Source organism: Miscanthus floridulus, chromosome 1 (genome assembly GCF_019320115.1).
Source record: "Miscanthus floridulus cultivar M001 chromosome 1, ASM1932011v1, whole genome shotgun sequence".
In the NCBI taxonomy this organism is placed as follows: Eukaryota; Viridiplantae; Streptophyta; class Magnoliopsida; order Poales; family Poaceae; genus Miscanthus; species Miscanthus floridulus.
This window is the reverse complement of record NC_089580.1, coordinates 178,124,817-178,265,820: the sequence shown is the minus strand read 5'-3', so window position 1 is coordinate 178,265,820 and position 141,004 is coordinate 178,124,817. Positions and strand designations below refer to the sequence as shown.

Here is a 141,004-nt window from a genome sequence, read left to right as displayed (position 1 = left end):
AGCTGGACAAGGCAACAAACAACAAGTCAGCAGAAAGGAGAGTTTGAATGTAGAAGGAAACAAAAAGAACCCGCAATACCATTGCACTCTTTCTTCATGGCCTACAAGTTCTTCATATCCTCTGAATTCTTTTGAGCCTCCTGAAAAGCAGCATCCCTCTCCTTCTTGGTCTCAACAACCCGGGCACAAAGAGATTTTTCCTCCTCCTGATGTGTTTGACACTCAGCCTCCATCTCGGCCCGGAGGAGGTCAAGATCAGCTTTCAGGGCGCTCACTTCGGAAGACAACTTTTTCTTGTTATCAGACGAGAAGAAGAAGCCGGTATGATCATGAGAGAAGGACTGAGCAAAAAAAGAGACAAAGAAAAACAAGGCATAAGGATAGAAAAAAGTGAACATCCAAAGAAGGATCGGCGAAAAAACTTACCAGGAGCTTTTCTCCAAAAGAAGTCGCAAGGGACGATAAGCTTCCCTAGGCAGCAGTTTACTCCGATAGCCGATGAGTGGCATCAAACTGCTACACCACATCATCAGCAAAAGGCGGACCACCGGAGGTAAGAGAAGGAGAAGGAGAAGTCGGCCGAGGCGAAGAAGGCATGGCCAGAGCAATCTCCCGGGAAGCCAAGGCCAATTGCTCAGAAGGACCCGTCGCTATGGCCACGGTCACCTCCAGGGTAACCAAGTCAGCAGCAACACCGTCGCCAAAAAGCTTCGTCGACCCCACAACCACTTCACCAATAGTGCGCTGCGAGTCCTGAGGCTCAGTACTCGGTGGCACAACAGAGGGCTGGCAAGAAGTCGATGGAGAAACAAGAGAAGACAAAGGCCTAAAAGTTGATAAAAGAACTCGCCAATGAGATCCAGAGAAAAGGAGAACAGAAGCAAAGAGACGAAGCTAGAATCCACTCACCCAGCCACCTTCTTCTTCGCAAAACAAAAAGAAGACCTCGTAGGAGGAACCATAGTAGCAAAAACGTCCCAGCCACTAGGCGGTAGGAGCGGTATAGTAGGTACTAGAGCTATGGAAGAACTCGGCACTAGAGCCATAGAAGAACCCAGTGCAGGAGCCTTAGAAGAACTAGTACCCGATGACCACTTACTACAAAAAGATCAAGACCAAAGTCAAAACAAAGAGGAGGGATTCAAGTGCAGGGAAATAAGAAAACAATTCACCGCCGCATAAGGGGCACATCATCATCCTCTTCTTCCTCAGTCTCGACCGAGGCCACCAAAGCGCCAGCTGAAAAAGGAACAAAAGTACTCAGTTCAAGACAAAAATAAGAAGACAAAGGGACAAAGCGTATTAATATGCTCACCTAGGAGCATGCTAGCTACAACTGGAGTACCTGGACAAGTACTTGGCTTGTGAGACTTCTTGGAAGAAGGTAAACCAGATGAAGGACCATCCGCCCGTCCCCTCTTCGAGACACTACGAGGACCTTGAAGGATTGGACGAGGAACATATTCTTCATATACATCAATAAATCCGGAAGAAACTCTAGGAAACACTGTGGTGATTGGGAACTTACTAGTTATAGAAGCCCTAGCAAGGTTCTCCCTAGTATTCACCACAGTAGGGAGGACATCAAGAGGGATCAGGTCAATAAAGTTGAGCCCCAATCGCTACGAAAAGAATAAAACAACAAGATAAGGGAAATTAAGCAAAAATGGATACAACAAAAGAAATATAGAAAGTACCCGCGCAAAGAAAAGACGACTTACAGCTGGGGGCGGGTTGTTGGTGGAGAACTCAGAAACAGTAAGCGGAACAACACTTGCTCCTTTCAGCATCTTCTGCAGATGCTCGAGTACCTCCTCGTCGGTCAACTCAAGGGTTGGGACCATGCGCGAAGGATCCTCAACCCAGAGTACTCGAAGCCAAGGTGCTCTCGCTCCTTCAGAGGCTGAACACGATGACAAAGAAAGCTTGAGACAATACTGAAGCCGGCCAAGCCCTGCTGTTTCAAGAGACTTATCCTATCAAGAAATGGCTGGATTGTCTGAACCTCAGCCGTCATCACGGGGTTCTTATCCCATCGGTCATTAACCAAGGGACCAGATCCAGAGTGGACAGTGAGAGAAGGGATCAGATTGGTGGCATAAAACCAGTCGGCACGCCAATCCCTTACAGAATCAACTAGGTCATAGTCAAAGAACTTGCTCTTAAGACCCTGGCGAAATTGAATCCCGCAGTCACCAAGAACACTGGTGTCTTCGCGTGTGGGGTTGGGGTTTCAGGCGAAAGAAGTAACGAAAGAGAGAAAAAGAAGGGGGAATTCCAAGGAAAGTTTACAAAGATAAATAAAGACAGAAAGGTGAAGAACTGCATTAGGAGCAAGATGATTCAGGCAAATCCCAAAATAGTTGAGAAATTGATGAAGAAAGGCGGAGGCAGGAAGGCAAAGTCCAACATGAATGAAGGAGACAAAAAGAACAATCTCACTAGGACCTGGAGCAGGGACCCGATGCTCGCCTGGAACTCTCCATTCAGCAATGGCTTTGCTCTGGATCAAACCATCGCTGACAAGTTCTCGAAGCTGATCTTCGGTCGTCGTCGGATCTGGCCAAGACTTCTGGGTAGCCCTCATGGCCACGAACTCCTGATTCTCAATCACGGAAAGTGATGATTCCTCATCCATGAAGGTTGCCTGGGACTTGCTCGCGGCCTTCTTCTTACCCATGTACTAATGGAGGCAAAAAGCAACTAGAGGAAGAGAAAGCTTGGACGGCGGCGCTAAGATGGCGGCGGCAATGGTGACGACGGATTTCTCAAAGAGCTAGGGTTTTTGAGGCAGGAGATGGGCAGTAAAGAAAAAGAAGATGAAAGGTCTTTAAATAGATTTTACAGCGATAAAGGCGGCCCACTAGGCTCGTTAAAACACCGTGTGAGAACGCAACGGTTTATTTACTAACACAGCTAAAATAACAGAGGGCACAAATCCACACAACAGTATAATTCAACGGGCAGATTTTAGACTTATCCATCCAGCACTACGATGGAGTTATCAGATTACTGCAAAAAAAACAACAACCCATCAACCATGAAGAAAAGAAGGGCTACCTCACAAGGAACATAAGAACTCAGTTCTTACGGAAAGAACTCAGGAATATCATGAACAACCAGAACTTCAGCAGAAAAATAAGTGACAACTCAGGAGACAAGATTCTTTCCATTACAAGCGACATAAAAAACAGAAGATTACAAATCTTACAAGACCCAACAAACTCGGTACCACAAAAAGCAAAGTAGCAAAGAGGAACCCAAACATGGCTAGGCTCTGGAACGACTATGTGTCCCAAATTTCTACTCGGAAGGACAAACCGCCATCGGCTACACTGTTCTCTTCAAAGGACGGACGCAGTGCATCTAAGGTAGAAATCAGCAGCATGGCGGGACAACATGGAGAAGAGAAGGCCGGTAGGCATCTGTCTACCTAAGACCGATGTGATGCTGGATATGGTGTTGGTCTACACCGGACAGTCTCAGGACAGGCGGTGAGGATCAACCCAGAACTACCAGATGAAGGAACGAAGCCCACATCACAAGACTTCCTCCAACTACCGCCACGCACATCCTGGTACAATGCTGCTGTGGGATTAGCCTACCTCTAATCCCTATCACAAGACTTCCTCCAGCTATGACAAGACACACAGGAACTATAAAACATGCCCGGGGGCTGCTCTACTTCACAGACTACCATATTCATAACTACGAAGGTTTCAACAGAATGTTCAATGGATGAAAACAAGCACCTCGGGAGGGTATTTATAGATCAAAGGAGCGGTGCACATGGACTGGGAGTACCAACGAAACAAGCCTAACAAAGGACACAGTGAAAAGACAGGGCCCAATAATGGAAGACTCAGGCGAGAGGGAACAATACTCGAAAACGAGCTTATTCGGAAGAATATACCAACACAGTACAACCCATGATCAAAAGGCATTTACACTCAACCACCACCGTATAACCACATCTTACAACAGCATACTACTAGAGAATACGCCAAGACTATGCATCTGAGTTCTTCCTAAACAAAACAACCCGGATATATGCTCGGGGGCTACAAAAGGAGAAATATACAGTTCTTTCGAACAACTCAGATTAAAGATCCTCCAATTTTTTGTTTCAAATAGCAAGAGGCTCGGGGGCTACACTCAGTGAGTGCACTTTTTTCTTCAAAAAAACGCACGTCACTCAGAACACATCTTTAAGACAGACGACTTCAAGGCCACAAGATAAAAAGGACCCGGACCTAGCTATATCCGAGCTCTTTCCGACAAAAAGAACCCGAACACAGCTAAATCAGAGCTCTTTTCAACAAGGAAGCTGGGGAACCTTTCAACGAAGAATCAGAAGATTTCAAGAAAATACCCTCAAGCTCCTTGTACCAAATAGCAAGAGACTCAGGGGCTACATCCAAATGGGGATACTTTTTTCTTCAAAAAGGTACACACCACGCGAAGATCTTACGAAGCGCTACACGGTTTCGCTCAAGAAGCACTCGGACGACGCTTGTTCCTGCTCGACAAGACTTGAAGTAACAAGATAAGGCTTCCAGAACTCAACCATGAAGTGCTCAGGGGCTTGTCGGTGCGGGACCCATAGGACACCCCGCAAGGAAGGGAGAAGAACTAGCCTGGCTAGGATTCTTCCCCTATAATCTAGTAGTAGTATTTATTATTCTGTAATCCTACTAGAGAACTCTTATTGTAAACCAACTAGGACTCTAGCCTTCTGACTATATAAAGGAGAGTAGGGCTCCTTAGATCAGGAGCACAGAAGATAACAATTGTACAACACAATACTTTATAATCAATCCAATGCAAAGGCTAACACCGACTGGACATAGGGCTATTACTCGATCTACGACCGAGAGCGCGAAACAGGATAAATCGACTGTCTCTTGCGTTAACCATCGAGTTCTGCATATGCTGAAGCCCGAACATACTGCCCTAGGGACCCCCGTGGCAGGCTATCGGTGATCAAACATCGACAGGGTTACCAAGCCAAGAAAAAGGAAAAAACAATAAAAAAAGATAAAAAAAGGAAAAGCGGTTGCTGTAACACCCCTGGTGTTATGAGCTCGTTTAGCACCGTGATTTATGCCTAAGAAAAATTTCCGAATCGACTTTCTCGGGTTTTTAATTTAAAACATACTTGAGGCGATAAGCGAATCTTGTGTGACTTAGTTTCGTGGACTCAAATAACGCTCAAGTAAAATTACGCAGTGCGTAGAAATATTTAGGAATATCAAACGACGATTCTAGCGAACGGTTTATTCTGTTATATTAAACATGAAAAGCAACTTTTATAAATAAAATAAAATTCATTCACAAATAGAATAATATATATATATACTCATGGGTTTATTTTGATAAACAAGAACTGACGAGAGAGAGAGAGAGCGCAGTAGCTTCGTTTATTTTTCTGGCGTACAGCGTACTCGTTGCACGACAATTATTTACCGTCTCGTTCTCATCGTGGCTCTGCATTTCTCTACATTGTAAAGCTTCTCATCCAATCGCATACGAACTGGTCCACTGCGTTGGGCATCTGAAAATGAGCACGTGGTTCGACCCCCTACCCACGCTGCATCCTCTCATGTCCCTATACATGCACTGGTGCGCCGCTACAGGCCACGCTGCCCCATCCCTTCCTGCCTCCGCGTCGGTGCTCTGGTGCGTGTACGATGTATACCTCCCTCGTGCTGCTTCCCGTTCTTTCCTTTTCTACTGTCGTGGAGGAGACACCCTAGCTTCAGTCTACCCATTCGGTCTGCTGCTGTTTGCTCTGACCTTGCTTGCCTTACCTGGCTCAGCTTGTCTCAGTCTGTCCTCGCTTGTCTGGACTGCTTCTCTACCAAGTTAAGCACCCAATTGACAGCGTCCCAGTTGCCTTGGTCTACTCCCCGTGACCCTTCTTATCTCCTCTCCACGGTCTCTACCGAGCCATAGCAACTAAAGCGCCTCACGCCCGCCGAAAGCTTCTCACTCTCACAAATCGCTACTACGCCCCACTGCCATGCTGTGCCTGCTGCTCCACTCGCCATCCCTCTCAAGCGTTGCTCCACCTCCGCGCTGGCCTTTCACCGCGCGCATGCCTTGGCCCTGAGCAGACCTACGGCTCCTCGGCGCGCTCAAGCCATAGCGCCCCGCGCGCTGGTGCTTCGCCATCATTTGCGCTGGTGAAGCGCCCTTGCCTTTTCCTTCCCAAGCACGACTCCAACTGCTCTAGTCCACCGCTGCCCTTCCCTTCCCCGTTGCTCTGCCACCGTGCACGAGTGCATGAGCCCCGGTGCACTAGACCTGCAGCTCCTCCGTGCGGTCCCTTCTAGGTGCCTCCTCCGCAAGCCGCTGCTCCATGGTGCCTGCGCGCGTCTCTACTTCGCTACCCGTGCTGTCGTGCGCCGGTGCCCTCCTCTTCTTCCTCGTGTCGTGCGTCCCCATCGTGGCAGTGCCTCATGGCGCCACTGTCTGGCCCCCTTCATGGGTACGTGTGCGCACGCGAATCCCACACCGTTTCCCCTCCGCGGCTGCTCTCGTTCCTCTGCAGCAACTGCAGTGCTGCCCTCCTCTTCCACCCTGGCATTCGCGCTCGGTACCCGGCGTCTGCGCTCTGCCCCCGGTGTCCATGCTGCCACCTTTGTGCGCGTGAGCACGCTAGGCTCGCCCGGAGTAGTCCTGCCTGTGCCACTCCTCGCGTGCCTCTCCGTCGAGCACCAAGCACCACGCGCGAGCATGCTGCACCACCCCGTGGCCATCCGGCCATCGTCCGCGTACCTCCCCGTGCCACCCCGCTTCACCTCCGCCGCCGGCAAGCCGCTGAAGGGGGATGGCGGGTTGCTCCTCTGCTCCGTGCGCTCTGCTCCTAGGAAAGAAAGGAAGGTGAGATGGATGAGAATCCAAGAAGAAGTATTGTACAGGGTTGTTTTTGTGAAATACGTGACTCTCATGAATAGTGTATTCTAGACCGTGGATCGGTTTAGTGAAACTGTGGGTCTTTTCTTCATAAGTCATGAGCGCCTCTGGGCCTTGGTCGCATGGGCCACAGTCAGCCTTGCATCGCTGGGCCGCGCGCGCCGCGCTGCTGGGCTGGTCGGCTACCGTCCACGTGGGCCGTGCGCGCTGGGCGCCTGGTCAGTGGGCCACGCCACGCTACTGGACCGTTGCCTGCGTCGTGCGCTAGGCCAGCCTACCGTTGACTACAACGCCTAGGCTGCGCATGCCGCGCCCTGCTTGGGCTGCCCTGACTGTTGGGCCGATTTGATGACTGCTAGTTCCTTAGTTTCTAAAACATCTAGCAAAATTGATTTCAAAAATAAACTTGTAAAATCAATATAAAGTTGTGTAGGTGTCCAAAAATAGTAAAACCAATTTTGTTAAGTTTCAAAAATTATGACCTACCTGTTAGTATATTTTGTTTATATAGTTTGATAATATTCTTAGAAGCTCTATAATTAAGTTAATGTACTTAATATTTTAAAATATAAACTTGTAGGAATTTCCATGATAAATTGGTAATATTGTTGAATCTAAAATTTGTACAGTAGGCTCCTAGCAATATTAGTTACTCGCTGTAATTTTTGTAGCTCTAGAATAATTAGGTTGCTAAATAGATAATGATGCCCTATTTTGAATAAAGATTAAATGGATAAAATAGGATAAAGAAACAACTTAGGTTTGTATAACTAAAATAACTGTTGGGAAGTAACACCTTATTCGACAACATGGATACGTAGACTAGCGTGTTAGAACTATCTCGTTAACTTATGAGACGTAATCATATTTCTAAGCATTTCGACAATCGTCGATTATTTACATCTATGCATTTGCATTAATGCATATCATATAGGTACGATGATGGATTAATGGATGCGCGAGTACGTGAGCCCCACCGCGCTGGACCTGTAGCTCCTCCGTGCGGTCCCTTCTAGGCGCCCCCTCTGCACGCCGCTGCTCCATGGTGCCCGTGCGTGTCTCCACCTCGCTGCCCGTGCTGCCATGCATCGGTGCCCTCCTCTTCTTCCTCGCGTCACGCATCCCTACCGTGGCCACGCCTCATGCCGTTGTCGTCCGGCCCCCTCATAGGTACTCATGCGCACGTGAATCCCGCATCGTTCCCCCTCCCCGGCTACTCCTGTTCCTCTGCAGCAACCACAACGCTGCCCACCTCTTCCACCCCGATGTTCACGCTCGGTACCCGGTGTCTGCGCTCTACCCTCGATGTGCGTGCCACCACCTCTGTGTGCGCGAGCGCGCTAGGCTCGCCCGGAGCAGTCCTGCCTACGTCGCTCCTCGCGTGCCTCTCCATGGAGCACCAAGCACCACGAGCGAGCGTGCCGCACCACCCCGTGGCCATCCGACCGTCATCTGTGTACCTCACTGCTTCACCTCCGCCGTCGGCGAGCCGCCGAAGAGGGTCAACGGGTTGGTCCTCTGCTCCGTGCGCTCTGCTTCTAGGAAAGAAAGGAAGGTGAGATGGGTGAGAATCTAAGAAGAAATATTGTACAGGGTTCTTTTTGCGAAATACGTGACTAACATGAAAGTGTATTCTAGACCGCGGATCGGCTTAGTGAAACTGTGGGGTCTTTTCTGTATAAGTCGTGCGCACCTCTGGCCTTTAGCCACATGGGCCGCACTCGGCCTTGCACCGCTAGGCCACGCGCACCGCGCTGTGGGGCCGATCGACTGTCGTCGCACCGGGACACCTTGCTAGGCCGGTCGGCTACCGTTCATGTGGGCCGTTGGCCTCCTCTAAGGGCTACGCGCGCCGCGTGCCTGGTTGGTGGGTCACATCGCGTTGCTGGGCCGCCACCTATGTCGCGCGCTGGGGTGGCCTACCGCTGACTGCTGCACCCCACCTAGGCTGCCCTAACCGCTGGGCCGATTTGAAGATTGCTGGTTCCTTAGTTTCTAAAACATCTAGCTAAATTGATTTCGGAAATAAACTTGTAAAATCAATATAAAGTTGTGTAGGTGTCCAAAAATGGTAAAACCAATTTTGTTAAGTTTCTAAAATTATGACCTACCTGTTTGTATATTTTGTTCACATAGTTTGATAATGTTCTTGAAAGCTCAATAATTAAGTTAAGGTACTTAATATTGTAAAATATAAACTTGTAGAAATTTCCATGATAAATTGGTAATATTGTTGAATCTAAAATTTGTACAGTAGGCTCATAGCAATATTAGGTACTCGCTGTAATTTTTGTAGCTCCAGAACAATTAGGTTGCTAAATAGATAATGATGCCCTATTCCGAATAAAGATTAAATTGATAAAATGGTATAAAGAAACAACTTGGGTTTGTATAACTAAAACAATTGTTGGGAAGTAACGCCTTATTCGACAACATGGATATGTAGACTAGCGTGTTAGAACTATCTCATTAGCTTGTGAGACATAATAGGATTTCTAAGCATTTTGGCTATCGTCGATTTTTTACATCTATGCATTTGCATCAATGCATATCATATAGGTACGATGATGGATCAATGGATCAATTGAAGGATGATTGGGAATCCGAAGATGCATATACTAACTTTTTAATATATATCTTACCCAAGCAAGCCCCGGTGCATAACCCCTACTTTTCTAAAGTTTAAATTATATTTGTGCATTAAGTTTTAAGGAGTTGAATAAAACCCACTTGCATATATATCTTTATCCTATGAGTCTTACTAGTATGACAGGATCGTGTAGATTGCTATGTTGCAGGACTCCGGTAGAAATCGAGTGATTGCCTATCACTCGCGAGATATAGGAAATATGTTACTATATCATTATCACTTCGAAAATATAAATGATGGAAAGAAAAAATGGTGACCGGGCAGGGATATGGTTTGGGTACTAGTGGGTGCAAGATGTGACTTGAATGGATGATTCAACATAAGATGTGACTTGATGGCTTGAGATGGTGAAGATAGCAAGGAAAGACTTCGAGGTACTAAGCACAGGTGAAGGGCAAGCGACGGCTTGGCGGCCGAAGAACCTAGCTAGGGTGAAGAAGGAAGTACTTACATTTAATTGAGGTACTAATCAAGCTATGATGGTCATGTTAATGTGGAGGATCAAATCACTATTGGTATGTTTGATGGAAGTGACTTGATACATTTGGGATTATTCAAAATTGATGAATGAAATCAAGTCACATGCTCAAGATGGCTATGCTTAAGTGAAAAGATCAATATCAACATGTTGGCACCCTCACTTGATGAAGATTGGAATACACGGCATTGGTTGAAAGAGATCAACTCAAAAGATTCAAATTCGTTATACTTTTAAATTTGAGCTAATAGGAATGTTGTACTATTAAGATGGACGCATCATGTTGATAGATAATGTTTCATAAGTGCTCAAGCCAACCCATGTTAGTTGTGAGTGTTTGAGAGACAAAAGAACTAATCTAATTTTGCTGGTCTGGGCATTAATACCGGATGTGTCCGGTTTGTGCCCAGCCACGATAAAATTCTTATTGTTCTCGGGTTGGTTCGTCGGGAGTTCCGATGTGGGTCAGAAGTTCCGACGGTCGAGAGTTCTGGCATAGGTCGGGAGTTCCAATGTTTCACGCTTAACTGACTCAGAGGTTCACTATCTGGATCATACCGGACGTGTCTAGAATTCATACCAGACGTGTACGATATGGATGACCAGAGGCCAACGGCTAGTTTTCAAATGCCTTGAGGGTCGGGAGTTTCGACATGAGTCGGGAGTTCCGATGGTCAGAAGTTCCGTCATGCGTCAGGAGCTCCGGCATGCATCGGGAGCTCTGACACCTCACTAACTTCAACTCAGTTACCTAGTTTTCAAATATGCTGAGGGTTGGGAGTTTCGACGTGAATCGGGAGTTTCGACGATCGGAAATTCTGACATTCATCGGGAGTTCCGATGCCTCACATTGTCGTTGTAACTTAGTTACCGTTGACACAGTGTAAGTCATACCGGACATGTATGGCAACGGCTATAAAACGACTAGTTTTTCCAAGAGGGCTATAAATACCCCCAAGCCTCCACCTTTGGAGGTTGCTGATTCTGCTGATACATATACATGTTTTTAGCCTTACCAACTCTCCCAAACCCTCTCTTAGCGAGTGTGTGACCCAAATTGCCAAATCAATTAGTGGGTTGAGAGAAATTCAAAAAGAGAGTAATCTATCCACTTGAGCACTTGTGCATATTGTCAATCTCGTGATTTACATTTGTTACTCTTGGACTCTTCGGTCCTAGATGGCTAGGCGTCGCCGGAGAGCACCTGAGAGATTATGGTGTGCCTTGGAAAGTTTGTAACGGTCGATTCCACTGCCTCGGAATCAACTAGTGGAATGAGGAAAAGGAGTTGGAAAAGACTTCGGCTAGAGTGACCTTCATGGTAACCTCTAGGACTGACCTTCGCTAGGTCACCCACAACCCCCTCAATGGAGAGTATGACTCAAACAAGTCTGAACTTCGGTAAAACAAATACCATGTCTCAATTCGCATTTCATTTGATATTTGTGTTGCTCTAGCTCTTGTGCAGGTTCTCTGTGTATATTGTCATCTCTAGTAGGTACCTGCAGTTTGTCTTGAAGATAGAAATCAAAATAAGCAAGTTTGGGGCTGCTCTGTAGAAATCGTGTATACCGGACACGTCCGGTATTTCGTACTTGTGCTGAAAATATTTATTCTCTGTTCTAACTTTGTGTTGTAGGGTTGTAGCTTCTAGATATATTCTTTATACCTTGCTTACTCTGTGGTAAACTTGTGAGGGGTGGTATTACTCTTAATTTGGAGTTTTCATTTTGGAAACTCTCTTTTCTAATTATTTCCGCATTTAAAGGTGTTAATTTTCAGAAACGCCTATTCACCCTCCCTCTAGGTGGCATCCTAGGTCCTTTCAAAAACATTTTCTAAACTAAAATTTAACAACAAATTCTTTTCAAAAAGTTAGGGCATTCAACTGTGAAGTTACATAAGTAGCCCTATTACTTTGATTATGTATCCAGGGTAGATGACACTCTGCTGATTTAGGTAGGCTTAATCAAGTTTTCTATATGTACACTGACTCGAGCATAGTCTGATAGTATCGACTAGCTATAAGAAGAGAACGATGTGCCAAAAATCTAAGAACGGTTGCCCTATATGTTGGCAACAGTGGAAGGACGTATATGATGTGCATTCATGCATATCTTGTTGTGCATTGTAGTGCTGGTATTGCTTGCGGATACGCCATCCATAGGTGTCACGCGTGTCGTATTGTGCACGACTGGCTCGTTCTATTTCAGAGTTAGGTCTGCACTATGGCTTCGTGCTCCGTGTTCGCCCGTGGTTCACGCCTATCATGACCCACGTCTCCCATACCCCTTTTCTATGCTCTTGTCAGACCCTTGCCCTACAGTCGTACTAGTCAGTAAGGGCATCGCATGTCGCTCGCCTCAAATGCATGGATTTTGGTCGATTCATTCATAGTGACCCCATGCAGGAACCCTGGTGAACCACATCAAGACCACTCATCGTACATTAGCTCGCTTAGCTTTTCCTTTGAGCCAGCTTTTCGCTCAGCCTTCCTCACCCCCACCGTCAGAAATGGCAGGAGCCTAGGTTAGTAGTTACTGCTTGAACATTGAGGGTTTTCCTAGAATCCTACATGCCACCCTGCAAAAGCTTAGAGTCAAAGATCATCCTGAGTATGAGGGCTGTGAGTATGAGGAGCGTGGCACCGAGCGGTGTGAGGTTACTGTCTACATTGGGAAGAGTAAAGAGTTCCTCGACCTCATTGAAGCCTAGAGTGTGACCGCCACTGGGTTTAGCTTTATTGACACCTACCAGGTTATGGCCTGCAAAGCCTTGCGGCACCTCTACCAGATCTATGAGGAGCCCGTTACCTGTACCCCCATGAGGTTCTTTCTTCCCTTGGACAAGAATCAGCGGGCATGGAGGGCTCGCATAGAGGCTTTACAAGGGTGGGATGCGTAAGAAGATAGTCCTACCGTGGTACACTTGGCCACGTACCTGCTTGCTCTAGATGAGTAGTATGATCGGCAAGCCTTAGAACTGAGGATCTGCCTCTGTTGAGCCGAGGAAGTCGACATCTTCACCCGGATGCTTGAGGTGCAACTTGCCAAAGCACATGCTAGTGCTATAGCTGCTGAGAGCCAGGTGACTGTCATGTCGGAAGCTCTAAAGGAGCTTGAAGATCAGCATGTCCATCAGCTGCGAGAGGCCTATGTTATCACCAAGGCCAAGCGGAGGACGCCGGCTGCTGAAAGGCAGGATGCCCCAATCTTAGAAGGGATCCCTATCCACCCATCAGAAAGAAGGAGAACCGGTGTTGCAGTGCCGCTAGCACCTCCACCCTTAGAAGTGTCAGAAGTCGAGCCCTTGATTCCTCTCACTCGGCCATTGCTAAGAGAAGAGGTAGATCCATAGCCTAGGCGGTAGAAGAATCCACCGAGCCCAGGAATAAAGATGCTTGGTGCTGAGTAGATCAGTCGCCTTGGGATGCTGTACACGTAGTAGTAGTGCTTGTTGTCGCTGTTCTCTAGTGTTGTACTCTTGCCGTTGTTCTTTGTTCGTAGTTGTTGAGATCGTCCGACCGTAGGGAATGATGTGTCGTGACTAGGAGACTGGATGCCTATACGTGTACTCATATAAGACCGTTGGAATGTGTATTTTGTTTATTTCGATGTGTTTATTGCGTTCATCTACCCTAAGTTTCATTAGGTGTGCTTAAAGTTTTCAAGAATGATATTAAGTGAGTTGCAAGAGAAGTTAACATTCAGAGACCAGTAGACCAGCCATGATTGGATAACATTAGACACTGTATCGACTAATTGTGGATGTCTCAGCAGAACACTTGAATCTCTTTAAATCAAATCTATCGTTGGATTTAAATTTCTTGTCCCTTGTTGTGAAGGGAACCCTTGTGGTTTGAATCTTTCCTTGCAATACTCCCCTTATTCTGTGGTCTATGACCCCATTGCCTTCATGGCGTGTAAGTTGGAAATAGTTATCTGGTTAATAGCTTATAGTGCTGCGATGAAACCGAGGTCTCCCTGTGGAACAGCTGCCACATGGTGATGCTGCTCGGCACGCGCTGGTATCGAGGTTGTTAACCAAGTACCTTTACCAAGTTACACCACCATACCACTTTTGCTACAAAATATTCTCCTTGAAAATGTTCAGGTGTTCAAAATAGGAAATCCACAACAGGTTGATGCAAAAGTGTTCTCTTAAAGTAAGCAAGAGGAGGTGGTTTTGGAAGAACATATGACATGGTCTTGGTTTACACGAAAGACGGATGTGGTCGAGTAAAGGAAAGAAAAACTAGAGTAGTAAGGAAAGTTAACCTCGGGTAGTCAGGAGTGATTGTAAAAATCTGAGTGGATGCCATGTCCCAAGCCCTGTGTTTAGTTGACCATGTTACACATTCTGGTTCATTTCGCTGCGTGCCCTACGAATGCTATCTGTATCGGGCCCTTAGCTCCCCGTTCTCGTGTGGCCGTGACATCGTGCCGCACTCGCTGTCCTTGTGCACTATGCACTTTTCCTTTTCCCCAGCATCCGATCAGCTCTCGACTCTCATCTCTTTGTCTTTTGGGAACATGGACGCCCGCATGCCTCCCTCATCGAGCGCACCCTCTTATCTCTTCTTCTTTATTTCCCACCTGCACGCTTGTGTAGGGAGCGCACCATGGCCATGTTTATTTCCACGGCATGACCCGTATGTGTATTCCATCCATGCCGTCTCTACTTCTAGTGTGTTGCACCCCACCTCCATTCATCACTATAAGATCCCCTTAGTCCTTGCTCTTCTTCTTCATCCCCATTCCCCTCGCATTCAGAGCAGAGCTACGAAATCCAGTCGACATTGTAAAGTTAGGTTCGTTAGTCTGAGGTGATGGTGTAATCTGAGAAGAAGAAAGGATCTAGTTTCTAAAGAAGTTCAAGCTCCCTTGGTTAGTTGGTCTTAGGGTTCACAATGTTTGAGTTCTGGGAGTCCTGTTTCTAGATCTATTGGTGCTACGCCATGTTTTGGATAATCATCATCTTATTGTTTCTCCATTGCCCTCGTCTATCTTGACTTCTGAATTAAGTCTCGGTTGTATTAAGTTGCTCTTAACCATGTATCCCAAGATCCCGTGTGGTTTAGTATTTGAAGTCGTGTATTCTTTCGTATAATCCCTGATCTACGGAATGTGATCGCGTTTTTCCCTCTTCTGATTCTTGCTTCGAATCTCAGGATGAGATTCTTTTTAAGGGGTTGGTTGTAACACCCCTGGTGTTACTAGCTCGTTTAGCATCGTGATTTAGGCCTAAAAAAAAATTCTAAAACGAGTTTCTAAGATTTTTAATTTAAAACGTACTTGAGGCGATAAGCGAATCTTGTGTGACTTAGTTTCGTGGACTCAAATAAATGCTCAAGTTAAATTACGTAGTGCGTAGAAATATTTAGGAATATCGAACGACAACTCTAGCGAACGGTTTATTCTGTTAGATTAAGCATGAAAAACAACTTTTATAAATAAAATAAAATCCATTCATGAATTGAACAATATATATATATATATATATATATATATATATATATATATATATATACTCACGGGCTTATTTTGATAAGCAAGAATTGACGAGAGAGAGCGCAACAGCTTTGTTTATTTTTCTGGCATATAACGTACTCGTTGCACGGTAATTATTTACCGTCTCATTCTTGTCGTGGCTCTGCATTTCTCTACTGTGGAGGAGATGCCCTAGCTTCAGTCTACCCGTTTGGTCTGCTGCTGTTTGCTCAGCTTGTCTTGCCTTGCTTGGCTCAGCTTGTCTTAGTCTGTGCTCGCTTGTCTGGACTGCTTCTCTACCAAGTCAAGCACCCGATTGACAGAGTCCTAGTCGCCTTGGCCTACTCCCCGCGCACCTTCTTTTCTCCTGTCCACGGTCTCTACTGAGCCATAGCAACCGAAGTGCTTATGCCCGCTGGAAGCTTCTCACTCTAACTGCTCTCTACTACGCCCCACTACCGCGCCTGTGCCTGCTGCTCCACTCGCCATCCATCTCAAGCGCCGCTCCACCTCTACGCTGGCCTTTCCCCGCGCGCGTGCCCCGGCCCCGTGTGGACCTACGGCTCCTTGGCGCGCCCAAGCCGCAGCGCCCCGCGCGCCGATGCCTTGCCGTCATCCGCACTGGTGAAGCGCCCTTGCCGTTTCCTTCCCGCGCGCGACTCCAACTGCTCCATTCCGCCACCACCCTTCCCTTCCCCGTTGCTCGGCCACCGCGCGTGTGTGCGTGAACCCTGCCGTGCTAGACCTGCAGCTCCTCCATGTAGTCCCTTCCAGGCACCTCCTTCGCATGCCGCTACTCCATGGTGCCCGCGCGCGTCTCCACCTCGCTGCCCGTGCTGCCGTGTGTCGGTGCCCTTCTCTTCTTCCTCACATCGTGTGTCCCCGCCATGGCCACGCCTCATGCCGCCGTCATCCAGCCCCCCTCACGGGTACACGTGCGCATGCAAATCCCACGCCATTTCCCCTCCGCGGCTGCTCCTGTTCCTCCGTAGCAATCGTAGCGCTGCCCTCCTCTTCCACCCCCGCGTTCACGCTCGATACCCGGTGTCTGCGCTCTGCCCCCGGTGTCCGCGCCGCCACCTCTATGTGCGTGACCACGCCAGGCTCGCCCGAAGTAGTCCTGCCTGTGCCGCTCCTCGCGTGCCTCTCTGTCGAGCACCAAGCACCATGCGCGAGTGTGCTGCACCACCCTGTGGCCATCCAGCCGTCGTCCGTGTACTTCCCCGCGCGCCCCGCTTCACCTCCACCGCCGACGAGCCGCCGAAGAGGGCCAGTGGGTTGCTCCTCTGCTCCATGCACTCTGCTCCTAGGAAAGAAAGGAAGGTGAGATGGGTGAGAATCCAAGAAGAAATATTGTACATGGTTGTTTTTGCGAAATACGTGACTCACGTGAATAATGTATTCTGGACCATGGATCGGTTTAGTGAAATTATGGGGTCTTTTCTGCATAAGTCGCGTGCACCTCTAGCCTTGGTTGCATGGGCCATAGTCGGCCTTGCGCCGCTAGGCCGTGCGCGCCGCGCTGCTAGGATGGTCGGCTGTCGTCCGCTTGGGCCTCACGCGCCTGGTCGGTGGGCCGCGCCGCGCTGCTGGGCCATCGCCTATGCCGCGCGCTGGGCCAGCCTACCGCTAACTGCCGCGCCCCGCCTGGGCTGCCCTGACCGCTGGGCCGATTTGATGACTGCTGGTTCCTTAGTTTCTAAAACATCTAGCTAAATTGATTGCGGAAATAAACTTGTAAAATCAATATAAAGTTGTGTAGGTGTCCAAAAATGGTAAAATTAATTTTGTTAAGTTTCTAAAATCATGACCTACCTGTTAGTATATTTTGTTCACATAGTTTGATAAAATTTTTGGAAGCTCTATAATTAAGTTAAGGTACTTAATATTGTAGGAATTTCCATAATAAATTGGTAATATTGTTGAATCTAAAATTTGTATAGTAGGCTTCTAGCAATATTAGGTACTCGTTGTAATTTTTGTAGCTCCAGAATAATTAGGTTGCTAAATAGATAATGATGCCCTATTCCGAATAAAGATTAAATTGATAAAATGGGATAAACAAACAAATTGGGTTTGTATAACTAAAATAATTGTTGGCAAGTAATGCCTTATTCGACAACATGGATACGTAGACTAGCGCGTTAGAACTATCTCGTTAGCTTGTGAGACATAATCATATTTTTAAGCATTTCGACTATCGTTGATTATTTACATCTATGCATTTGCATCAATGCATATCATATAGGTACGATGATGGATCAACGGATCAATTGAAGGATGATTGGGAATCCAAAGATGGTGTAATGGTATTCTCTCCAGGAGATGATGCAATGGGATTTCTATTCAATTGATGGTGAATAATCTGAAGATGCAGATACTAACTTTTTAATATATATCTTACTCAGGCAAGCCCCGGTGCATAATCCCTACTTTTCTACAGTTTAAATTATATTTGTGCATTAAGTTTTAAGGAGTTGAATGAAACCCACTTGCATATATATCTTTATCCTATGAGTCTTACTAGTATGACAGGATCGTGTAGATTGCTATGCTATAGGACTCCAGTAGAAGTCGAGTGATTGCCTGTCACTCACGAGATATAGAAAATATATTACTATATCATTATCACTTGGAAAATATATATAGTGGAAAGAAAAAATGGTGACCGAACAGGAATATGTTTTGGGTATTAGTGGGTGCAAGAGGTTGTGTCGCCGTTGATGCGGGGCATGGCTTGGTTACACTGCTTTTCCTGTCTGTGTTGGTTAAGGACCAGTCGTTGCATAAGTCATCGAGACATGTCACAGATTTATTATCCTGTACACATATTTGTGTATGGTCGCTTAGAAGACTTGTTGCTCTCTTGTCGTGGGTTTCGGCTCTTTTCTAGACCGACTGTCAGGGTTTTATTTTGGTGGAGGAGGTCCTTGCACCGCACTAAGTTTAGGACTCAGAGGCGGAGGCTTAGAGTCCTAGTTTGGATGGGGATCTAGGACCCTAGGACAGGAGAGTGATGGGTTGATCCTGCTTGTGCCTTGGGTACAAGCGGGGCGTGTGTTTTTGGGGTACCCAGCTGGGGACATTGGTTCGCGAATCGCCACCGAGTCGATATGGCTTGTCTTATGCCTAGCACCGTAGTAAGAACTAAAAGATGAAAGATAGAATGAAAAAAGGAAATCTGATTGCTTACCACCTGCTTGAAAGTAGCACAGATGCTTACATAGTATGGTTAGTTAATGAACCAATGCGGCTATTAATAAAAAATAAAAAATAAGGACGCACGCTTAGTAACGCTTCCTGCAAATGCAATAAACTCATAAGCCAGATAGCATTGTATATCCTTGGAGTCTTTTCTTTTCTCCTGTCGGATAAGTCTTGCTAAGTACAATTGAGTACTCAGAGTTTTATTCCCCCTGTTGCAGGTGACAGGTGGAGGCTAGAGCTGACCTTGTGTGTGGATTTCTTCTGGTGGGCTCAGAGGGGATTTCCTTTACGCTACGATCATAGTTTTTATTTATAACTCTCACTAAATGTTCTTATGAATGAAAGTATTATAATATGTTGTCATAGTTTATATATCAATGCTTCGTCATTTCATGAATATGTATTTATTTTCGCTGTAACTCTGATCATATGTTTATATTCCGCTATTCAATTAAATTGTTCATAACTATGATAATATGATTACATTCCGCTGTTAGAACAATAAATATTATACTCTGATGTTGTATTAAAAGTGATGTAAAAAATGATTAAAAATGATGTAAGCTTTATTCTCTCATTTGTGATTCTGATGGCAAAAATGTGGATTTTTAGGTCTCCCCTAGGGTGTGCCCGATGGAACCGAGTAATTTAGTGTTCTCCTTCGAGTGCTGAGTGTCTAATGAGAGACGAGCACTCCTGGGAGGCATTAGATTAGACGGTTCTACCACAGTTATCACCTTTTAAAGGATGTAGTAGACAAAAAAAGATAATGCAGCAGTTGCACCATCGAAAGGATCAGAAAAATCATAGAGAGGAAGAGGTTAATAGGCCTGTTAAAATTTAAAACTCGATTCAGCAAACTAGCAGAATGCTAAGGTTCCACGAATTCTCATGAAAGTTTTAGAAGGATAGGTAGTGCGCACTTGTTCCTCGTAAGCTTACCGGTTTATGTCCCCCTTAATAGTTTGTTTTTCTATTCTTAAATTTAAAATAGAAATTCAAAGTAAGCTTTTATATTTGGCCAAATTAAGAAATGACATCATAATATAGTAAACGATTCAAGCCGAGTGATGAAGGAGATGAGCGTGCTAGGGTGTGTAGCTTCCGATGATAGGGATTCAGAGTGTATAAAGACACATTGTTAGAATGCTTACCATATATGAACCAATGAGCCATGTTCTCGCTTCAAATTAAACATATTAGAAGATGTTGGACCAACATGCATCCCTCTATATATGTCATGTTCGCTTGGCTTATAAGCCGTACTTTTTTAGCCAACGAACATTATTTTTCTCTCACAACAAATCAGTCAACAGTACTTCAATCATGACTTATCAACCAAGCGAACAGGGCAATAGTTGTCGTTTTAAATTGGATAAATTACAAGATGTTGAACTAACATGCCCCAACTTAGGGGGTGTTTGGATCCGGTGACTAAAATTTAGGAGGTGTAAAATAAAGATGTCGCATGGGGTGTTCGCATACTAATAAAAGAACAAATTACATAATCCATCAGTACTCCACGAGACGAATTTTTAAAGCCTAATTAATCCATCATTACGCCTAGCACCGTAGTAAGAACTAAAAGATGAAAGATAGAATGAAAAAAGAAAATCTGATTGCTTACCACCTGCTTGAAAGTAGCACAGATGCTTACATAGTATGGTTAGTTAATGAACCAATGCAGCTATTAATAAAAAATAAAAAATAAGGACGCACGCTTAGTAACGCTTCCTGCAAATGCAATAAACACATAAGCCAGATAGCCTTGCATATCCTTGGAGTCTTTTATTTTCTCCCGTCGGGTAAGTCTTGCTGAGTACAATTGAGTACTCAGAGTTTTATTCCCCCTGTTGTAGGTGACAGGTGGAGGCTAGAGCTGACCTTGTGTGTGGATTTCTCCTGGTGGGCTCAGAGGGGATTTCCTTTACGCTACGATCATAGTTTTTATTTATAACTCTCACTAAATATTTTTATGAATGAAAGTATTATAATATGTTGTCATAGTTTATATATCAATGCTTCGTCATTTCATGAATATGTATTTATTTTCGCTGTAACTCTGATCACATGTTTATATTCCGCTATTCAATTAAATTGTTCATAACTATGATAATATGATTACATTCCGCTGTTAGAACAATAAATATTATACTCTGATATTGTATTAAAAGTGATGTAAAAAATGATTAAAAATGATGTAAGCTTTATTCTCTCATTTATGATCCTGATGGCAAAAATGTGGATTTTTAGGTCTCCCCTAGGGTGTGCCCGATGGAACCGAGTAATTTAGTGTTCTCCTTCGAATGCTGAGTGTCTAATGAGAGACGAGCACTCCTAGGAGGCATTAGATTAGACGGTTCTGCCACAGTTATCACCTTTTAAAGGATGTAGTAGACAAAAAAAGATAATGCAGCAGTTGCACCATCGAAAGGATCAGAAAAATCATAGAGAGGGAGAGGTTAATAGGCCTGTTAAAACTTAAAACTTGATTCAGCAAAGTAGCAGAATGCTAAGGTTCCACGAATTCTCGTGAAAGTTTCAGAAGGATAGGTAGTGCGCACTTGTTCCTCGTAAGCTTGCCGGTTTATGTCCCCCTTAATAGTTTGTTTTTCTATTCTCAAAATTAAAATAGAAATTCAAAGTAAGCTTTTATATTTGGCCAAATTAAGAAATGACATCATAATATAGTAAACGATTCAAGCCGAGTGATGAAGGAGATGAGCGTGCTAGGGTGTGTAGCTTCCGATGACAGGGATTCAGAGTGTATAAAGACACATTGTTAGAATGCTTACCGTATATGAACCAATGAGCCATGTTCTCGCTTCAAATTAAACATATTAGAAGATGTTGGACCAACTTGCATCCCTCTATATATGTCATGTCTGCTTGGCTTATAAGCTGTACTTTTTTAGCCAACGAACATTATTTTTCTCTTACAACAAATCAGTCAACAGTACTTCAATCATGACTTATCAGCCAAACGAACAGGGCAATAGTTGTCGTTTTAAATTAGATAAATTACAAGATGTTGAACTAACATGCCCCAATTTAGGGGGTATTTGGATCCGGTGACTAAAATTTAGGAGGTATCAAATGAGGATGTCGCATGGAGTGTTCGGATACTAATAAAAGAACAAATTACATAATCCATCAATACTCCATGAGACGAATTTTTAAAGTCAAATTAATCCATCATTAGCACATATTTACTGTAGCACCATATTATCAAATCATGTACTAATTAGGCTTAAAAGATTCGTCTCGCAGTGCCTTGGGTACAAGCGAGGCGTGTGTTTTTGGGGTACCCAGCTGGGGACATTGGTTTGTGAATCACCACCGAATCGGTATGGCTTGTCTTATGCCTAGCACCGTAGTAAGAACTAAACGATGAAAGATAGAATGAAAAAAGGAAATCTGATTGCTTACCACCTGCTTGAAAGTAGCACAGATGCTTACATAGTATGGTTAGTTAATGAACCAATGCGGCTATTAATAAAAAATAAAAAAATAAGGACGCATGCTTAGTAACGCTTTCTGCAAATACAATAAACACATAAGCCAGATAGCCTTGCATATCCTTGGAGTCTTTTATTTTCTCCTGTCGGGTAAGTCTTGCTGAGTACAATTAAGTACTCAAAGTTTTATTCCCCATGTTGCAGATGACAGGTGGAGGCTAGAGCTGACCTTGTGTGTGGATTTCTCCTGGTGGGCTCAGAGGGGATTTCCTTTACGCTACGATCATAGTTTTTATTTATAACTCTCACTAAATGTTTTTATGAATGAAAGTATTATAATATGTTGTCATGGTTTATATATTAATGCTTCGTCATTTCATGAATTTGTATTTATTTTCGCTGTAACTCTGATCATATGTTTATATTCCGCTATTCAATTAAAATATTCATAACTATGATAATATGATTACATTCCGCTGTTAGAACAATAAATATTATACTCTGATGTTGTATTAAAAGTGATGTAAAAAATGATTAAAAATGATGTAAGCTTTATTCTCTCATTTGTGATCCTGATGACAAAAATATGGATTTTTAGGTCTCCCCTAGGGTGTGCCCGATGGAACCGAGTAATTTAGTGTTCTCCTTCGAGTGCTGAGTGTCTAATGAGAGACGAGCACTCATAGAAGGTATTAGATTAGACAGTTCTGCCACAGTTATCACCTTTTAAAGGATGTAGTAGACAAAAAAAGATAATGCAGCAGTTGCACCATCGAAAGGATCATAAAAATCATAGAGAGGGAGAGGTTAATAGGCCCGTTAAAACTTAAAACTTGATTCAGCAAAGTAGCAGAATGCTAAGGTTCCACGAATTCTCGTGAAAGTTTCAGAAGGATAGGTACTGCGCACTTGTTCCTCGTAAGCTTGCCGGTTTATGTCCCCCTTAATAGTTTGTTTTTCTATTCTCAAATTTAAAATAGAAATTCAAAGTAAGCTTTTATATTTGGCCAAATTAAGAAATGACATCATAATATAGTAAACGATTCAAGCCGAGTGATGAAGGAGATGAGCGTGCTAGGGTGTGTAGCTTCCGATGACAGGGATTCAGAGTGTATAAAGACACATTGTTAGAATGCTTACCGTATATGAACCAATGAGCCATGTTCTCGCTTCAAATTAAACATATTAGAAGATGTTGGACCAACATGCATCCCTCTATATATGTCATGTTTGATTGGCTTATAAGCCGTACTTTTTTAGCCAACGAACATTATTTTTCTCTTACAACAAATCAGTCAACAATACTTCAATCATGACTTATCAGCCAAGTGAACAGGGCAATAGTTGTCGTTTTAAATTGGATAAATTACAAGATGTTGAACTAACATGCCCCAACTTAGGGGGTGTTTGGATCCGGTGACTAAAATTTAGGAGGTGTCAAATGAGGATGTCGCATGGGGTGTTCGAATACTAATAAAAGAACAAATTACATAATCCATCAGTACTCCACGAGACGAATTTTTATAGCCTAATTAATCCATGATTAGCACATATTTACTGTAGCACCACATTATCAAATCATGTACTAATTAGGCTTAAAAGATTCGTCTCGCAGTGCCTTAGGTACAAGCGGGGCGTATGTTTTTGGGGTACCTAGCTGGGGACATTGGTTCGCGAATCGCCACCGAGTCGGTATGGCTTGTCTTATGCCTAGCACCGTAGTAAGAACTAAAAGATGAAAGATAGAATGAAAAAAGGAAATCTGATTGCTTACCACCTGTTTGAAAGTAGCACAGATGTTTACATAGTATGGTTAGTTAATGAACCAATGCGGCTATTAATAAAAAATAAAAAATAAGGACGCACGCTTAGTAACGCTTCCTGCAAATGCAATAAACACATAAGCCAGATAGTCTTGCATATCCTTGGAGTCTTTTATTTTCTCCTGTCGGGTAAGTCTTGCTGAGTACAATTGAGTACTCAGAGTTTTATTCCTCCTATTGCAGGTGACAGGTGGAGGCTAGAGCTGACCTTGTGTGTGGATTTCTCCTGGTGGGCTCAGAGGGGATTTCCTTTACGCTACGATCATAGTTTTTATTTATAACTCTCACTAAATGTTTTTATGAATGAAAGTATTATAATATGTTGTCATAGTTTATATATCAATGCTTCGTCATTTCATAAATATGTATTTATTTTCGCTGTAACTCTGATCACATGTTTATATTTCGCTATTCAATTAAATTGTTCATAACTATGATAATATGATTACATTCCACTGTTAGAACAATAAATATTATACTCTGATGTTGTATTAAAAGTGATGTAAAAAATGATTAAAAATGATGTAAGCTTTATTCTCTCATTTGTGATCCTGATGGCAAAAATATGGATTTTTAGGTCTCCCCTAGGGTGTGTCCGATGGAACCGAGTAATTTAGTGTTCTTCTTCAAGTGCTGAGTGTCTAATGAGAGACGAGCACTCCTGGGAGGCATTAGATTAGGCGGTTCTGCCACAGTTATCACCTTTTAAAGGATGTAGTAGACAAAAAAAGATAATGCAGCAGTTGCACCATCGAAAGGATCAGAAAAATCATAGAGAGGGAGAGGTTAATAGGCCTGTTAAAACTTAAAACTCGATTCAGCAAAGTAGCAGAATGCTAAGGTTCCACGAATTCTCGTAAAAGTTTCAGAAGGATAGGTAGTGCGCACTTGTTCCTCGTAAGCTTACCGGTTTATGCCCCCTTAATAGTTTGTTTTTCTATTCTCAAAATTAAAATAGAAATTCAAAGTAAGCTTTTATATTTGGCTAAATTAAGAAATGACATCATAATATAGTAAACGATTCAAGTCGAGTGATGAAGGAGATGAGCGTGCTAGGGTGTGTAACTTCCGATGACAGGGATTCAGAGTGTATAAAGACACATTGTTAGAATGCTTACCGTATATGAACCAATGAGCCATGTTCTCGCTTCAAATTAAACATATTAGAAGATGTTGGACCAACATGCACCCCTCTCTATATGTCATGTTCGCTTGGCTTATAAGCCGTACTTTTTTAGCCAACAAACATTATTTTTCTCTTACAACAAATCAGTCAACAGTACTTCAATCATGACTTATCAGCCAAGCGAACAGGGCAATAGTTGTCGTTTTAAATTGGATAAATTACAAGATGTTGAACTAACATGCCCCAACTTAGGGGGTGTTTGGATCCGGTGACTAAAATTTAGGAGGTGTCAAATGAGGATGTCGCATGGGATGTTCGGATACTAATAAAAGAATAAATTACATAATCCATCAGTACTCCACGAGACGAATTTTTAAAGCCTAATTAATACATCATTAGCACATATTTACTGTAGCACCACATTATCAAATCATATACTAATTAGGCTTAAAAGATTAATCTCGCAGTGCCTTGGGTACAAGCGGGGCGTGTGTTTTTGGGGTACCCAGCTGGGGACATTGGTTCGCGAATCGCCACCGAGTTGGTATGGCTTATCTTATGTCTAGCATCGTAGTAAGAACTAAAAGATAAAAGATAGAATGAAAAAAGGAAATCTGATTGCTTACCACCTGCTTAAAAGTAGCACAGATGCTTACATAGTATGGTTAGTTAATGAACTAATGCGGCTATTACTAAAAAATAAAAAATAAGGACGCACGCTTAGTAACGCTTTCTGCAAATGCAATAAACACATAAGCCAGATAGCCTTGCATATCCTTGGAGTCTTTTCTTTTCTCGTGTCGGGTAAGTCTTGCTGAGTACAATTGAGTACTTAGAGTTTTATTCCCCCTATTGCAGGTGACAGGTGGAGGCTAGAGCTGACCTTGTGTGTGGATTTCTCCTGGTGGGCTCAGAGGGGATTTCCTTTACGCTACGATCATAGTTTTTATTTATAACTCTCACTAAATGTTTTTATGAATGAAAGTATTATAATATGTTGTCATAGTTTATATATCAATGCTTCGCCATTTCATGAATATGTATTTATTTTCGTTGTAACTCTGATCACATGTTTATATTCTGCTATTCAATTAAATTGTTCATAACTATGATAGTATGATTATATTTCGCTGTTAGAACAATAAATATTATACTCTGATGTTGTATTAAAAGTGATGTAAAAAATGATTAAAAATGATGTAAGCTTTATTCTCTCATTTGTGATTCTGATAATAAAAATATGGATTTTTAGGTCTCCCTTAGGGTGTGCCCGATGAAACTGAGTAATTTAGTGTTTTTCTTCGAGTGCTGAGTGTCTAATGAGAGACGAGCACTCCTGGGAGGCATTAGATTAGACGGTTCTGCCACAGTTATCACCTTTTAAAGGATGTAGTAGACAAAAAAAAGATAATGCAGCAGTTGCACCATCGAAAGGATCAGAAAAATCATAGAGAGGCAGAGGCTAATAGGCCTGTTAAAACTTAAAACTCGATTCAGCAAAGTAGCAGAATGCTAAGGTTCCACGAATTCTCGTGAAAGTTTAAGAAGGATAGGTAGTGCGCACTTGTTCCTCGTAAGCTTACCGGTTTATGTCCCCCTTAGTAGTTTGTTTTTCTATTCTTAAATTTAAAATAGAAATTCAAAGTAAGCTTTTATATTTGGCTAAATTAAGAAATGACATCATAATATAGTAAACGATTCAAGGCGAGTGATGAAGGAGATGAGCGTGCTAGGGTGTGTAGCTTTCTATGAGAGGGATTCAGAGTGTATAAAGACACATTGTTAGAATGCTTACCGTATATGAACCAATGAGCCATGTTCTCACTTCAAATTAAACATATTAGAAGATGTTGGACCAACATGCACCCCTCTATATATGTCATGTTCGTTGGGCTTATAAGCCGTATTTTTTCAGCCAACGAATATTATTTTTCTCTCACAACAAATCAGTCAACAATACTTCAATCATGACTTATCAACCAAGCGAACAGGGCAATAGTTGTCGTTTTAAATTGGATAAATTACAAGATGTTGAACTAACATGCCCCAACTTAGGGGGTGTTTGGATCCGGTGACTAAAATTTAGGAGGTGTCAAATGAGGATGGCGCATGGGGTGTTCGGATACTATTAAAAGAAGAAATTACATAATCCATCAGTACTTCACGAGACGAATTTTTAAAGCCTAATTAATCCATCATTAGCACATATTTACTGTAGCACCACATTATCAAATCATGTACTAATTAGGCTTAAAAATTCGTTTCATAAATTAGTCACAAGTTATACAATTAGTTTTATAATTAATCTATATTTAATAATATAAATATTCGATGGAACAACCACCGAAACATAAGAGGAGGAACCGGTACTACTGTGCTTTTATTTGCCCAAACGGAAAATTTCCCCGAAGCGCTACCTGCAAAATCCGGAACCGGCCCACGAACAAAATCTGAATAAAAAATCAACCAAACTCCCAACCCCGCCGTCCCCCGCCTCCCCTCGCGCTCTAGGGTTTTTCCCCGCTCTCCCGTTCCCCGCCACTCCCGCTTTGTGCCGCGACGCTCCGACCATGGCGTGGGGGGAGGACGAGGCCATCGGCCCCGACGTGGCCTCGGCGGGTCTTCACGTCTCGGAGCGGATCGGCCGCGACGCCGCCGCGCAGCCCGACCTGGAGGAGGCCCTTGAAGCCTCGCGCTACGCGTCCCACCCCTACTCCCCGCACCCCAGGGAGGTAAGCTCCGACGTGACCTGCCGTCTACTGCGTGTGTACTGCTAGCCGCGCACGCTTGACTCGTTGATCTGTGCCAGCTTCCCTTTTGGGCGAATGTTACCGTTGTATTTGAGGGTTACAGCAATTGTCCTGGGGGATTCGTGTCATTGTTTTCCCAGTGGAATGGTGTGGTGAGGAATCGAAAAATGAAGGTGGAGGAAAGCATGGCGAGCAGAGGTTTTATCTGTTTATTTCAAGCCACAGAAATTCTGGTGAAGTTTTTTTGTTGCTGCAGACCTGCAGTAGAAGTTTTGGCTCATGTATTGCGCCATAGTACAGTAGTTTTGGGGCAAATTTCGGGAATGAGACTACAGGACAAAAGTACTATGTGTAACACGGGAGCAATTTACAATCTTGTATTCTTCTGACATACACTGATACACATGATTCCCTAGCAGGATGTGAATCCTGAATCTGACATTAGAAAATGGTGAAAGAGTTTTTGGTCGTTAGGTTATGATGAAACTTGGAAATTGGGGCAAACAGGTGGAAACTAGCATAAACCGAGCAATGCTAGTTTTGCAACAAAAAGCACTCGGGAAGGTTCCTATTTTAAATTGGCAGGCTCAACCTTGGCTTATATGAGATCAGCAGTGATGATGTTGAGCTCAAGACATGGTTGAACTAAGTTGGCACTTTACAACCTTATTGAAGAGAAAACACTGTGAAGTTAAACCAAAAATAGCTTTATGTTCAGCTTTTCGGATTGGTGACATCATTCATTCAAGGGACAGATTCTTATAGTATTGCTAATTGAATTGAGGAGGTAGGAACTGTACATTTTGTTTGCTTTGGTTGGTTGAGCATGGGTTGTAGTGTTCAGTCTTCACACTTTTAAAGTAGATAGTTGTTTTTGGTTTTGCTTTGCATTTTTGTTTGTTGGATTTATGAAATAGTTCATGTTTTAAGTTTTAGTTCTTAGGCTGTTAGGATGAAACACTGCGAACACATTGGTACATGTTGGAACTCTTTGTCTTGAACGCTGGAAAATTTTCTTTAAAGAGAAGTTTTAATGACATTGGACATGATGGTCATGTTGCATGGTCTCAGAAATGCATTGCTGGACCTACTCTTCTCTACCATATGTGTTTATTCTGAGTTATACTTGAAGTTAATAATAAAGTTGTTCCACTAATATTTTGAAAATGAACCTTTATGTCCTCTTAATACATATTTTGTCTCGCCAGTGGCCTTCTTTGGTGGAAGTTGCAGAAACTCGTCAACTCCCTCCTATGTTGATTGAAAGATATAACACAGCTGCCGGTGAAGGAACAGCTCTTTGCGGGATTTTTGCTGGCATACATCGGGCCTGGGCAACAGTTGACAATTCATTTTTCGTCTGGCGTTTTGATAAATGGTAAACCAGTAATATTTGTTTTCTTTTTCTTTTTTACATGTGTGATTGGCCTTAAACTGTTAAAAGGGAATACCCTTTATAACGAACTTGATTCTTACTTGGTACTCAGATTTATCTCGTTCTCAATTCATTGTTTCTGTGGGCGTGTTAGTTAGTCACAGCGCTGTTGTTTTGTAAAATTGTTTATACGAGCCCATTATTATATTCCCTTCCATTGTCTATTTTCATATTTGTTTTGAATCAAATGATTGTATGGTCTATAATGTGTTACTTCTGAACTTTTGGCCATGCTAATATTTTGTGGTGCATGGAAGCAGGGGTTGCCTTAGCACCCAGTTACCTCTGTCAAGCTTATTATTATCATGAAGTGATTCCCCTTTTAACATGTAGCGCATTTGGTCGGCGTTACCATCTAGTAGGTCCGAAGATAACATCATTGATTTGAGTTTATTAGATATAAACAGCAGAGTTGGGTTTAATAGCAGTTTTCAAGTGATTCCACTTTCTCGTAAGTGGTCTAATGATACCTTTTCCTCAATGGAGACATGCCATCCTTATTGCTTATATAATTGTTTTTTTTTCTATTTCCCAGGGATGGGCAGTGCCAAGAGCATAATGTCGATGAGCAAGCAATTTGTGCTGTTGGCCTTGCTAGGGCAAAGCCTGGGATTTTCATTGAAGCCATTCAATACCTTTTAGTTTTAGCAACTCCTGTTGAGGTAAGGATGATTATGATTTCCCTTGGAATTGCAACGCACATGCATACCTTGAATGACACTTGCTAATCCAATTGATATATGAAGACGAGCGAAATCTACAGTAATATACATTGCCTGCAAAATTCAATCGTTAAGTTAAAACACACTAAGCATTTGACACAATTTCTGGACAAAATTACTCTTCACAGTATCCATTTTCTGTTTCTTATACCTATCACACCAGGACTAAAATTTACAGGATGCTGAATCAAATTGTATCCTGGAGCTATCTGTAGTTTTAGATTTTCGTAGTGATATGACTGGTCAAGTGTTCAACACTGCAAGGAAGAGTGGACCATCGGATCCTTTCAGGGCATGCTTAGTTTCCTTGCCTTGCTTGACCTAGCCTCAGTAGTGGCTGGGTAACGAGTCAAGATAATCAAATTCATTTCTTACCTACTAATCTTGCTGGGTAAGGTCTTGGCTAATGCAAGCGCCCACTTTGTCTACTATGACGTTGAAGCTGTTCCTAATAGTTTTCCTTATGCCTCCGATGTAATGAGACCACCATTGGATTTTGAGAGCATCTCAATCAGGAGACCTCAACTCAGGGCCCCTACTTTTGATTTGAGGGCTCCCCTTCTCTTGAGTTTTGCGCACCCTTGGGAGATGGGGCTGAGGGGAAGATCTGGCGGCCTCCATAAAGTAGGGACTTGAGTAGGGGCTCTGTTGTATTAGTTTTTTTTTGGCACCAAAAAGTAGAGTAGGGGCCCTGTTTAGGGTCCATGTTGGAGATGCTCTAAAATATTGGGAACTATTTACAATGGAGTGACAAAAGTACAAGCACAAGATCTTTGTCAAATGCATGGGCCAGCCATCAGTTTCGTCTTATCCTGTTTAGGTTTTGTGTAGCATTTATGAAAACTTAATTGTTAGGTTATCAGTCTGAAATACAAAATATCTTTTGTTCAATAGAAATATTTAGCAACGGTTATACTGATGTATTTACATCAGATGGCCATGCTTTGATTTTCTTTGGGACCAGTAGAATATTAGCTAGTTGGCTGCTACTTCGGCAAGGACAGTCAGTAAATGCTGGATGAACATAATGAAGTCATGTAGCAAGTTTATTTAGTGGAGTATCATGTCTTCGGTGCTAAAATTGCTTGTATGTGTCTTAGAAAAGCTTCCTACTCAATTGAGACATACATACATCATAGGAACTTTATTCCTTATCAAGAAGTCCTTTCCCAATTTGGCTCTTCAATTATATGTACATTGACTTACATCTGTTGTGCCAGCTGATACTTGTTGGAGTTTGCTGTTCTGCAAGTGCTGATGGAACGGACCCATATGCTGAGCTTTCATTACAACCTTTACCTGAGTACATGATTGCCACTGATGGTGTCACAATGACATGCATCACATGTACAGACAAGGGCCAAATTTTTCTAGCTGGTCGCGATGGCCATATATATGAATTGCAGTATACAACTGGTTCAGGTTGGCGTAAACGCTGCCGTAAAGTTTGTCTTACTACTGGTATTGGCAGCCTTCTTTCTAGGTAACTACTGCTGTAAGACCAGAACTGTGATGCTTTGCTTATCTGTATATATGTGGCCACCTGCTTATTAAACCATCATGATTTTCAGGTGGGTACTGCCAAATGCATTCAAATTCTCAACCGTTGATCCAATTGTTGATATGGTCATGGATGAGGAGAGGAACACTATCTATGCGCGTACCGAGGGCATGAAATTGCAATTATTTGATCTAGGAGCTAATGGCGATGGCCCTTTGACAAAAATTGCTGAAGAAAAGAACATTGTTGATCCACGGGATGCACCTTATGGTGGTCGGAATGCACGAAGAGCTGCACGATCACCAAAACCATCAATTGTTTGCATCTCACCTCTATCTGCTATGGAATCAAAATGGCTCCATGCGGTTGCTGTTTTATCAGATGGGAAGAGATTATTCCTCACTACATCTGGTGTAAGTGGTTCTTCAGTTGGATTGAACAGTGGTCTGCAGAGGCCAACCTGTTTAAAAATTGTTGCTACTAGGCCGTCCCCACCTCTGGGGGTTGGTGGTGGGCTTACATTTGGTGCTGTTTCTGCGGCTGGCAGAGCTCATCCTGAGGATCTAGCTTTGAAAGTTGAGTCTGCTTTCTATTCTGCTGGTGCTCTTATAATGTCAGATTCATCCGCTACAGCCATGTCATCTCTTCTGGCTGTGCAGAAAGATTCAGCTGCGCAGCTATCCCTTCCCAGTACCTTCGGAACAGCTTCTAGAACCTCCCGAGCTCTACGAGAAACAGTCTCTGCTTTGCCTGTTGAGGGTCGAATGCTTTGTGCCTCTGATGTCTTACCACTTCCCGATGCTGCTTACACGATGCAGTATTTGTATGCTGATGTGGAATGCTTCACAGGTTTCAGAAAGCCTTCTGAGAAGGCATGTATAAAACTGTGGGCAAAAGGAGATCTTCCTACCCAGCATATCTTGCCTCGGAGGAGGGTTGTTGTATTCAATACTATGGGTTTGATGGAGGTAATTTTTAACAGGCCTGTTGATATTCTAAGGAAATTGTTTGATGGGAACACCCTGAGATCACAAATTGAAGAATTCTTTAATCGCTTTGGTGCTGGAGAGGCTGCAGCAATGTGCTTAACGCTAGCTGCGAAGCTACTTTATGCTGAAGATAGTCTGATAAGCAATGCTGTTTCTGAGAAAGCTGCTGAGGCATTTGAGGACCCTGGGCTTGTTGGGATGCCTCAAATTGATGGCACCACTGCTTTATCTAATACGCGAACTCAAGCTGGAGGCTTTAGTATGGGCCAAGTTGTTCAAGAAGCAGAACCTTTGTTTTCTGGTGCATATGAAGGCCTTTGTTTGTGCTCGTCAAGACTACTTTATCCCATATGGGAGCTCCCTATTATGGTGATTCGAGGACCGGCTGGTACTAATAAACGCGAGGATGGCATAATTGTTTGCAGGCTTTCAGCTGGGGCCATGAAAATTCTTGAGAGTAAGATTCATTCTCTGGAAACATTTTTAAGATCTAGAAGGAACAAGAGAAGGGGCCTTTATGGTTATGTTGCTGGTCTTGGCGATTCTGGTTCCATACTCTACAAAACAGGGCCTATTATTGGTCCTGGAGGGCATAGCAATGGCAGGAGTCCATACAACTCCCAAATTCGAGATATGAACCCTGCAGACAAATCTGCATCAAATAAAAAGCCAAGGCTGCTTTATACATCAGCAGAACTAGCTGCTATGGAGGTAGGTGTTAGGAATTACTCAGCAGAATTAGAGCACATTTTAATTCTTTTTTTTTCACCTGAACACATTGGATTAACAGGTGAGGGCAATGGAGTGTCTTAGGCGGTTGCTTAGGAGATCTGGTGAAGCACTCTTTCTGCTTCAACTTATTTGCCAGCATAATGTTGCCCGTTTGGCTCAGACGCTGGGCAATGATTTATGCAAGAAATTAGTTCAGTTAACATTTCATCAATTGGTATGTTCGGAGGATGGTGATCAGCTTGCGATGCGTCTTATTTCTGCACTCATGGAGGTAATACAGTCACCCTCATGTTCCTTACTCTGCCAATATGAAAGCAGGGAAATCGCAAGTGCAACATGCACCTTCAGCATTCTCAACTGTTCCAGTTTAGGTCAGTAATTTTATATGATTTTTGCAGTACTATATTGGCCCGGAGGGCAGAGGAACTGTTGAAGAAATCAGTACTAAATTGAGGGAGGGTTGCCCTAGTTACTTCAATGAGTCAGACTACAAATATTACTTGGCAGTGGAATGCCTTGAGAGAGCATCTATGACTAATAACCCAGATGAGAGAGATATTCTTGCTAGAGATGCTTTCAACCTCTTGACTAAAATTCCAGACTCTGCTGATTTGAGTGCCATATGCAAGAGATTTGAGAACCTAAGGTTAGTGACTTCCTCTGATAACAAATACTGTATCTGGTCAGTCAAACATGTCTAACTTTGATCATCAGTATCTGAACTTCTATATGGATTGAAAACAGGTAACTTTACTAGATGGACTTATACTGTATCTGGTCATTATGAAGACCACTTTCAGAATCTATACCTCTTTTCGCTCAAGAGAATATATTTTTTTACAGTAGATATTACAATTAGGACAAAACTAGATGGACTTGTATTTGTGATAGGAGTGGAAATACTGTATTGATTTGCAACCTAAAATCTATCAATCTTGGTAATTTTATTTATTTTTTACATCTGTCAGCTGATATATTTATATATTTTTTTGTTGGGTGTGGGTTCAGATTTTACGAGGCTGTAGTCCGGTTGTCTCTGCAGAAAGCTCAAGCACTTGACTCCAATGCTGATGTTATCAATGGTCAAATTGATCCAATGCATCATGATACCATAATGTTGCAGCGTGAACAATGCTATGAGATTGTTATGAATGCTCTGCGGACTCTCAAGGGTGTCGGGCATAGTCGAATGCAAAGTGCAGACAAGTCATCTGGTCTAGCAACTGCTGTTGATCCAGCTTCTCGAAGCAAGTACATCAAACAAATTATCCAACTTAGTGTCCAATGGCCGGACACAGTTTTCCATGAGCATCTATACAGGACACTTATTGAGCTCGGTCTAGAAAATGAGCTTTTGGAGTATGGTGGTTCTGATTTGGTTTCTTTTCTGCAGAGTGCTGGTCGTAAGCATCAAGAAGAGGTGTGCCATAATCCTTGTTTTCCCACCAAAGTTGGAACTATGGATACATAATTAGTATTTCATAAAAAAGGAAACCTTATCTGGCCTGTCACTGTGTTGGTGATATTATCCTATTTTGGCTTTTGCCCATTGACATACAATTAAATAATTTGGGCTGTTGGTTGATTTAATTCTGTTGTCCCAGAGGAATCCTAAGCACCTGCCATTGGTGTGCGTTTGTTGAAAATTACCATCATTTGTTGTGTAGTTGGCCTGGATTTTATGTGCTATACTCCTACTTCTTTATCATAACCTAATAACCTTATATGCTTATTACCCAGACAAGATCCCATAGCCCATGCATCTTGACAATACAGAAACAAAACTATTAGTATGTTTTCATGTGTTTTTTTCCCCACGTAAACAAGAGTTGCTGGATTTGATCAGGTTTGCCTATAGCATGCCTATCAAATACTCTGCTGATCTGAATTTTAATACCATGTACTGGTTGTAGCTGATAGGCGAGTTATTTTGCCACAAATATCTGAGAAGTGCTTCCTAGATACTGGCCATATGATTACATAAATACCTTTCATGTCACTGTATCTTTCCAAGTCAGTATTGTTCATGCATCACTTTTAGTCTTTATCATGTTGTCTGAGACCGGGATGTTGTTCCTGACTATCAATTTTTACCTGTATAAGGTTCGGTCAATTTCCTCAGTTACATCTGGAGCTGCTAAGTTGCATGATTTAGGTGCACCTATCTCGACTAGTCAAACAAAGTATCTTGAGCTCCTAGCTAGGTACTATGTTCGCAAGGGGGAGCATATTGCTGCTGCCAGGATGTTGTTAATATTGGCAGAGCGACAGTGCTCCAATTCCGAAGAAGCTCCAACTCTTGACAAGAGGTCTCTGGATTTTGAACCCTTATTTTGTTTACTTTTATAAATTTCATAATTTGTATGGACTAACAGTATAAATTTACTTTTGGAATCCAGGTATGAATATCTCAGAGATGCAGTGCTTCAGGCCAAAAGCGCAGGCATCGCTGCTGATTCGTCTAGAAATCCTATTGATAGTAGCACAGTGGATTTACTTGAAGGCAAACTTGCTGTGCTACGCTTCCAAATGCAAATCAAACAAGAATTGGAGCTCATGGCTGCGCGGGTTGAAAATATTCCAAGCAGTTCTGAATCACCTAGTGTTCCGTTCCGTCGGGACAACATTCTTGCTGATGCAGAGACTGCTAAGGCTGCTAAGGACAAGGCAAATGAACTATCATTGAATCTCAAGAGTATCACTCAACTGTATAATGATTATGCTGTTCCATTTGGTCTCTGGGAGGTATGTTTTTTCTTTGTTTCATAGAACTTACTCACTTGGTCTTGCTTTTGTCAATTCAATATGCTTTGCTGCGTCTCAATGATAATTATATTCTCAAACTATGTATTAAGCTCTTCCATAAAACTCCAACTACTATGCATAATAGCAAAGCTTGTGGACATGCAACATTTTGAAAATATTGTTGAAATAAGAGATATAAGAGTCAGATGAAACTTGAAACAACAGGAATAATCACTTGTGGCGATAACGCTAGCCACCTAGGAGGCAAGCAGGATACTGAGTTTGACAGAAAATCAGTAGGGAGATTCTGTGAGTTGGGATTGGTGGTACTCTGGGGACTGTTAGAAGTTAACTTCTCTCTCCGATAAACTTAATTTCGAAAGGATTTCCTTAGCTGTGGGACTTAGGTACCTAGTATGTGTTCTTGTCCTTAATTATTATAGTATTGGGTGCATCAAACCCTGTTTACTTGTAACTCGACACAGTTAGGACAGAAGGTTTCTAAATTAACTCTACACAGTTAGAATCATAACTGGGGTCAGGATATGAATTCTCAGCATAATCGATCTCCTGAATCTAAGTTTTAGACAGTATTCGTTTGTTTGTTTTCGTTGATACTAGGAGTTCCCTGTATCTACCAAATCTTGCATCTATATTGGGTTATTAGCAAATGATTTCTCTTAAAAAGACTTGAATTTTTTTTGTTAGGTTTGCCTGGAAATGCTGAGCTTTGCTAATTACTCTGGAGATGCTGATAGCAAAATTGTTCGAGAAATTTGGGCTAGACTCCTTGATCAGGCACTTACAAAAGGTGGTGTTGCAGAAGCATGTTCTGTGGTGAAAAGAGTAGGCTCGAAACTTGATCCTGCAGATGGAGCTTGTTTACCTTTAGATATAATATGCCTTCATCTTGAGAAGGCTGCATTGGTAATGTGTATATTCTGTATTTTCCGTACATGCATACTTGAGACTAACTGTGAGAGCATTCCACTATGGTACTCATATTATCCTGCTCTTATCTACAGGATAGATTAAGTTCAGGAGAAGAATTAGTTGGTGACGATGATGTTGCAAGAGCTCTTCTTGGTGCCTGTAAAGGTCTTCCTGAACCTGTACTTGCTGTGTATGATCAACTGTTATCTAACGGTGCAATCATACCCTCACTAAATCTGAAGTTGCGCCTGCTGCGATCAGTTCTTGCAATCCTCCGTGAGTGGGGGATATCTGTCGTTGCACATAGGCTAGGCACCACAAGTGCTGGGGCTTCATTCTTTCTTGATGGAACATTCTCACTAAACCAAACAGGGACTGCAAATCAAGGTGCTCGAGATAAAATAATTAGTTTGGCGAACAGGTAAGTCTAAACGTTAATGACATTTACATTTATGATTCTCTTTCATCTGGACTACTACTGTTTCATACAAATGTGCTCTTATCAATTGTTTGAGTGCTGTTAAATCCTTAAAAAATTCATCGTATTGTTCCACTATTTGATTCACTTTTATTTTGCTATGTGAACCTTGCTACCACCTCACACATCTATTAGACCATTCTCTTACATTGTATTGCAATTTCAGGTACATGACTGAGGTGAAGCGATTAAACCTTCCACAGAACCAAACGGAGAATGTCTACCGCGGTTTCCGTGAACTTGAGGAGAAATTACTATCTCCTTATTAGGCAATTTTCAGTTGGTCCTCAAGATTGTAAAGGATGATCCTGCATCTGTTGTACCACAAACCAAGGAATAGAGTCGAAGGCTTCTGGATTCACCTCAGCATGATCTCTATTGTTCCTTACACGTATCTGCAAGAACCCAAGGCCGCTTTAATCATTATTAATCAGAGGTTATTCATGACAGTGTGCAGCCTTCTTTTATTTGACTTCGAGCCAGTATGAATTACAGAGCTGCCGATGTGGAAAATTGTCTAGCTGTGTTCATTACTTGCTAATCTAGTGGTAGATGCTGCTGATCCCGTTTTACCTGAATTCAGGAAACAGCTGGAGAACTCAGGCCGGACTTTGAACCAGAACAAACATCTAGCTGTTGAATACAAGTTGGTTTTCATGTTGGAAGTCGAAATTTAGTATGTACCATGACATTGTACAGTTCGATAGTAGATTATTCAGAGTGTTGTAAGCTTTGTAGCTTATGTGTTTGTTGGCATCAAGTTATCATTTCAGTAGCTGGAAAAGTAAACGTTTTTGTCAGAAATGTCGAATTCTAGGTCCTTTTTGTTCCATCTGCTTGGTTTTCGTTTTCCTCCTTTACTTTTTGACGTTTTGCTGGGCCCGTGCGGAAATGACAGGTTGATTATAGATTAATGCTCGTGGATAGGATATTATCGGTTGGGTTAACTATACACAGTTTCCAAAAGTGTGATGATGTCCAATATGGCATGGATGCAAACAACGTCAAGGCTATGCACGACATTGTTGTGTAATGTGTTTCAATCAGATGGTCTGCACTTGAGTAGTGCCTGTGGTCTAAGGCTTGTTTTATTCGACTGCTAGTATAAGAATCATCTCCCCGAGCTTACCGTCTCGACTACTACTAGTATAAGAATCATCTACCCGAGCTTACCGTCGGTATTGGACACGTGATCAAGGAACTGAATTGGTGGACCATGCATGTTTATTGCAAGGAAAATTTAGCTTTGGAACACTGCGCTTTGGTGAAATTGGTCGTGGAACACAAGTATATTTTCTTCGCTGTAGAACACTAAATTCTTTGCTGTAGGACACTGCAGTGTACCTAGAGCAAATAAAAAAAAGTACAGTGTCCTGCCGTCAATTCCATGAATGTTGCAAAGGTTAGCGTACTGCCGGGCTGCCTTTGTCAATTTCGCGGATTGTGGTGAGCACTCTTTAGTCTTTTATACAAATGGTTCGTGAAATCTGCAAACTGATTTACGCAAAATCAGCCTACTGGCTCAGTTCAAAGGATCCTTTGCTCCCTTTAGTGCAGAAGTCTGAGATTTGAAAGGCACATGCAGAGGGGAAACATCGCTTCTTCACCTGGCTGTTGATCCAGTCCAAGATCCTAACGGCGGACAGGTTGTCAGCAAGAAATTGGCGTTGCAATCCAGTTTGCCTTCTGTGTTCATTGTCCCTTTGCGCAGGAGGTTTGGCTGCATGTGCGGAATTGGGCTGGGGAGTGCTTGCCATGGAAAAAAACAATGACACGTTGTAATGTGATAAGCAAAATATTTACTTTGCTGATAAAACATGAGGAATGATGCCGGAAGTGTAATTGCAATTGGGCATACCTTAAAAGGCAGATTAAGAAAGGTCTTCCTGCAGAAAGTTGTTGCTGAAGCAGAAAAACATGTAGACAAAAAATGAAGTACAATCTGCACATGTCGGAATCTCACAGATGACACAATGAATCTTTGGTCACTGTCAAACTTGAGAACACATCCAAGTGCCTGTTTGGATCAGCTAGGGCTAGTTTCTCGTTGGGGCTAAAAATTAGCCTAAATTAGCTAAAGATGGCTAACAACTAGTTGTAGGCTTGGCTAACAAATTAGCCCACCTGTTAGCCCCCTGTTTGGATATGCTAGGGCTAATTTTGGTTAATTCTTAGCAGCTGACAATTATCTCTTGGTATCCAAACAGGCCCTAAGGCAGATCTGATTTGCTTCCATCTTCAATGTGCATACCTTGACCCCTTGAAACTAACCATTTATCTACAAGTATCATGATATCTGAAGAGATTCTTCCATCTTTAGACAGCTCCTTAGTTGCTTTATTTATTAAGCCTACCATTTTCAAAGGATTACTGGGCACCACATCTTTTTGGAGAACAACTTTCAAAAGCTCACATCCTTTACTGGCCTGTCCCTGTGCTATCAACGAATTTATTAAATTTAACAGGGAAAAAATATCCAAGTCAAAACCTTTCGTCTTCATCTCTTCATAGTAGTTCACTGCAGTCTCCATTCGACCACACTTGCACAGTCCATTAACAAAAGCAGTATATGCTATCTCATTTGGTGAACAACCTTTTTCCTCCATTTTGCACCACAAAACGATGGCTTCATCGGGCCTTCCAGCATTACAGAGTCCGTCTAACAAGCTTGTATATGTAACAACTGTTGGTGGCTTCTCTTCATCAATCATCATATCTACGCAAGTGATTGCTTTGTCAATCCTGCCGGACTTGCACCAAATATCAATCATAAGATTGTAGGTAACTACAGAAGGAAACAGACCCTTACTCAACATTTCTTCCATGATTTCTTGCGCCTCATCAAACTTACCTGCTTTCCGGAATCCATTTATCAAGATATTGTGTGCTACCACATCAGGAAGATAACATTTGGAAGAAATGTCACGGAAAATCCCTAATGCATTTTCTATCTCTCCAATTTTACACATCCCATTCATGGCAGCAGAGTACGTGACAATGTCAGGAAGAAAACCTAATTTTAACATTTCATCGAGAAATTGCAAGGCTTCTGTTATCCTGCCACTGAGACAAAGCTGTTGCACCATCTCTGTGCAGTTCTTAATCCATGGTTTGTGCGTGTTTGTCCGCATCTCCCTCAGCAGATCAGCGGCAGCACTAGTATCATTTCTTCTACAAATACCATAAAACAATGAATTATATGTGAACTCAGAGGGTTTCAAACCAAGATCCTTCATTTGGTTGAATATCTCATATGCTTCATCTAGTCTATCCGAATTGCACAATTCAAGTATCAAATCATTAAACATCAAAAGCTTTCCCTTGCAACCAAGGCCAACCATGTCCTTTATGAGAGCCAAAGCCAGATCCAGCTTCTTAACCTTACAAAGGCCGCACACAACAATGTTAAACGAATCAGAGTTTGGTTTAACATCTTCACTGATAACAAAAATATGCACACCAACAGTATCATCGTCACTAATCCTCTGACCACCACGCACCATGGAGCTGAGCAACTGATATGCTGCTTCTACCTCTCCATGGTTAGTAAGACCTTCAAGAATCACATTATATAATAGGGCAGCACTGCCGGGTTTCAGATGCACTGCATTTTCATTAATGAATGGGCCAACAGTAGAGAATTCTCCTCGTCTACAGAATGTCTCAATCATCTTCTTGAGCAAGCGGACATCAGGTGTAACCCTGTCCCTCTTCATATCCTCAAACAATTTCACAGCCTTCCCCATCTCGTTTCCATCACACAGCCCCTCAATTAACACACTGTACATCGCCAAATCCACACTGAATCCATAACTGGCCATCTTACCAAACATATCCATGGCCACATCAACCCTCCCCTGCCTGGCAAACCCATGTACTAGAACGCTCAATGTCTTCTCGCTTGGTCGCATGCCAAGTGCCTCCATCCTCCCAATCAGCTCAACTGCATCCTCCACCTTTCCCCACTTGCTGAACGCCACAGCAAGCATAGTTAACACGTGCTCATCCACCCAGGCCTTCTCGCTCATTCTCTGTAACACGGCGCTCGCGTCTTCAGGACGCCCCGCGTTGCAATAGCAATTTAGGAGCGAGGTGAGCGTGTACCTGTCGACGCTCTCGTCACCGCAACTCGCCACCATCTCCTGCAACCGCGCCTCGGCGTCTTCTGCACGGCCGGCCTTGGCGAGCGCGTCGAGGAGGCAGTTGTACGTGTACGAGTTTGGGGTGCAGCTGAGCGTCGTCCTCGCTGCATCAAAAGCGCGGGCAGCGGTATCCGGGAGGCCAGCCGCGCCGAGGCGGCGGAGGAGGAACCCCAGCGCGCCGGGCGTCATGGAGCAGCGAGAGGCGAGCGCTTCGGTGGCGAGGCGGTCAAGGTGCGCGCGCTGGTGCGGTGGCAGGAGTGATGCCATGGCGTTGAGGGAATAGCAGGAGTGGCGGAAGCCCGGCTGCTCGGCGGCCCAGCGGAAGAAGTCGAGCGCGTGGCGCCAGGACGGCAGGCGGAGGATGACGGACTCCGCGGCTGGCGGCGTGAGGTACGCCGCGAGGCGGCGGAGGCGGGCCGCGTCACGGGTGGCGCGCGGGCGGGAGAATTCGTCGAGCAGGTGGTGCGCGAGGAAGCCCGGGGATGAGGGGGTGGGCGCGGCCGGCGGAGCGCCGGCGGCGGCGGTGGTGAAGGACCGGAGCAGGAATAGCGACGAGGGCGCGCGGCCGAGGCGGCCTAGAGACATGGGAATGGCCGGTGGCGAGCTTGACCGGGGCCTTGGGCGGAGTGGCGGCAGGAGGTTCCGGAGTCGACAGGGGGGACTGGGGGCTGGTTTCGGGTCTGTGTTTGTCTGTGGAACTGGAAAAAAAAAGGTAAATCGGATTCGTGCCGTTATAATTTTCGATGTTTAGAAAAACGTCATTACTATTCGTCTACTCTGAAGCATGCTATTATAATTTTCGTTTTCCACAAAAATGCCACTTAATACGTATGGACACAGCCTGGACCCAGCTGCAGACGTATACGAAGACGTATACTTCATCACCCCTGTCACTGACACGCGGGCCCCACATGTCATCTTCTTTCTCCTCTCTCTCCACGCCAGCACCCCGCGAGCAGCAGCAGCACGCCGCGGGCGAGCAGCAGCGCGCCGGCCTAGGCTGGGGGCGGGGAAGGGGCCGTGCCCGCTGGAGCTCGCGGGGACGGGGATGGGACCGCGCCTGCGGGAGCTCGTGGGCATAGGGGTGGGTCGCGCCTGCTGGATCTCGCTGGGACGGGGTCGCTGCAGCGCGCAGGGATGGGGCCACGCCTGCCAGAGCCGGGGACCAGGAGCCCGTGGTCGACTTGCACCAGATCCAGTGGAGCCCGTGGTCGCGCCGGCCTTGGAGGCACTTGTGAACCTACGGATTCATGGAGGAGGAGGTGTGCCGGCGCCAGCCATGGAGGTACTCGTGAAGCCTAACCGGCGTCGTATCCATTGAGGAGGAGGTTCGCTGGACGTCGACCATGGACGAGGAGGCGCCCGTCGTCGGGGAAGGCTAGCGGCATGCCGAGCAGCAGCAGCACGCTGCGAGCGAGCAGCAACACGTCGGTCAGACCGTGAGCTCCGCACCGGCTGCGTCCTCGGCGCGGCGCCCAGGCGGTGAGCTCCGCACCGGCCACGTCCTGCTGCTCGGCTGTGGCACTCCCGTCGGCGACTGCTCGCCCGCGGCGCGCGGGGGTAACGACAGCGGCTCGTCGGCTCGCCCGCAAGCCCGCAGCCGCCGTCGCCGGTGGCGCCCGCCGTGGCCGAGTCGGGATGGAGAGAGAGAGCCGGAGCGAGAGAGGAGGAGGAAGAAGATGACATGAGGGGCTCACGTGTTGTGACATGGGAGATGAAGTATACGTCTTCGTATACGTCTGCAGCTGGGCTCAGACTGTGTCCATACGTATTCAGTGACATTTTTATGAAAAATAAAGAATTATAATAACATGTTTTAAAATAGACAAATAGTAATAACGTTTCGACCAACATCGAAAACTATAATGGCACGAATCCAATAAAAAAAAAACAGGTGTCCCCGGCCCTCTTTTTTCCCTCCCATCATCAGTATAGATGGCTTTGACTTTGAGGTTTCTGCCTCCGCTGCCTTCCCCGGCGCCGCCATGTCCTCCACCGCCGCCCGAGCCCTAACGTCCGTCTCCCGCGCAGCCTTCTCCTGGAAGCCGGTAAGTCAGCGACGCTCTAGTGTTTAAAAACAATTAAACATTTGTCTGAAACTATGGCAGACTAACCCTCCTCTGCCAGACGGGGCGCCCGCAGCAAACGCTGGCAGCGGCGGTGAGCAGGTCGGGCGTGGGGCTCCACTTGGGAGCGTGCGTCACCGCCACGCTGTTCCCGACGCAAGCTGGCGAGGGTAGGTATTTCCTCGTGGAGGGTGAGGAGGAGGCGAGGGTGGCGGCAGAGGTGTGGAACGCCGAGCCACGGTCGCAGCTCTGCACGACGCTTCGGCGAGGCGAAGGCGCCCACACGCGGGTCCGGACGGTGGAGCACCTTCTCTCGGCGATGGAGGCGCTTGGCGTCGACAACTGCCGTATCGAGCTTAGCGGCGGTGACGAGGTGCGCGGATGTTTGCCCATTTCTCACCTTTGTTTTAGTTCCCTACTTCCAATGTTAATACCTTAGGTGGGAAGGTGTTCAGTTATAGTTGTGTTTTCGATTTATGTGAAAGTGCTTAAGCAATGCCAGATTCCTTTGCTTGATGGATCAGCGCAAGAGTGGGTAGAAGCAATACAAAGCGTTGGCTTGTGTGTGGCAGAGGATGCCAATGGGCAAAAGTTGGATAAACTGGCGCCTGAAATTCATGAGCCTGTTTACCTACGGAGAGATGATTGCTTTATAGCTGCATTCCCTAGCTCGCAAATCCACATCACCTATGGCATTGATTTCCCAAAGGTATATTCATCTCTTCCTTTTGAAATAAGTAAAAAGCTAGTTCGTTATGGATATGAAACTGGATCATGTCTTATGGCCCAGTGATGCATTGTTTATAAAATTATCAATAACATTAGACCATTAGATATACACAAATAGGGTGGGTTCTTCGGTCACTATAAGTTTGAACACAGATAAATGTCACCCCAAATTGACTTTTTGGATCTGACTTTGCTCTGTGTTCATGTATGACATGATTTACTTGGAGCCTATTGCATCGTTTTGATATCCATGTTATGGCTGCCTTTTCAGTTTGCCAATGTTTTATGGCATAGGCCAAGGCAGGATGTGTCGCATCACCAATATATATCATACTCTGTTGCTCTTTTTTTTCCTCTCAAACATGCAAGAGAGCTGTGTATCATACTCTATTCCTCATACAAATAGTGTGTGCTAGAACATGAGAATTAAGGTTAAACATTTTTGTTTATGAGTTGTTTAGGCTTAGCTTTGTTCTTGTTAATGTTATGGCCATCAATTATTCTTTATGGAAGAAGGAAGAAGTACTAGTATACTATCTTTCTTGTTTGTTAGTAAAATGTCCATGCATTGGTTCAGTCTGATACCTTGTGTTGTGCTTATTATATGACATCTGCTATCATATTTTCTAACTTCTAACTGCTTTTGGACTACTATAATGTTGAAAAAGTTTCAGACTTGTATGTAACTTGAGCAAAGTGTGCATCTATTGCAGGTGCCAACGATTGGGTGTCAATGGGTTTCTACATACCTGGATGATAATATATACTCAAGCAAGATTGCGCCTGCAAGAACTTTCTGTATATTTGAAGAGGTTTATTCATACATCTAGCATATGTTTTTCATCACTTCTGTCTCCTTTTGGTAATATGCATTTGTATTCTCTCTCTTATAAGATTACATTACCTGCTATTATCCTGTATTTACAACTGTTTGGGTTCACATTTACATGTATACTTGAGAAACCTCCTTATGTAGGACTAAGTTACTTACCTAGCACATGGTTAATGCTAATTTACTTTGTCATGAACTGATGATTTTGTGATACATGGCTTTATGTTCATTTTCATCTTCTAGCGTACTCTATAACAATTGCATTATTCTTGCTTGGATAAGGACTTAAAAGTACTCCCTCCGGGCAGCTTTCTAAGGCGCTATCGCGTTTTTCTGAAAGGCCGCTATGCAAGATGCGCTGTCATTCCAAGTACTGGCGATTTGACACAAGCACTGTTTTTGAAGCGATCATTGCATGCGACCTTGACACTATTTGAGTCCTCGACCAATACAAAAACGCTGGCTGGCTACATGCTACTTTTCACGAAGCGTCACTGCAACCACATGCACACTATGGAATCAAATCCAATAAATACGAGCACTTTGGCACAGCATCACGGGCTTGGATTAATTCCTCCTTCGTATCTGGAATCCATCTCCTGGCGCCTCCGCGCCTTAGAAAACGGCCCAGAGGGAGTATGTCCTATGTTGTCCTCACAAGTTTGCTGCCTTTGTCCTGTGTGCCTTTTCTTTTCCTTGGAAGGTTCCAGAATGATTTACTTTCGCACAATTGTCTGTCCCTGTAGCACTGCTTTACTTCTTTTTTCTCCTGTTATTTTTGAGAGGTTGCAAGATCCTTTGTTATGGGGATCTGTATTAATATTTTTTCTTTTGTTAAAGACATTTTTTGGTCATGAATCACACATACATAGTGACTCACTTCTGCTTGCTGCATTTTTGAGTTCAACAGGTTGAAGAAATGCGTGCTGCTGGACTCATCAAAGGAGGGTCACTAGAAAATGCTATGGTTTGCAGGTGAAGAGCAATATGCTGGAAAATGTTGCTTGTTTATTTACCGTTGTGTAGAACTGCCTATTAGAGGTATCCTAGTTGGCCAATTTATTGAAGGTTTATATTCTTCTGGATCTGTTGTCATGTTGTGAATACAAGACAATCCACAGTTCAGACTTATTTCAATATCCGTAGTGCAACTACAACATTAACCTTTTGTTGGTTTATTTCTTAAATATTTTATGTTAAAAATGGTTTCATGAGTAACAACCCAGATGAAATTTGTTATTAGAGTCAGTATTTATCTTTTGTATCAAATAGTTAATAATTTAATATGAACAGGTACTCTGAACTTTGAGTAAAGTTTATTTTAGTAGGAGCTTTTTATCTGTACTTCCAAGATAACTACTATGTGGTGAATACCATCTTTTGCCTTGACTAGTTTAATATGAATACATACTGCTGTTACATAAATCGCTTATTTATAAAGTCATCAACATCAAGTCAGCTAGTAGTTGACCATCCAGTGGTTTGCAGTGTGCCACGTAGTTCAACCAGCAGGACCATTGGGACTGTTGCTTCTCTTATTCCTTCCTTTCAAAACTTTGCACCTTGATGATGTTGCGACTTATGGGCTGGGAATGAAACTGTTGCATTATTTGGATTATGTATTTTCTCTCAACTATATCAGATAATCGTATACTACTTATTTGGTAATTTGACAGCATATCTGGTGGTTGGCTGAATCCACCACTGCGGTTCGAGGATGAACCTTGCCGCCACAAGATTTTAGATCTTATTGGTGACTTCTCGCTGTTTGCACAGAACGGCAACCAGGGTTTTCCAATTGCTCATATAATTGCCTATAAGGTACCTTCTTTATTCAACTTACTACTGTCTTGTTATGTGTGTGATAAGTTAACAACTGCCTCATAAGTCATAAGTTCCTTTCCTTTACTTAAAATAAAATCATAGAAGAGTCGCCTCTTTAAATTCCAGGTTCATGCTCTTCTTTTCACTAGTTAGGACAAGTACATTGCTATATGTTAGCATCTCATACTCCGTCTCATGCAGTGCCACGTAGGATTTTTACTGATAAGAGGTCGTTGTTTCGCGAAACCACCTCATGAGCGAAATGTTATATTATGAGACAACTATTGTACCATTGTATGAGTTGTGATCATGCAACTCACAACTTTACTTTTATTGTGTGCATAAATTAAGGAATTGTGAGTTACCGTGAGATAACTTAAAAGACAACCATTGTATATATTGCCTATTAAGTCGTCTTAAAATTACGTGGCACTACATGAGTCCACCTATGAGACAACACCAATGTATTTGCCTTTAGTCCTTGTAACTTCTGCATTTTTGTTTCATTATTTTTTATTTTGGATCCTACGTGTTCACTGTTTTTTAAATTACTGCTCAGTCAAATTGTTGGTTTTTGTTTACTGATACATATCTTCTTGATCATGTGATAACTAATTGTCGGTGTTTCGAGTTACTAACTAGTAAATTTCTAGTATTGCGCGTCTGGCTCGGATGGTGTGCTTAGAGGACACGAGGTTTATAGTGGTTCGGGCAGAAAGTCCCTACGTCCAGTTCGTCGCTGCTGCTCGTGTTACTAGCACTGAAAGTTTGTAGTAGGGGTTACAAACGAGCGAGAGAGGGACATGTCCCAAGTCTCTGATGTGTGTGCTCCTAAGACGTGTTAGGGCGTGTGTTTTGATGTCTACAGCTGTGTAGAGTAGTGAACCGCCCTCCCTCTCCTAGGGCGTCCTGCTTCCCCTTTTATAGACGAAGGGGAAGAGCAGGTTACACAGAGAGAAAGAGGGAGAAGAGCCAAGGAGAGAGGCTTTCAGGACCGCCGGGTCTTTCTTCTCCTTTATGCGGGTCCCGCCGACACTGCAGATGGTGACAGGGACGGCTCTACGTCGGGCGCCTATTCGCCGCTGATGCCACGCCCCAGCGTTGTCAGCGGATCGTGACGTCCCATTCCGTCTCGACGAGCGACGCGGCGAACCAGCGTGCTGGTCAGCGGCCGTACAGGGAGTAGGCAGCATAGTGACCACGCGTCCGTCACTCTTGGTGATGTGAGTTCCTTGGAGTGACATGTCCCGGGCACGGGTCATGTTGAGATGTGCCCGCTCCCTGCACGATGCCAGAAGTTTAACCTTGGGTTGTACTTTCTGGCCCGTTGTGGTTGCGGCGGTACGGGCTTCCGTCAGGAGCCGCGCCTGAGGGGTCGGGCGAGACGGAGTCCCCGACCCAGAGGCCGGGCGAGCCGAAGCCCCTGACCCAGAGGTCGGGCGAGCCGGGGCACCCGACCCAGAGGTCAGGCGAGGAGCCCATGCACGGATGAATCAATGTTGATGACCATTAGCTCTTTCTCTTCGAGTACTCTAGTATTGGTCCCCGATAGTAGCCCCCGAGCCTGCGGAGGAGTAGAATACTCCTTCGAAGACTTTTCCGAACGGGAGGACTCTGAGGGCCTTGACCTTCTTTCGTCGCCCACGGCGTGTCCTAGGGATAGCGAATCCCTTTCGTCGCGATCCAAACCCTCGGGGGTATAGCCGTGAGATTTGGTTGGTCGGAAAAGGTCTTTCCTGTTTCCGACCCCTACAGGGGTCTGTCGTTCTGTGATCGCGTGTTCGGTCTCCTTGCGAGTCCAACTTTCCTCGAGCCCTCGCCCGTAGCAGGGGTCCGGTCGAGGGTCGGCTCGTCTTTGTGATCATCTTCCCTCAAACGTTTTTTCCGATAAAAATGGAGGGGCTGAGCCGTGCTATGATTTCCCTCTATGGACGAATCGTGGTGCTCGGTGAGTGGGGCCCCGGCATCCCGTTCGCAGGGGTCTGGCTTGGGTCAGCTGGTAACCGACTCCAGATTCTCAGTGGTCAATCCATATAGTTCTTGGGTCCGTTCGACTGGTCCCGAGGGCTCTCTACCTTTCTTCGAGGGAAAACCATGGATCGTATCCGGCCGAGACTCGAACGTGGGCTGAGATACCCGCGTGAAAGCTCTAGTTTGGTTTTGTTTAATTGATGGAACTCTAAGTGCTAACCTAGTTTATCAAAGTGATTATGAGATAGGTAGCACTATTCTAAGTGGTGAAGCAAATGAAGATCATGACATAATGATGGTGATTCCATGGTGATAATCAAGTGCTTGGACTTGAAAAGAAAGAGAAAAACAAAAGGCTCAAGGCAAAGGTATAAGTTGTATGAGCCATTTTGTTTCGGTGGTCAAGACACTTAGCGAGTGTGATTATATTTAGGATCGATAGCCGTACTATTAAGATGGGTGAAACTCGTATCGAAATGCGGTTATCAAAGTGCCACTAGATGCTCTAACTCAATGTATATGCATTTAGGATCTAGTGGAGTGCTAACACCCTTAAAAACATTTGTGAAAATATGCTAACACATGTGCACAAGGTGATACACTTGGTGGTTGGCACATTTGAGCAAGGGTTACGAACTTCACTGGCGGAGTATCCGCCCGTAGAGTGCGGACAGTCCGACGGTGCCACCAGCGCTCTATATAGAAAAGACGGAGGTCACTGTAAGTGATCGGATGCTGGTCTTGGTAGGATCGGCGCGTCCGGTCAGTGGAAGCGTGAAGACACTGGCGTCGGTTTTCGACCGGACGCTGGGTCACTTAGTGATCGGACGCTGATGGGGTGCGTTCGGTCCTGCTAACGTGGCAGCGAACAGAGGAGACGTCGAGTGATCGGACGCTGGGTGTGTCCGGTCAGGCATGATCGGACGTGCCTGGTCGTGATTTTTCGTTTCTGAATGCTTACTGTAAACGACCGGACGCTGAGGTCTTGCGTCCGATCACTCCGAAGCAGCGCGTCCGGTCACAACTTAAATGTACTGATGACCGTTGAGATTGGAGAATCAGCGTTTGAAGCAGGGGACACGTGGCACACATTGCGCGACCGGACGCTGGGGTCCAGCGTCCGGTTGATCTGACCTGCGCGTTCGGTCATCCCGTTTTTCCGTGGACTGAGGAGCCAACGACTCTATTTCATGGGGGCTTCTATTTAAGCCCCATGGCCGGCTCAAGCTCACCCTCTTGTTCATTTGCATTGATATAGCAACCTTGTGAGCTTAGCCAAAGCCCTCCCACTCATTTTCATCATTAATTCATCATCTTTGTGAGATTGGGAGAGAATCCAAGGGCATTGCTTGAGTGATTGCATCTAAAGGCACTTGATATTCGTGTTTCGCTGCGGGATTCACTTGTTACTCTTCGTGGTTGCCGCCACCTAGACGGCTTGGAGCAGCGAAGATCGTTGAGGGAAGGTTGGTGATTGTCTCTGGCTCCGATCGTGGTGATTGTGAGGGGTCTCGTGCCTTCCTCGGTGGAGCGTCGAAAGGTAACTCTAGTGGATTGCTCGTGTCATTGAGTTACCTTACTTGTGGGTAGGTTCTTGCGGTGTCTAATTGTGTGGACGAGGTTCGTACAACACCTCTTAGCCGCCTAACCACCAAGTGTTGGTCGACACAATGGGGACTAGCGTGCCGGCAAGCACGTGAACCTCGGGAGAAAAATTGGTTGTTTCTTGCCCTTTGATATTCTCCCGGTGATTGATTTAGTATTCATCTTGTGATTGTCTCACTCCTCTACACGACGGTATAATCACCCTACTCACTTATTTATATTCTTGCAAACTAGTTGTAGCAAGCTCTTTAGTGTAATTAGAATTGAGAGTTTGCTTTGTTGTTTTAAGTTCATCTAGTGGAGCTCTTTAGTGTAGCAAGTGTGAGAGCTCTTAGTAAGTAGTGACATAGCAAATTGTGTGTCTAGAGATCATAGCAACTAGAACTGTTGGATAGGTGGTTTGTAACCCTTGTAGAGCTAGAGCAAGTTTGCATTTCGCTATTTGTTATACTAATCAAATTGCTCTAGTTGATTTGTAGATTTTTAAATAGCCTATTCACCCCCCTCTAGCCATATTAGGACCTTTCACCGCGGCGCTCTTGCATCCGAGTACTGGCCGCTAGCGGCCCATCCCTTTTCACTCCTCACTATAAAGGTGCTCGGAGCGGTTGTCGAATCCATCGGTGGCCCAACCTTCGAACTCCTGGGCTTAGACGCCCCGTAGGAGCGTTTTTAGCTCCGTATCCCTCTTACCTGTGTCGTGTCGTGGCCCTTTCGGGGAGGCAAAACGTCCAGCATGTTTTTCGAGGGGGCGGCCATAGGTTGCGTGCGCACGCCCCGCGACGAGACATGGTGACAGGTCATGGCAGGCGCGGAGATCTAGGCGAACGGTTGGTTTCCTCGCACCCGTCGCCCCTCCGCAGCCACGCCGACGCCGCCAACAATTAGGTTTCCTGTGTCCGCATCTCTGCCGCCGTTGAGCTCGCATCCATCCGCCCCCACCTCCAATGGATCCGTGGTGCCGTTCTAACATCACCTTTCAGCGCATGGAGGGCCTCGTCCGTCGCGGTCTTCTCCGCGTGCGGACCTCGGGCGAGGAGTGGTTGCTGCCTGGCAACGAGGATTCGTCGTCGCCGCCCAACGGCTACGTGGTGTCGTTCGCCCACTTCCACGAGCGTGGGCTCGTGATCCCCGCCCACAAATTCCTCTGGGCCCGCCCACAAATTCCTCTGGGGGCTGCTGCACTTCTATAAGATTGAGCTGCAGCATCTCAATCCCAACGGGATGCAGCACATGGCGGCGTTCGTCGCGCTATGCGAAGGATTCCTAGGGATCAGCTCCTACTTTGACTTGTGGAGGTATTTCTTCGCCATCAACCTCTAGAAGAAGGAGAAGGGCGGCAGGCAGGAGCTGCACATGCCGATGGGGTGTGCCAGAATCCAACTTCGGAACAATCGAGTCGGCGAGTACTCGTCCATGCGGCTCTCGACGTCTAACAAGGGGTGGCACTCGCAGTGGTTCTACCTCAAGAATGACGCCGCTGCCCCTCTGTCGAAGTTCATCGGGCGCCTGATCGAAGAGGCCCCGAAGCAGTGGAGGAAGTGGGGCGTCCCGGAGAAGGATAGAAAGAAGACCCGAGACCACATCGACGCCATCCACATCCTGAAGGAGAACGACCTAAAAGGGTCGGGCGTCATAGCGGCTTACCACGCGAGGAGGGTGGCGCCGCTAATGACGCGCGCGCTCCCGCTATACGCGATGGCGTCCGAGGCGTCGTTCGACGGAACGACGCTCGTCGAGGGAACGCTCCCCAACTCCGAGATCGCGCAACGTATCAAGGAGGCGATGGAGCCTTTGCGGGACGACGCGGGTGCTGCCCTCGACTTCGTCTACCCGGTGTCGGGGCATCCTCTAATGCGGCCGGAGCCAGGCTACGTTGTCTTCGTAAGTTTCCCTTTCTCTTGCCTTCTCTTTAATTGATTTCCTGACCCCATGAGACTAACTTTGAGAGGGGTGGGACCAGCCGAGGGACCTCATCCTCACGGATCACCCGGCGCCGTTGCCGAGGCATTCAGCCGTGAGGGCGGTGAATCGCGTCGAGGGCGAGCGGCTGAGGAAGGCGAAGGAGGACAAGAAGAGGAAGAAGCAGCGACAGCTGCGGGCGCGAAAACGAGGGGAGGACACTGACAACGATGATGACGATGACGATGGTGACGACTACAAGGTGATGGAGGAAGAAGAAACGGTAGCCGACAATATCTAGTGGGACAACCTGGAGAACGAGGATGCGCTGACAGCCATCGGTTCGTCCTTGCAGGCGTCGAGACCCCGTTCCATGGAGGGGAGGGTACGTTTGGGGAGCCGCCAGAGGCGGGCCATTTCGACGATGCCTCCCAGGAACCGACGGAGGAGGGACGTACCGTCGGCCTGCCCCAGGCGCCAACAGAGGCGGGCGGCTCTGCCGTCACGCCCGAGGTGCCAGCAGAGGCGGGCGGCTCTGCCGTCGCGCCCCAAGAGCCAAGGGGAGTGGGGCGTTCCGCTAATGTGCCCTAGGAGCTGCTAAGGGCGAGCCCCTCTGCCCAGGAGTAGGGGGGCTCGAAACAGCCTCGTTCCGACGAGGCGGAGCAAGGGTCGGGGGGTTCGTCCCCCAAACGCATCTGCCGCCCAACGGCGCTGAGGTGAGTTATCAATTCCTCTGTTTTTCCTGTTTTAGTCAGATTTCATCGTGACTTGTGTTTTTCGTCCCTTGTAGCGTCGGCAGGCAGCGGAATCCTTTGGCGTTGGTACCAAAGAAGAGCATCGCCCTCCAATCGGGTCGGCTGGTGTCGCGCCTGTTTCGGGTGGGAACGGCGCCAGTGTGACCGCATCGTCGGACGGTCAAGCGCCGTCCACGGTGGCGCCTGTGCCCTCGGCGGGACGGGAGGACGCGGGCGTTCAAGGGGCGCCTTCGGAGGCCACGGAGCAGCCGGTGACGGCCGCCATATCGCTGCCGACGACGGGGCGGATGGCGCTGCCGAACGCGCTCGTGGCGCCGACCGTCGACGCAGGTGGAGGTGGCGGCGGCCGTGACAGATGGGTCATAGCTGGGCGCAACTGCATCGTCGCCTGAGGCATCGGCGCGACCCGTGCCATCGGCGGACCAAGCGACGGCGCCTGGCGTGGGCCGGATGGAGGGGGACGCGGTCGAGGGGTCCCCGGGAGTCGTGGTGCTGGGAGAGAGGTTCACGTCCGCACCGCTGACCCCTTCCGTCAATGGAGGGGGCGTCCCAGCGGGGATGTCGCGGTGAGAGGCGTCGGCGGCGCTTGGGGCCGGCAGGGAGTCGTCCCTGACCTTGATGTCGGTGGACAGCGGCTCGCCCGCACGAGGTGAGCCCCTGCTCCAGTGGATAGATCTGCAAGATCCGGCGTCGACGCTTTTTACCCTAGACGTCGCCGCACAGAGCATAGAGCGGGAGAGCCTCGACGTAGGGATCGTGTCCGTGCTCGAGTCCTTGGACCATGGCACGGGCGCATTGCGCGACGTTGTTGTTCCGTCCGGTCGGGTATTGTTTGGTCCTGCTTCTTGCTCTTTTCTTCCTCTATATGCTTTTTGTATCCTGACCATCATCTCCATGCAGTCCCTTATAGCTCGCAGCCGGGGGAAATCTCGATTCCTTCGTCAACAGAAGGAATTATGGGACCGCCTCGTCGAGGAGGCGTGGCTACGCGGGGAGGTGACAGCTCAGCTCGTTGCCACCCAGCAGAGGGTGGTCGAGCTGACTCCCCTCGCCGAGGAGGCGGCCAATCTTCGGTCGCGGGTGGTCGAGGCCCATCGGGATGCTGGCGAGGTCGAGAAGGCGTTCGAGGCCCTATCGGCAAGGTTGCGGAAGGATGACGAAGAAGCCACCAGGGTAAGGAGCGGGATGAGTTGCTCTAGAAGGACGCCGAAACCCGCTAGCGGATCCTTAACCTTCTGGGCGAGGTTGAGAAAGAAAGGGATTTGAAGCTGGGGGCTGAGAAGCTTGCGGCCCTGGAGAAAAGGGCGAGCCTGGATGCCCCGGCGGTCGCTCGGCTGCGTAAGGAGCGGGATGAGCAGATCTAAACCACGGAGAGGCTCTGCTCGGAACGTGGCACGACTCACGAGGAGCGCGACCAGGCTTTCCGAGAGCGTGACCAGGCCTTCCAAGCGCGCGACGCGCGCAGCAGAAGGTCGGCTCTCTCCAAGCCGAGCTCGAAATGGAGACGAACCGAAAGCTGAAGGCTGAGAGCGTTTCTGTCAGGCTGGCTGTGGATCTCACCGAGGTGAGGAGAAATCTTCAGGCGGAGAGTGACGAGCTCGGTATCCTGAGCGCCGCCCTCAGAGTGGTCTGCGACGACCTTGTGGTGGTGCGGTCGGAGGGGACCAGCTCGTTCGTGGCTCGTGTCGTCGAGATCACGGCTCGGGTGCGCCAGCTCGAGAGGAATGCCCTTCGCGCTGGGGTCAATCAGTCCTTCGCGATTGCTCGTTCTCATTATGGGGACAACATCGATCTGGAGTCGATGAGCCACGGCTACGCGCTCGGTTATGAAATCCACAAGTTGGAGGAGATGGAAACGGCGGTGGCTCCCCTTTCGTAGGACCTGGCGGACAGGATAGAAGGCATAGTTCTCCCTCGGAGGGGCTAGTTTGTTAAATAGGTTGGTCGGTCATTTTTGTAATAAGTGGACAAGTTCTATCCCTTTTGTTTCGTTTGAACAAGTCTGTTCTTTCATTTCTGTTTGAACAAATTTGTTCTTTCTCCCCTTTTTGTGTAAAAAGGGGTAAAGCGCTCCGACCCTTCCTGTTAAGATTGTAGAGCTCGAGATGCGGGCGAAAAACTCTAATCACGCTGGTAAGCAAGAGTGCCGTAGCCGCTAGGGCGTAGGTTTCTAGCAGTCCGACCAGCCTTACTCAGTCGTTTGTTTCCGCAAACCTTGCCTCTAGGTTTTTAACGTGAGAAAGGGGTCGGGCACGGTGACTATTTCGGAAAGGGTATATATATATACCCTTATCAGTCCCCGAGTGAGACTTGACCCTTTGCCATTGTCGGGGTCAGGTGTCACTAAAGATCTAGAAGACGATAGCGAAACTGGTAGGAGAAAACGTTTTTTTGTTTCAGAAACGTTATTCTTAGTTTTCGTTCGTACCCCCTCCTTAGCATCCGAGCCATCGTTCTGCGACCGCGCATTCGGTCTCCTTGCGAGTCCAACTTTTCTCAAGCCCCCGCGCGTAGCGGGGGTCCGGTTGAGGGTCGGCTCATCTTTGTGATCGCCACCCCGTCCGCGGTTTCCGCAATCGGAGGGGTTGAGCTAACGTCACTTGCCTCGATGGCTCGAGTGTCGCACTCGGTGAGCTCGCTAACGGGCATGTCCAAATGGAATCCGGGTCCGTCGTTCGTAACGGGGTCGACATAGCCCTCATGTGGCATTCCACTGCTCCTTAATCTCGCTTCCCGGTAGAAGCTCGAGTCGTTCCGGAGACCGACTTAAGTGGCCCGCTGGCCTCCCCTCGATGGAGATTCTGTGGAACGAGAAGGTCAAGATGACCCTGTCCGCTTCTGTGTTTTCTTCCCTGGCTCTGTTCGACGCGAGACAGCCTCGAGCCCTTCACGGGCCGGCCTTCGAACCTCGGTCGGTCGCCGCTCATATCGAATGAGACGACTATCACTTTGTGACACGACGCGAAGTGTTGTGATGCAATAATTGCATATGTGATGCTTAGATGTATGAGAATGGATGAATGAATGATCATGCACTGGAAAAGTTACCTCGATGGCTCGAGTGATGGGTTCGGGGAGCTCTTATCAGATATGTCTGAGTGGAATCCGGGTTCGTCGTTCGTGACGGAGTCAGCGTAACCCGCATAGGGCATCCTGCTGCTTCTTACCTGTCTCTCGGCAGCAGCTCGAGCCGTCCGATCGACTTGGGTGACCCACTGGCACAGGACTTACCTCGATGGCTCGAGTGACGGGTTAGGGGAACTCTTACCGGATATGTCCTCATGGAATCTGGGTCCGTCGTTCGTGACGGAGTCGGCATAACCCGCATGGGGTATCCTACTGCTCCTTACCCATCTCTCGACATCGAGCCGTCCGATTTACTTGGGTGACCCACTGGCATAGGACTTACCTGCGGAGATAGAGGATGAGATTATCTCGCCCAAGAAATTAGTTAGACAGATAAGCCAAGCGTCGAACTTGTAATAAATGGACAAGTTCTTAAATTTCGTTTTGGCCCTTTTCGTCGTTAAGGCTGTAAAGCTCGTGGTGCGGGTGAACAAACTCTGATCACGCTGGTGAGCAAAAACGTCGTAGCCGCTGGGGCGTAGGTTTCTTGCAGTCCGACCAGTTTTACTCAGGTTTGTTTCCGCAACCCTTGCTTCTTGGTCTCAACGTGAGAGAGGGTTGGGCGCATAGAATGTTTGCCAGGTGGATATACTCTTAAACGCGTACCGACTCTTTCCGTAGTTAAGGCTAAAAAGCTCGTGGTGCGGAAAAAACTCTGATCACGCTGGTGAGCAAAAACGCCGTAGCCGCTGGGGCGTAGGTTTCTTGCAGTCCGACCAGTTTTACTTAGTGTTTGTTTCCGCGACCCTCGCTTCTGGAGCTTAACGTGAGAAAGGGTCGGACGTAGAGAATGTCTACCGGATAGATATGCTCTTATCAGCCCTCGAGTGAGGCCTGACCCCCTGCCGTTGTTGGGGTCCGCTGTCACTAAAGATCGTGGAGTTGATAGTGAAACTGATAAGAGACTCTACGTAAATTAAGGGTAAAAGTGACGTAAATGTTCGATGTTCCAGGCATTGACGAAGACTTCGCCGTCGATGGTCTTGAGCTTGTAGGTGCCTGGTCGGAGCTCATCCGCGATGACGTACGGTCCCTCCCACGGCGGAGAGAGCTTGTGGCGATTCTTGTTGCTCTGGACGAGGCGGAGCACTAGGTCCCCGACGTTGAAGGCTCGACCCCATACTCGACAGCTGTGGTACCGGTGCAACGCTTGCTGGTACTTGGCCGAGCGGAGGAGGGCGACGTTGCGCGCTTCATTTAGCTAGTCCATGGCATCCTCGAGGAACATCTCGTCTCCTTGTTCGTCGTACGCCCTGACCCTCGGCGCTCCATAATCGAGGTCGGTCGGGAGGATTGCCTCGGAACCGTAGACCATGAAGAATGGTGTATAGCCTGTAGCCCGGCTAGGTTCGTCCTCAGGCTTTAGAGCACCGCGGGAAGCTCCGCGACCCATCGTCCGCCAAACTTGTTCAACCGGATGAAGATCCTTGGCTTGAGGCCTTGTAGGACCATGCCGTTTGCGCGCTCGATCTGCCCGTTCGTGCGGGGGTGCGCCACGGCAGCCCAATCGACGCGGATGTGGTATTCATCGCATAATCGGAGGAACATCTTTTCGGTGAACTGCGTGACATTGTCCGTGATGATGGAGTTCGGGACCCCAAAGCGATGGACGATGTCAAGGAAGAACAGCACGACTTGCTCGAACTTGATTGCGGAAATCGGTCGAGCGTCTATCCACTTTGTAAACTTGTCTACGGCGACAAACAAGTGAGTATAGCCCCCGGGCGCCCTCTTGAGAGGTCCAACCAGATCGAGCCCTAGGCCGCGAACGACCACGTGATGGGGATCGTTTGGAGCGCTTGGGCCAGCAGATGGGTCTGCCGAGCGTAATATTGACAACCTTCACATGTGCGCACAATCTGTTCAGCGTCGGCTACTGCGGTCGGCCAGTAGAAGTCTTATCAAAACGCGGTTCCAACCATGGTCCTAGGCGCGGCATGGTGCCCGCAGATCCCACTGTGGATCACTTAGCAACTGCTTCCCTTGTTCGATGGTGATGCAACACTGCACGATCCCAGTGTGGCTTCGCCTGTAGTGCAACGCGCAAGTCGCCGAGCCTCCATTTTGTCCGTCGGCAGCGCCTCACGGAGGTGGTAGTCGAGGTAGGGCATCCTCCAGTTGGCCAGAGGGTCGGGCTCTGTCACTGGATCCTTGTTAAACTCCATGACTTTGGGGTCGGATGGAGCCGCTGGCTGGTTAGCCCTCGAGCCCAGGGCAGGCAACCCGTCACTGGTTTGTTCCAGCTCCTCGTAGCGGACCGAGGGCTTGTACTGATCGCTGGCAAAGACGCCCATCGGCATCGGCTCTCGATCGGACACCGTTTTCGCCAGCGCGTCGGCCGCCTTGTTGAGACGCCTTGGGATATGACTGAGTTCGAGACCGTCGAACTTATCTTCTAGCTGGCGGACTTCTCGGACATATGTAGCCATCTTGGCGTTGTGGCAGCTTGACTCCTTCATGACTTGGTCGATGACCAGCTGGGAGTCGCCTCGGACGTCGAGCCGTCGGATACCCAACTCGATGGCGATGCGTGGGCCGTTGATGAGTGTCTCATAATCGGCCATATTGTTGGAGGGGAAATTGATGCGAACCATGTACCTCATGCGTACCCCGAGGGGCGAAGCGAAGACCAGCCCCACGCTAGTGCCTTTGTTCATCAACGATCCATCGAAGTACATCGTCCAGTACTCTTGGTCGACGACTGCTGGCGGCATTTGGACCTCGGTCCACTTTGCAACGAAATCGACCAGCACTTAGGGACTTGATGGCAGTCCTAGGGGCATATGAAATGTCTTGACCCACTTTGCGATTCTTCCTGTGGCATCCCGGTTTTGGATGACCTCGCCGAGAGGGTAGGACGTCACGACCATTACCGAATGCGACTCGAAGTAGTGACGCAACTTCCTCTTGGCGACAAGGACAGCGTATAGGTGCTTCTGGATTTGGGGGTAGCGAGTCTTAGAATCGGACAAGACCTCGCTGATGAAGTACATGGGACGCTGCACTTTGAGGGCGTGTCCCTCTTCTTCTCGCTCTACCACCAGGGCGGCGCTAACCACTTGCGTGGTGGTCGTATTGTAGAGCAGAAACGGTTTCCCGTCGGTCGGAGGGACCAGAATCGGGGCCTTCGTCAGAAGCTGCTAGACCGTGTCAAGCGCCTCCTGGGCCACGGACGTCCATTCGAAACGGTCGGCCTTCTTCAGAAGCTGATACAGGGGGAGACCTCGTTCGCCGAGGCGTGAGATAAAGCTGCTGAGCGCGGCGAGGCACCCTGTAACTCGTTGTACCCTCTTTATGTTCTGAATCGGGCCCATCCTTGATGGCCGAGATCTTCTCCAGGTTGGTCTCGATGCCACGCTCGGTGACGATAAAACCTAGCAGCACACTCCTTGGGACTCCAAAAACGCACTTCTCGGGGTTGAGCTTAATGCCGTTTGCTCGGAGTTTCGTGAAGGCCTGCTCTAGGTCGGCTACGACCTGGTCAGCCCTTTTGGATTTGACCACGATGTCATCCATATAGGCCTCAACGGTCCGTCCGATGAGATTCCCGAAACACTTGAGCATGCAGCGTTGGTACGTAGCTCTCGCGTTCTTCAGGCCAAACGACATTATGACGTAGCAGAATGATTCGAACAGGGTGATAAAAGACATCGCGAGCTGGTCGAACTCTTTCATCGCGATTTGATGGTACCCGGAGTACGCATCAAGGAAGCAAAGGGTTTCACACCCTGAGGTCGAGTCGACTACTTGATCTATGCGTGGCAAAGGCAACAGATCCTTTGGACACGCTTTGTTGAGACCCGTGTAGTCAACACACATTTTCCATTTCCCACTCTTTTTTCATGCAAGAACGGGATTGATTAACCACTCAGGTGGTATACTTCCTTGATGAACTCGGCCCCCAAAAGCTTCACAATCTCCTCGCCGATCACCCTACGTTTCTTCTCATCGAAGCGACGCAGGCGCTGCTTTACCGACTTGGAGCCTGGCCTAATCTTCAAGGCGTGCTCGGCGACTTCTCTCGGAATGCCTGGCATGTCCGAGGGTCTCCACGTAAAGATGTCACTGTTGGCACAGAGAAAGTCGACAAGCACGCTTTCCTATTCGGAGTAGGAAAGCGTGGTGCCAATACGCACCACTTTGCCCTCAGAGCCGCTGGGGTCTATGAGGACCTCTTTGGCGCCTTCTACAGGCTCGAAAGACCCGGTCGACCGCTTAGGGTCGGGCGTTTTTTCGACGATCTCCTCCCTGATGGCCGCAAGATCTTTGGAGGCGACAATTGGCGCGGCGTGTTCGCAGCACTCGACCTCGCACTTGTAGGCGCGCTAGAAGGTGGTGCCGATGGTGATGACCCTGCGTGGACCCTGCATCTTCAACTTCAGATAGGTGTAGTTAGGGACAGCCATAAACTTCGTATAGCATGGACGTCTTAGGATGGCGTGGTGGGTTCTATGGAACCCGACCGCCTCGAAGGTAAGGGTCTTCGTCCTGTAATTAGTCGGATCTCTAAAGGTGACGGGCAAATCGATCTACCCAAGTGGTACGTCCTACTTTTCTGGCACAATGCTGTGGAAAGGCGCCCCGGTCGACCGGATGCGCGCTCGGTCAATGCCCATGGCGTCGAGCGTTTCAGCGTACATGATGTTGAGGCCGCTGCCTCCGTCCATCAGCACTTTGGTGAGCTGCTTCGTGCCGATGATTGGGTCGACCACGAGCGGATATCTTCCCGGCTATGGGACGCTTTACGGGTGGTCATTCCGATCAAAGGTTATGGCGAACTTCGACCATTGAAGGAAGGTAGACGCGGCCGGCTTGGCCATATAGACCTTGCGGGGCACAAGCTTCTGGCGGCGCTTGGAGTTGTAGGCCGCCGACCCTTCGAAGATCATGAGGTAGCCATCCAGTGTTGGAAATCCACTGTCCTTCCTCTCGGCGTCGTCTGCGGTCGGTTTGGGCTCCTTCCTATGCTCCCCTTGTTAGAGCCTCCGGACAAGAACTGCTTCATGACGACGCAGTCCTTGTATAGGTGCTTGACGAGGAAAGCATGGTTCGGTCATGGCCCGTCGAGCAGCTTCTTGAAGTGGTTCGGGGTACCCTCGGCGGGCTTTCGACCCTCTTTGCGGTCGGCGGAGGCCATAAGCGAGCCGTCGCATCGCTGCTTGTTCTTCTTTTTGTTGAGACAGAGGCGCCTCCGCCGGCGTTCTCGTCCCGCTTTGCCTTGCTTTTGAGGCAGTCGAAAAATCGCCCCGCCGCTTCCTCGCCTGAGGCGTGGCTAGTGCGATGTCGAGAAGCTCCTTGGTGGTTCACGGACCCTTACGTCCCAGCTTATGAACCAGGGACTCACAGATTGTTGGTACGAAAAGTGACCAACACGTAAATATTTATAATTTTACCGTACGTTGTTGTCGGTGCAGAAAGTGACCAACAAGTAAATATTTGTAGTTTTGCCGTATGTTGTGATCAGAGGTGGTCTAGCACTCAATGACATAGGGTTTATACTGGTTCGGGCAACGTGCCCTACGTACAGTTTGAGTCGGTCGATGACTTTATTCCTGAGCCTAGATGCTCGAAGTTTGCAGTGGGGTTACAAACAAGAAGAAGAAAGATGGGGGGTACAAGAGGTCCGGTCAGAAGGGCTGAGAGCGATAGGAGCTTCGCTATGTGCTAAGTGTTCAAGCGTGTGTTTGAGGTTCGAACCTAGCGGTTCTGTGGTTGTGAACTAGTGAACTTGATCGATCTAATGTATCTGAAATCACTTGAATGTTGGGAGAGGGCGCATCCCCTTTTATAGATGAAGGGGATGGCCTTACAAGTGAGAGGGAGAGAGTATGTATGCTTCTAAGTCTTGTTGCCCACACCGACGGGTACAGGATGATGGTAGGTGCCCACAACACTGTTGGATGTCGGATGCATGTGGGAGGTTCCATCATTTTGTTCGGGTATGGTAGATGTCGGTACCTGCTATACTGTTGATGCCCAGAGGCACGTAAGGAGTTTCACCATGTTCACTCGGTACTGTAAATGCCGGCGCCCACAACACTGTCGATGCCTAGAGACATGTAGGGAGAGTCTTTCCATATGGGAGTTAATGACGCCCACAATACTGTACGGAAAATGTCGGCGCCTACAACAATGTTTGTGTCAGGGAGGTTGCAGAGTACTATTTCTGCAGGTGTATAAGGTACGGTCTTTGGTATCGTGGTTTGACTTGTGCGCTTTGCCTTGCTTTCTCCGTTCGTTCCCTGGTCCCTTCCAAGCGGGCGTCTTTGGTCGGTTGGTCCCAGTCGGCTCTGATTGTGCCAGTCGGAGAAGAGCAGTGAGCAGGGTTTTTGCGTACCCTGGTCGGAGACGTGGGGTCGGAGTCAGAAGTAGTGCTTTGGGCAGGCCTTTCGGTCGGAGAGGTTGTCCGGAGGCGGGCTAGAGACCGAAGTGAGCCCTCCGATCGGAGAGGTGGGCCAGAGTCGGAAAACGGGCGTCGCTCCTCGGCTAGACCTTTCGGTCGGCGATTGGATCGCCCTTCTGGCCTGTTGTCTAGATACTTAGGCCGGCCCATGAGTTGCGCGTTGTCTGTTTGAGCCGAGCCTTTGTTGGGAAGCCGGTCTGTGAGGGACCCTGGGTTTATGGACCCGACAGTTGTGATCGGATGTGGTCTAGCACTCAATGACATAGGGTTTATACTGGTTTAGGCAATGTGCCCTATTTCAAGTTTAAGTCGATCGGTGACTTTATTTCTGACCCCAGGTGCTCGAAGTTTGCTGTGGATTACAAACGAGAGGGAGTGAGATGGGGGTATCAGAGGTCTGGTTGGACTCCGGACCAAAGGGCCAAGAGTGACGGGAGCTCCGATGTGCGCTAAGTGTTGCTCTGTTCGGCTTTAGAGTTCTAGAGCCGAGCAGAGAGAATCGGAATGATCTGTATGTTGTTCGTTGGAATCGTTGGTCGTCCGAATCGATCGTTGTTTTGATCGATCGTTTTTTTAGAGCGTATCCCCTTTTATAGATGAAGGGGGCGGCTTCACAAGAGAGAGGCAGTGAGAGAAAGAGAGTATGTGTGCTACCTAGTCTTGTTGCCCATGCCATCGGGTACAAAACGGTTTGTCGGCGCCCACAACATTGTTGGTGTCAGGATGCATGTGGTTGGTTCCATCGTCTTCTTCTGGTATGGCAAATGTCGGCGCCTACCATACTGTAGGATAAATGTCGGCGCCTATAGCATTGTTTCATGTTCTGACATGTCTGGAATGTTGCGGATCATCCCTCTAACACGGTCTGACAGTACTGTCCTGCAGGTGTGCAGGGTACGGACCCTGGTATTGCGGTTGACTGGAGCGCCCCGCCTTACTTGCTCTGTCCGTTTCCTGGGTTTTCATCGAGCGGGCGTCCCCGGTCGGTCGTTCCCTAGTCGGCTTTGGCCTTCCGGTCGGAGAAGAGCTGTAGGCAGATGTTTGGTGTACTCCCGGTAGGAGAAGTGAGTCGGAATTGGAGGCGAGCGTCGTCCCTTCTCGGCTAGGCCTTCCGGTCGGAGAGTCGGAGAGGCGGGCTGGAGTCAGAAGCGACGACGGTCGGAGAGGAGCGTCGTTCCTCCTTGGCCAGGCGTTCCGGTCGGAGAGGCGGGCCGGAGTCGGAAGCGAGCGTCGTTTCTCCTTGGCCAGGCCTTCTGGTGGGAGAGGCGGGCCGGAGTCGGAAGCGACAACGGTCGAAGAGGAGCGTCGCTCCTATTTGGCCAGGCCTTCCGGTCGAAGAGGCGGGCCGGAGTCGGAAGCGACAGAAGCGAGTGTCGTTCCTCTTTGGCCAGGCCTTCCGGTCGGAGACCGGATCGCCCTTCTGGTCTGTCATTAGGTTTTTGGACCGGCCCAGGAGTTGCGCGTCGTTCGCAACGTCGTCTGCTGGGCCGAGCTTTTTGCTGGAAAGCAGGTCCATGAGGGATCCTGGGTTTATGAACCCGACACAGGTGGTCCCAGACAGGAAAGCTCCTATAACGTCGGCGTCGGTGACGTTGGGCAGCTCGTTGCACTGCCGGGAGAAGCGACGGTTGTACCCACGAAGAGTTTCCCCGGAATTCTGTCGGCAGTTTTTGAGATCCCATGGGTTCCTAGGATGCGCGTATGTGCCTTGAAAATTTCCCACGAAGATCTCTTTTAGGTCCGCCCAACTTTGGATTCGGTTGGGCGGAAGATGTTCCAACCACGTTCGTGCCGAATCGGCCAGGAACAATGGAGGGTTGCGGATAATGAAATCGTCATTATCCGCTCCACCGGCTTGGCAAGCAAGCCGATAATCCTCGAGCCACAGTCCGGGATTCGTTTCCCCAGAGTATTTTGGGATGTTGGTCGGCGATCGGTACCACGGTGGGAAGGCGGCGTTGAGGATGTGTCGGCCAAAGGCCTGAGGTCCCGGCAAGTCGGGGCTCGGGCTTCGGTCTTCGCCGCTGTCGTAGTGTCCGCCACGACGAGGGTGGTAGCCACGGCTAGCCTCCTCCCTCGCATCGCCGCGGATACGCCTGCGAGCGTCGAGGGTGTCGAGCACGTCACAGTGGAGGCCGAGACGTTCATGCACCGGGACGGCGGCGCGCGGCCTGCCGCTTTGCTACGCCTGGTGGACTGACACGTCCCTGTTGGGTTGCTCTGAGGGCACGCGCTGGCTGGCGTCGAGCTTGCGTCGTCAGGACAGCCAGCTCTCGGCCTATTGCGCCGCCGCACGCTCGAGTAGTGTGCGAATCTCGCGATGGGCCCGACGATCCTCGGGTGTCGTGGGCCCCGGAAGCCCCCAGAGCAAGGCCGCCGCAGCAGCGATGTTCTTACTTGCCCGGGTGAAGTGTGGGAGGGCTTCGTCGTCCTCAATGATCCTTCGGTTCACGTCGCGGGCGACGGCGCGCGCACGCCCACCGTCTCCGTGGCGCTCGATCTCTCGTTCGAGCTCCGCGCGTTCCAAGCTCGAGCTGGAGTCATGCTTCCTCGAGCTCTTGGTGCCGGGCCTTCAGCTGCTCTACCCACAGGCGAGGTACCCCGAGGGGTCATGGCTCCCACTGTTGGAGTCTGAGTTGGAGGGCGGCTCCGATTCTCCTGCGATGAGGTTGTGGAAAGATTCTGCGACATATTCGGTCATCCCCATGAACTCGTCGTTTGTGGGGAATGGGGGCGTGCGTTGCGCCACAAGGTGGCCAACGGTCTCGGCGGTGTTGCGCAGACCGAACGGGAGCGCTGTCGGGGCGCTCCGGATGAGGTATTTCGGGGAAAGCGGCTCTCCGGCAAGCTGCGTCATGACGTTGGTGAACGAGAAGGTGAGGCAGTCTAAGTTCTCCCGGGATGGTCGGGGTCATAGGAAGGCACCGAGCTGGCGTTCTAGCCTCCCGTAATCGAAGCCGAGGAGTTGGTCGCTCCCGGGGACGCGGGCCTCCGGTGTGTGTAGCCGCAACTCCTCAAGCGCCTCGGTGATCGCGTCGAGGCCTGCGGAGTGGAGAGTTGGACGGCGATGGGAGCCTGCACCAACTCTGCCCCCGTCGTGACGATGAAGTCTAGGTTTCCGAAGCGCACGTGCGCGCCCAGGACCTAGCTGACGCCGTGACTAGCCATTCGGGGCCTAATGTGGAAGTCGAGACGCGCAAAAAACCCCTACCTGGCGCGTCAACTATCGGTGTTTCGAGTTACCAATTAGTAAATTTCTAGTATTACGCGTCTAGCTCGAATGGTGTGCTTAGAGGATACGAGGTTTATACTGGTTCGAGCAGAAAGTCTCAACGTCTAGTTCGTCGCTGTTGCTCGTGTTACTAGCACTGAAAGTTTGTAGTAGGGGTTATAAACGAGCGAGAGAGGGACATGTCCCAAGTCTCTGATGTGCGTGTGCTCCTAAGGCGTGTTAGGCCGTGTGTTTTGATATCTACAGCCGTGTAGAGTGGTGAACCGCTCTCCCCTCTCTTGGTGCGTCTTGCTTCCCCTTTTATAGACGAAGGGAAAGAGCAGGTTACACAGAGAGAAAGAGGGAGAAGAGCCAAGTAGAGGAAGGCTTCCAAGACGGCTCCACGTCGGACGCCTGTTCGCCGCTGATGCCACGCCCTAGCGTTGTCAGCGGGTCGTGACGTCTCATTCCGTCCCGGCGGGCGACGCGGCGAACCAGCGTGCTGGTCAGCGGCCGTACAGGGAGTAGGCAGCATAGTGACCACGCGTCTGTCACTGTTGGTGATGTGAGTTCCCTGGAGTGACATGTCGCGGGCACGGGTCATGTTGAGATGTGCCCGCTCCCTGCACGATGCTAGAAGTTTGACCTTGGGTTGTACTTTCTGGCCCGTTGTGGTTGGCGGCGGTACGGGCTTCCGTCAAGAGCCGCACCCGAGGGGTCGGGCGAGACGGAGCCCCCGACCCAGAGGCCGGGCGAGCCGGGGCCCCCGACCCAGAGGTCGGGCGAGGCGGAGCCCGCGCACCCGGAGGTCAGTTGGAGCTGTAGTCGCGCTCTTAACTGCTTGGATGAATGAATGTTGATGACCATTAGCTCCTCCTCTTCGGGTACTCTAGTATTTGTCCCCGGCACTAATAAAAAGCTTGATTTTCATCAGATCTTGGTAACACGTTGGTGGTCATTTTGTGTTGATTTCTCACACGTAAAGTCGGTGTCTCATTTGAGGGTGTTTCATTTTGCACTCTCGCCTTTTATAGTTTTGGCTGACTAGTTCCTTTATGAAGTTAATTTTCAATCCCATTTGTAGTGGTTGGTAAAAAGATCATGTAGTTCATGACAGTGAATACTCCAGACACTGACTTCATATACCGTTAATGGATTTTCAATCCCATTTGTAGTTGTAGGTAAAAAGATCATGTAGTTCATGACAGTGAAAACACCAGACAGTGACTTCATATACCGTTAATAGATCAGAGGCATAGTAAAAGTTAGGCCATAATTATAGTTATCCCAAAGGGTACATCAATAACAAAGGCTCTGTTTGGATCCATGGGTTAGAGCTAGTTAGAGCTAGTTGGAGCTCAACTAGCTCTAAAGTAGCCAAACAGGAGGGCTAGAGTGGGTTATTTGCAACTAGCCCACCCTAAAAAACTATCCCCCCAAAGAGGTGATTATTTGGGCTAGTTGGGGCTATTTGAGGTGGGGTCCACTGTTTTCTCTCTACTTTCACCCGCACCAATGATTTGGAAAGCATATTTATTATCATTTTAACCCTTGTATCCAAACATTTCTTAGGCTAGAGTTAGTTCAGGGCTAGTCCTGAGCTAGAAACTAACTCTAACCTCTAGCTGTGCTAGAAACAGGGCCAAAGAGTACCGTTACTGTGATTTCAACTAAAGCCTTGGAAGTTGCATCGACACTCATTATCCTGATGTGACCTTATGCTACAGACCACCTGCTTTTTTTTTGTTTTGTTTTGTTGGCGCATCACAAGCTCATGCTTTCAAGCAACATGTGGTTCTGAGATAATAATGTTTGTTTGAGGCCATAGCATATTCTCTGCGTACCCTTTTTGTGCAAGAAGATTCTCTGGCTAAGAGAAACGGATTGTAAATTGGTTTCCTAGTTTTTCCTTCTACTGTTGTCTTGTTTATGCTAATCCTTGGAGCTCTCTTGTGGCACCTGAACTTAACTTTTTCCTTTTCTGTGACAAAGGCTGGTCACGCGCTGCACACTGATTTTCTCAGCCATCTGTCTGGAAAGAACACTGTGGACCAAGAACAACTTGCTGGGCAATGTTCAAATGTATACGGCTCCTATTCATCTTATGTTCGGTAGTGGTTAGAAAGGCACATTTCAGGACAAGCACCCGGTGACCCTTTATGATTCGTAGGGTTCTATTGTGACATTCATTATCCTTCAGATTCGTAGGCTGCAGCAGCAACTCTTTGCCTTTCAGAAAATTGATTTTGCCGACCCGTGTGGAGTTTCATAAAACTTTGTATGGAAGATCATTTTTTCCATCATACTTTTAAGTTTGCATGCAGATGCGGCCGGGCCGTGTCTGTTCTTTTGATAGCTGAACACAGCTGGGGTTGGACGCGCCAGCAAGCAGTGTGTCTGCAGAGATCCCTCCTCTGATCCTGTTGCAGAGCAGAAAAGCTGCCATCCAAGCAGTGGCTGTGGCTCGGGGTCGGGGTCGCCGGTCGCCACGTCGTGGTCGCCCCTTTTCCCTGTGGATAACCACGAACAGCGTTGAGGTGGCACTGCGACGCGCGGGTGGACGACTGGACCCGGAAAGCGACGTCCTCGCGCGCGTGGGAAAATTTGCCCATGCGTAACGTAAGGAAGGCCGCAGGCCCGCAGATGGCGGTGGCGGCTGATGGAGAGAAGGCGACCGAAAGTGCAAGCGCCCGCGGCCCTCGGAAGCCGCCGCCCGTCCGCCGCGCGGCTTCCTCCTCCTCCCGGAACCAAGTCGGATTCGTCCCATACGCGCGGCCAACCGGTGCTTCACTTGGCAGTTAGGCTACGGCCTACGGGCTCAGCCGCTTCATCCCCATTGGGTGGGCGGATGAATCGACTAGGGTGACATTTAAATCCAGGAGTAAAGTTGATGATGTTATATCGGATGTTATATCAGCGTGTCACATAGGAGTAATAATCCATGAGACGAATTTATTAAGCCTAATTAATTCGTCATTAGTACTAATCCGCTTTTAGCGGGACGGCGACCGTGCGTACGCAGAACGGCGTCGCGAAGCAGGAGTATGGCATCAACGGAAGAATAGCACTCCGTTAATCTGGGCTCCGCCAAACGGACGCTTCCAAACGACGGGCATGGACTGGACTGGAGTAGCACTCCGTTAATCTGGGCTCCGGCTCATCATAAACAAGTACGTACGGCAGCTCACTTGCGCGTCACCAGCGGAACCACTTGTGCGGCCGTGAGTGGCACGCACAGAAAGATTCGGCGTCAGGTGGGTATCGGAAGCAGTCACAGCCGGAGAGCCAGCCGTCTATCCTTTCTCGGGGGGAGCAAAAAGAATTCGCGAAAGCCGAGCCCCGAGATTCCCTAGCATCCCGTACGCGCATCGACACAGCCTCCCCCATCCTGTGCCGTCGAGGCTTTCCTGCTGCTGCTGGGCGCTGGCACTACTACTGTACTGAGCAGTAGGTGTATTCCGTACCAGAAGGATCTCTGTTTGCTTAGCTTATAAATCATATTTTTTTAATCAATAAATATTATTTTTCTCTCACACCAAATTAATCAATAGTATTTTTAGCCATGGCTTTACAGTAGTGAACGTGGCTCTTGTCCTCGTATTCTTTTCACTGCTAGTGTACCGGTCACCTGAGCGGCTGAGCCCCACTTCAAAAGATAATCCACCTGACCTGACCCTGTTTGTGTTTGTGTTTGGGCTTGGCTGTTTGTTGTTGTATGCAGCGGCAGAACCATGAGCCATGCATCTGTTTCGAACAGAACAAAAACTTGATTGGACAAAAGAAATCGCGGTCCAGCACCTAATACTCCCTCTCCTAGGAATCTTGCTGATCCGTGTAAAACTTTGTGCGCTACTTTTGTGCTACTGTGGTGCTATTTCTTTTTTCGAGCAAAATATGGTGCTTTTTCCATTCAGCCTGTTCACTTATTGGTTTTAGCCGGGGCTTATCAGTCAGCCAACGATGTTTTCCTCTTACAACAAACCAGCAACAGCCGAGTTTATCAGCCCAGAAACTAACCAACGAACAGACCGATTGACTGAGCAACCTGGCACACATATCGAGTTGTTGCTCAGCACGTTACCTTGATGGTAACATCAAACAAATAAAGCAGTTAGACGAGTGATTTGTGTCGCATAATTGCTTGGCATACCCATTCAGATCGTAGTTCTTTGTAAAATCTCAAGGGCTTGTTTCAGTCGAGGAAATCTCACTTTCTATCTTTGGAGCCTCACTTTCGGTTGCTGGAAAAACATGGCCTGAAGTCATGCATTATACTTTCTCAATTGCCTATAAAAAAATCAAAGGAAAGAAACCCTGGTGGAGTTGCTTCACAATGCATAAAAAGTTTCTTTCGGTTGCTGGATGCCTTGTTCATCAGTTCTGGTTGGGACTAAACGGAGTTTTCCATCTTGGGGACTGAATCAGGTACTCCACTTCACGGTAGCCGTGGGGTAGGGTATGAATGAATGAATACATGAATCCTACGCCTAGATGATATTATCAAATTGCAACATTTGAGGTGGACAGTGCGGAGTCCCCAGGAATAGAGGTCTTTATAGATACTATTGCACAGTAATGTATTATTTTGTAACAAGTAGACCATGCTCGATTCATCAACCAGCAAGTAATTGCAAATTTTTGCAATCTGGACACTGTAGCACGTTTCGTTTGTATTTGACAAACTTTGTCCGATCATGGACTAACTAGGCTCAAAAGATTCGTCTCGTGATTTACAACCAAACTGTACAATTAGTTATTTTTTTTACCTACATTTAATGCTCTATGCATACGTCCAAAAATTGATGTAATGGAGAGAGTGAAAAAACTTAGAATTTGGTGGTGATCTAAACAAGCCCTAGCTCGCCAAGTGCCAGGAGAACTCCGCGTGATTCGCTCATCATGCCGTGTCCTGGCCTACTGGCTGTGGTGCCAGCATCCCAGCCTAGTCCCTGGCTAGTAGCACTACACACATCTGGGCCTCTCGACTCTCGCTGGCTTGAGAATTTTTTACACCCCGCCCGGCCGTGTGTTGCACTTGCACAGGCCGAGCAGTTCAGTCCCGTCACATGCAGCGCTTGTCAGTTATCACGCACGCCGTCATCTCAAACCTTGACCCCGATCATGGACGCGCAGTCATTGAGCGATGGTCTGCGCCTCCTGTCCCTGGTGGGCGTCGTGTGACCTTGTGGCCGCGCCTTGCGCCCAGCCCCCCAGGTGCTGGAAGCTCTTTATTTTCCTTTGAAGGCGACGGTCATGTTTGCTCGGCTCCAGCAGTGACAAATCTCATAATCATATTTGATAATTTGCGAGGCCCAAACCATAATGCCCGTCATTTTCCACGCACACACAAACTGATTTTCCATTGTAGCAACGCATTGGCTGGCGCGTGCGTGCGTGCTTTCATCTTATCTTATAATAATGTTATAACATGTCCGTAGAGTTGAGAGAGCTTCTGACAGCAACAAGTTAAGAGTTGGTAGGAAAGAATGCTAATTCCTGTATCCGTGATGGAATTTTTGCTAGCTAAAAGAAAATACTAGTCATGAACCATAAGACTTCTAGTCATAGCTACTCACTTGAGATACATATATAGCTGTCAGCTATTTTAAAGCTCAAACATGTTTTGCCCACGTTGGGAGGTTCTTTCCCTTTTCTTTCTATAATAAGGATCTGTTTAGATTCAAACAACAAATTGTTAGAGGAGACCAGCTAATAGTTTTTTATTAGCGGGCTATTAACTAACAACTAACTGTTAGAGGAAATCAGCTAATAGTTTTTTTATTAGCGGCCTATTAACTAACATATTAGCTTAGCTCTATTTGGATCCTCTAGGTAATAGTTAGTAGTACTTAGCTAAATAGTAAACCAGCTAATAGTTTTTTAATTAGCGGGCTATTAACTAACAACTAACTATTGGAGGAAACCAGCTAATAGTTTTTTTATTAGCGGCCTGTTAACTAACATATTAGCTTACCTCTATTTGGATCCTCTAGGTAATAGTTAGTAGTATTTAGCTAAATATTAACTAACATATTAACACTAGTTAATAATTTGCATTGACTATAAATAATTTATTTAGTACCAGCTAATATTTTTTATTAGCTAAATAATTTATTTTGAGCTATTAGTTAGACTATAGGTTAGCTAGGGTGTTTAGATCCATCAGAGCTACTTTTAACGGCTAACAATTAGCTTATAGGATACAAACAAAACCTAACTCATACGATCGAGAGTATCGTGCACATGTTTATAAGCTACTAGTAGACGTGGCAAGTGGACACCACTTGCAACCAAAAGAGATATAATGATGTTAATAATTTTCAGTCCCCAAAGGATTAGAGATGATTTAGGGCAAATGGTCGTTTCAGATTGTTATTATTTTATATTTCATAAATGTTCTCAATCAATATAATAAGCTCGGCCACTTGAGCTGGTTGTATTGTCTTGTCAAATATAATAATTGCTCTAGAATTTTAGCTTCACCCCGCGAAGTCATGACATAGACTAGTACTTTGACTAACATGAAAGGGAAAATAGGTATCCATCACTATCCTAAGTCAAGGGTCCTCGAGCTAGCAGCTTCACTTGTTCCTCTAATTGGAGAGTAATAGAATTGCTAGCGATAGTTAAGCCGCTTTCGTTGCGTCAATAAGACAGGGTGATCTCTTAGAATATGGAATAAATGTGGTCACTCAAATTTGGACTAAAATAGATGCCTGGGCAAGATACAAATGAAAAGAAAAAAACATAGCATCGATGGACCAAAGTCCAAAGGCTCAATGCAATCGAGTGTTGCTCCTATTTGGTTCGATAATGGACTTTGCAAAATTTTAATAAACCATTGTAAAATAAAAAGCGTGCCTATGTTTATATACCATGTATATGTATATAAGCACCCATATTTACATTTGAAATGATTTACATTACAATCAGACCGAACCTTAGGACTCATCTATAAGACTAGCACTTCAAGAAATTTTAACTTTCCAATTTCGCCAATTTCGAGTTACAAAGCAGTCACAGCGGATTGGTCAAGAAACAATACTTTAGGCTCCCCCCCCCCACCCACCCGCGTCACTCCTCCTAGAGCGGCTCAAGCGGACCTCCATACCCTAGCGCCGCCGCCCCTCCACCTCCCCTGCCTTGCTGCTGCCTGTGCAGGTCGCCGGAGGTCCGGGCGAATGCGAGGAAGGAGGTGGCGGGGCTCTCTCCCGCGTGGTTAAGGTCGCGGCTTCCTCAGATGTCGTTGGTGGCGGCGCTCTCATCTTCGTCGGGCGGATCTGCCTCCCCCACCCCGATCGGAGCTTCATTGGACCACTGGATCCGGTGGGTTGGAACCCATTTCCGGGCATCCTGGCTAGGATTGCGGCGATGGATCTTGTGGCTTAACCATGGGGTGGTAGTGGCTCAGAGGCCGCGCGTAGCGCGGAGTCGCGCGGTGGTGGTACGGCCGGCGGCGCGTGATGTGTGGCCGATGATACGGATGGATGGGCTACGGTGGCGCGTGATGTGTCGGCCGTACCACCACCGCGTGATGGTGTGCCCAAGGTCCCAGTGCCTTTGTTGTGGTCTGGCTCAGATCCTGGAAGGGCTAGGGAGTGGGTGTGTAGACGGTAACAGATCGGTGCGGGGGCTGCCGGAGGCTCTATGCGGTGTGGGTTGATGTGGGGTGAGCTCGCCAGGGGTTGGGACGTTGGTGGGTTGGACGACTGTGCTTCTTCGGATCCCGACTCTTTTCTCCCCGTCGTCTGCCTTCCTCCTTGCTCGGGCTGACTTTCCGTGGTGGAGCTGGGCGGTTCAGCCTGCGGGGGGTGAACTCTCCGACGGGCTTCTCTCAGCGCTTCTTCTGGCCGGTGTTCCTAGGGGCGGCAGCCGGGCGGAGCGGCTGCTGACCTCTCGCCGCATCCTACCTCCCTGGTAGGGTTGGATCTCCGACGACTTAGGTGTGGAGGTTGCATGCGGTTGGGGCGAAAGCTTGGACTACGATGTCTACGGCGTCGTTCCCCTCTTGGAGCATCATTTTCTACATCTCCTCCTACCGTACTGGATTTTACAGGTAAAAACCTTTTCTTATCGGGCTAGCTTGTCGATGGTCTGTTTCCTTCTTGAAGGCTCTGCAAGGCTATCCAGTTTTCACTGTTGATCTATTGTCGTCTTCCATAGTGCTTCTCCAAGGTGGTGGTGCTCGGTGCTCCAAGTCATTTTTGCTAGTTTCTTTCTTAGTTGGAGTTGTGCTTCTATTGGTTAGATATTCGAGTTGCTAGTAGGGTCGTTTTTTTTACTAAGTTGGCTAAAGGTTGAGCATGTAGTCGAGTGGTGCACTCTCCCAATTGGTGGTTTTTGGACCCGGTTTCTACTCAAAAAACTAGGCTAACACTTGTTTTTTATTTTCTTCGTTTGATATAAATCACGGCAAAGCTTTTGCCGCCCCTTCTAAAAAAATCGAGTTACAAGGAAGTTGTGTGTATGGGTGTACTCACTTTGTACAGAGCTCATCCCTGACGCGAGCGTGTCTCTATAGATACTGTACTGGCACATAGTTTCTTCTTCCTCATCTCTTTTTCTTCCACAACTGCCCCCGCCCTCACTCGCCTTGTCCGTCGGCCCGGCCACCGGCGACCTCGCCACCCGCTGCCCATCCCACAATTCCTTCTCCGCCCTTCCCTAATTCCAGTCGGCTACATACCTACATCTTTGGCGACTCCTCATCCTCGCCGTCGGCTTCACACAAGCGTCTATCCTCCGTTGCCCACTTGGTGGCCCCCACGCCTCACTCGCTGCCCTTCAAACGGGCCTCTCCCTTCTAAGTCATCTTCAATGGAGCAGCCCCCCCCCCCCCCTCCAAAAAAAATCCTAAAAATCCTACCGCCGTTGCCTCGTCCATCGTCCCCACCTACGGTGACCCCGCTATCGACCGCCCTCATCCCTCTCTAATCTGGACGTGCAAATTTCAAATTCCAAAACGCCACCTTCGTAAATCAACATCCTAAGAATGGGCAAGCACAAAAGGAAACTTCAAGCAATGGCCCAACGGCCCCAATCAAAGCAATGCTACCAGTATTCCTCACCAACTTTAGCTGAGGCAATCCAGCAAGAGTCCTGATCGGTAGAAAGTTGCAAAAGATGGAAAGCTCAAGACCATCAGCACGTTCGTTTCGGTTTATTCGCTCGTATCTGGCTTATAATCCACGGTTTAAACAGTATTTTTCTCTCACACCGAATCAGCCAGCAGTACTTTCGGCCATGGCTTATAAAAAAAAACGAACTGGCTGCGTGTACGGGATCTTCAAAGAAAAAATGGAAGGAAATCAAGACAAAATCAATGCGAGCCGTTTTTAAAAGGAAGCACCCGGTAGCGGCCAGCTAAGCGCGCACGCAGCCATCTCGAGAGAGAGAAAAGGGCGCCGCGGACCGCCCCGCCCCGCCGCAAGTGGAAAGCAAGCAGAGACAGGGAGGAGAGAGAAGTAGTGAACGCGCAGCGCAGCCGCAGCCGCAGCCGCAGCCGCAGGCCGCAGCAGAAGCTCTGGCCAGCGGCGTCATTAGCAGTAACTCGTAATCGCTACCTGACCCCCGGCCAATCGCGTGATTTACTGGCTTCACTAATCACGCTTAGCGATTTAGTCTCCCCCTCGCTCGCCCCACCTCTTCCTCCCTCCCTCCCTGCCTCGCTGTTCCCTTTCCCCGCCCGTGCCTGCGGCTTCTGTCTCTGAATCAGCGGCGGCTCCCGAGGCGCGGCCTGGCGAGCGGCTAGGCGCCGGATCTACGGCGGCGATGGAGGTGTGATTTGGACGGGAGGGAACGAGGTGAGGTCTCGGTTTTCTCGATATAGGAGATGGCGGCGGCAGAGGCGCGAGGAGGGGAGTTTCCTGTGGGGATGAAGGTGCTCGTCGTGGACGACGACCCGACGTGCCTCCTCGTGCTCAAGAGGATGCTCCTTGACTGCAGATACGACGGTGGGCAACTGCCCCGCTCCTCTCCTTCTCCCCTCGGTTCGGTTGCTTTGGCGTGCCTCGGCGTCTTCTGGGCGCGAGGCGATTGATTGCTTCCTGTTCCTATCGGTTAACAATAATACGTTTGCTTCTGTTTCATGCCTTGCTACGGTTTTATCTGTTTGTAGTCCGGGAAGGCTCTGCTTTATGCGATTCACACGCCCCTCCCGTAAATTCTGGGGAATTCTGAGATGTCCCGTTATCAATCTATAAGAAACCTTCCCTTAGAATTCTAACGGGTGTTTTAAGTAAATTTTAACGCGTCTGTATTTGGGCGTAGTTTGATTGATGGTATATATTTGCATAGGGAGATCTGAGTGGATGCGTTATACGTGGGAAATCTGTGTACGTGCCTAGCTACTGCTGCTGCTTGCTACTCGGAGTGCTTTTGCATTTATCAAAGTATCAAGATTAGATTTCGAGGATTTGCCGCAGCTAAATTCGGATTCCACCACTATTGTATATGTAGTGTATCGGTGATGCACCTGTCACTACCTCGCACGTCCTGATAATCATATATTAGGCCTATGTTTAAATGAGAATACTCTTTGGATGCAGACATGCCATGTTGCATTTAGTATGGGAATATCCATGTATATGAAACCCATAATTCCTTGAAATGTTTGTTTCTAGTGATTCTGTTGTGGGCGCTAGCACCACATGCGTGCACGGGAAAATGAGTGGGTGGGTGGGGGGGGGGGTGGGGGGTGGGGGGGGGGGGGGGGGGGAACCTGGTTTAACTTTGTTTTGCAGGAATTGGTGATATCGTATCTTTCTATTTTCATTTCCTGATGTGTTTGTCGTCTTCTGGACATATCCTTGTGCAGCTTGCCTTAGAAGCTAACTACAACTAATGAATGCATTATTTCGATGCTAGTGCTAGTTTGGTAGAAGATCGAAGAAAATGCAAAATTCTAGACATAGGGATAGGGCCCTAAATGTTAATTAAATGCACAGTGTGAGAAATTACTGAGCATGCTTTTCTTAGCCATTGTTCCTCGTATTGATACCTGTCAGCTGGATATGCATGACTAAGCCACAGCAAGCATCAGGATGTGATATGTTTTTTTCCATTAAGTTGCAATTCAAATATAGAATCCAATACTTGTTGCTAGTGTGGTTTTGAATTTGTAATTTTTTCGATTCTTGTTGCTCCATGAGACCATGACACAATATTGCATGCTATGGGTTTTATTTGTTTTCTTTTAGATCCACATTTTCATGAACTTTTTTCTATTTCACAGGGACAGAAGCTAGCTAGGTTAGCTTGTTCTTGAATAATACGGATGTGTCAGTCTCAAATTTTGCTTCATACCTGTTGTTGAATTTTCCTTGTATAAGTTCTTTGAAATTTAAACCTTTTTGACCTTTTCTTCTTTTGTTTTACAGTGACAACATGTCCTCAGGCTACAAGAGCACTAACTATGTTGCGAGAGAATAGGCGTGGTTTTGATGTTATAATAAGTGATGTTCACATGCCGGATATGGATGGATTCAGGCTACTTGAACTTGTAGGCCTGGAGATGGACCTTCCAGTTATCAGTGAGTATATATTTCTTCCTGTTTTTTCTGTTCAGTATGCTAACATGTGGTGTTGGAACACATCACTAATAATTGTTGATGAAACTTGCAGTGATGTCTGCTGATTCAAGAACGGATATTGTAATGAAGGGAATTAAGCATGGAGCATGTGACTATTTAATAAAACCTGTCAGAATGGAGGAGTTGAAAAACATCTGGCAACATGTTGTTAGGAAAAAATTTAATGAAAACAAGGATCATGAGCATTCTGGTAGCCTAGATGATACCGATCGTAACAGACCAACCAATAATGATAATGAATACGCTTCCTCTGCGAATGATGGAGATGATGGCAGCTGGAAATCTCAGAAAAAGAAAAGAGAGAAAGAAGATGATGAAACTGACCTGGAAAATGGTGATCCTTCTTCTACATCAAAGAAACCAAGAGTTGTTTGGTCAGTTGAGCTTCATCAACAATTTGTTAACGCAGTCAATCACCTCGGGATAGACAGTAAGATTTTGCTACATATTTTTGTACTTCTTACTTTTATTGACAGGAATTTGCTGTAAATTCATATTGCCAGTTATGCGCCTTCTTGATTGAATTTGAGTATTGTTGATTACCGTCAAAAACCTGAACCTTAGAACGAAGTCATCTCTTCTCCATCATGCTTATATTGTTTTATATTTTCTGCAGAAGCTGTTCCAAAGAAAATTTTGGAATTGATGAATGTCCCTGGCTTAACCAGGGAAAATGTTGCCAGCCATTTGCAGGTTTGGTTTCCAGCTTTCTGATAACATTACATGTTTTAGTACCTTTATCTTTATTGCACATGATGTTGCCGCTTATGCACTTGTACATCTTGCACCTCATTATTTTACCTAAATTTAATCTGCATTTTTTTTGAAAATTTAATCTGGATTTGTTAGTGATATAAATAGATGGCTTCCTGCCAGACTGAACTCAGATTTGAGCGCCTTGTGCTTTTATTGTTACAGCACTTATCTATTCTTTCATTGTAGAATGCAATGTAATTGCACCAAACCGTCATACTATTCATTGTTTGACTGAAAACATTGTGAAAACATGTTACTAAAAAATTCATTTCCCCAGTTCTCCATGGTACATATCACAAAAGCAAACAGCTTTTGACACTTTGACACTATTTTCAGAAATATTCGCCTTGTGCTTTTATTGTTACAGCACTTATCTATTCTTTCATTGTAGAATGCAATGTAATTGCACCAAACCGTCATACTATTCATTGTTTGACTGAAAACATTGTGAAAACATGTTACTAAAAAATCCATTTCCCCAGTTCTCCATGGTACATATCACAAAAGCAAATAGCTTTTGACACTTTGACACTATTTTCAGAAATATTTAACTATAGACATTGCTCTGAAACTGATTAGATGAGGTTGATGTATCCTCTTTTTATTAAGCATTTTGAATGTACCCTATCACCCTATGTAATACATTAAGTTTTACTAGTTTCTATTGGCTTTTGTTGAGCTCCAAGTCCAACCAATATTTAATAACCTCATAGCTTTAGACATCAATGGTGATAATATGCATTTTTTTATATGTGCAGAAATTCAGACTCTACCTGAAGAGAATTGCTCAGCATCATGCAGGAATACCTCATCCATTTGTTGCGCCTGCTTCTAGTGCTAAAGTTGCTCCGTTAGGAGGACTGGAATTCCAAGCTCTGGCTGCTTCTGGTCAGATCCCTCCTCAAGCTCTGGCTGCTTTGCAGGATGAACTCCTTGGTCGACCTACAAGCAGTTTGGCGTTGCCTGGAAGAGACCAGTCATCTTTGCGACTGGCTGCAATCAAAGGAAACAAGCCCTATGGAGAGAGAGAAATAGCATTTGGTCAACCCATATACAAGTGTCAGAATAACACATATGGTGCATTCCCTCAAAGCAGCCCAGCAGTTGGAGGATTGCCATCTTTTGCAGCTTGGCCCAATAACAAACTTGGTATGACTGATTCACCAAGCACATTGGGAAATGTGGGCAATTCTCAAAATAACAATATGCTATTGCATGAATTGCAGCAACAGCCAGACACCTTGCTGTCAGGAACCCTTCACAGTATCGATGTCAAACCTTCTGGTGTAGTTATGCCATCTCAGTCGTTAAATGCTTTCCCGGCTAGTGAGGGTATCTCACCTAATCAAAATCCCTTGATTATACCATCTCAATCCCCAAGTTTTCTGGCATCAATTCCTCCATCCATGAAACATGAACCTCTTCTTGGATCACCTTCACCATCAACCAGTCTGTTGGGTGGGCTTGATATGGTTAATCATGCTTCAACAAGTCAGCCTTTGATTAGTAGCCATGGAGCAAATCTTCCTGGTCTCATGAACCGCAGCTCAAATGCAATGCCTTCACCAGGAATTAGTAATTTTCAAAGTGGGAATATTCCTTATGTGGTTAATCAGAATGCTATAGGAGTTAGCTCAAGACCACCAGGTGTTCTAAAGACTGAGAGCACTGACTCCCTGAGTCGTAGTTATGGCTATATTGGTGGTAACACCAGTGTGGACTCTGGCTTGCTCTCTTCTCAGTCCAAAAATCCACAGTATGGTTTACTTCAGAGTCAAAATGATGTTAGCGGCAGCTGGTCGCCTTCACAAGATTTTGATAGTTTTGGAAATTCTCTTGGGCAAGGCCACCCTGGTTCCACTTCATCCAACTTCCAGAGTTCTGCCCTTGGCAAGTTGCCTGACCAAGGACGAGGGAGGAATCATGGGTTTGTCGGGAAAGGCACTTGCATCCCAAGCCGCTTTGCAGTGGATGAGGTTGAATCTCCAACTAACAACTTGAGCCACAGCATTGGAAACAGTGGTGACATAGTGAACCCCGACATATTTGGATTTAGTGGACAGATGTGAAACTTTCTTGAATTTGTAAGTAGGTGAGCACACTTTCCAAATGTTTCTACCAGATGTTATTTCTTCTATTAATATTCTTATTAATTCATCCTTTCTGTTGTATTTAACTTCACCAAATCCTTGTCAGTATTTTCTAGTTCTAGTTCAAGCGGTATTAACATTGTCAAATTGTTAATGTTACTGTTTTTTTACTAGGATTAACTTGATTGAGTTAGGCAGGCTTAAGTTATTTTTCTATATTTATACTGTGTTTGTTAAATGTTATCATTGTTCTAACTTAGTGTTTGCAAAGATCCTATTTATCATTCTTGGTGATTTTGAAAAGTTATTCATTTCCCCTTTTCTACCGTGAACTACATGATGTGAAATTCCACAGTGACTTCTGCTCTCCTTTTGAACTTAATGCAATAATTCCAAACATGATTATCCTTTTTAGTTCTGCCTCAACTCCTAACAAAATTATTTTGCTTGATGCAGGGTTGATCAGTGAGCACTGGAAACAAATTTAGTGGTTTGATGAATGGTTGCTCGTATTTTCGTTTCTTCCTTTTTCTTCTGTAATTGGTTTATAAAGGGAATAATCTATGTGACAACATGTGGAATCTTGCTTTATAGAAGTTTGTTCAGTTTAAAGGACTTAAAGTTAATCAGTCCCTTGTCATATAACTCCTTTCCGTTGTCCCCTTTTCCTGTAATTACCGATTGCAGCATGATTTTTATGACCGTCGTAATTCAGCCTAGCCGATTTATCCCCACACATATTATCTCTACTTGGCACTTGGCAGGAAACCGTTCATGTCTCAGCTATGTCAACTACTCCTATTTGATTTTTTTTTTTTGAGTACACTCCTGTTTGAATGTTGTACAAATAGACTCTGATTGGCATTACGATGAAACATCAGCCGTAACTGAAATACCAAAATTTAGTACTCCATTCGTTCCAAATTATAAGACGTTTTGGCTTTTCTAGATACATTGCTATTACTATGTATCTACTAGACATAGTATATATATCTAAATGTATAGTAAAAAATTCGTATCTAGAAAAGCCAAAACGTATTATAATTTAGAATGGAGGGAGTAGTATATACTCCTACATGTATGATTTTATTTACAGCATGTTGTTACAGTACAATAAATCTTTGGATGATACATCAACCGTAACTGAAATGCCCAATTCTAGAAGTATATACATGTATGGTTTTATCTGCATTGAAACAATTCAACAGCATGTTTTTACAGCACAATAAATCTTTGGTATTTGGTATTTGAAATGCTTGTATATGGAATCTGTCCATTGGTTAGCCAGGCAAGTATGTATTCTTCAGAATTTGCTACTCCGTTGTTCAGGCAAGTAGCGCCTGGTTCAAGCCCTCGGCTCCTGCAGCATGGGCAACTAAACTTGCTTCGCAGTCGCAGTCCTGATCCCCCGCCGCCGCCTGCAGAGCGGCCGTCTGCGCGTGCTGTCTGTCCGCGGGGTAAGTCCAATACAGCGCGGTGTAGGTGAGGCAACAGACGGTCATCGGCACGGCGATCTCTGCGAAGACTGCCTTGCCGAGAGCGGCGGCGTTCTCCCTGTCAGCCTCCACTCTGGACGCGGCCGGTTGGTATCCGAAGACGCGCTCCGCCAGGATGCCCACGACGGGCGGCGCGAACGAGGCGAACACCGTCTCGAAGCACCTGTCCAACGCGTACACCGTCGTCCTCGCCTTCTCCGGCACGATCTCCGCGAATATTGGGCTGCAAAAGGACTGCGGGGTGAGCGACTTGCCAGATGGAGCAAAAGCCCTTTTAGCCGTGGGCAGGGCAGGGCTGCCGGTGGTGCCACTTTCTCACTTGTTTGTGGAGGCGGGGCACCAGGGCGAGACGAAGCCGAAGATGAAGAACGTGACAGCGTACGCGGCCCCTGCGGAGGGGTTGTCGGGGAGCGCGAGCAGCAGGACGGTGGCGAGCGGGACGCTCGACGCGGTGCACACCTGCGCAAGCGCGATCCTGCCCGTGTTGGGGAACCGCAGCGCCGCTGGGTCCCCGACGAACCCCGCGAACAGCGCGCCGAGCGCGTTGGCGAGATTGTTAAGGTTGGTGATAACGGTGGTCTGCCAGTGCGTGAACCCGACGAGTTCCAGCCACATGGCGGCGAAGCTGAGCGCCGACCACGGCACCGACCCAGCCACGCCCTGCGCCACGATGATCTGGAACGTCGGCACCTTCACCACGTCCTTGGCTTCTCGGGCGAGTTGGGCCAGCGTGGCCGCAGCCGTGGCCTTCACGCTGACGGGGCGGGGGTCGGTGCCGAGCAGCCACGTTAGGGTGGCGATCGAGGCGCTGACGAGCGCGAGGGCGTAGAACGCCAGCCGCCAGCCTGGGACACCGAGGAAGCTCGTAGCCGCTAGCAGCACGCCGAGGGTGTTCCCGGTGACATGGCCCATGCTTTGCGCCATCGACACCCACCCGAACGCCGTGCCACGCCTGCCGTCGTCGCTGTAGTCGGCCACCAGGGAGTAGATCGCCGGCACAACGAGCGCCAGCCCGACGCCGTTGAAGCCCCTGGCCAACGCCATCTGCAAGAGTGCTCCTCGACATAGCGTTCAGGTAGCGCGCGCACGTAGTGCAAAGGGGAAAAAAACTGTCTGGAATGCCCCCTTTGTTAGTGTCCAGTGACCAGTGACCAGTGAGTGGGGAAACGACGCAAAACAACTCGTAGCAGTTACTGACCTGGAGAAATGTGCCCGAGGCGCCGACCAGCAGTGTGGCCACGGCCCAGAGGAATGCCCCGGCGGCGACGACGCGCGCGCGATCATAGCGGGCCGCGGCGCACGTCGCGAGCGGGTAGCACACGACCTGCACGAGCGCGCGGCACAGCGTGAGGGAGCCCAGCGCGGTGGGCGTCGCCCCCAGCGCCTCGCCTACCTCCTTGTACACCGCGGGAAGCAGCGCCTCATCCGCACGCTCCAGCAGCGCCGCCGCGGTCACCAGAGCCAGCGTGCATTGCCGCCTACGCCGCTGCGCCGCGCTACTCCCCATTTCCTCCACATACACTCGGGTGCGTGCCAACGTACGCCAGGGTTTGAAAACGGAAGCTTGTTTATACATATAGCTCCCAAATGGCACCGTTTTTCTTCTTTGCTGGTACGTGCAAGCATTTTTTAGGAAAGTACGTGGAAGCATTGACCTAGCATTTCTTATACGTAAAACAATGCTTGCAAGGAAGTGATTGGTTGATGTATTTGCGTGATAGCTATGCCGGTGAGACGCGAGTTTCACGAGCGAAAGCTTGGATTTTGGCTGACATTGAAGAGGCTACGACATAGCCTTGTAGAATCTAGTGACCATGTCCTGATGTCCAAGATTAAACTTCTCTTGTTGATAGCCAATGCCCCGGGGCTACAGATTGCAAAGGTAAATCCTCAGCTATCACTGTCATTTTGCGTTTTATTTATTTTGCTCCAGAAGACAGCGGTTGATTTGTTAGTAAGGTATAGTCAGCCGCTGAGCTATGCCCTTTTTTTTTATTACTGCTACTCGCTCGGTGCTAAAATTTTTTCAACGCGAGGCAACTCCCCATTCCCATTATCGCATAACGGAAATACAAGCATTCGAGTTTACAGACTAGACAGAGCTCAGATAGAACAACAGCTAAGATAACTAGCAGAAGAGACTAGAATTTCCACCATACGCAGCTAAAACAGCTAACAAGCACCAGAAAGACAGGCGACCAAGTTTATCGTGCAAACAGTTGCCAGCCAAAAGATTGCAGAATCAATCCAGAACCCTCCAAAACGAGACTAAAAAAGGACTGAAATCTGACAGTCATAAAAAACGTCCTGATACTGGAGACTGCATCGGAGTGGACACAATCTTCCTCCGACCACCTCGTGAGCCATCACCTCTAAGCTGCGTCGTCTTCTTGCTCGGTCACTTCAGTATCTTGCAGAAGGAGCTGATTCACCTGTCGCGCGGTCTGAGACGCCAAGACTTCTTTCGCCACGCGCAGCATCGTATTGGCACCTTCCACCAACTGGTCTTGATTCATTTCAGCATACAGACCTGACCAAAAATTCATTAGCGCACAGGCATGACAGATTATCTCTAAAGGGTTTTTGATTAATTTCTTTTCAAAACAAGCTTTGTTTCTACTCTTCCAAATGGCCCAACAAATGGCGCCAATACCCCATGGGTGGAACTTCTTACCAAACGGCAACCACTTCTCACACCATAACCAGCATCGCTCAGTGCTAAATGACGGCAGACAAAAAAAAGGGGGGGCAGTTCTTTTGTTAGATAAAGACAGCGTCCAGCAGTTCACACGTTCAAAACTTTTTGTTTCACTTTCACCAAAGTCCTAGTTTGATTGTTTCATTGCAGAAGCAATTACCAGAGCGATTGAGCATCATGTGAATTAAAATTGTGAGAAAACCGGCTTGGGATTCAGAAAACCAGCTCATTCTTGATTCTTCATAGAACAGACCAAATATCTGTATGGCTCCCTACAGTGTTTTTTTTTATTATTTTTACCATGGGCATCCGCTGCAAGAAGTATGGGATTTCTGCTGTCGCAATTGACACAAATTTCTCCTAAACATTGGGATTGGATCTGTTAATCAGGTAGGCAGGGACGCTGAGCATCACATAAAAATGAACTTGCAACTTGCAGCTTTTGTTCGGGCTAGTTCCAAGTAAGTGAGCATCACATAAAAATGAACTTCATGAGGCCTGACAAACAAATCAGACAGATGGTTCTTTCCAAAGACGTATACACACGCCTCCGAGAAAACCTATGGTCTTTAGATGAATGAAATTTTCAGATCTCCATTGCGCAAAGCCCATACTGCTTTCCACTGATCAGGTAAATAGCACCACAAACTGAACTACTAGAAGCATCACTAGAAACAAGTACTGTGATCAATCGTAGTAACTACTGCATCACTAGATTCAAGCCAGCTCGGCAGCCCCAGAGACTAAATCACTGACAATACATTACCCTGATAAAGCATACCTCATTTACACACGTAATAACTACTCAAATATTCGGCCTCGGCGTTTCGGTGGTAGCTCCAACCGAGCCAACACAAACAAACATTACGCCTGGCACATGCAAATCCCAGCAACCGGCCTACCGCAGGAGCACACGACGGGAACGCTACTACTCCCACACGTCCAGAGAAGAGTCCTCGTCTTCATCCCGGTGGTTCGCCAGGGCAAGCTCCTCGGAGACGTAGGAAAGCCCCTGCATCAGCCTCACCACCTCCGCCGCGTCGTCGAGGTAGTACCTGGCCTTGCTGGGCTTGCGGCCGACAGTGCACGCGAACACATCCGCCTTGGACCCTAGTGAGTCCCCGCAAGCAGCGCTGGCGATCAGCTGGAACATATCCTCGTCGGACTTGTCGTCGCCGATGCACAGGACGAAGTCCGGGCACTGGCCCCGCTCCTTCATTGACACCAGCATGCGCCGAGCCACCAAGCCCTTGCTCACGCCCTGCAAAAGGAAAATGATCTCGTTCCCAGTGAGTTCCTATTCCTACGCCTGGTTTATTTTGCCCAAAGAAGATGGGAGATCGAGATGATGGAGGAGATTGCGGCTTCACCTGCGGTTTCACTTCAACAGAGTGAGGCGTGGTCTTCACTGATACAGGCTCATTTGCAAGCACGCTTTCAAGGTGGTCGACGAGCTCCTTGGCCTGGCATGAGCCGAAGTCAGGGTCCGCGTCCTCGTAGTTCCAGACGAGCACCGTCTCCCTGTCCTCGATGGTTGAGCCATCCGTCGTCTCCCTGTACAGGCACATCACCGGCTCGGCGATCTGCTTCCAGCTGCAGTCGGTAGCAGTGACACAGGTCTTCCATTCTGCGTCCTTCTTACACCTTTATTCAGTAATAACACATTTCAAGAGTCAGAAATCCCCTGAGCTAGACAGTTTCTATTTCTAGTGACGTGCATATCTCAGCAACAAATTCAACTGTCAGCCAATTGGATATGTTAATGCTCTATCCAATGTTCCAGTCCTACACTACTACGTGTTTCTGTTGAACCGATTGCAGAAGTTTCAGCAAATCAAACATTTCTTACAACAGGACGACACTTAGCATTGTAAGATGAATTAGTACATGATCCATCAAGTTTTTAGTTGGCCAGTGCTATGACATCGAATTAAGTCAGATGATGATATGGAGAAACGAAAAGCTGATCTTCAGGAAGTAGGACATATAGCCACATACCTCAGGAAGTAGCCATGCTCCGCAGCTATGCCAAGGTTCTCACAAGGGAACCACTCATGAAGAGTGCGCCGGTCATACCCGCTGCATAGGTACACCACATTGTTCTTGTCTCCGCACAAGCTGTTGAGGATCCGAACAGATTCGGTGGAGGGGCTCTTGTTAATCGCCTGTGGCATCAGCGTGCCATCGTAGTCTAGCAGAATTGCCCGTGTCTTGGCTCTCCGGTATGCCATAAGAATGCTCTCCAAGGAAAGCTTCCTGAAGTGAAGGTCGAGCGAGACCACTCTGAACCGCAGACCGAAGCCAATGCCCCAGCACCTTCTCTGAGAATGATCACTGCAGGTCCTCTTAAGGTCCTCGAGGAAGCTGATAGCCCAATACCCGACGTCGTGGGTGCTCACGTAGCGGAAGTGCTTATCGTGACGCAACCTCTTCTCATTCTCAGGCAGCACAAGGGCGGTCTCCATGGCGTCTGCCACGGCCTCGATGTTCCACGGGTTCACCCGGATGGCGCCGCTCAGAGACGGCGAGCATCCGATGAACTCGGAGACCACCAGCATACTCTTCTTCTCCTCTGGCTTCCCCTGTCGCAGCATCCTGTCCAGCTTCTCATTGCCTTGCCGGGAGACGATGTATTCATAGGGAATCAGGTTCATGCCGTCCCTGACCGCGGTCACCAGGCACACCTCGGCGATGACATAGTACGCCACGCGCTCGTAGAACTGCAAAGGCTCATCGATCAGGACCACCGGCTCGTACCCCGGCTCACCATACACCTCGTTGATGCGCCGCACCATGGCGTACGTCTCCGCCTGCACCTCGGCGACGTCCTTCCCCCTCCCTCGCGCCGGGTTGGCGACCTGCACCAGCACCAGCTTCCCCCGCCACTCAGGGTGCTGCCGCAGCAGCTCCTCCATGGCAAGCAGCTTAAGGCTGATCCCCTTGAAGATGTCCATGTCGTCGACGCCCAGCATGACCACTCTCCCCTTTCCAGAGTACATCTCCATCAGCTCAGCCACCTTGGCCTCGGTTTCCGGCAACCCGAGCACCGTCTTGAGCTGCTCCATGTGCACCCCCACGGGCAGGATTTTGATGCTCACTGTACGGCCGTAGTACTCGAGGCAAATGTGCCCCCTCTTGGACTCGTACGAGAGCCCGAGCATGCGGCCGCAGCAGGAGAGGAAGTGGCGCGCGTAGTCGAAGGTGTGGAAGCCGATGAGGTCGGAGTTGAGCAGGGCGCGCAGGAGCTCCTCGCGTACGGGGAGCGTCTTGTAGATCTCCGACGAGGGGAACGGCGAGTGCAGGAAGAAGCCGAGCTTGATGCGGTTGAAGCGCTTGCGCAGGAAGGTGGGGAGCACCATGAGGTGGTAGTCGTGCACCCACACGAAATCGTCGTCCGGGTTGATCACCTCCAGCACCTTGTCCGCGAAGATCTTGTTCGCGGAGACGTAGGCCTGCCACAGCGCGCGGTCGAAGCGGCCGCCGAGGTCGGGGGACAGCGGCAGCATGTAGTGGAAGAGCGGCCACAGGTGCTGCTTGCAGAAGCCGTGGTAGTAGCGCTCGGCGATGTCCGTGGGCAGGAAGGCCGGCACGCAGTTGTGGGTCTCGAGAAGCGCCTGCGCGACGGCGTCCTGTTCGGCCTGCGGGATGTCGTCGCGCAGGCAGCCGATGTAGATGAACTCCATCAGGGGTGAGGACGAGTGGTGGAGGTGGCGGAGGAGGGAGTCCTCGTCCCACTCGAAGGTCCAGGGCTCCTCCGGCGACGCCGGGCGGCGGGACCGGATGGGGAGCTGGTTGGCCACGATGATGGTGCGCGGCCGCGCCGGCGTGGACGGCGACGCCGGGGAGTCGTCCATGAACCCGGGGTTGGTGACCACGCGCGGGAGCCGCCGCCGGAGCGCGCCAATCGCAGCGGCCGCCGGCGCCTGGTCTGCTGCTCCGGTGGCCAGGTCGAGGAGGTTGGAGTAGGAGCGGGACGCCATGGCCGGCCGCCTGGTCCTCGCAGGGATCCGATTCCGAGCTGGCTTGTGGTCAAATGTTTGGGCCTTTTGCTACAAGAAGCACAGCCCTTGCAGCAGAAATCAAAGATTGGCGTTTGGATCGACGCACGAACTAGCGAAGAATGGAGCGGATGCTTTGGCTCGCTGTTTCTTGCAGGATAGAAACGAGCTCGCAGTGTTTGTGAGAGAAGTGGCACACACTGGACTCTACCTTGTGAGGGGAAAGAGTCAGAGAGATAGAGAGGATTTTTTTTGTGCTTTCAGTACAAAGGGAGAGCCTTTTTCTTCTGCTGCAAACTGACGTTGCTGTTCTTGCCTGGTGGATGGATGTGGGGAGTACCAGCTGAGTGGTGAAAAAATTGGCGGCTCAGAGACTAGCAGTAAAAACACCCTCTAAAGCGAGCAATTGAGGCTTTTCAGCAAGCAAGCAACTCTGCTGGAGTAAGCTGATAAATATCAGACGGAAAGTGCGGGAAAAGATCAGCCAAAAGAGAAAACGCCCGAAGAATCTCCGAGCCGCAACCGCAATCAACCCCCTATGCTATTAAGATCGAGCTGCTCATGTTGCATGAGGAAGAAGTGGGGGGACAGGGGAAGTAGCTTTATAGCAGCAACAAGCAGGGAGGTGCACAAGAACTTCCGAGCTCACCTGACCTCTCAGGCGTCCTCATGGAGATCCATGGCCTTGGATTAATCAGCAACCAGACGACGGGGACAAACGAGTCGCATAGGACACCACGACAGCGCGGTATGGGGTGACAGGGACGGCAACAATCTCCCTGGTTCCTCCCCCTCTCCTTCTGGGAGACGGATCAAGGATAAGCGAGAGGGAATAGCACAAGAAACGGGAGGGAAAGAATATGAAATTGCTCGGAGATCGGGAGGCGGCCTTGTTTGGTGGCCTTGCGCTTGGATCTTTCGGCAGCTCACAGGACCCAGGGGGAGAACGCAAGCAGCACAAGTGCACTGCCGCTAGGAGTATCTGGGCAGGAAATTTAACGGCGTGTGTGGTGTGTGGGATGGACGGAGTTCGGTTGCCGTTCCCCGTCGTGTAATTATCGGTTTTATATAAGGCGACAGCGAAAGAGCCTGGTGCTGGTGGAGTGGTGGTGTAGACTCTTGGACAGGAAATGAATAAGAAAGCCGTGCTGAGTTTGGGGATTAATTTCTTGCCTTTATTTGCTCTGGAATTTCTCTCCAGGGTACAGAACTGCCCCCTGGCTACCAACTTCCAAATCGGAGTTCATCAGGACTTCAGACCATTTTGCATGGATATGGAGAGGACTGAACAGAGGTCAGTCAAAGACTGGCAAAGCTCCATTACAGCATGTCGTCGAGGTGTCAGTTTAAATTTGCTGTTTCTTTTTTTTTTTAAAGATAACCAGCATGTTTGTTTGTTGGTTTCAGATACTAAACCATGATACTGTACTAGAATTATATTTTTTTCTGGACGGAGGGAGTAACTTGTAACACTAGTATATCTTCATATTTTGTTGAAAGAACCATCTGTACATACTACCTAGATTTGGTTCTTCATCTAGGTACGTCTGCAAAGTCGCTAATCCTTCCAAGACCGCACACTTCTCAGCTCTCACCAAAAACAAAGCGAAGATCTCGCATAAAAAAAGAAGAAGCGAAGAAGCACTAATCTGGATCATTCTTTTGGCATCCTGATCAGCACTCAATTCTCTTTGCGGTCAAAAAAAGAAGATGCCCCTCGCATTTGGTTGGAGAGAAAAACCAGTGCGAACTTTTTCGCAAGTGCGCATTGACCTCTCTGCCTTTCGGTTTTGCACCGTTCTTCAAGGCAGGAGGCGGACGAACAGCTGCGGCCCGCAAGGCACAGTCGCGCGTGGGCAGGGGCCAGGGGGTGAGTCGAGCCGGGGCCGGGGGAGCTCACGTGGCCATCGGGCTGGTCCCGACAGCGAACCCAGACCGTGTCCGCCGGCGACGTGGCGCGGCGCGGCACGTTGGAACGGCAGCGGCGGTTGGCAGCGGGCTAACGGGAGCCTGACAAGTGGATGTCAGAAATTACACTGTTTTTTTCTCATGAAGTGGATGGAGTCTGGGGTGGTGGTGGCATGAAATTCTTCCGTGCAGGCTGCGAGGGAATCTGATTGGGCTCCCACTTTTCTGCCCTAGATGCTGGTTGCCGGATCTCTGCCGTCGGCAGATGAGCTGCTACTACATCTGAAAATAAAAGCTTTACTAGAAGACCACCAAAGAGATAGTACTGTACTAGTATGAGATAGACAAGCCTACACCAACTTGCGGCTGTGCTCTCGTGCCGTGGCCACCGGCCCACCGCCCAAGCGCACCGGCTCCCGCGCGCGCCACCAACGATCGCGAGCACGGCACTGTTCCGGCCAACCGTTTGCCGCTGCGTTTTGTGCACCCTCGCCGCAGTACCACACGGCAGCCCAACTGGTTCGGTTCATTCATGCACCGTCTGCGTGGCTCCAGTGTTGAATGTGCTCCCTTCATCATTGGCCTCGTGCTGCGGCGGCCTGCAGGTGGAGGATGAGGCAGAGGACCACCCAGCAGGCAGCGCGCAGCAGCCGTGTCCGTGGCCCAGCAGTCCCCAGTGCCATACTGCCATCGGCGGCAGGCATCGCGAGCAGGGCGGCGCCGGCGCGCCAGAGCCAGCAGCGGTCCGGTCCCGATCGTACGTCCTGGATCCAACGGTCAGGAAATCGATCTGCTGGTAGTCTGGTTACAGAGGGGATAAGATACGCCTACGCTAGTTTGGCATTCTCCTGCCGGACATCCCATTAGGGTCCCTTCGGTTAAGACGTCCCTTCCTGACCGGGGATGGTTCCGGACACGTAGAAAATAACGAACAAACAGCGAGGCCACGAATCGATTCCGTGGCCTAAAGTTGATTGTAGTAGTATGTTACATACCGCATGATTTGGGGCATCGTTTCCGTTTCTAGATGTGAAAGATTTTGCTTGCCCATACAGTCGGGGACGCAATTAAACCTGCCGCTACCGTTTCTGTCCCCGATCGCTAAGCTCGGTGCACGCGTCCGCCGTCGCCGTCGCAACGTCCCATCGACTGCTGCCAGGGCATTGTCTCGTTAAAGCAAAATCGTGAGGGAAATGGAGGACAAGTTGTCGGTGTTCCGGATTATCGGTCAGTAAATTTTTTGGTTTGTTCATTTGGTTTAGATGGTGTGTTCAGATAACATAAGGATTATACTGATTCTAACAAAATGTCTCTACGTTCAGTCTGTTGTTGCTCATATTATCGGAGATTAAAGATGGGCGAGAGAGGCGCGGATTCCAGGTCTCTGGTGGAAGAATTGAAAAGTGCTGAGAGTTTGTTCAGCTGCTCAGTCATGTGCTCGTGCCTATGTCCCCTGTTGTGTTACGTTGTGTTCTCCCTTTTATAGAAGAAGAGGAAGATGCAGGTTACATCAGAAAAAAGAGAAGAGAGAGAGAAAGAGGAAGAAAATCAAGAAGAAGAAGCCCTCTGGGACTACCGCGTCCTTCTTCTCGTTCATACGGGTCCCGCCGACGTTGTAGATAGTGACGGGGACGGCTCCACGTCGGGCTCCTGTTCACCACTGGTGCTATGCCTCGACGTCATCAGCTGGTCGTGGCGTTCCATCCCGTCCCGGCGGACGGCGTGGTGAATCGACATGCTTGTTAGCGGGCACACGAGGATTAGGCAGCACAGCGCCCACGCACCCGTCACTGTTGGCGATGCGAACCCCTGGGCGTGGCCTGTCGTGGCCACGGGTCACGTTAAGATGTGCACGCGCCTCTTCTGGTGTAAGAGGCTTGACCTAGGCTCACACGCTTGGACCCGTAGTGATTGTGGTTTGTACGGACCTCGCCGGGGGAGGCGGAGCCCACGCCCGAGGAGTCGAACGAGACGGAGACCATGCTCTTAGAGTCGGGCGAGACAGCTCCCATACCCTCGGATCGATCAAGACTGAAATGCGTCCTTTAATTATTTAGACGAGTTATCGTCCGCGGTGCCTTCCTCGGCTATCGCCGATACTGGTACCCGACGCAAGGCCAAGGCATCTATCGATCGTTCATTAGCGGCTCAGTCTCCACTGATCAAACAGTAACGAAGGGCACTCAAGTACTGTGCCTGGAGCCAGTTTAGTTTGCAAAAGATTTTGCAAAATTTTTCACATTCCCCGTCACATCGAATCTTTGGACGCATGCATGAAGCATTAAATATAAATAAAAAATAAAATTAATTACACAGTTTAGACGAAATCCACGAGACGAATCTTTTAAGCCTAATTAGACTATGTTTGGACACTATTTACCAAATAACAACGAAAATGCTACCGTGTCCATTTTGCCAAAAAATTTGCAACTAAACTGGGCCCTGGCTCCGTGCCTCGAGAAGCATTTTTTGTTTGGCGGACACGGGGGCGTGTGATGTGACGATGGGCCTGGCCACCTGGCCGTCAACGCCGGGGTCAGATCGGTTGGTAATGGATTCTACTACGACTACTCGTGGATGCGAATACGCGGTGAGCTACCTGGATGCTGTACTGTTTTCAGGTGTGGGTGAGTGCAGTGGCATGCCATCAGGACATGTGGTCTGTGGATCTCACTTGATTCTGAGCTTGATCACATACGTCCGTTTCGTTTGGCTTATAAATCATACTTTTTCAACCAACGAATAATATTTTTCTTAGACGATAAATCAACTAACAGTATTTTCAACCCTGACTTATCAGTCAAATAGGGCAATATTCATCTCATTAGTCGTTGTCTGTGGGAGCATTTGATGACGATTAGGACTCTCGCCGTCACCGATGCGTTCAGTTCAGATAAGATTCGCATCTCGTGTTGCTGTTTTCAGTGCTTTGGTTCTGATTTTTTTCCAGCTGAGGGCCGGTTTAGTTCGCGAATTTTTTGGCGAAATGCTACTGTAGTATTTTCGTTGTTATTTGATAAACAGTGTCCAATCATAGTCTAATTAGGCTTAAAAGATTCGTCTCGTGGATTTCGTCTAAACTGTGTAATTAGTTTTATTTTTTATTTATATTTAATGCTTCATGCATGCGTCCAAAGATTCGATGTGACGAGGAATCTTGAAAAATTTGGCGTTTTGGGTGGAACTAAACAGGGCCTGAGGCATCCTTCGATGATGTGCCGATTGTTGCTTACAGTGTCAGCTTCATGGCAAGCAATCTGGCCCCTTGTTGATGGAGGATGGACGCGTGTCGGGCGCGACACCGTGGGCATGCGTCGGGCAGCTTTTGCTACTGTTGGAGCTGACAAGCACAGTGCTCACCGTACAATAATGTCTTCTGATTTAATCCACCGTATGATGCTTTTAGCCGCGAGATTAGTCGCTACCACTGTCGACGGTGATACGACAGTGTACCTTTTTCCCCAGGATATTTTGCGGTGGCATTTCCAGTGTCTTCGTATCCTAAAGCGGGGAGTATTTGTTGCCCTACGAAATCTGGCTCTATTCGCAGCCGGGTAAAGCTGTTTTGTTATCTGATAAACCGGCGAACAAGGCCTTTAGGTGCCGGAGAAGGCGAGAAGCATTTCTCTCATCTAATAGGATCAAGCTCTGGTGTCTTCGTCTTGAGGCAACAGCCTTCTCAGCAAGGCTTTTATTTTAACCACCTGATTCTATTCTTATATATATACACATTTTATGATTAGAAAAAGGCTGAATCTTACGGTTAAGAGGGATAAGGAAGCATGGGTTCTTTGTTAGCATCAACATGGGCAAGGTTCAGTGAACCTGGGACGGTGATAGCAATGCTTCACCGGGTGAAAAAACAATCAAGAAACTAGGAAAGTCTTGGCCCATCATCTTTGTTTGTACTACTAGCACAACATGGATAAGCAACAACGGCAACTTGGAGCTCCTCCATGCTGGTTTGCTTTGTTTATTGCTGCTGCTGATAGCGGACAGGTAAACCACTGTTGTCATTATTGGGAATATGGGCATTGCTGTGCTACCTGGCCCCACAATAGCACTTTGCAATTCTACTACTCAATGAATATGGGAATAGTAGCACTCTTCACTTTAGAATTTTATTAACACTCCCTTCTTGGCCCTGGCGATTCAGTCAATCGCCATGTGTGCCTTATTAATTCTTGAACCAAATTACTTGTTTTTTCTCTCTTATTTAAAAGTAACATCACGGAAATAGCGAAGCTCAACTTTATGGATCCAACCTGCTAGGACCTGTTTGAATCAGCTAAGACTAATTATTAGTTGGGGCTAAAAATTAGCTTAAATTAGTTAGAATTGTCAAACTAGTTAACTAACAACTAGATATATGCTTGAATAATAAACCAATCCAGCTTAGCCTCCGGTATGCATGAGCTAGGATTAATTTCGGCTAATTTTTAGTTGGCTAATAATTAGCCTTTAGTATGAAAAACATGCCTTTAATCGCATTCCATAGTAACTTCAAAATTCCCAGTATTACGTGAGGACTGTAGTCGTCCGTAGCTACGGAAGGAAGCGCTTGACAAGATGTCTTGACAGTGTCAATTGGCTAGATGATTTTTTGGCAAGTTTTCACTACACGTTTTTTGAAGGTCGCATACACTCGTACCAACTTCTGGTTCCCAGATATTTATTTATTTTATTCACAAAATAGATATTTATTTATTTTATTACAAGGCGAATTGTGGACCAAATTAAAACTCCGGTAGATTTTATTGTTATTAGTCGTCCAGTAGCTTCCTGTCTTGGGCATGGAAGGTATGTGATGCGAGATGACGAAGCGAAAGTGGCAGCTCATAGTCAAAAGGATGACTATTCGTTTTTTGGAATTAGAAGAACCATGCAACACGAGGATCGCTGAAAGTGGCACAGGTTCCTTTCAGCTATGCATGTTCGTCAAGCCTGTAGAACCGCTTCAGGAGTCGAGGGGTTCAGACACGGTGCCCACCGCTGGCACTGGGGGGCACTGGCTACTCCACCAGAACACACGGTAACCTTTCGGCAGTAGGTCGCTCGTGCGGTTCTTGTCGATGCGGCCTTTGGCATCGAACAAATCATTCGGAACATAGTGGGGTTTGAGTTGGGCCGCCGCCTCCTGTCGCCTTCGGTTGCTGCGAGCCTGTGACGATGCGATAAACCAAGGTCGTCAACGTTGTTTATGACTCGATATCGCAAGAAAAGGTATCGGCGACGCCGTCGTGGCATCGCAGATCCGGGGCCGTTCCGGTTGATCTCTGGTTCTGATCACAAGGCGAAGTGCTGAGCGTGAACCACGAAGCCCAAGGGGTACGGTGCGTACGTACTACGCGTCAGCCGTCAGCAAGTCCAGTGGGGTGCTGCCGCTACCTGGCGCCTCTGGATTTGGTTTGTTAGTTAGGTCGCCATCTTAATTAAACCCTAAATAAAACCATAGGTTTCTGCCACCGATTCTTCATGGTGTATATTCGGCTGATGGTTTTTGTGGCTAATAAATCGGCTGATGTTGTTTTGTTAAGAGAGAAAAAATATTGTATCATAATTGATAAGTCGCGCTGATAAGTTCAAGCGAACGTGATGATGACGATGAGTGGTGAGGTGCTAGGTGCTCTCGCTTCTCGGCCCCACGTGCAGGGACAGGGAGCCAACGCCGGGCCGTGGCGTGGCCGGAATGGGGGGGGGGGGGGGGGGGCGCATTTGCATTCTTTTTTTTTCAGCTGCAGTAGGCCGACAACCAACCAAGAAGCAATGTTCAAAAGCATCATCCATGGCGCACGTCGACGAGTGTCGCCAGAAACTTCATCGGATTCCTCTCCTACGGATGAACACTGCTGCTGTTGTCTATCGGCTACTGATTCGGTTGTTTTTTTCAAACCGAGGGACCTTCCCCCATTTCCATTGATAACAACGGAAATACCAGAGTTGATACAAAGATTCAGACATATATCAGAAACAGGCAAAGAAAGACTTACGACTAAGGGCCCGTTCATTTAGGCTTATTTCCGGCTGGAATGCTTCCTGGTGATGGTTGGACGTGTAAAATACAACAATAATCCTGGCCGTATCGGTTCCGGCACTGGGTTCCATTGGAACCAAACGTGCCCTAAGCCTATTACAGACCAGAACCACCACCTGGGTAGGAACCAACATCAAAGTATAGATGCGGACAGCACGGCAAGATTGATCTATGCTAAACTTAGAGTAACCAAGCTAGAGCAAGATCAAGAAAACCAAAAAACAGAAGCAACTTTTTCTCCAGCTTTTGCAAATCCATAAGCAGTTCAGTCCTCAGGATCGCCATCCACTTCATCCTCCAGCAGGTTGCCATCTTTGTTGTCCTTCGTCTTCCCCAACAGATGCATTGCTATCTTCAGCATAGTGTTCGCACCCTCCACCAGAGCTTCTTTGTCAACCTCCATGAACAGGCCTGCCCAATATCCCATAAGTGAACAGGCATAGCAGATAATACTAAGTGGCCTAGCTACCACTTTGTTTTCAAAGCATATACTTGATAGTAACTGTAGGATCAACTAGGCATAGATCTAGCGGGTACAACTTGACTAGAACATGATGAACAAACCATAGAACATGAACTACGAGATCTAGATGGAGAAGAAGGGAGAGGGGCAGTGGTCTCTGACCGTCGGAGGGTTTGGTGGAGCTGCTGGAGCCGTCCATCACGTCGATGATGTTGCCGGAGGGCGTCGGGTGATGTGGCGGTCGTAGGTGCGGTCCAGTGGCGGCGGCGAACCTCGTGGTGGTGCTTTCCGTTACTGGCTGCGCACCCTCTCTAGATCGGTGTTAGGGTTTTATCGGTGGGAACTGTAGCTCGGTCAACCTCGTGAAGAGAGCAACCGGCTCCCCACCTCTCTTTATAGCGCAGTGTGATGGGGGCCCACCAACCATGTAGGGTTGGGCGCCCCCGATCAGGGCGCGAGGTCAAGGCCCAACTCGGTCGTTGGGCCGAGCTAGGAGAGATCGCCACTAACAATATCCCCCTTGATCTCATCTTATTACTTAAACTTAACTTACTTTATCTTGTTCCCATTCCATCACAGATCAGTGCATAGAGCATGCCTCATCGTCACGGTTAGTTGCCTTAGATTAAACAGTTACAATGCACTTCTCTGTTTTGAAATAGATTCTCAACTAGGCCCTTATTGTCCAGGAATCATAGGCTTTCCCTTAAACCCATGTCGGCTAAGTGCTCTCTGAACACGCTGGGTGGTAAGCCTTTTGTAAGCGGATCCGCGAGCATCTTTTCTGTTCTTATATGCTCAAGACTAATTATATGATCCTAGACTTTATCTTTCACAACACTAATACTTTATGTCAATGTGTTTGAGCAGCACCGCTTAACTTATTGTTGTGAGTATAACATACTGCTAGGATTATTATCGCAGTATAACTTGAGTGGTTTGTGTATGTCGTCTACCACTTTCAACCCGGGCATGAATTTCTTCAGCCAATTCACCTGCCCTGTGGCCTCATAATATGCTACAAACTCGGCATACATTGTGGACGATGTAGTGATGGTTTGCTTTGAGCTTTTCCACGATATAGCTCCTCCTGCGAGAGTGAATATGTATCCTCACATGAATTTTCTGTCATCTCCCGCATAATCAGAATCTATATACCCCTCTATGTGTAGAGAATCTGATCTTCTGTACGTTAGCATGAGACCCTTCGTACCTTGCAGGTAACGCAAAACTTTCTTTACTAATTTCAGTGTTCTATTCCTGGATTACTCTGATATCTGCCAAGTAACCCAGTAACAAATGCTAACTCAGGGCGAGTATACACTTGAGCATACTGTAAACTTTCGACAACTGAACTATATGGAACTGCTTTCATTTGATCGATCTCATATTGGTTTCCTAGGGACATTGAAATTCCCTATATCTAGTCGCCCTTGACTATGGGAGCAGGTGAAGACTTACAATTTTGAATAGTGTATTTCTTTAGAGCTTTTTCTAAGTATGCCTTTTGTGATAATCCTAAAACCCCCTTTTCTCTATCTCGGTGAATCTCTATTCCTAGGACGAATGAAGCTTCACCGAGATCCTTCATATCAAACTTCGAGGACAAGAACTTCTTTGTTTCTTGTAGTAGATTAACATCACTGCTAGTGAGCAAGATGTCATCCACATACAAGACTAGGAAAATGCATTTCTCATTCTTGAACTTTGCATAAACGTAATTGTCCTCTATATTTTCTTGAAACCCAAACTTTCTTATTGTACTATCAAACTTCAAATACCACTGTCTTGAAGCTTGTTTTAATCCATAAATAGATTTCTTCTGGTGGCATCTCATATGTTCTTTTCCTTCCACAACAAAACCTTTCGGTTGTGCCATATAAACATTTTCCTCTAGATCCTCATTTAGAAACGCCGTCTTTACATCCATCTAATATAATTCTAAATCGTAATGTGCTACAAGCGCCATTATGATTATAAAAGAATTCTTGTATGAGACTGGAGAAAATGTCTCATTGTAATCTATGTCTTCTCTTTGCGTGAAACCTTTCGCCACAAGTCGCTCTTTAAACCTTTCTATATTCCCTTTGGAGTCATGTTTAGTTTTGTAGACCCATTTACAGCCTACTGTCTCGGCTCCTTTAGGAATTGTTTCTAAGTCCCAAACATCGTTTGTTTTCATTGATTTCATTTCATCTTCCATGTCTTCAAGCCACTTGGATGAGTGAGCGCTTCTCATGACTTCTTCAAATGAGGTGGGATCACCCTACATTTGAAATTCCTCACATCCATAAACTTCGTAATCATCAGGAATGGCTGATCTCTTGACTCTTTGAGAGATTCTAGGGGCCTCGTTAGATGACGCTTGTTCTATATGAGGCTATTGTTGCTCTCCCTCATATGTGACAATGGGTTCTAGGGGATCCTGAAGGACAGGTTCCTCATGTTCATTCATTGTTGCCACTAGGAGAACTAACGACAGGTGCTATTACTACAGTGTCTTGCACTGTTGGTACAACAACAATTGATAGCGTGAAGAATGGCTCCTAAACCATAGGAGTGGGCACGTCTACCCGCTTCTCTTCAAAACTAATTTCTTGCACTACCATGCTCCCCCTGATCATATCATCCTCCTAAGAAGACAACATGTCTTGTTTCTACAAACTTCGTTTGTCTGTCAGGAGAATAGAAGCGATAACCTTTTGACTTTTCTAGATAGCCAATGAAATGCCAACTGACTGTCTTGGAGTCTAGCTTCCCTATGTTTGGGTTAAAAACTTTTGCCTTGGTCGGACAACCCCACACACGTAAATATTTAAGTGAGGGTTCCTTTCCTGTCCACAACTTATATGGTGTTTTGGGCACCGACTTGCTTAGCACTCGATTAAGTATATGAATGGTTGTTTTTAACGCATCCATCCATAAACTTATCGATAGGGTAGAGTAACTTAGCATGCTTCTCACCATATCCATTAAGGTATGGTTGCGTCTTTCAGCTACTCCATTCTACTGAGGCTCGTCCGATGTAGAATACTGGGTTACTATACCATTTTCATGTAAGAACCTTGCAAAGGGTCCAGGAACTTGGCCATATGGGGTGTGTCGACCATAGTACTCTCCCCTATGGTCGGACCTTACTACCTTAATCTTTAAGTTGTGCTGATTTTTTACTTCAGCCTTAAATATCTTAAATTTATCCAATGCTTCCGATCTTTCTTTAATTGGATAAATATAGCCAAAACGAGAATAATCATCTGTGAATGTTATAAATGAATCATAACCATCCACACTTCACAGGAAAAGGACCACATATGTCTGTGTGATCTATTTCTAAAATTCCTGCGCTTGGTTTGACATCTTTCTTTATTTTCTTAACGTACTTTCCTTTTATGCAATCAATGCATTGCTCTAAATATGAAAATTCTAAAGGCGGAAGAATTGATTTCTTAATCAATCGCTCTGTCGGTGCAGAAAGTGACCAACACGTAAATATTTGTAGTTTTATCATACGTTGTGATCGGATGTGGCCTAGCACTCAATGACGCGGGGTTTATACTAGTTCAGACAACATTCCGTACGTCTAGTTTGAGTCGGTCGGTGACTTTATTCTCGAGCCTAGGTGCTCGAAGTTTGCAGTGGAGTTACAAACAAGAGGGAGTAAGATGGGGGTGCAAGAGGTCTGGTCGGACTCTGGACCAAAGGGGCCAAGAGAGACAGGAGCTCCTACGTGCACTAAGTATTTGAGCGTGTGCTCTATTGGAATTGTTCAAATCATAGGTTGTACGAATCATTCGTGAATCGATACTGGTGGTTGAATCATTCGTGAATCGATTGTCTTTTTGGAGAGAGCACATCCCCTTTTATAGATGAAGGGGGTGGTTTTACAAGAGAAAGAGTGTGAGAGAAAGATAGTTTGTGTGCTACCTAGTCTTGTTGCCCATGTCATCGGGTACAAGGCGGTTTGTCGGCGCCCATAACACTGTTGATGTCCGGATGCATGTGATAGGCTCCATCGTGATCTTCTGGTATGGCCAATGTCGGCGCCTACCATACTGTAGGATAAATATCAGCACCCATAACACTGTTGGTGTGCTGACATGTCTGGAAGGATATAAAGTACCCTTCTAACATGACCTGTGTGCAGGGTACGGTCCTTGATATTGCAGTTGATTGGAGCGCCCTATCTTACTTGCTCTGCCCATTTCCTGGGTTTTTACCGAGCGGGAGTCCCCGATCGGTCGTTCTCTAGTCGGCTCTGGCCTCTCGGTCGAAGAAGAGCTATAAGCAGAGGTTTGGTGTATTCCTGGTTGGAGAGTGAGTCGGAGTCAGAGGCGAGCGTTATCCCTTCTTGGCCAGGCCTTCTGGTCGGAGAGGCGGGCCAGAGTCAGAAGCGACGAAAGCGAGCGTCGTTCCTCCTTAGCTAGGCCTTCTAGTCAGAGAGGCGGCTGGAGTTAGAACTGAGCGCTGGAGTCAGAGGCGAGCTAGCCAGGCCTTCTAGTCAGAGAGGCAGGCCAGAGTCAGAGGCGAGCGTTGGTCCTCCTTGGCCAGGCCTTCCGGTCGGAGAGGCGGCCGTAATCGGAAGCGAGCGTCGGTCCTCTCCTTGGCTAGGCCTTCCGGTCAGAGACCGCCCTTTTGGCCTATCGTTAGGTTTTTGGGCCAGCCTAGGAGTTGTGCGTCGTTCGCAACGTCGTCTGCTGGGTAAAGCTTTTGCTATGAAGCAGGTCTGTGAGGGACCTCGGGTTTATGAACCCGACAGGAGCCTCGGGCGATTCGGGTAGAATCGTCTGGGGGATTTTTGTCTTGACGGCGGGTGTGCGCGAGCGCACCCGCGGGTGTAGCCCCCGAGCCTCCGGGTGATTCGGGTAGAATCATCTAGGGGGTTTTCGTCTTGGCAACGGGCGAATTCTTGTTTCGATGACGGGTGCACACGAGCACACCTACGGGTGTAGCCCTAGAGCCTATGTTCGACTGGCGAGTCGGTTGGAGGCTGAGCATCTTGGTACTCTTCCCTAGGGCCACAGACTATCGTTCAGGGTGTTCGCCCATGTTTGTCCTGCCCACGACCTACACGGTCGGTTGATTTCCTGAGTCGGTGTTGGGCAACCTAAGCCCCCAAGCCTCGTTGGGCTTGGCAGGGGTTGGTCTAGTTCCATGCGTTACCCCATCTATGGTTTCTACAATTGGAGGGGCTGAGCTAATGTTGCTTGCCTCGATGGCTCAAGCGACGTGCTCGGTGAGCTCACTAACGGGCATGTTCGAGTGAAATCTGGGTCCGTCGTTCGTGACGGGGTCGGCATAGTCCTCATGTGGTATTCCACTGCTCCTTAACCCATGTCCCGATAGATGCTTAGGTTGTTCTGGAGACCGACCCAGGTGGCCCACTGGCCTCCCCTCAATGGAGATTCTGTGGGCATGGCTCGAGGTTAGGATCGAACGAGAAGGTTGAGATGACCTTGTCTGCTTCGGAGCAGGCTGGGCAAGGGCCGCCGGGGCTCATCTACATTTTCTCCCCTGGCTCTGTTTGACGCGAGGCGGCCTCAAGCCCTTCACGGACTGGCCTTTGAACCCTGGTCGGTCATTGCTCATGTTGAATGAGACAACTACCATTTCATGACGCAACATGAAGTGTTGTGATGCATTAGCTGCATATGCGATGCTTTGAATGTATGGAATGAATGAATGCGTGAATGCATGTATGAGTATGGATGAATGAATGATCATGTATTGGAAAAATAAAGTAGGAGGGATTGGTAGAGTTACCTTAACGACCCGAGTGTGGCAGAACCTCCTAAATTATAGGGCCCACATGCACTTGTCACTGTCCAACGACCTTTGACATCCATGCACATGTTCCTGGTAACTTAAGAAGTCTATCGGGTGTCCTCGGGGAATCCTGAATCATCCATGATTTCCGAGCAGGATCACATTACAAAGTCATTGCAGTATTACAACATTTATTCAAATATATACATCAGAGTAAAAACAGCGGAAGTCTTACAATAACTTAGTTTACAAATCAGTGGTTTCAAACCTTACAAACTAAGTTTGATAATTAATACAAAACGTAGTAGTGGAGTGGCATTATAATATAATACAAAACACACAATAAAACTGCCCTGCCCAATGGCCACACATTTACTTCTCATCGTCAGATCGAACAATAGTCATGCAGCACGATCCAAAACAGGTCTGCTCATGAGGCTCACCTACAACAGGGGTCAACGAACCCTGAGTACAAAAGTACTCAACAAGACTTAACCGAGATAAGAACTTATAAACTCAGGAATGCAGGCTCAGGGTTTTAAGGTATGGCTTTAGCAATAATCAAGGTTCTTTTGCGTAAAAGCTCTTTAACAAAAAATCTTTATATCAACATTTAAAACTTCATATAGATCACATACAAAGCTGACATGACCCGCGTTGAGATCATGAAACTTCATATCCACACTTTCTCAAACCAACCTCAAGTTCCATTTATTAATACTACGATGATGAACAGAGAAGTGAGTCTCCATAACCGAGGAGCAACGACGATTCGAACCGATTATAAACCCAGCTGGGGATTCCAGACCACACGACATATGCAGGTCCCCAACCTACATATACCAACCTATTCTCGGATCCTCTAAAACAAGAACGGGTCCGCGCCATCCGAGAATACAGTACTCCACCAATCCAGCCCTATTGCCACGTGGGTACACGCTATTCCCGCTATGGCAGAACCGCCTAATCTAATGCCTCACAGAAGTGCTTGTCTTCCATTAGACACTAAACACTCAAGGGAGAACATTAAATTACTCGATTCCGTCGGGCACACCCCAGGGGAGAACCCGAAAATCCACATTTTTATCACCAGAATCACAAATGAGAGAATAAAGCTTACATCATTCGTAACCATTTCTTACATCACTTTTAATACAACATCAGAGTATAATATTTATTAATATAACAGCGGAATAAAATCATATTATCAGAGTTATAAACAATTTAATTTAACAGCGGAATAGAAACATGTGAACAGAGTTACAGCGGAAATAAACATCTATTAATGACATGGTGAAGTATTGATATATATAGACTACGGCAACAGATTATGAAACTTTCATTTATAAAAGTATTTGGTGAGAGTTATAAATAACAACTATGATCGCAGCGTAAAGGAAATCCTCGCTGAGCCCACCAGGAGGAATCCACACACAAAGGTTAGCTCTAGCGTCCACCTGTCACCTGCAACAGGGGGAATAAAACCCTGAGTACTCAATTGTACTCAGCAAGACTTACCCGATAGGAGAAAAGAAAAGACTCCAAGGATATGCAAGGCTATCTGGTTTGTGGGTTGCATTTGCAGAAAGCATTACTAAGCGTGCGTCCTTATCTTTGATTTTTAATAATAGCCGCATTGGTTCATTAACTAACCATTCTATGTAAGCACCTGTACTACTTTCAAGCAGGTGGTAAGCAATCAGATTTCCTTTGTCCATCTTCCATCTTTCATCTTTCAGTTCTTACTACGATGCTAAACCGTAGACAAGCCGTACCGGATAGCCCGGCGATTCGCGAATCAATGCCCCCAGCTGGGTACCCCGAAAACACACGCCCCACTTGTACCCTGGGCACAAGCAGGACCAACCCATCACTCTCCTGTCCCGGGTGTCCAGGTCCCCATCCAAACTGGGACTCCAAGCCCCCGCCCCTGAGTCCCGGACTCAGTGCGGTGCAAGGACCTCCTCCACCAAAATAAAACTCTGACAGTCGGTCCGGAAAGAGCCGGATCCGTGACAAGAGAGCAACAAGCTTTCCAAGCGCCCATACACAAGTATGTGCTCGGGATAATAAGTCTGTGACCTGCCTAGAGTCATATGCAATGATCGGTCCTTAACCGACCAGACAGGGAAAAACGGTGTAACCAAGCTATGACCCGCCTCCGCGGCGATACAACTTCTTACACCCACCAATACCCAAACCATATCCCTGCCCGGTCACCATTTTTCCTTTACACCATTTTATATGCCAAGTGACAATCATATAGTAACATATTTCCTATATCTCGCGAGTGACAGGCAATCACTCGACTTCTACCGGGGTCCTATAGCATAGCAATCTACACGATCCTGTCATACTAGTAAGACTCATAGGATAAAGATATATATGCAAGTGGGTTTCATTCAACTCCTTAAACTTAATGCACAAATATAATTTAAACTGCAGAAAGTAGGGGTTATGCACCGGGGCTTGCCTGGGAAAAATATAATCAGAAGTTAGCTTTCCATCATGGCGACATGATCTCCAAAAGCACCATTCCTCCAGCAACTCCCGACGACTCCGTGATCCACCAACGTCCCTATTATGATATGCAATGTAAGGCCATGCAAAGATATAATTAATTGACTGCAATCGTGACTCGTATAAATACGCCTTACGCCGTTCACGTTAACAAGTCAGATCTAACGACGACCGTACTTAGGCTACATATCCATGTTGTCGGATAAGACATTATTTCTCAACAATTCTTTTAGTTATATAACCCAATGGTGTTTCTCTATTCGCAATAGGACATTATTATTTATCTAGCAACTAATTAGTCTAGAGCTACAAAATTATGGTGAGCGGCTAATATTGCTAGGAACCTACTGTAAAGATTTTAGATCCAATACTATTACCAATTTATCACGGGAATTCCTACAAGTTTATGTTTTATAATATTAAGTATCCCAATTTAATTATATAGCTCCTAAGAATATAATCAACTATGTGAACAAGTTAGACTAGCAGGTAGATCATGATTTTAGGAGACTAACAAAATTGGTTTCATCATTTTTTGGATTCCTATACAATTTTATATTGATTTTGCAAGTTTAACTTTTAACTAACTTAGAAATTGCTCTACAATTCGAAACGGGCCAGCATCAACGAACTGGCCCAGCACCATGGCAGCCCATTCGGCACCAATCCGGCCCAGGCGCAAGCGGCATCAGGCCGACCCAAGTGGGGCGTGGCCGATGGCCCATCGCGCGGCCCGCGGCGAGCTGGCCCAGGCAGCGTGCCCGGCCGGCGGCCCAGACGAGGCCAGTGGCCCAACAGGCGCACGCCAGCAGCGCCAGCGGCCCAGACGGCAAGTAGCGCGACACCTTTGTGAAAAGGCCCCTGATCTTTCCTCAATTTAACCCGCGGTACGAAAATACTATTCATGCGAGTCACTGACTTTGCAATGAGAACCCCGTATTCGTTTCTATTCCCTTTCTGACCTTCCCAGGAGCAGAGCACGGACGGGAAAGAATCATCCGCCGGTGGCGGGACATCGCAGCCATGCGTGTGGCCGTGCCGTGGCGGCGCGAGTGCGCGGGGAAGGAGTGCGTGGCCGAGCGGTGGCGACCATGGTGCAGCCAGCTCCACAGCACCCGCGGCAAGGCGTGCTCACGCGCGCAGGAAACCGGAAGAGAGCGCCTCGGACTGTGGTGCAGGAGCAGGGAAAGGGGGCACGGCACGGCGGTGGTGTGGCCTGCCCGCGTAGAGGACGGCAGGCGCGGTCGAGGAGCTCCGTGGGGGCTCGGCGCTTGGAGGTGCGTGGATGCGGGCATAGACGGGCCAGCGGCCGAGGAGCAGCGCTCGCAGCGTGACTGACGACGATGGGCGCAGCAGCAGGACGGCGCGGGTCCCGGTGGGGCAGCAGGTGCCGTGGCAGCTCCACGGCACCGGCAGCGGAGCACGGGCGCGCAGTGGGGCAGCGCCCAGGCTCCGGTCCAGCGCGGCGAAGGAGCGCGGGTGCGCTCGCTCGCGGGAACGGCCAGCACCGGCGGGGTGAGGCGGATCGGACCAGCGCGGGCGGTGGGTCTCTGTGGAGCAGCAGCGTGAGGAGGTGGCTCGGTGCGCGAAGCTGAGGCGAACGGGCAGCATAGCGGGGCCGAGGGCTCGGCGACCGGCGAGCATGCAGAACTAGGGCACGGGCGGTCGCGGTCTGGTCGGCTTGGCTCCGGCCATGGCGTGTGCAGTGGGGTAGCGGACCAGCGTAGGCTAGGGCCAAGGGACGCGCGTTGCGCAGTGCACCAAAGGCGGCCGTGGGGCACCAGCGCATGGGGGAGCAGGGGGCGGCGAATCTGCGCGCGGGTCGGGGCTCGCTCGCGGGGCGGGACACGGACGCCGGTGAGGCGCTGCGGCTACGGTGGGAGGCACGGGGTGAAGAGAGGTGCTGGTGATGTGGGTGCGCCCGTGCGTGCGAGGAGGAAAAAGGAAAGGGGTGAGCAGGTGCGGCAGAGAGCAAAAGGAGCGGCCGAGCGCCTCGTGAAGGACGGGGCGTGGGAGCAGTGGGGCCTGGACGGCCAGTAGGCCGTAGAGCCGTGCGACGTGGACTTGATGGCAGGCGACAGCAAGGACAGCGCAACGTGGCCGACAGCGGTAGCAGCTAGGACGACCAGCCTGCATGCCAGGCAGAGGGAATAGTGATGCAGCGACAAACAAGGATAGAGAAACACGGCAGACCGAGGCTGATTGAAAGAAAACAACAAGCCATAGTCAGTCAACTTGTACAGAGAGGATAGGTTTTTACCGCCAAATGAAAAACTCTCGACACGGTCGATTTCAACGAAGCTTGAATTTAAATTTGATTCAAACTCTCTATATATATGTATATCGTTCTATTCATTAATGGATTTTATTTTATTTGTACAAGTTACTTTTCTTGCTTAATCTAACAGGACAAACCGTCCGCTAGCATCGTCGTTCGACCTTCCCAATTATTTGTACGCACTACATTATTTAACTTAAGCATTTATTCGAGTCCGTGAAACTAAGTCATACAAGGTTCGCTTATCGCTTCCCGTATCTTTTAAATAAAAATTCGAGAAACTCATTTCGAAAGTTTTACTTAGGCCTAAATCGCGGCGCTAAATAAGATCGTAACACCGGGGTGTTACACCCGCTATCTCTCCACTGCCAGTGCACGAGTAGCCATCCTCGTAATAGAATAGCCAAGTTAAGGCTTACCGGAGTATGGGTTAGTACTACAAAGTCTCACCGCACACAGTTCAACAACAGACGGACCTTAACCGACACAGGCGGAAAGTACCCGCTCATAAGACCTCCATGTCTTGTGGCTCACACACACCGAGTCCGCCTGGTCTAGATTTATTACTCCACATGCTCATATCACATGATAACATAAGTAACCAAAGATCCATTTAAAACCTGCAGGTGACAGGTAATCACCTGACTTTGACCTGTCTAAGCATGGCTAAGCATAACTAGACATTTATGACGTAAAATGGGTAACAAGGTAGGTACAGAAAAGCAATGTTGGTAATGCACCAATTAGGCTTTTACTTAACTCCTAATCACTTAATGCAATACAGAAAAGCAAAAGCGAAATTAATTTGTAAAACACAAGATAGGGTTGTATGCATCCGGGGCTTGCCTTCGTTGACAGAAAAGTCTGGTTCTTGCGACGTTCCACAAGTATTCGATCCGACCTCAACAGACGGATTAACCTCCTCCGCAACTTGATTAACTACCACGTGTTCACCTTCGTTCACTACACGTAGTAATAATGCCATGTTTAACATGATGCGAAACACGAAACATGATGCTCGATGATGGATGCAAAAATTAACAATTCGAATATAACTTTCCTTCGCGGTACAGTTGCAAGTCAAACTAACTAAACCTTTCCGGAATACTAACATCAATTGCCAAAGATCATTACCAACTAATGACCCAAGGACATCACGCTATCAAAAATTCAAACAAAACCTAAATCACTAAAGGTTGCTATTTGCTTTTATGAATTAATTAATTAATTAAGAATTATGAAATAAATCAACTTGTTCCAATTGACCTCAAAATTTTTGTAAATGCTTATCACATGATAAGTAAGTGGCAAAACAAATTTCAAAATTTTTGGACAATTAAATAAGCCTAGAAAAATCATGGAAATCCATTTATTAATAAATTGAGCAATTTTCATCACATTCAAAAAGTGCTAAAAACATTTCATATTTTCTTAAATAATATATATCACAGAGAGGTCACAAAAAAATTTTCATAATTTTTGGAGCTTTAAATAAATCTACACAAAAATAACAAGAATAGATACTATTCATTCATTCTTGAAAATAGAAAAATCCATTTTGAACTACACAGTCACTGGCATCCGGGTCCCACTTGTCATCTTCAACCTCCCGCGTTTGACCACGCCGGCGATGCACTGACCGGCGATAGCTCGCCGCCGGTGAGACCAACGATGAAGGCAAATGCACCAACATGCTCCCCACGACTATGCGCATTAACTGACGTCCTTAGTTGCATCGATTGCGGCACAAAATGAGCACGGCACCGGCCATGGCAGACACGGCGGCTCGGTGGCGCTACGCCGGTGAAACAAAACTAAAAATGGTGAAACAAAAGGCATAGGAAGAACCAGGAGCTCACCCCAACCACGTTGAAGGCGATGGACAAGCCGGAGGAACAACAGAGAGGTGGGTCGACGTTCACGGTGGTCACGGCAAAGCAGAGATCGTTGACGGCGGCGAACCGGCAACTGCAGTGGGCAAAACGATAAATCAATGAGGTATTTAGCACCACGGCATCGAGACGAAGCCATAGGTACACCGATCAAGGGCAACGGCTCACCGGAGGGCTCTGGCCATGATGACTCGCCCGCGGCGATGAGGTTGCCGGCCGTGAGGAAGAAAGACGTGGACAGCGGGTTCTCGGCAATTCCAGGTGACCAAGGTTAGCGAGCTGGGTTCGCAAGGAAGAGACGGAGCTGGGACGACCTTTACTGAGACGGCAACAGCGCTGGGGAGGCGATGCGAGCTCGCCGGAGCTATGGCGACGGCGACTGGAAAAACAGAGCAAGGGAGCGGGGGCAAACGGCGACGGCCAAGGCTAAATAGCGTGGCTCAGAAGCGCAAGGAAGCCACGCAGGAGACTTTTCTATGCCAGCGCGAAGCCGAGGACGTCCACGCGCGCGCCTGGAACGCCGAAGAAGGTCGCCGGCCATGTAGCTTAGGCGGTGAACACTGTTCACAATAATTACAGAATTGCCATTCGTTTTCAAATTCAAATTACTCCCAAATTTGTATAACAACTCAAAAATCTCCAAAGCTAAAAGTTGTTCAAAATCAAAAGTTCTACAACTTTGCTTTTATAACCACCCCCTAATTTAGTCTACATTTTGAAATGAACTTTTGAATTCAAATAGGGAATATTTAACGAATTACGCCTTTTTGAATTACTTCAAATTTTTCATAATAACTTTGAAAACTCCAAAAACAAACTTTGTATAACTTGACAAGATCTACACTTTTTATTTTGGGCTCAACCCCAAAATATGCTTAGATTTTGAAATGAGTTTTCAGGGTAAGATTTAAATGCTGAAAATCAGGGTTTTCTCAAAAATTCAAATCCAAACCAAATTTTGAACTTGATTCAAACAATTCAATTCAACACTCATAACATAAATGTAAACTTGTTTTAGTGAATGCATATCAAAGTTTGCAATATGACCAAATGCCTTGCAATGCATATGATGACATGTCCTGTTTTTAATATTTAAACACCCGGGGTGTTACACCGAGTGACAAGCCTAAGGAGTTTTTATCGGATATGTCCGAATGGGATCCACGCTCATCATTCATGATGGAGTCGACGTGGCCCACATGGGCATCCCTCTACTCCTTTCCTATCCCCCGGTGTTCACCTGAGTCATCCAATCAACTCAGGAAGCCCGTTAGTCTCTCTTTGGTGGAGATCCCGTTGTTGGGCCCTTCCAAGTCTTGCTTGGGAAGGCGGAGAGCCGCCTGCGCGTAGTCGCGCCTTGTTTCCCATGCCCGGCATGCGATAGTGGTGGGCCATGCCCAGGCCATGTCCCATCTAACCATGCGCCGTCTCGTCGGGTAGGGCGCATCCCATCGGTCAGGACACGTCCCATCACATTCAATCTGCATTGAATGGGGGAAGGGAGAGGGTTTTTTGCCCCAATCCTTTACCTTTCCCCAACTGTTACGCCTCCTCTTTAAATAGGGGAAGGGAGAGGGCTTTCATCCCGCTTCTTCGCCTATTCCCCATCTACCACCTTTCCTCCTTCTTCCTTCTTGCTAAGGGCATTCGTGTGCCGCGACGGTTCATAGGAGAAAAAGGGGAGAGTGAGGGAGAGGAGAAACTCATAGATCCATTTGTGAATCCAGAGCACAATGTCAAGCTACAGGTCATCTTGTGTGAGCGAGTCGATGTTGTTCGCCTTCACCGAGAAAGGGGTACTGTCGTCGAAGGAGGTGGTGCACTATAGGGCTCCTGCGGGGTAGGATTTCCCATTACCTCAGGGCAACGAGATTGTCTCCTTCCTCGCCTTCCATGAGCGTGGGTTAGGATACCCCACGCACTGGTTTCTACGTGGGCTCCTCAATGAGTGGGGCCTAGAGCTGTAGCACCTTAATCCAACTGGGGTGCTACACATCGCTGGATTCATCACCATGTGCGAGGCCCTCCTCGAGATGGAGCCATACATGGACTTCTTCCGGTGAATCTTCACCGGACAAGCTTTGTTAGAGGGGAAGCCGGCCAGGACCGCGTCGGTTTGTTGCTTCGCCCTACAGAAAAAGCCAAGCTCATCGGGCTCGTACCCCACGTATACCCCCTGTGATTCCAATTGGGGGTGGCATGGAGAATGGTTCTACATCAGGAACCCGACAGATGCACCATTCCCGCCTTTCATCGGTAGGAGGCCGAAGAGGCAGGAGAGCTGGTCACGGGGCCTCGCCAGTCGACAGAACAAGCGGGAGATTATCAGGGCGGAGCTCCAAAAGCTGATGCGGCACAACCTCGATGGGGTGCAGGTGTTCCACACCTTCTTCCGCCATCGGGTCGCTCCGCTGGTGGAGTGGACATGGCCGATGTGGATGTACATCGGCCCAACGGACCCCAATCGCGCGTCGCCAGATGAGTTGGCGATGGACGAGGTCTGGAGTTGGCTCGATCGGGTGCTGCAACTGAGGACCTGTCCAATCTGGTATGCTCGCCTCCTTACCCCATGTTCACTTCCTTTTTGCTCTCCTGTATCTTGATTTTGAGTCATCCATTTTGTGGGGACTCGAAGGTTACAAGTCCTGGCCGCATCTTTCGAAGGGGCCAGAGGACGTGGCTGGGCATGCCGCCCTGAAGGAGGCGGCGGTCGAGAAGAAGAAGAAGAGAGCTAAGAAGGCTTGGAGGCGACACCAGAAGGAGCAGGATATCACCTCGTGCATGTGGGCCAGGGAGAATAGGAGTGATGTCGAGGAGAAGCTTGAGTTAGAGGATCCCACGGAGATGGGTGGTGACGTGATCTCCTCTGAGGACAAGGGGGACCGGGAGGTCGTCATGACCTCGGTGGAGCATCATGAGCCTACGGCTACGTCCACCGGTGGTGGGCAGGAGGTAGGGAGGCGCGGCGACGTTCCCGTGCTAAGGAAGCATGCCGACAGCTTGGACGTCGTCGACGAGCGGGAGGCAAAGCGGACATGGTCATCGCACCCTTCGGAGGCATCACTGGCCTTGTCACTGCCTTCTCTAGGGGTAGGCTAGGGGGTTAGAAGAGTGGGCTCACACCCGTGCATCTTCGGGGCTAGTGCCGATGTGCGACCCTCAACAGGGGTATGCCCCGCCAGCTACTCCGATGGGCATGCCTCGAGCCAGTGGTCCCGATGACTCACGGGCCAGTCGAGAACCGACCGGGTCAACTCCCTCTCTCGGTTGAAGTGAGGGGCATGGGTCACAGTCTGTGAGTGGTCCTCACCCGGCGGGCCCATTGCCAGTGGGTCGGGGCTTCAGAGCCCTACCGCTTACATCCTAGTATGCACTGTTTGATCTCATAGTTTGACTTTTTTGAGCATGACTAACCTGTACTTGTTTTGATAGCGGCCAGATGTTGATGGGGTTGAGCATTGCCCCAACTCCCATGCGGTTGGAGTGGACACCCAACCTACATCGAGCCACAGCGAGTGGCGGGGAGAGCAGGGTAGTGGCGTTGGGTCCTTCCCCTCTGGGGGTGGTGCCTTCCCAGCCGGCCGGAAGTACGGTGGCGGCGATGGAGGTGATGGTGGTGATCCCTACAGTGGTGGAGGCTAGGTTGAAGGTGACCTTCGTGATCCCTCCCGCATCGGTTGCAGCGAAAGAGGGGAGGGAGACCGGGCTCCCTACCTCATCGGTCAGAGGCCCGCACGGCTCACCCTCCTAGTCAGAGCTGGAGGTGTCGTGGGGAGACACGGCTAGGCTAGAGGTGGAACATCCATTGGTGGGCCATGAAATTGAGATAGTGGAGGTCTCCTCCGATGGCGAAGCAGGTGACAGGGTGGAGCCACCAGCACCGTCACAGGAGCTGGCGGTGGTCCAATCATTAGCTGGGCCTTCTAGCGAGCTAGGGGCGACCACCGACCTGGTGTGGCCCTACCCCAGAGGAAATGAGGAAGGTTCGGTTCATCCTTCAAGATGAGTAAGAGTTGCAGCTCTGGGACATGCTTAGGGGGGAGAGGACTCACCATGGAGTCCAATCTCGCCCAAACTAGGGTGAAGCTGGAGGAGGCCCTGGAGTAGGTTAAGGCTGTCCAACAGGAGGTCACGGTTGACCCACCTTGAGTCACAGAGGTAAGTTTTCTACATTCGTCCTTGGCTCCTTGGTCTTTGACCGGTTGTCTCATCACGCCTGCTTCTTGCTTTGTAGGGCTTGGAGGAGATGTCGAGCTGCAAGTCCTGTTTCCTCTAGGAGGAGCATGCTCGGGAGGCCGCGACATCGCGGTGGGTCACCGAGCTCAAGTGCGAGCTCAAGCCCACCCCCCATGAGTCTCAAGACTAGGCAGGCAAGGCGACGGAGGCGCGGGCGGTGGAGCTACTCACGGTGGAGCGGGTGACCGCCGCTGAGTGGGGACTTGAGGAGGCGAAGGTCTGTCAGGTGAAGACTGAGGCAGCACTCTAGAAGTCCCTAGCGGAGACCAAGGCAGCGGTCTAGAGTTCCCTAGAGGCCCTGGAGTCAGAGCGGAAGGCCTAGTCGGAGGTCGACCTGGAAGTGCTCGCGCTCTAGGGCCGGGTGCTTGGGATGGAGGAGTTAAATGCCCGGTTGCGCGAGCAGGTGACTCGGTAGGAGGAGGGACTCTCCATCCTTGAGAACACCTACCTTGGTATGTATCTATTCTGCTTTTGATGTCTTGTTTTTTTCCTTTAGCCTGCTTCTGAGCTTGCCATCCTTCTTCCAGAGCTTGGCAGAAAGGTTGGTTCTCTAGAGCAGGACCTCAAGAGAGCGAAGGCGATGATCGGTCAGAGCATGGAGGCACTAGCCAAGTCCCTTGAGGAGTGACATGCTCTTAAGGGGAAGGTTGACCAGCTCTGCAACATCACCTAGGTTGTCATCTTGGAGGTGTTTGGGTAGCCTCAAGTACCAGCACGCTCGCCATCCGACTGGCGAAGGTCCCGGATGAGGTTCGGGCCCTCATCTCTGACGGGATGTTCTATGGAACGTCAGGGGTGTTGACATCGGTGGTGACACACCACATGAAGCTGGACTTTGCTGCCATCTACAGTGGGTATGCCGATGGCTGGAGCCCAAATGCTGTCCATGCGCTCGGGGAGAGCTTGCTGCCACACGCATAGTTGGTGGTAGAGCAAGTCTCCGCGCAATGGGTGATGGAGGCTCGCTGGGTGAACGCGGCTAAAGGCATGGGCTAGGAAGACGTTGCCTAGCCTATGGATGGAGTGGAGCCTAGGCCAGAAGCAAACGTTGCCCCGCCTCCGACCGAGCCAAGTGTCATCTAGCCGGAGAGCGAGTAGCCCCTACCTTGGCCGGTCACGCCGTCAGCCAATGTCGCCGGACAGCCACAGTAGGAATTAGAGTAAAAGTAGTTTAGGAGATGTAAAAGTTAAGTTCATGGGGGAGCCCCCGTGTGAACAGTTCGTATTCATGAATACATCCATTTTGTTTTGTGATGAATCACTTTGTTTGGGAAAGCTTGTCTCATCTGTTCCTTATTTTTACCCTAGCATAACTTTGTTTTTATTCTTTCTTTTTTGCACCTGCCCGCTCATTCCGTAGGCTACAACCTTAAGAGTCCAGGCATGGCCCACGAGGCTCAGCTGCTCATAACCATAGGTAGTGGCAGGGTGCGATCGGTCGGAAAGTTTAAAGCAAAGTCACATAAGGTATTTAAAGGAAAGGACCACCCTTTCGTTTGAAAAAAAGCATTTACCATATGATAGTAAAAAAGAGAGGTGGTATCGCACCCCCATGGAGCCCCCGAGCGACCCAGGACAAAAGTGTTCGGGCCGGGGTGCTTTGTAGGAGCAAATGTTGAATGAAAGAAAAAACGATAAGACCGAATTTTTAAGGGAAGAAACGACATAACTGTTCGATGTTCCAAGTGTTGGTGAGAACATCGCCATTGTCGTCCTTTAGTCGGTAGGTGCCCGATCAGATCACTTCGGTCACCATATAGGGTCCTTCCCATAGCAAAGAGAGTTTGTGCTTCTCCTTGGTTGATTGGGTCCTTCAAAGCACAAGGTCTTCGACCTCAAGGATTCTTCCTCTGATTTTCCTCTCATGGTACCTACGGAGAGTCTACTGGTAGTGAGCGGAGCAGATGATGGTCGTCTCATGGGCCTCCTCGAGCAGGTCGATTGCGTCTTGCTAAGCCTCCATGGCTCGGTCGTGGTCAAAGGCCTTCACTCTTAGGGTGCCATGATCGAGGTCAGAGGATAGTACTGCTTCGGCTCCGTACGCTAGGAAGAAGGGTGTGAACCCTATGGATCGGTTTGGGGTTGTTCTTAGGCTCTAGAGGATCGTAACGACTTCTACAACCCATCGTCCGGCATACTTGTTCAGTCAGTCAAAGATGCACGGCTTGAGTCCTTGGAGGACCATGCCATTGGCCCGCTCAACCTGACTGTTAGTATGTGGATGTCCGATCGAGGCCCAATCGATACTGATGCCGTATCCATCACTAAAGTCCAGGAACTTCTTCTCGGTGAAGTTAGTTCTATGGTTAGTGATCATATAGTTAGGAACGCTGAACCGATAGATGATGTCGAGGAAGAATTTGAACGCCTCTTCCAAGCGGATGTTGGTGATGAACTTTGCCGCTATCCACATGGTGAATTTGTTGACCGCTATGAGTAGGTGAGTGAAGCCATCCGGGCCCTTTTTGAGGGGTCCTACCATGTCGAGTCCCCATACCATGAACGGCCAGATGATGGAGATGGTTTAAAGCTCCTGTGCCGATAAATGTGTTTGTCGAGCGTAGAACTCGCATCCTTCACACATGCGTACGACCTCCTCTACATCTCATAGCATGGTGGGCCAATAAAAACCTTGGCGAAAGGCTTTTCCAACTAGCAACCTTGGGGCCGCATGATGTCCGTAGATTCTGGCATGGACCTTGAGGAGGAGCTGCTTGCCTTGGTTGGTAGGGACGCACTTCATGAGTACTCCTGACAGACTCCGTTTGTAGAGTTCATTTTTGATGTCGACGAATGTCTTGGTGCATTAAGCGATCCATTGCGCTTTAGTCCTTTCGGGTGGGAGAACCTCCTCAAGGAGGTAGGCGAGTAGCGACGTTCGCCAGTCGGCTTGATCGAGCGCCAGCACGGTGATGTCGTCACAGAGGTACTAGGGTCGGAGATCCCGAGTGTTGGGTCAACATCAGGGGGTGTCTGGATCGGAGCTTCCAGGATGCGGGTAGATGGTTCATGAAGGTTGTTGATGAAGACCCTGTCCGAAGATGGAACCCGCCTAATAGCCAATTTTGTGAGAAAATCGGTGGCATCGCTGTCCTTTTGGGGGACATGGTGTAGCTCGATCCCCTGGAATTTATCCTCGAGCCTGCACACCTCCTGGTAGTATGCTGCCATGAGAGGGCTTTTGCAGGAGGACTCCTTCATGACCTGGTCGACGACCAGCTCCAAGTCACCATAGATGTAGAGCCGCATAGCGCCAAGCTCGATGGTGATGCACAGTCCGTTGATGAGGGCCTCATATTCCACAACGTTGTTTGAGGCCAAAAAGTGGAGGCGGATGGCGTAGCGGAGCCTACTCCCATTTGAGGAGATCAGAACCACTCTAGCCCTCAAGCTAGGCGCCATTATGGACCCATCGAAGTACATCGTCCAGTACTCGTGGGTGACGTCTGGGGTCAAAAGCTGGACCTTGGTCCATTCAGCGACAAAGTCTGCGAGAGCATGAGATTTAATAGCGGTACAAGGAATGTACCTAATGTCATGGCCCATTAGTTCAAGTGCCCACTTGGAGATTCACCTCGCGGCATCGTGGTTGCGGATGATGTCTCTGAGCGGGTATGAAGTGAAGACCGAGGCTTCATAGTTGGTGAAGTAGTGCAGGAGCTTCTGGGTCGCCATCAGCATGATGTACAATAGTTTTTGCACCCAGGGGTACCAAACCTTGGGGTCGATGAGTACCTCCCCGACCAAGTATATGGGTCATTGGACCATAAGGTGTTGTCCTGGCTCCTCCCTTTCGATGATTAGGGCGGTGCTTACCACATGGTTGCTTGCCACAACATAGAGGAGGAGGGGTTCTCCCCATTTGGGAGCGACGAGGATTGGGGCCGACGTTAGTGATGCTTTGAGACTTTCCAAAGCTTGCTGTGCTTCCTCAGTCCAGACGAAAGCGTCTGTCTTTTTGAGAAGCTTGTAGAGAGGCATCCTCCGTTCATCGAGCCGGGAGATGAATCGGCTCAGGGCAGCCAAACAGCCGATGAGCCTTTGTATGCCCTTGACATTGTGTATAGGGCCCATGTTGGAGATGGCCATGATTTTTTTGGGATTGGCCACTCGATGCCGCGTTCGGACACGATGTATCCAAGCAGTTTCCCCTTCAAAACCCTAAAAACATATTTTTAGAATTCAATTTGATGTTGAACCTTCGGAGGTTCGTGAACATCACGGCCAAGTTTGCGATCAGGTCACAAGCTTGAGCCATTTTGACCACTATGTTATCAATATAGATGACGATCGTTGGTTTTGGCTGGTCAATTTGGCCAGAGAAGCATTGCTACATGCACCGTTGATAGGTGGCACCAGCGTTCTTCAACCGAAAGGTATGGTTATGTAACATACGAACCATACAGAGTGATAAACGAAGTCGCGAGCTGATCGAACTCTTTCATCGCGATCTAGTGATAGCATGAGTAGGCATCTAGAAAGGAGTGGATTTCACATCCTGAGGTGGAGTCAACTATCTGGTCTATACGTGGTAAAGGAAAATGGTCCTTCGGACACGCCTTTTTGAGGCCAGTATAATCAACACACATTCTCCATTTCCCAGTCTTCTTTTTAATAAGAACAGGATTGGCAAGCCAGTTAGAGTGGTATACCTCTTCGATGAAGCCGGCTGCTAGGAGTTTGGCGATCTCCTCGCCTATGGCCATATGCCTCTCGTTGTCAAAGCGACATAGACGTTGCTTGGTGGGCTTCGAGCCTGGCACAAGGCATAGTGCATGCTCGGTGACCTCCCATGGTATGCTTGGCATGTCAGAAGGCTTCCATGCGAACACATCGCGGTTGGCGCATAGAAAGTCGACAAGCTCACATTCCTATTTAGCCGAGAGCTGGGTCCCGATCCACACCGTCTTGGTTGGGTCGGTGGGGTTGATCCCCACCACTTTGGTCTCCTCGAGTGGGCAGAAGGCAGTCGAGGAGGTTTGCTTGTTGTGGTCTAGGACTGCTAGGGTCGACAACTCCCCAAGCCACGGGAGCTCAGAAGAGTTGATGACGGCAGTGGCGAGCTCAAAATGCTCGCGGTCACACGTGTAGGCGTGCAAAAAGGTGCTACCCACAGTGATGACGCCTTTGGTCTCGGCATCTTTAGCTTCATGTAGATGTAGTTGGGGACTGCCATAAATTTGGCGTAGCATGGCCGTCGCAAGATGGCATGGTAAGACCCCAGGAAGTCTACCATCTCGAAGGTGAGTACCTCCGAGCGGAAGTTAGCTCGGTCACCAAATGTGACAGGCTGGTCGATCTGCCCGAGCAGGTATGCCTGCGTCCCTGGGATGATGCCGTGGAAGGGAGAGCTCACTTGGCGGAGCTCCGACCGGGGGATGCGCATGGCACCAAGGGTGTCTACGTAGAGGATGTTGAGGCTGCTGCCTCCATCCATCAACACCTTGGTGAGGCGCTTCTTGCGGACGATGGGGTTGATGATGAGCGGGGTAGCGACCTAGTCTGGAGATGTGGGAAGGGTGGTCCCTCTAATCAAAGGTGATCAGAGATTCCAACTAGCGTAGAAAAGGTGGGGACAGCCGTCTCAGCGACGCAAGCCTCTCTGTAGCGCACTTTATGCTTTCGCTTGGAGTAGATGGCATCGGATCCCCCAAAGATCATGATGCATTCCTCAAGGTCGGGGAAGCCATCCCCATCCCTACCGCCGTGCCTCGTTTCTTGGTAGCTGCCTCCTTGCCCTTGCCTTCTTTCGGCCCACCGGCCTATTGTAGGAAGTGCTTGAGGAGCTCGCAGTCTTTGTAGAGGTGCTTAACGGGGTAGGCATGGACTATCCATGAGCTTGTCAAATTGGTCAGGCTAGCCCTACTAGGGCTGCTTGCCCGCACGATTGGCTGCGGCGACCAACGCGGAGTTGGCTAGTCGACGCTGATCCTTCTTATTCTTTTTGCCCCTCTGTGTCGAGGGGCCCTCGTCTTGATCCTCACACTTGGCCTTGCCCTTGTCCTAGCCTCCATTGAAGACCGCTCAAATCGCCTCCTCGCCGGAGGCGTGGTTTGTGGCGACGTCGACCAGGTCACAGGTGGTTTGGGGCTTTAGGCAGTCAAGCTTATGGATTTGGGATTCATAGCTTGTCCTAGAGAGGAACGTGCTGATGACGTCCGTGTCGATGACATCAGGGAGGGAGTTGCATCATTTGGAGAACCTACGGATGTAATCCTACAGGGACTCATTGGGCTCCTGGTGGTAGCTCTTGAGGTCCCAAGAGTTCCCAGGGCAAACATACGTCTCCTAGAAATTCCTGGCGAATATCGTCTTGAGGTCCGCCTAGTCGCGGATGCTGTTGTGCGGGAGGAATTCGAGCCATGCTCAAACATATTCCCCTAGATAGATGGGGAGGTACTGAATGATGAAGTGGTCATCATCCACTCCTCCGGCTTGTCAGACAAGCCGAAAGTCTTTGAGCCATATACCGGGGTTCGTCTCCCCGGTATACTTGGCGATGTTGGTAGGCGGTCGGAAGCACTGCGGGAACAACGCTCTCTGGATGCATCGGCCAAAGGCCCATGGTCCTGGCCCATCCGAGCTAGGACTCCGATTGTTGGGTCCACGACCATGCCTAGGGTGCGTCTCACTGGTCCCCTCAATGGTCCGGCCAGAGCCCATGCTGCCTGCTCTCACCGCCGCTCGATGGACATCATCGTCATACCAGGCCTGACGCCGGTTGTTGATGACACTACGAGCATCTCGGTTTGGCCTGAGGCATTCATGCATAGACAATCGAAGTGGAGCAGGCGCCGGGTCAGGTCGTGGTGTAGCTGTGGCCTCCTGTTCTGCGCCCGGTGGCTGTAGCGGTGAGTGGATGGAGCGATGTGTCTGGTGCGTCCCCGCCCCCTGGTGGGGAGAGAGGCCACGAGTCAGTGTCATGACGCGGAGCTCTCCGCCTGTTGAATGGTGGTGGTCTCCACCAGCGTCCGGAGTTTCCGGTGGACCGCCTGCTCCTGTAGGTCGACAGGCTCGGGAAGGTCGCGTAGAAGCATTGCTGCCGCGGTGATATTCTGATCAGTCCGAGCAAACTGTGGGGGATCATTCCCCCATCGATGATGTTGCGCTAAACCTAGCGGGCGTGACCCCGGGCGCTGCTTGTTGGGTTACACGCACAGGGCACATCGTGGTGTGTCGAGCGTGCCGGCGTAGGTGGCGACTGGTTCTGCCACCTTTATCATAGCTCCATGCCATGCTCCTATGCACATGTGAGGGCATCCACACGAGGGTCCAGAGGGGTGTGGGTCTAAAGAGACTCCACCACCACCAGCGGCTATCCCAGAGTGTCCACCATAGCGCACTCACGGGACAGAGGGTGGCTAGGTGCCATAATGTCATCGATGCTGGAGCCGTCGCTCTCAACATCGTCATCCATGAGGTCGGGAAAAGAGGCAGGAGCGTAGTCCGCCATCCCAACAAATTTGGATGTGAGAGGGGGCAGTGCCAGCATCTTTTGGAACCCCCATGCGTCTGCGTTCGTGGGGGATGCGAGGCCATAGGGGAACCAGTCGCACAACGGTCGTGGCAGCGACAGCGGGGGTCCCTCCAGAGAATCGATAGAAACTAGTAAATAACGAGTAAATAACAGTATGTACATTACTCACAGTGGGGTTTAAGCCTAGCATAGGCTCAGAGCGAGGCAAGGTGCCTCGTTGTTGAGGTCGTCGGGAGTTCCAGAGCCGACAGAGGGCGCGCCCTTCGATGGGTGCCGGAACAATTGCCTTCTTGCGAAGGTGAAGCACGTCGAGCTGGTTGGCGACGAAGTCTAGGCTTCCAAAGAGGAAGGCCTAGGACGGCTCAAAGATGGGTGGAACCCACATCCCAATAGGTGGAAATGCGAGAAACTCTAGTGAGCCAAAGCGAGTCGTATCGCTTGAGCCCGCCATGGCGAATGTGGTGGAAAGGTGGGCCATCCGATGACCAAAAGTGACCACGGACGGCGCCAACTGTCGGTGCAGAAAGTGACCAACATGTAAATATTTGTAGTTTCACCGTATGTTGTGATCGGATGTGCCTAGCACTCAATGACATGGGGTTTATACTGGTTCAGGCAACGTGCCCTACGTCCAGTTTGAGTCGGTCGGTGACTTTATTCCTGAGCCCAAGTGCTCAAAGTTTGTAGTGGGGTTACAAACGAGAGAGAGTAAGATGGGGGGTGCAAGAAGTCCGATTGGACTCTGGACCGAAGGGGCCGAGAGAGATGGGAGCTCTTGCATGCGCTAAGTATTTGAGCATGTGCTCTATTGGAATCATTCGAATCATAGGTTGTTCGAATCATTCGTGAATCGATCCTGGTGGTTTAATCGTCCATGAATCGATTGTCTTTTAGAGAGAGCGCATCCCCTTTTATAGATGAAGGGGATGGCTTTACAAGAGAAAGAGTGTGAGAGAAAGAGAGTGTGTATGCTACCTAGTCTTGTTGCCCATACCATCGGATACAAGGCGGTTTGTTCGGATGCATGTGATAGGCTCCATCATGATCTTCTAGTATGGCCGATGTCGGCGTCTACCATACTGTAGGATAAATGTCGGCGCCCATAACACTGTTGGTGTTCTGACATGTCTGGAAGGATATAAAGTACCCTTCTGACATGACCTGACCATACTATCTTGTAGGTGTGTAGGGTATGGTCCTTGATATTATGGTTGACTGGAGCGCCTTGCCTTACTTGCTCTGCCCATTTCCTAGGTTTTTACCGAGCGGGCATCCCCGGTCGGTCATTCCCTAGTCGGCTCTGGCCTCCCGGTCGGAGAAGAGCTGTAAGCAGAGGTTTGGTGTATTCCGGTCGGAGAGTGAGTCAGAGTCGGAGGCGAGCATCATCCCTTCTTGGCTAGGCCTTCCGGTCGGAGAGGATGGCCAGAGCCAGAAGCGATAGAAGCGAGCGCCGTTCCTCCTTGGCCAGGCCTTCTAGTCAGAGAGGCGGCTAGAGTCAGAACCTAATGCTGGAGTCGGAGGCGAGCTGGCCAGGCCTTCCAGTCAAAGAGATAGGCCGAGGTCAGAGGCGAGCATTGGTCCTCCTTGGCTAGGCCTTCTGGTCAGAGAGGCGGCCAGAGTCAGAAGCGAGCGTCGGTCCTCTCCTTGGCCAAGCCTTCCGGTCGAAGACCACCCTTCTGGCCTGTCGTTAGGTTTTTGGGCTGGCCCAGGAGTTGCGCGTCGTTCGCAACGTCGTCTGCTGGACCGAGCTTTTGTTGGAAAGCAGGTCTATGTGGGACCCTGGGTTTATGAACCCAACACACTCTATTCTCCCACTCGAAATATGGCCTAAACGACAGTGCCATAATTTTGATGATACATCATGAACTCTCTTTCGCTTATTACTTGTATTCATAGATGAAGAGGCATTCTCATTCTCAGTACTTACATCATTCATATTCTTAGAAAGTGATAATAAATAAAGCTTATCTTGTCGGAAGGTAAGACCAACACACTTATTATTAATCACAGTCCTGCATTTGCCATTACTAAAATGGCAATCATATCCATCATCATCTAAACGTGAAACACTTATTAAGTTTCTTCATAAAGAGGGTACATATAAAACATCTGAAAGCTTAAGTACAAAACCATCAACTAATTCTAGAGAGAGATCTCTAATGGCTTCAACTTCAGCTTCAACTCTATTTGCTACTTTAATTCTTCTCTCTCCTCTTTGCAGGGTCCTCCTCATATGGAATCTCTGTAATGAATGTGCAACATGAATAGTTGCACCTGAGTCAATCTACCAAGTAGATTTTGAATAACTTAAATATAAGGACTGATCTATGAATGTAATAATGTCCTCACCTTTCTTCATAAGGTTCTTCAGGAACTCTAGACAGTCCTTCTGGTAATGCCCATGCTTCTTGCACTATTTGCACTGATCCTTGTCAACTTGTACATTGTTGTTCTTCTGCTGGTGATCAATTTAAGGGGCTTTCCCATGAGGTTGGGTATTAAAATTCTTCCTTTTATTGTTCTTCACAAGGTTTGTAGAGTCACCTTGTGAGTCTTTAAGCCTCTCCTCCTCTTGCACACACATTGCAATGAGATTCTCAATGTCCCACTTATCGGGCTGCATGTTGTAGTTAACAACAAAAGTTTCATACTCTTTCGGCAAGGAAGCAAAAACCAAATGAATCAAGAATTCATCTTTGAGCCCCAAATTCATTGGCTTGAGGTTGGATGCCATGTTGCTCATCTTCAATATGTGTTATCTTATACCTCCACCAGAGTATTTCTCATTAAATAATTTCTTTTATGAAGGTGCTTACATAAGCCTTTGAAGAGCAAGTAAACTTACTCTCCACTTTCTTAAGATACTCGGTGGTGGTATCACAATCTGGGATTGATCCTCTTATAGCATCTGAGATAGTTAACTTGGCCATCATCAAGCACTTGTGGTTCGAGATGTCCAATTTCTTCTGATCAAGATCGTATTTCATTCTAACTTCTGCATGATCTCGCTTTCGAGCAGTGAAATCAGCATTAGTCTCATTTTCTGCCCTCACCGGGTCCTCTGGCTCAGTAGGACACGGAGAGGTAAGTGCTAAGTCATTCTTGGACAGCGCAAGTGTGGGCTCATACTTCTCTCGCCATACTCTGTAGTTGCCCCTTCAAGAGGCGAAATATGAGATAAATGCCATAGGATTGAGTCCTGGAAAACACCGTCAGAGAAAGTGAGAAAATATGACATCATAATTGCATGCTTTAATTTAACGTTGGTCAAAATTAAAACATACAACATTCTTATACACTAATTTACATCACCATTGGGTAGAAATAGAATTAATGCATGGAAAACTTATGAATAAACATTATAATATTGTTATCATCAACGTTGGTAAGAAAATAACAATACGATAATTTAACTTAAGCAAATATGACTACTCCAATTAAAATTTTCCCGTTGGTTCAAAAATTAATTAGAGGATAAACTGATCATTGCAGCGGAAAACTCATACTTAATTGGTGAATTTTACCCACAGGAAAATTCTCTTTACTAATTTTATTTGAGCCATTAATCAAATACCAGGAAATAAATAAATTCACTGGAATTTAGAAAACGAAAAAGGGCTCAAAGCATCACTGTTTACTCGGCCCAAGCAACAAAACGGCCTAGCCTGCCTTGCGCGCACGCCCGTAGCTCCCTCCTAGGCCGCAACTTGGGCCTAGGTCGGGAAAGCGGCCTACCGCTCGCACCCGTCTGGGCCAAAACTTGGCCCAGCGTCTCTGCGCCGTTCATCTGAGATCGACGGTTGTCCGATGTTCTTGGATGAACAAAACCGCGACGGCGCTAGCTCCCCCTGAACCCTAGCTCACTCTCTTCTCCCTCCCCTTCTCTCTCAGTGCAGCCGAGCGGCAGAGCGCAGCGGTGGCACCTGGAGCTAGCCTGTGGCGGAGGGATGGTGGCGTCGTCGCCGGCCCCCTCGCCGGTGCACGTGCTCCCCTACGGGTGAGCGCACCGCCATCGAGCGGCCTAGCAGCAGCGCCCTAGCACGGTGGTTCTTTACTAGCGTGGAGGCACTTCCCGGAGTTCTCCGGTGAGTGGAGGGCAGCGGGTAAGCCGCCTCCGAAGCCCTTCCCCTTTCCTCTTCTTTTCTTTGCTTGAATCTTCTTTTATTCTTCTCGGATCTTGTCCGATTTTGGGTTAGGGTTAGGGGTAGGTCGAGTTAGGGTTAGGGTTTGGCTACTCTTCTTCTTCCCTGAGTTGTCTACGTGGGTTAGGGTTAGGGTTTGAGTTCCTTTTCAAAACCGAGACCCTTTCTTACTCATTTTCTTCACCCGATTTGGGTTTAGGGTTCGATGAACCCTCTGCTTAGATCCGAATCGGATCTCTCACCTCCTTCTATTTGCTGCTACTCGGTTTTCTACCCAAAGCCTAGATCTACGCCTAGATTAGGCTCGACTGATACCATTGATAGTAACTGTAGGATTAACTAGGCATAGATCTAGCGGGTACAACTTGACTAGAACATGATGAACAAACCCTAGAACATGAACTGCGAGATCTAGATGGAGAAGAAGGGAGAGGGGCAGTGGTCTCTGACCGTCGGAGGGTTTGGTGGAGCTGCTAGAGCCGTCCATCACGCCAGTGATGTTGCCAGAGGGCGTTGGGTGATGTAGCGGTCGTAGGTGTGGTCCAGTGGCGGTGACGAACCTTGTGGTTGTGCTTTCCGTCACTGGCTGCGCACCCTCTCTAGATCGGTGTTAGGGTTTTGTCAGTGGGAACTGTAGCTCGGTGAACCTCGTGAAGAGAGCCGCCAGCCCCCACCTCTCTTTATAGCGCAGTGTGATGGGGGCCCACCAACCATGTAGGGTTGGACGCCCCCGATCAGGGCATGAGGTCAAGGCCCAACTCGGCTGTTGGGCCGAGCTGGTGAGATCACCACTAACAATACTATTTCACACTTTCCATATTGCCCAACAAATAACAGCGATACCAATAGCGTGAAACTGTTTACCATAAGCCAGCCATTTCTCACACCATGACCAACACTGATCAATGTTTCTGGGAACATTGTCAGCTCCAAAGCAATGGGCAACAATACCCCAAACAACCTTTGCCATGCTACACTGAAATAAGAGATGAGAGACAGTTTCATGATTGTTACAAAAAACACATGTTGGATCTCCATTCCATTTCCTTCTGATCTTCCTATGGTTACTAACCACAACAAAATTTTAATTTTGGCTGGTATTTCCCCCCTCCAAATCTTCCTATGGTTAAGACCAGCATCATTAACTGTCAAAGCCTTGTATATAGAATTAACTGTAAATCGACCTTTGTTACCAAACCTCCATCTTACCACATCGTTACCAGACAGGGGAACTACTCTGCCCCATGTATCCATAATCTTGTCCCAAATTCTTCTTAAATCATCAATCAGCCATCTAGTGAAGCTAATAGCCTGAGGATCCAATCTAACTTGATAAACTGAGATGTGAGGTTGTTCACAAAGCTTGAATAGATCAGGAAACAACACAACAAGAGGCTTGTCATATAACCAAGAAACTTTCCAAAATAAAGTTTTCTTACCATCTCTCACTATCATTTTCCTACCTTGTAGATAAATGTCTCTAATCTTTAGAAAGTCAGCCCACATTGGAGAATCATTTTGCCTATGATTCACAGTGCAAATTGATCCTTTTTTTATATATATTTATACTTAATAATGTCTTGCCACAGCCCCCCTTCATTATCAAGTTTCCACCACCATTTGCACAGGAGGCTGATGTTCATCTTCCTCAAATCTTTTATTCCCAAACCACCATTTTTCTTGTTCTTACAGATTTTAGTCTATTTAATCAAATGATATTTCTTTTTTTACCACCCCCTGCCAAAAGAAGGATCTTCTTGTCTTGTCAAGTTTACTAATGACAGTTTTGGGCAAGAGGTAAATGGACATATGATATACCGGGGTGTTACTCAAACTTGAATTAATCAGGATTGTTTTTCCAGCTATAGGCCATGTTCGTTTATCTTATAATCCGTCTTTTTTAGCTTGTTTTTTCAGCCGGAACAGTATTTTTCTCTCACAACAAATCAGTTGGAATAGTATTTCGGCTTGTTTTTTCAGCGAAGCAAACGGGGACATCAAACCACCTTTCCAAATATCAAGTTTTTTAGCACTCTTTTCCAGCAAAGGAAGCCAATCACTCACATGTAATCTGCTGGGACTAACAGGTACCCCCAGGGTACTTGATAGGGAATGTCCCAACTTGGCAATTGAAAATTTCAGAGTTATCCTCATCATTAATAGTCAAAACTTCACTCTTATGGAAATTTATCTTAAGCCCAGCCATTAACTCATACACATACAACAGCAGCTTTAAATTTCTTGCCCCCTCTACTGATTCGGTTGTGAGAGCCCGAGTGATTTTTTCATCAGAAGCAAAAAAAAGTTTCTGTATGTGATGTGAAGCACAGCAGCAGAACCGGCATCTCGTACGCACAGGTCTCCGATAAGGATAAGCCCTAGGTCACGAGTCACGACGCATACTTTATATGAGCCTAATTGCAACTTGCGAGATGCTCTCATCTGAACAGCACGTCGGTGATGATTCCATGTGCTTTGCACGTTGCGCAAGGACGAAAGCAGCGATAGGAAAGTTGGCGTTCTGTAATCTGTATGCACAGCACTACAACGGAAACAAATCCTCTGCATTTTCTTTTTTGAGAGGAATCCTCTGCAATACTGCAGGAAACACATCCTCTGCAATACGGCCCGAATGGGCATCGAGCAGATAAAGAATGGGCTGCGAGCCGCCAATGCAGTTCGGCCTGTTTTAAACTCCAGTTGGGCGGCTACCCGCTGCTTGTATTGGCCCATTGGAGCGCACGTATCCGCCGCACAGGGCTCAGGTTTTGGGCCGGATGGATCCGCGATTATTGGACTGCACTGTATCATCTGTCAACCGTTCCTTAGGAAAAAAATTTTGCGTGCTGGGCTGCGGAGCAATGCTATTGTCCAGGTTGACCTTGAGCAGTGAGCATGGTGTTTTTTTTTTGTTGACAACTGACAATAAATTAGCAGCAAGATGCTGCAATGAGGGAGGACTCCCAGGGTATAGAGTTCAGTGCCACTCTAAGTGGGCAGCTGGTTACACTGCGTTCGGCTGTTCACTTGCATAGTGGATTTCGGATTATTTCGGATGATTTAATAGTGTTATGTGAGAGAGAATAAGCTGAAACAAATTGAAACAAGCCGAGAAGTGAACAGCCGAACACGCCGGGGTGTGTGCAGTAACATTTTGATTTCTAGCGACCTTGAGCACTCTTGAATTGTTATTGTTGGTGGTGTTGATGAAGCTTTGAGTGAATGGCTTGATGTCCCAAATAGGAGGGGAGGAGAAGTCGGTCCCATTGAAGAACGACACAAGCAGGCTAGCAGCTGATTGTTTGTTAGGAAGATCGTGTTCTGTATGCTCAATGCTGAGGTCACCGGCGTGGCCAAAGCCATGGCAGCAGCTTCTGCCATGAGGACTGATGTTGAGTTGGTCATGACAGCCTTGATGTAGATTGTCCGTGTTTGTTGGGGGTCGATGGTGAAGATTCCTAACCTGATTGGGACGATCCGGTGTCGTTGAGGCATCTGTGTAGTACCTAGTGCCAGGCAGTAACGCCGGCAGCATGGCTCAATATAAAGGCGGGCCTGGTAGTCCGAGTGTTCTCTTGGTGTGGTCGTCATCGTCGTGGCTTAGTGCTTCACCTGTTATTCCTGCATCAGTTAGAATTGTACCTTCTGTGGGTTGGTGGCCGCTGTGCTGCGTCTCGACATTTCCCTGTTCGTCAAGTGAGTTCATGATGAGGGAGGAAGCATTGATATCGGCAGCCACTGCTTGATGTACAAGCCAAACAGTCTATGTTTTTCTCTAAAAGCGGAGGTCATTCCTTTACCTGGAGCGAGCAGTGAGTAAGATCATGTTAATTGACTATTTTTAGTACTTGCAAAAATTTAAACATGCAGACTAATTGTTACTTCCTTCGTTCTAAATTATAAGGTGCTTTAGCTTTTTTAGATACATAGCTTTTACTATGTACTTATATATATACTATGTCTAGATACATAGTAAAAACAACGTATCTAAAAAACTAAAACGTTAATATAATTTAAAATGGAGTGAGTAGTTCGCTAGTCTTTAGACTAGTTATTAATTCATTAGTCTATATAAAGCAAGAGTTAATAAGACTAGCTTTTAGTTCCAACCCATGGAAACATGCGTTAAGTACCGTCTACCGTGATTACAGTACCTGGAGTTTCAGGGGAAAATGAGGCGGCGCAATGGAAACTGGACAGCACTAGCAAAGAAACTTGGCACACCTTTTCCAGTCTTCGGACAAGCTCACAGCGGTGACTGCCAGTGCCAGACCGTCATGGCGTCATCGACTTGTCCGGTAAAAAAACGGAGTCGAAAAGTTGACGAGCTCGCTCGCGGCTCGTGAGAAAGCGAGGAGGTTTGAATTGATTCGGTAGTCGGTAGTGACCGTCACCTTGGCGGTTGGTATGGCAGCAGCCAGCCGGCTTCAGGACGAAGAAGACGAGAAAGCGCGTCGCTCGGTCCAGTGGACTTCCGCTCTAACGATGACGTCGGCAACGACGGTATGTGCCTTGTCCTGTTGTCCTGTTGTCCAGTTGTCCCGGGTTGAAGCACAGGAGGAATAGCTCCTACGGGCCACGAGTCAGTGACCCAATGGCTGTGGCCCTTCTGCTCCCTACCATGCACCTTCCTGCACGATCGGTAGGCCCACGGCTTCTCAACTTGCCTCGTGGGACCCATATCGACTTTGCCCCACGTGTCATGGGACAAAGAGCGAAGCAAAGAATCGTGCCGCACCCTCGAGCGCGACACAGCAACCTCCCTGACTCTTCGGTCCCACACGAAGGCCGACCCCACCAAATACGGGAAAAACACGCGCCTAATTACCTTAGTGAGAGATCGGCGTACACAAGCACTATCACTGGTACCTAGGACCCACCAAATTTCGTCCCCACTTGTCATCGAGTCGGCAAAGGAACACGTACTCGTATACAATAGCTACAGTATTGCCCGACCTCGCGCCTTCCATGATCTAACAAAAATAAATATCCTCTCCCACATTTTCATTTCTTATCACAGAACCATACAGATCATCGTCAAATCAAAGGAAATTGAACGAAGCAGCCCAACCAAAATCCCCTTCCCGTACCGTCCCTTCCCGACTTCTCCCGTCCCGCAGCCGCCTCAATCTCGAAGCCTCTCCGGCGCAGCCGCCTCAATCTCGACTCGAAGGCCTCCCTCCAACCAAAAATCCTCTAGGGTTTTCGCATCGTCCGTCGCGATGGGCTCCAAGAAGCGGTCGCCCCAACATCCCGCCTCCCCAGCCGGCGGCGAGGTCGGCGCCCAGACGGCGGGGAAGGCCACGCCGGTGACGGCGGCGCCGGAGTCGGTGCCCGTGGCGGTGGTGCCGAAGCCTCCGGACGTGGCCCCCTTCCTGACCAAGGTCTACGACATGGTCTCCGACCCGGCCATCGACGCGGTCATCTCCTGGAGCGCCACCGGCGGCAGCTTTGTGATCTGGGACTCGCACGTTTTCGAGCGCGACCTGCTGCCGCGGCACTTCAAGCACAACCACTTCACCAGCTTCATACGCCAGCTCAACACCTACGTGAGAATTACCCTGATCCCTAACACTATATATGCCTACATGTTAGTTCCCCTTGCGCGAAATCGATGTGGTTTTGCGCTGATTAGACGCGATTGTTGGTTTGCAGCAGATTCGGTTATACGGCTAGCTAGTACTTGCAATACCTTCTGATTATGGAAAATGCTAGTCTCCTTTTCTTTTTGGATAAGGAATGCTAGTCTCCTTTTTTTTTGATAAGGAATGCTGGTCTCCTTCGATTTGTCGGCACTTCAGCAACTTCTCTTGATGTCATTTGAGATTTTATATAACCAAATAGCTGGTTCTCCGAAAACAAAACTGAATGTTGAATTTGGTTGGAAGTTTTTGGTGATGGACTTGTATAGATTGTTCACGAGATCTCTTTCAGTAAATTGCTCAATATAGACCTTAATGCATAACACATACCATCGGGGATCCTTTATTGTTCTTGTACAACCAGTTTGAAATTTTGTGCGCCTTATCATAAGCTCATTGGGTTCTGTCACCTAGTGAACTTTGCGACCATAGAACTTGCAATGACTTCTGATGAAACAGTCTCCTTGGATTTGTTGTTGCTTCAGCAACTTCCCGTGATGTCATTTGATATATTCTGTCATTTTGCAGTTTGATGCTTCATTGCTTCTTGTATACTTGTATTGAGGTTATCTATCAGTCTATCACTGAATAGCTGGATGCGCCAATTTTTAGTTACTTCTGCTCTGTACTTCCGAAAGCAAAACTGAATAGTTGAATTCAGTTGCAAGCTTCTGGAGGTCTCTTTTGGCCAATTGCTCAATACAGACCTTAATGCATACAGGACCTGCCATCAGGGATCCTTTTTTTTTTGTTCTTCTGCAACCAGTTCAAATTTTTCCGCACCTTATCAGAAGATCGATGGATTCTGTAACCTAGTGAACTTCACAACAATACAAAGGATTCTATTGCCCTGCTACTTTACTAGCATCCTAGCCTGATGCTCTATTGGATGAAGCTACTGCTAATTGTTTGCATGAAACTTTATGCTTGTACTGAAATAGTGACCTATGGTATTAGTTCCATGCTTTTTCCCTCTTCAGGCATTTACTCAAACTCGTGCATGAAGCATGTAACTAGACTGTAATTGTGTATATAGAAATAGAACCATTGCTTAACTACTATATTATGTTGAAAATAATTTGCGTCAAACTAACTATTATTTTGTCCGCACGGTTTATGCTGTAAGTTCATGTTGAAACTTAACTTCTGTTGTTTCACGAATTTACTAGTGTTCTTTTTCATTATCAGGGATTTCATAAAGTTGATCCAGATAGATGGGAATGGGCGAATGAAGGTTTTGTTAGGGGCCAAAAACATCTTCTGAAGACCATCAAGAGAAAGAAGAAATCCTCTCAGGATGTACCTAGCGATCTGCAGTCGGTGCCTGTCAAAACTGCACCTGGCACTGAGAATATTGAGATAGGAAAATATGGTGGCCTTGAAAAGGAGGTTGAGACACTTAAGAGGGACAAGGCCCTTCTAATGCAGCAGCTTGTAGATCTGAGGCAGTACCAGCAATCATCCAGCCTTGAAGTGCAGAATTTAATTCAACGCCTCCGTGTGATGGAACAGAACCAGCAGCAGATGATGGCACTTTTGGCAATAGTTGTCCAGAATCCAGATTTCCTCAACCAGCTCGTGCAGCAGCAGCGCAGGAGTAACTGGTGGAATGATGACGGTAACAGGAAAAGAAGGTTCCAAGCTCTGGAACATGGTCCTGTAGATGATCAGGAGACTTCTGGTGGAGGCGCGCAAATTATTCAATATCGTCCTCCTGTTCCTGAAACTTCCAATCAACCAATACCAGCAAATGAAGCTATCTATTCAACCCATGCACAACCAGTTTCAAGCCCTGCACAACCAGTTTCAAGCCCTGCACTTGAGATGCCCATGGATGTAGAAATGACTTCAAACAATGTTGATACCCTTGATTCAACTGGGAATGATTTTACTGACACCTCTGCTCTATGTGAATGGGATGACATGGATATATTTGGTGATGAACTAGAGTACATTCTTCAACAGCCAGAGCAGAACTTTCAAGTGGACCCTCCTCTAACAGTTGAAGATTATGGTTATGATCGTCCACGGCTAGAGCAGGACTGTCAGATGGAAGCACAACAGAATTGCAAAAATCCTCAATATGGTATGTAAATTGACATATGCAAATGTAATCTTATTTTACTGTTGAATTTCTGTGCCTAGTTGCCTGTGTCTTAAGGTAAAGGGAAAACTATGCATCTGATGTCCATTAGTACTGATCCGGTTGTGGTCAGTCATATACTAGGAATTTGCAAAAACAAAATACTTGGGTCACATTTCTGTTACTGTTTGGTCACTTGCTAGGGTGCACAGGTTTTCATTCCATTTATGTTAGTAGAAAGTACAAGGGCGGGCCTGGTGCAAGCGGTAGAGTCTTACCGCCTGTGACCGGAAGGTCCCGGGTTCGAGTCGCGGTTTCCTCGCATTGCACAGGCGAGGGTAAGGCTTGCCACTAACACCCTTCCCCAGACCCCGCACAGAGCGGGAGCTCTCTGCACTGGGTACGCCCTATGTTAGTAGAAAGTAGAAACAGTGCACAGAAGCAGATAAATAACTGCTATTTCGCTATACCAAATCATTGAGCAGTCACAATTCCTTTCACAGCTAGGCCTGTAGTTCAGGATTAGTTTCATCAGACACAAAACAGTAGGAAAGGAGCATGCTCTGTTTTGGTTTACTCTGTTTCATCAAAGTATAAGGCATTGTTTGACTCAATGCGATCTCCAAAGTTATATTTAGCTATAATCTATAATTTCTCTTATGTGATAATGTTTCTGGCAACAAACTCCTAATCATAAGACAGTGCTTGCGAATACGAATTAATAATATCCCTTTTGTATAACAAACTCTCTTGGAAGGCTTATTGTTAGTTGAAAATTACGAGGTTTGAATCTGTATAACAAACTCTCCTGTAAGGTTTATTGTTAGTTGAAAATTACGAGGTTTGAATCTGAATGCATTCATGCCTTACAAAAAGAAATGTGGGAGTACAATTCATTAGTTGTTACAGAAAATGAAACAGGAAAAGGATTTGTACAGGGGTTCATGTCTTACAAAAAGAAATGTGGGAGTGCAAGTCATTAGTTACAGAAAAGAAAAAGGGAAAGGAATTGTACAAGGGTCAAATATAGGTCTACATGATATAGCAAGTTGAGGTGCAGGAAAATGTTTTATTCCCTCATTCAAGACACACTTGTATACCCAAGAACTTCTACTTCCAACTTCGTGGGAAACTATACTCCCTCTATTCAAAATTGTAAGTCGTTTTGTTTTTTCTAGATATATTGTTTTTACTATGCACCTATATACACTATGTCTAGATACATAGTAAAAAACTATGTATGTAGAAAAGCCAAAACGACGTACCATATGGAAAGGAGGGGGCACTATTTTATATAAAGAAATTATAGTTATGAAATTCTTTCAGTCGTGAATGTAATGACATCAACTGTGTATTGTAATCCCCTATTTACCATGCACGGGCACACATGTGCTTAGATGTCTATATGGTAACAATGAAGAAACCGATAGGCGACATAAACCTCACAAAGAAATTGAAGTACAACGATTAACCCAACAGCTGGAATAGGAGCATATAATTTTGAATGTATTTATGGGCCAAGTTGAATTAGTTTGACTGGCCTGAATCCTACAGTGACCTACATTTGAAATCAGAGGGAGTGATTCTTTAACCTATGGTTATCCATGGCAAATTCTGATTTGAAAGCTGGACATGCAATTGATTTACATTTACAACCTATTGTCATATGCTTTATTTTTTGTGTACTGTTCTCTATCCAGCAGTCCTAATTTATTAAACGGTCTGTTGTTTCAGCTGATGTCATAACTGAAGCATGAGCGGTGGTCCCAGAGAATGTTTGTCCAGTAACATTAGTGGATAGAGGTGCTTTACAATTTAAAAGCCCTTTGCGCTGTGTTCTATTCATGAACTTTACTATTACTTTGCATGATCAAACACAAACCAGGGTCATCCATTTATTTGACCCCTTCACTATTACAATAGGTTCCTTTCAGAATATAAGTCAGTACTGACTGCTTTTCATCTAGATCATAGTTACGGCTTGACCTGTCCATGTCTCTTGCATAAGCAAGTCCTCTGGCATCAAAATACATTTTGATGTGGGTCCCTTTGATTTCTCTTTCGGTCTTTCCGGCACATAATATACTTACATCGATATGACTGTCATTTAGCTTTGACAGGAACGTATTCCTTTCTTTGACACTGAGTAAATAAGCTTACCTTATTGTATAAAAAACTGAAAAACGGATAAGTGATTGAGCATTTCTTGTAAGTATGTAACTATGTATAAAAAAATATGAGAACTGCCTTAAAAATAGTGCATTTAGTTGAAACATAAAGAAGTATATACCAAGTTGGTTGCATTCATTTTATTCACATCTCTTTATCCCTCATGGCCTCGTTATCATCAGTTGCAACTTGTAAGTTGCAAGTTGCAAGTAGCAATGTGGTTCCCGTTACTGATGTGGCTTCAGTTTCTGCAGATTTGTGATGAACAGAATCTTGAGACTGGCAGGTTAGCCACCATTGGGAGCCTGAAGACGTCGGGATTACTCAGAATTCGGTATACTAATACGAAAAAAATACAGAAACACATGTTGACTAGTTTACTCATTTAAGGCAGTAGGACAAGGTTTTTGTTTTTTGTCCCAGGTCTTATTGTCCTAGCTACACCCATAACGCAATGTAACATTGATCATGTTGTATATACTGTTGTATTGGATGAACATGGAGCAATTTTGAACATTTTTGGCCCGTTCGCTTCGCTGAAAAAACAAGTCGAAACACTGTTTCAGCTGATTTGTCGTGAGAGAAAAACACTATTTCAGCTAAAAAACAAGCTGAAAAAGAGAAGCGAACATTGCCTTTGTTGCGGACGATAACAAAACGAGCTTCCTAGGTGTGGGTGTCGTGGATGTCCCCAGAAGAGAATATTCGAGTACATTATATATCTTAATAATTGATAATTGGGAAAAGCAAGCTAACCCAATCTAACCATATGCAAGAACCTATCGGTAAGTAAATCCTTACAGTATATCAAATTAGACATATCCACGTGATGAAGGTGGCAATAAAAGTAATGAAGGTGGCAATAAAAGTAAACAGGTAGGCTCTCTTCATTTGTCTTATAATCCATACTTTTCAGTTTGTTTTTCTAGTCAGAACAATATTTTTTTTTTCACAACAAATCATTCAGAACAGTGTTTCGGTTTGTTTTTTCAGCGAAGCGAACGGAGTAGAATCTTTCATAGCTGCCTTTATTTTACACATGTTTTCATCCTACCTGCAATCTCTCATAGAATCTTTCGTCTTTATCTGCACTCGCAGCAAACACCCATCACGAGCAAATAGTACACCAAACTAAGGGCTCGTTGCTACTCGTAGAAGTGCAAGAAACGTCGAAGACGAAGTTACGCCATAAATTAGAATCGTCATTATTCTTGAATTTTAAATCCTAATTAAAACTAGTCATATTTTAATACTAGATATTGCTATAGAAATTTCATCGATTAACATTTACTTTTTAAAACTAATCGATATGTGAACATCTAAACAAACCACACATGATGCGTGTGTTTACGCTATAAATATTACTAATATGCATGAAAATTTAGGCGACACGTGAAAGGAGGAAGTACTCCTCTGGCCCAGAATAACTGAACAAGTGTTGCTTTGAGTTTGGTGCCATCAAACTTTTTTTTTAACTTTAACTAGATTTATAGAAAACATTAGTAACATTTATATCTCCAAAAGAGTTTATTGTCAAAATATATTTCAATAATTAATTTAATAATACTTATTATATATCATAAATCATATATATTTGGTCAAAGTTAAAATGTTTGACCGCTCAGAAAGTGAGAATGATATTTTATTTTGGGATGAAAATAGTACTATGCTATCAGTAATATTTTGTATGCTGACATCTCGCACGAACCCATGAGAAATTTGACTGTTTTATTATTGTAGCCACGTGAGTGCGTATGTTTTATAAGAGAATTCCTTATTTGATACTAGAGAAATGACTCGTTTCTTTCTTGATCCTTAAAAATTTTTTGTTCCCTATTTGACACCGAGTTCAATTTTCATTCCTTACGTGACACCCGTTGTATTTTTCATTCGGCCACCGTTAACTGCGCTGTGAAAAGACAATTTTGCCCCTGTGGCCCCACCACCCTTCTCCATCCTCTCCTCCTCCAGGCCGCAGCGCTATCCTGGTCGCGCGCCGCGCTGGGGCTCAGCCTCCGCGCCGTGCTCCGCTTCCCCTCCGCGGCGGCGTCCGACGACGGCGGTGAGTGCGAGTCATTTGTTAGGGAACGATTTTTTTTTTAAAACGGGTCATTTATTTGTCCCGATGTCCGGCAGGAACGCATGAGAATTTACCACCGTGGCCACGCTAGGCGTCGAGAAAGCCGTACGGCTCTCTTTGACTGACTGTAGGTCTGTAGATAAGAAGAAGGGGAAGACTGCTCCGACGACCGAGCGAGATAATATCGTGACATCGTCTGTCCGCCACCGGGTACCTCTTTCTCCGAGTAGCGCACTGCGCACCAGAGGAACGGCGAGGAGCAGACGGGAACGGGGATGGGAAGCGCAGGTGCGCTGCTTTGGCACCCGCCGCCGCAGTTGCACCCCGGTGGCGTCCTCTTCCGCCAGAGCGGGCCCCTCCTGCGCCAGCGCAACCTGCCTCTATTATCGCTAGCTGCCGCGGCGCTCGAGCCCGAGCGCCGCCGCCGGCAGCGCCTCCGCTGCGCTGCCGTCGACGGGGACGGTGGGCCCCGGGAGGATGGCCCACTGCCAAAGAAGGAGTCTCCGTCCAGCGGCATCGGCGCCGCACTCGAGGACCCACCTCCTGGTACGCCTGACATTACGCCCGCCCTTTTACTGGAACACTCGAGCACCGTATAGACAGACTCTTTAGTTAGCACTACTCTGGTGCTGCGGTGGAGATCCTAGACAATTCAGTCATATGCTGGATATGAGCTCACATTGTTTGTCGTAGGAGGGATCGTATCACGGAGTCTCATGAAAATTCCTAATCTACAGAAACAACCGGTTGAGAAATGTCAGAATTCTGACTTCCAATTAAAAAAACTAATAGAAGATAGGTTTAATGTCCACTGTACCTAAAACGTTGTGTTATGTTGTCAGCTAGTGTAGGGATGCATATGTGTCAGATCCTTGCTCAGTTGGTTGTCGGTGTGGATGTATGCCCACACCACCCAAGTTTCAAGTCCTCATCGAGCCGAATTTGAGTGCCTATTTCTTCTTCCTAGTTCCTCGTGTCAGATACTGAAGGACCAACCACCGAAGAGGTATTGGTAGCAAACCAAGCAAAAAATCAGATATCCAACAAAATTTCTGGATATGAGAGATGGAGTCATGTAGTTCCATATCTGGAGATACCCCAATATACTCTTAACATCCTCCGCAGTCACAGTGGCAGTGGAAGCCTCGGCTCAGGATCAAAACCCTAAACTCGTGATAGCGTATAATGCGTGGGATGTATTGCATTGAGCTCTTGGGTAGTATTAATAGAGTACAAGAATTGGGGTACAAGACACCTCCTGGATACATATGGCAAATGGGATTTCAATATCCCTAACTACCAAATATACTCTTACTAATGCTTCTTCCGTTCAAAATATATGGTGTGGGCTCATTGTGCTCTCTAACATTATACTTTGGCCATTATTTTCTCCTATAAGATGTTCATAATGTACTCTTCTTATAATGAATGAATGGATTTCCCTTTTCCAAAAAAAAAAAAACGCTAAATCCTGATCGTAGAAAATTAAATTCATATATGAATGCAATGGCACCATCCATGTATAATTATTGTTAAGAGAATCCCCAGTAAAGAATCATGAAGTTCAAATCTTGAAACGTGTAGGTTTTCAAAAAAAAAAATCTTGAAACGTGTGTGCATGCCTTATAAAAGAAACAGAGGGAGCGCATAAAGCTAGACATTAAAAGAAATATATCTTGTTCAACATTAAGGTGCTGTTCTGGCTCATTGGTGTACTACAGCTTGAGTTAAATAAAGGAAATAAAAAATTTAAAGGTGAGCTGGCAAGGCAATTACTATAGTAAATTGTATCTCATACTGCACCATTTTTAGTTGTACTGGCCTGAGCTATTTTTTTTATGTTAAATGATGAATTATCTTTTGTCTATTTGATTATACCTTGCTAGAGTTCTATTTCTGGAGTATGTGACATAGCTGCACCCAGAATATTGATTGACTAATTTACAACTCAAACTTACCTTTTGCAGTGGAAAATGGTTCCTTCAGAGGCCCCTCAGAGGAAGAACAGAGTGCTCTGTATAATTTTCTTTATCCAAGCAAAGACTTACTTCCAGATGATAAGGAGATGAGTATATTTGATCATCTAGAGGAGATTCGTGAGAGGATTTTCATCTCAGTTTTGGCTGTTGGGGCTGCGATACTAGGCTGTTTTGCTTTTTCAAAAGATTTGGTTCTTTTTCTAGAGGCCCCAGTGACTGTTCAGGGTGTTCGGTTTTTGCAGCTCTCGCCTGGGGAATTTTTCTTTACAACATTAAAGGTGAGACTCCAGAAATCTGAGTGAACATTCTAGCATTTAAAATTTGTCGTAAGAATATTATCGTTTCTACTACTCTCCGTCCCGTTCTCTTTTGAATTCAGAATAATGCATGTCAATCCTATATCCAAGTAGCTTTTTTTCCTATGTAATATTTGATTGCATGGTTTGTATCTTGTCTTGAGGAAATCATCCACATAATTCATTTCTACATTCTGATTGTTATAGCAACGTGCAATGCACTGGAACAGGCTCTTTCTTATTTCATGATTCTAGCAATGTGTGATCCAATCTGGAGTTGATTGTGGTCCCACATGGTGCGCAGGGGGTGCATGTATCTGAGTCAGGTTGTGTGACTTTTTATCATATTTGTGCAAACCACATCCGCTGGTCGTCCCAAAGACCATACAGATGAAAATCTTCTCACACATGGTTGGAAAGCTTAACTGCAAAGTCCATATACCTAGGTGCCTTTTTTCACCTTACTAAATTAGAATTCAAAATTGCAAGTACCTAATGAACATGTCTGCATACACAAAATTTGAAGACCGATGCACATATTGGCTTAGCTAGTGCAGGGAAATCTCTCACTATTTAGTGAGGTGAAGCAAGGTTAGTGTGGAGGGGAAAGGGATGTTAGATTAAATTCATGAAAGGATACTGGGCTCATTGGTGGAATATAATTTTTCAATCAGTTAGTCATGTTGTATATGCTTCAGCTGTTAGTAGATTGATTCTTTACAAATAGAATCCAATCTAATTACAAATCCTTTTGCTAATAAAGTTTCTCTTAAACGATCTCCTTGTGGAAACCAGTTGGCTTCATCATCCAAAATAGCTACTGCCTACCTGGCCACCAGGGCTTTGCTGACCAGACATTCATACTTGAGTAAATAGTGTTCAAAGTTATGTTACATAGTACCTCTTTGATAACAGGTTTGTAGTATAGCTGTTCATTGTTCTATGATTTAATGATTTCATCCATGATAAGGTGGATAACTATCGACAACTGCTCCATACACTGGCCCATGAACAGCTCTCAATTCCGCTAAATTTCATCAGTGTTGCTAGTCTACAGGAGGCAAATTCAAAGTGAATGTTGTTTCATAGGCCCTGTTTGGCACAGCTTTAGCTCCGAGATTCACCTGAGATCTTGACTTCATATGCTAAAATCATGAATCTTGGGACTGTAACTTTTGTCTAGAATAGAAAGAAAACAGTTCAACCAAACAACTCAGGTGTACCCCACCTCGAGCTCCAGCTCCAGCTCCACAAAGTTTCTAGGGTTAGAGATACCTAGCTCCAGGAAATCCACATATTTATTGAAGGTGGAGCTCTGCACAACAAGCCTATATTACCATTCTCATGCAATTTCCATACTCTATGTCAGCTTTATTTTGTAGTGGTCATTACAAAATTAAAATGTTAATTATC

General features: G+C 47.4%; 8 protein-coding genes across 20 annotated transcripts in view; 5 read left to right on the top strand and 3 right to left on the bottom strand.

Annotated features, from left to right (window-relative positions):
• Positions 1-27,636: 27,636 nt before the first annotated feature.
• Positions 27,637-38,362, top strand: LOC136549671 (nuclear pore complex protein NUP155-like). Of its 3 annotated transcripts, none has more exons than XM_066541052.1 (13): positions 27,637-27,881; positions 29,108-29,277; positions 29,870-29,996; positions 31,277-31,539; positions 31,628-33,257; positions 33,337-33,549; positions 33,677-33,924; positions 34,287-34,698; positions 35,382-35,587; positions 35,678-36,023; positions 36,732-36,950; positions 37,049-37,377; positions 37,601-38,362. In XM_066541052.1, the coding sequence occupies exons 1-13, from the start codon at positions 27,720-27,722 to the stop codon at positions 37,701-37,703; spliced, it is 4,428 nt and encodes a 1,475-aa protein (XP_066397149.1). In that variant the 5' UTR covers positions 27,637-27,719; the 3' UTR covers positions 37,704-38,362. The 3 variants fall into 3 exon arrangements, with proteins under 3 accessions (XP_066397149.1, XP_066397154.1, XP_066397161.1); XM_066541057.1 differs by lacking the exon at positions 27,637-27,881 and adding an exon at positions 28,473-28,686 and having other exon boundaries at positions 37,601-38,361; XM_066541064.1 differs by lacking the exon at positions 27,637-27,881 and adding an exon at positions 29,668-29,785 and having other exon boundaries at positions 29,142-29,277; positions 37,601-38,356.
• Positions 38,363-38,632: 270 nt separating this feature from the next.
• LOC136503627 (putative pentatricopeptide repeat-containing protein At5g08310, mitochondrial) lies at positions 38,633-42,259 on the bottom strand. 2 transcript variants are annotated; one of them, XM_066498650.1, is made up of 2 exons: positions 39,293-42,259; positions 38,633-39,183 (listed from the first exon to the last, which is right to left on the bottom strand). In XM_066498650.1, exon 1 carries the CDS (start codon positions 42,159-42,161, stop codon positions 39,645-39,647), a length of 2,517 nt encoding a protein of 838 aa, XP_066354747.1. In that variant the 5' UTR covers positions 42,162-42,259; the 3' UTR covers positions 38,633-39,183; positions 39,293-39,644. The 2 variants fall into 2 exon arrangements, with proteins under 2 accessions (XP_066354747.1, XP_066354742.1); XM_066498645.1 differs by having other exon boundaries at positions 38,633-39,173.
• Positions 42,260-43,490: 1,231 nt separating this feature from the next.
• LOC136503617 (probable UDP-3-O-acyl-N-acetylglucosamine deacetylase 1, mitochondrial) lies at positions 43,491-68,877 on the top strand. Its single transcript, XM_066498636.1, has 7 exons — positions 43,491-43,624; positions 43,704-44,015; positions 44,145-44,351; positions 45,085-45,183; positions 46,114-46,178; positions 46,880-47,024; positions 67,993-68,877. The coding sequence occupies exons 1-7, from the start codon at positions 43,562-43,564 to the stop codon at positions 68,113-68,115; spliced, it is 1,014 nt and encodes a 337-aa protein (XP_066354733.1). The 5' UTR covers positions 43,491-43,561; the 3' UTR covers positions 68,116-68,877.
• Positions 68,878-75,451: 6,574 nt separating this feature from the next.
• LOC136549619 (two-component response regulator ORR21-like) lies at positions 75,452-81,063 on the top strand. 3 transcript variants are annotated; one of them, XM_066540971.1, is made up of 6 exons: positions 75,452-75,989; positions 77,379-77,531; positions 77,623-78,021; positions 78,208-78,284; positions 79,106-80,431; positions 80,894-81,063. In XM_066540971.1, the coding sequence occupies exons 1-5, from the start codon at positions 75,833-75,835 to the stop codon at positions 80,414-80,416; spliced, it is 2,097 nt and encodes a 698-aa protein (XP_066397068.1). In that variant the 5' UTR covers positions 75,452-75,832; the 3' UTR covers positions 80,417-80,431; positions 80,894-81,063. The 3 variants fall into 3 exon arrangements, with proteins under 3 accessions (XP_066397068.1, XP_066397065.1, XP_066397077.1); XM_066540968.1 differs by having other exon boundaries at positions 75,453-75,989; positions 79,106-80,439; XM_066540980.1 differs by having other exon boundaries at positions 75,455-75,953; positions 79,106-80,439.
• A 396-nt stretch (positions 81,064-81,459) lies between these two features.
• On the bottom strand, positions 81,460-83,771 carry LOC136503606 (uncharacterized). The gene is made up of 3 exons (XM_066498630.1): positions 83,132-83,771; positions 82,253-82,977; positions 81,460-82,156 (listed from the first exon to the last, which is right to left on the bottom strand). The coding sequence occupies exons 1-3, from the start codon at positions 83,582-83,584 to the stop codon at positions 81,763-81,765; spliced, it is 1,572 nt and encodes a 523-aa protein (XP_066354727.1). The 5' UTR covers positions 83,585-83,771; the 3' UTR covers positions 81,460-81,762.
• A 1,544-nt stretch (positions 83,772-85,315) lies between these two features.
• On the bottom strand, positions 85,316-89,639 carry LOC136549612 (alpha,alpha-trehalose-phosphate synthase [UDP-forming] 6-like). The gene is made up of 3 exons (XM_066540956.1): positions 86,630-89,639; positions 86,002-86,275; positions 85,316-85,892 (listed from the first exon to the last, which is right to left on the bottom strand). Exons 1-3 carry the CDS (start codon positions 88,609-88,611, stop codon positions 85,560-85,562), a joined length of 2,589 nt encoding a protein of 862 aa, XP_066397053.1. The 5' UTR covers positions 88,612-89,639; the 3' UTR covers positions 85,316-85,559.
• Positions 89,640-130,336: 40,697 nt separating this feature from the next.
• LOC136549580 (heat stress transcription factor A-9-like) lies at positions 130,337-137,011 on the top strand. Of its 8 annotated transcripts, none has more exons than XR_010781959.1 (5): positions 130,337-130,891; positions 132,173-133,070; positions 134,802-134,870; positions 135,482-135,570; positions 136,335-137,011. XR_010781959.1 is itself a non-coding variant. In XM_066540911.1 (4 exons), exons 1-3 carry the CDS (start codon positions 130,565-130,567, stop codon positions 134,822-134,824), a joined length of 1,248 nt encoding a protein of 415 aa, XP_066397008.1. In that variant the 5' UTR covers positions 130,337-130,564; the 3' UTR covers positions 134,825-134,870; positions 135,491-135,752. The 8 variants fall into 8 exon arrangements, 4 of the variants coding, with proteins under 4 accessions (XP_066397008.1, XP_066397022.1, XP_066397038.1 ...); XR_010781956.1 differs by having other exon boundaries at positions 135,491-135,570; positions 136,335-137,010; XR_010781963.1 differs by lacking the exon at positions 134,802-134,870 and having other exon boundaries at positions 135,491-135,570.
• Positions 137,012-137,281: 270 nt separating this feature from the next.
• LOC136549573 (sec-independent protein translocase protein TATC, chloroplastic-like) overlaps positions 137,282-141,004 on the top strand; it is a 5,355-nt gene continuing 1,632 nt past the window's right edge. Inside the window, exons 1-3 of the mRNA XM_066540899.1 lie at positions 137,282-137,298; positions 137,373-137,862; positions 139,284-139,573. Of these exons, the coding sequence (XP_066396996.1) occupies positions 137,592-137,862; positions 139,284-139,573 (561 nt within the window). The 5' untranslated portion in view covers positions 137,282-137,298; positions 137,373-137,591. The remainder of the gene's footprint in view (positions 137,299-137,372; positions 137,863-139,283; positions 139,574-141,004) is intronic.

Bases quoted from the DNA above. Each gene is read 5' to 3' on its own strand.
- LOC136549671 (XM_066541052.1), top strand. From the start codon at position 27,720: ATGGCGTGGGGGGAGGACGAGGCCATCGGCCCCGACGTGGCCTCGGCG. The intron at 27,882-29,107 runs GTAAGCTCCGAC...TTGTCTCGCCAG, and splicing joins ACTCCCCGCACCCCAGGGAG to TGGCCTTCTTTGGTGGAAGT. The intron at 37,378-37,600 runs GTAAGTCTAAAC...TTGCAATTTCAG, and splicing joins ATAATTAGTTTGGCGAACAG to GTACATGACTGAGGTGAAGC.
- LOC136503627 (XM_066498650.1), bottom strand. From the start codon at position 42,161: ATGTCTCTAGGCCGCCTCGGCCGCGCGCCCTCGTCGCTATTCCTGCTC.
- LOC136503617 (XM_066498636.1), top strand. From the start codon at position 43,562: ATGTCCTCCACCGCCGCCCGAGCCCTAACGTCCGTCTCCCGCGCAGCC. The intron at 44,016-44,144 runs GTGCGCGGATGT...AAGCAATGCCAG, and splicing joins AGCTTAGCGGCGGTGACGAG to ATTCCTTTGCTTGATGGATC. The intron at 47,025-67,992 runs GTACCTTCTTTA...TCTGTGACAAAG, and splicing joins CTCATATAATTGCCTATAAG to GCTGGTCACGCGCTGCACAC.
- LOC136549619 (XM_066540971.1), top strand. From the start codon at position 75,833: ATGGCGGCGGCAGAGGCGCGAGGAGGGGAGTTTCCTGTGGGGATGAAG. The intron at 77,532-77,622 runs GTGAGTATATAT...TGAAACTTGCAG, and splicing joins GATGGACCTTCCAGTTATCA to TGATGTCTGCTGATTCAAGA. The intron at 78,022-78,207 runs GTAAGATTTTGC...TATTTTCTGCAG, and splicing joins CAATCACCTCGGGATAGACA to AAGCTGTTCCAAAGAAAATT.
- LOC136503606 (XM_066498630.1), bottom strand. From the start codon at position 83,584: ATGCTTCCACGTACTTTCCTAAAAAATGCTTGCACGTACCAGCAAAGA. The intron at 82,978-83,131 runs GTCAGTAACTGC...GCACTCTTGCAG, and splicing joins CCTCGGGCACATTTCTCCAG to ATGGCGTTGGCCAGGGGCTT. The intron at 82,157-82,252 runs GTGAGAAAGTGG...GTCCTTTTGCAG, and splicing joins TGCCCCGCCTCCACAAACAA to CCCAATATTCGCGGAGATCG.
- LOC136549612 (XM_066540956.1), bottom strand. From the start codon at position 88,611: ATGGCGTCCCGCTCCTACTCCAACCTCCTCGACCTGGCCACCGGAGCA. The intron at 86,276-86,629 runs GTATGTGGCTAT...TACTGAATAAAG, and splicing joins GAGCATGGCTACTTCCTGAG to GTGTAAGAAGGACGCAGAAT. The intron at 85,893-86,001 runs GTGAAGCCGCAA...TTCCTTTTGCAG, and splicing joins CTGTTGAAGTGAAACCGCAG to GGCGTGAGCAAGGGCTTGGT.
- LOC136549580 (XM_066540911.1), top strand. From the start codon at position 130,565: ATGGGCTCCAAGAAGCGGTCGCCCCAACATCCCGCCTCCCCAGCCGGC. The intron at 130,892-132,172 runs GTGAGAATTACC...TTTCATTATCAG, and splicing joins TACGCCAGCTCAACACCTAC to GGATTTCATAAAGTTGATCC. The intron at 133,071-134,801 runs GTATGTAAATTG...CTGTTGTTTCAG, and splicing joins TTGCAAAAATCCTCAATATG to CTGATGTCATAACTGAAGCA.